General features: G+C 43.2%; 12 protein-coding genes and 1 long non-coding RNA gene across 17 annotated transcripts in view; 6 read left to right on the forward strand and 7 right to left on the reverse strand.

The window, feature by feature from the left end:
• Positions 1-228: 228 nt before the first annotated feature.
• Positions 229-11,055, reverse strand: rgra (retinal G protein coupled receptor a). Of its 2 annotated transcripts, XM_056436165.1 has the most exons (8): positions 11,037-11,055; positions 5,142-5,221; positions 4,641-4,797; positions 3,595-3,716; positions 2,799-2,952; positions 2,555-2,672; positions 670-783; positions 229-395 (listed from the first exon to the last, which is right to left on the reverse strand). In XM_056436165.1, exons 2-8 carry the CDS (start codon positions 5,218-5,220, stop codon positions 252-254), a joined length of 888 nt encoding a protein of 295 aa, XP_056292140.1. In that variant the 5' UTR covers position 5,221; positions 11,037-11,055; the 3' UTR covers positions 229-251. The 2 variants fall into 2 exon arrangements, with proteins under 2 accessions (XP_056292140.1, XP_056292139.1); XM_056436164.1 differs by lacking the exon at positions 11,037-11,055 and having other exon boundaries at positions 5,142-5,757.
• On the forward strand, positions 8,432-13,601 carry LOC130207516 (leucine-rich repeat, immunoglobulin-like domain and transmembrane domain-containing protein 1). Its single transcript, XM_056436166.1, is given in 6 exon segments — positions 8,432-8,553; positions 9,935-10,395; positions 11,043-11,348; positions 11,607-11,669; positions 11,672-12,389; positions 12,391-13,601. Coding segments are annotated over 6 exon segments (1,947 nt in total). The 3' UTR covers positions 12,668-13,601.
• On the forward strand, positions 12,672-20,240 carry LOC130207584 (leucine-rich repeat, immunoglobulin-like domain and transmembrane domain-containing protein 2). The gene is made up of 5 exons (XM_056436231.1): positions 12,672-12,740; positions 12,833-12,869; positions 16,889-16,973; positions 17,204-17,994; positions 19,420-20,240. Exons 1-5 carry the CDS (start codon positions 12,672-12,674, stop codon positions 20,238-20,240), a joined length of 1,803 nt encoding a protein of 600 aa, XP_056292206.1.
• A 10,390-nt stretch (positions 20,241-30,630) lies between these two features.
• On the reverse strand, positions 30,631-36,398 carry LOC130206905 (cadherin-related family member 1-like). The gene is made up of 5 exons (XM_056435164.1): positions 36,311-36,398; positions 35,008-35,160; positions 34,748-34,912; positions 33,845-33,912; positions 30,631-30,928 (listed from the first exon to the last, which is right to left on the reverse strand). The coding sequence occupies exons 2-5, from the start codon at positions 35,113-35,115 to the stop codon at positions 30,673-30,675; spliced, it is 597 nt and encodes a 198-aa protein (XP_056291139.1). The 5' UTR covers positions 35,116-35,160; positions 36,311-36,398; the 3' UTR covers positions 30,631-30,672.
• A 3,946-nt stretch (positions 36,399-40,344) lies between these two features.
• On the reverse strand, positions 40,345-64,511 carry LOC130206896 (TBC1 domain family member 12-like). Of its 2 annotated transcripts, XM_056435150.1 has the most exons (13): positions 62,360-64,511; positions 55,192-55,324; positions 51,249-51,382; positions 50,637-50,719; positions 50,175-50,292; positions 49,988-50,094; positions 48,640-48,723; positions 48,005-48,099; positions 47,722-47,793; positions 46,960-47,088; positions 46,755-46,864; positions 45,642-45,900; positions 40,345-44,832 (listed from the first exon to the last, which is right to left on the reverse strand). In XM_056435150.1, the coding sequence occupies exons 1-13, from the start codon at positions 63,757-63,759 to the stop codon at positions 44,761-44,763; spliced, it is 2,796 nt and encodes a 931-aa protein (XP_056291125.1). In that variant the 5' UTR covers positions 63,760-64,511; the 3' UTR covers positions 40,345-44,760. The 2 variants fall into 2 exon arrangements, with proteins under 2 accessions (XP_056291125.1, XP_056291126.1); XM_056435151.1 differs by lacking the exons at positions 55,192-55,324; positions 62,360-64,511 and adding an exon at positions 52,145-52,235.
• On the forward strand, positions 63,344-68,122 carry LOC130206909 (uncharacterized). The gene is made up of 2 exons (XR_008834209.1): positions 63,344-63,432; positions 66,528-68,122. It is a non-coding gene; the product is annotated as an uncharacterized LOC130206909 (long non-coding RNA).
• Positions 68,123-70,345: 2,223 nt separating this feature from the next.
• Positions 70,346-71,383, forward strand: LOC130207585 (splicing factor 3A subunit 2-like; the record flags this gene model as incomplete). Its single annotated transcript, XM_056436232.1, has 1 exon — positions 70,346-71,383. A coding segment is annotated over one exon (954 nt), but the record flags the coding sequence as incomplete, so codon positions are not given.
• Positions 71,384-73,381: 1,998 nt separating this feature from the next.
• On the reverse strand, positions 73,382-87,247 carry slc22a15 (solute carrier family 22 member 15). Its single transcript, XM_056435154.1, has 13 exons — positions 87,105-87,247; positions 85,491-85,640; positions 85,255-85,387; positions 80,691-80,855; positions 80,190-80,319; positions 79,682-79,742; positions 79,181-79,347; positions 78,320-78,460; positions 77,836-77,921; positions 77,509-77,617; positions 77,327-77,399; positions 75,254-75,412; positions 73,382-74,884 (listed from the first exon to the last, which is right to left on the reverse strand). The coding sequence occupies exons 1-13, from the start codon at positions 87,186-87,188 to the stop codon at positions 74,840-74,842; spliced, it is 1,503 nt and encodes a 500-aa protein (XP_056291129.1). The 5' UTR covers positions 87,189-87,247; the 3' UTR covers positions 73,382-74,839.
• A 20,446-nt stretch (positions 87,248-107,693) lies between these two features.
• On the reverse strand, positions 107,694-109,131 carry LOC130206903 (uncharacterized). The gene has a single exon (XM_056435161.1). It carries the CDS (start codon positions 109,002-109,004, stop codon positions 108,153-108,155), a length of 852 nt encoding a protein of 283 aa, XP_056291136.1. The 5' UTR covers positions 109,005-109,131; the 3' UTR covers positions 107,694-108,152.
• Positions 109,132-111,527: 2,396 nt separating this feature from the next.
• kif11 (kinesin family member 11) lies at positions 111,528-127,940 on the reverse strand. Its single transcript, XM_056435149.1, has 27 exons — positions 127,827-127,940; positions 127,532-127,623; positions 126,282-126,411; positions 124,859-124,956; positions 124,653-124,731; positions 124,353-124,538; positions 123,952-124,076; positions 123,765-123,855; positions 123,436-123,581; positions 123,127-123,223; positions 122,933-123,028; positions 122,731-122,819; positions 122,390-122,477; positions 121,314-121,387; positions 121,088-121,202; positions 117,690-117,761; positions 116,793-116,928; positions 115,615-115,787; positions 115,337-115,462; positions 115,034-115,189; positions 114,780-114,919; positions 114,524-114,684; positions 114,323-114,441; positions 113,944-114,166; positions 113,664-113,845; positions 113,147-113,257; positions 111,528-111,799 (listed from the first exon to the last, which is right to left on the reverse strand). Exons 2-27 carry the CDS (start codon positions 127,603-127,605, stop codon positions 111,689-111,691), a joined length of 3,198 nt encoding a protein of 1,065 aa, XP_056291124.1. The 5' UTR covers positions 127,606-127,623; positions 127,827-127,940; the 3' UTR covers positions 111,528-111,688.
• Positions 127,941-130,351: 2,411 nt separating this feature from the next.
• LOC130206906 (acylphosphatase-2-like) overlaps positions 130,352-142,713 on the forward strand; it is a 159,330-nt gene continuing 146,968 nt past the window's right edge. Inside the window, exon 1 of one of the 2 annotated variants that reach the window (XM_056435167.1) lies at positions 130,352-130,401. The gene's annotated coding sequence lies outside the window, so the exon portion shown is untranslated. The remainder of the gene's footprint in view (positions 130,402-142,713) is intronic. The other variant, XM_056435168.1, reaches the window with a different exon arrangement.
• egr2a (early growth response 2a) lies at positions 137,708-139,087 on the forward strand. Its single transcript, XM_056435160.1, has 2 exons — positions 137,708-137,979; positions 138,019-139,087. Exons 1-2 carry the CDS (start codon positions 137,769-137,771, stop codon positions 138,966-138,968), a joined length of 1,161 nt encoding a protein of 386 aa, XP_056291135.1. The 5' UTR covers positions 137,708-137,768; the 3' UTR covers positions 138,969-139,087.
• Positions 141,362-142,713, reverse strand: part of adob (2-aminoethanethiol (cysteamine) dioxygenase b) — a 3,401-nt gene continuing 2,049 nt past the window's right edge. Inside the window, exon 3 of one of the 2 annotated variants that reach the window (XM_056435163.1) lies at positions 141,362-142,093. The gene's annotated coding sequence lies outside the window, so the exon portion shown is untranslated. The other variant, XM_056435162.1, reaches the window with a different exon arrangement.

Genomic DNA, 142,713 nt, shown 5'->3' on the forward strand with positions numbered 1-142,713 from the left:
CTTTACAGGATATGTGAATTATTTGGATTTTGTAAATTTAAAAAAACAGGAATTGGTCCATGGGCTCTTCAGATTAGCAAGGGCTTAAGATCAGCTGGGGAAAAAAAAACCTGCTCTGTGTTTAATTGGGGGACTTGTTTGTGTGTGTGTTGTGTTGGGGGGGGGGGGGGAGGGGAGGGGGGGGGGGGAAGAGGGGGGGCCCATAAGAAACCACCATGACAGTACGCGTTTGTAATCATTGCATGCTTAGTTTATTTGGACTTGTTCTCAATCTGAGGTACTTCAATCTTTTCCCCAGTGAGGAACTGCCAGATGCCTCCTCTGTAGTTCTCATTTCCCAAAGCATAGAGGAAGACATTGAAGGTGGGAGAGGTCTTAGCCAATATGGGAGCCATCTGCAGAGAGAGGTGCCACCATGACAAGGTTAGTAATGCTTAAAAGACCACAAGAAGCAGATTATCGTAAAAATGCAAATGAATTCAGTTATCAAGCAGAATTGCTTGTTCAGCTAATTAGTTAAAGAGACTTCGCTTCGAATCTTTATGATTATTTCAAAATCCAAATAATTTGAATGGCTTTTGTTTGAAGAAAGATGTAACAATCCAGTCAATAGGTCTGAATTGTAGTGTGGCGCTTTTTTGTGTGCATGTTTGTGCTGACTGTCCTTACCATCCTGAGCTTGGGGGAGACAAGAGTGGCGTTCTCCACAGCGGCGTAGAAAGCCAGGAAGCCATATGGGAGCCAGCAGAACAGCATCGTCTTAAGAGGAGTGTTGGGGTTGAACTGCAGAGGGTAAAGAGAGAAGAGAAGGAGGTACGACACATGAATGATGTTGTAGCTCATGAGGTCCAGTCACACGCCTGGGATAATGTCTGAGAGAATAACCGTGTCTTTGTTAAGACCATTCATGCTCAGCAGAAACAGCTAGCGAGCAAAGAGGCAGTTTGCTGTAATCCAGGGGTCAAAGTGGGCCTTATTCTTTGTGTGAGTTTACACAATCAGACAACATATATAAGGTCCCCTGTTAAGTGGCTTTAGGGTTGGAAAGAAACACTGTGTTTTCACACGGTCTCAAATCATATATTCTGTATCAGCTTGTTTCAACTCTGCATTGAAGCTATATGATGGTTACACTAATTGAACTATTCAAATCCACAACTTTCTGATTGTATGACTGCACTTTCCATGAATTGGAATATTATAGCTGTCTTGTGTATCATTTGCTACACAGTTGGCAGCTTTGGACACTTTGGCATCTCTCCTTGACCTTAAACTAATTAGATTTTAACTAGGTTTGTACTAAGTTGAGTTTGTCCTTAGGATAGGAGTCTTGACCTGAACAGCCAGTTACGGAGACATTCGAGGATATCTAACATCAGATCCAACTTCTCACCACTTGTCGGCCATGAGACACATCTGGACAACTGTTTTCTATCCAGGATTGTATGGCATATAGTGTGTGAGCTTACATTACATTTCACAATTAGTGGAGCGCATGGTGTTGCTACTCTACAGCCTTTGTAAGTGTAGTGAAAGTGTGTCCAGCCAAATCAGATGATTGTGAGTAAATGCACTTATGCAACATAAAGTGAGGCAACCTGATTCAGCCCCTGAGGAACTCCACTATTGAACTGCCCATTCACAGATACATTGTTCTTACAGCACACACCAGCTACTGTCCACATTCCCAACTGAAGCACCGGTCTTCCCCCTGAGGCATTGACCTACATATGTCACAGCCTGCATGCTGCCACATACGTCTGTTTTGTCAGTCTAAATAAGGATCATGTGAGGAAGTTGTGCTTACGGGAAGAGATTAAATAAATGTCAATATAAGGAGGATTTCTATGATTTATTTTAATGCGCACTGATGGCTGAAGTATTCACATTCTTTTGTAAAGTTAATGTCCTAATATCACACTGTAAAAAATATGATGTTACAAGTATAAATCATACATTGTTACTGAAGTTAAATAATGTAATCAGGAAAATGTAAGATAATTAAAACACATTAAAATAAAATAAAAGCACCAACTCCTCACATTTGTGAAGCTGGCACCATGAAATGTCTTTGAATTTAAAAATGTCTTTAATTAACAACAATGTTGTTAATTATTTGTTAGGATTTTGGATGCAGAAATCCTAATTTGTAAAGTAATTAAAGCTGATAAATGTAGCTCATTAAACAACTTCATGTTTTGAAACGGGATGTAGTCGAAGTAGAGAGTGGAATGAAAATAAAAAGTAAATTACCTCACATTTCAAAGTCCAGTACTCGAGTAAATGCATTTAGTGACATTCTAACTTCAAAGCAGGAAGAATCTTGATGTGGATTATTTCTATTTCTACTTTTTCTGTTACGTACAACTACCAATTGTTTATCTAAATTCCAGCAAGCATGTGATTACATCTTTGCTTTGGAGCCACTGAACCAAAACAGAGTCAGTCTGTTGATGTATTAATATAATTCAATTAATTTGAAATCGTTGTGAATCCCTTTATACCTCAAATCAAGTTGAAGTTGTTGGGTTCAGTGTGTTTATTTATAACTTACCCTGGGGTTGCCAGTCTTCTTAAATTTCTGTGCAATGGACTGGTAAGAAGACATGACCACAAACACCTGGATAGCCATGTTGAAGACGGACATGGGGATCAAGTAGGACACATAATTTCTGTGGGGAACAAAAAGCACATACAGCTGTAAAATCTGTTTAAACTAAACCCAATGGGGGATATATGCAAAGGCATCATTGATTATCTTGATAGCATTGTGAAGAGTGTATGTGTGAGCACAGTACCTGTCTCCCTTGCTATAGTCCAGAGTGCAGCAGGTCCTGAGGGGCTCGTAGTCGTACTCTCCCCAGCCAATGAGGGGCATGGCAGACCAGAACGCAGAGAAGAGCCAGACAAATACAGCCAGAGTGATGGCGCGGCTCCACTGCAGCTTTGTCCCTGAAGAAAGAGAATACAAAGCATCCATCATTACTATTTCTTACACCTCCAAAAAAAGGTCACACTACTGCAGAAGCACTTTCTTTTTTAAGTGTTAATCCCACAGTAACTATAGAAAAAAGTGTGAACTGCAGGTGAGTCACTTCCACTTCCCCCTGCATCCTGCTTGTTATGGTGGCTAAGAAGAGCAGTGGAGCTAAAATATTTCTCAGAAAATAAATGGTGTATACGCGACACTCAAGCTTTAAAGGTTACAATTTTAACACAAAATAACTGCAATGTGGGAAATGATGTTAAGTATCTTTACAGGATATGTGTTAATTATTCGTTCATGGCCACGGTCTGTGGCAAATTTAAAGACAACAGGACACTTGTTGTCCAGCTGGTCTCTTCAGATTAGCAGGAGGTCTTAAGATCAGCTGGAGAACGAAAACAAAAACCTGCTCTGTGTTTAATTGGGTGACTTGTTTGTGTGTGTGCTTGTGTCTGAGACAGAGACAGAGACAGAGACAGAGACAGAGAGAGAGAGAGAGAGAGAGAGAGAGAGAGAGAGAGAGAGAGAGAGAGAGAGAGAGAGAGAGAATGTGCTCCATAGGGAAAGTAAAGTGCATTTGGTTGTAACTGCATTTTACTGGGACTTACTCGTGCAGTACTGATGGTATCTGTCCCAGGCGATGGCGGCTATGAAGTGGATGCTGGCGAGAGCTGTCATGAAGCCCTGGAAACCATGAGTCTGGCATCCATCAGAGCCATAAGGCCAGTACCTTGAAACAGAGTGTTCGTAAATGTACAAATGTATTCATATAGGGAGAATAAGTTAAAATTGATACAAACTGATTGATGCAAGCAATCAATTAATTTAATATTTCAGATTGTGGGAATAGTAAAGGGATTATATATATACAGGACTGTCTCAGAAAATTAGAATATTGTGATGAAGTTCTTTATTTTCTGTAATGCAATTAAAAAAACAAAAATGTCATGCATTCTGGATTCATTACAAATCAACTGAAATATTGCAAGCCTTTTATTCTGATTTATTGCTGATTATGGCTTACAGCTTAAGAAAACTCAAATATCCTCTCTCTAAATATTAGAATATCATGAAAAAGTATACTAGTAGGGTATTAAACAAATCACTTGGGTGTCTAATTAACTTCGAAACACCTGCAAGGGTTTCCTGAGCCTTGACAAACACTCAGCTGTTATAAATCTTTTTTTTTTTTTACTTGGTCTTTGAGGAAATATTAAAATTTTATGAGATAGGATTTTAGAGTTTTCTTAAGCTGTAAACCATAATCAGCAATATTAAAAGAATAAAAGGCTTGCAATATTTCAGTTGATTTGTAATGAATCCAGAATGCATGACATTTTTGTTTTTTTAATTGCATTACAGAAAATAAAGAACTTTATCACAATATTCTAATTTTCTGAGACAGTCCTGTATATATATATATATATATATATATATAGAAGAACCCCTGGTGAAGGCTGAGAGCAGCATCTCTGCAGTTTGACATACAGGCTTTAATCACAGTCTATTGATCGCTCCCCCTTCTCACTAGAACCCTGATTGTTCCTCCCGGTATCGATTATTCAGCTGTGTGTCGGGAACTGGTATCAGGTAGTATTCTCTCAATGCATTTCCCTGGACATGTTTTATTAAAGGGGGTGGTTACGTCACTGACCTCAAGAAGCTGGAGAAAGCCGCGACGGTGGCGTTCATCGAGATGCCGATATCAGCCATCGCTAAACTGAACACGAGGAAATTGCTGGGGGTCCTTAGCTCCCTCACTTTGAGGAAAGCGGTGATGGTCAGAGCATTTAAAAAGAAGCCCAGCAGACCTTTGGTGGAACACAAATAAACAATCATGAATGAAGGCAGTTTATATGCGGCGGTGAATGGAAACCTGTGCGCGCAGCGATGCTTATTGCGTCACACGCAGCGCCGATGGGCATTACACAAACTTGCTACTTCAAAACATCGCAGCCATGCATTTTGTTTACAGATGGTACGTGCAGGTTAGATAGCGAGGTATAAGAGAAAGCGACAGTCTCTGCCTCCGACACCGGTGTCAGTGACCGCGGGTGGCACCAGGTCCTGCCATAGGTGAACGTTACTCAGGATGCAGCCCTCGTATCCTCGCTCTGGTTTTGGCTGGTTTCCAGCACAAAAGAGAAACACTCACCCTCCACCAGCAGACACGATCCCAGTGAGAACACATCGAAGTCGGTGAAGCCGTCGGGTAAGGGGTAAGACGAGACCATCCTGAAGTCGAATTGATACAACAAAGTGCAGCTGTCACATACTTTCACTCCTCCCAGCCCGCTCGTTTACGTTGTGCCTCAATGTGAAGGGAGAGCGCTTTTAAAGGGGCATTTCACGTGAAAAGCGTGCACTTTATTATGTAAAGCCCTCACACTCTCTTTCGACCCAATCCGCGCAGGAATGTCTTAATGAACATAACTACACAAACCGCAACCCGTAATGCGCATTTAGCCAACGCAACAGTAAGCCCTCAATTAGTTACACAACAAGCCTTTGTGTCCCTGCGTCCGGGTGAGGATGGAGCGACGCGTCTGATGCAGCTCGCAGCTTTGATTCGCTTTAAGCAGACACAACAGGTCTGCAGAGCTCCAGCCTCCTGTCACTCACAACAACACTCAGTCACAACCCAAACCCTCCAACCACAACATCACACGTGTCCTTCTATTAACGGCAACAATAATGACCCCTTTATCCTTGGACGTCCATGTTTATGCCAAACATTAAACATATACATGCATTATATGGGTTTTATACACACATACACACACACACACATACACACACATCCGCACGCACACACACGTCCCTTTTCTTGCCAAAGGCTATATGTTTGTTACACAAGTGTGTGTGTGTGTGTGTGTGTGTGTGTGTGTGTTTGTGTGTGAATAAATACAGTGTCTTATCTGCAAGCAAATATTTATCATTTCCAGTTTTCCAGCACATCAACCTGTTGCAGCTTGTGCACATGTAGTTTATATTAACATGCACCATTTGTGATGTGTTTTAATTCATTAACCCTGCCCATTCGCTGATTAATGATGCAAAGGGATTATTGTGACACTACAGAGGATCAATGTGAGTACTGTTGATCTGTATCTTTTTTAATCCATGTCCCATATGGCAGGCTCTGTTTTGACTTGTGTAAAACTGAACTTGTCAGCACTTGTTTTGTGGAGTTTTTACTTCTTTTGGTGTATGGACTACACCTTTCGATGGCTGCTGTGACCTCAGGAGATTAAACCAATATGGCATCTGTTTGAAATGAAATTGCACTTTTGGAACTGCAGACACAATATGTGTCAAAAAAAGCTTGATTCAGTCTGGAGTTTCCTCTGTGATAAAGGATACATGTGTCCTACCATAAAAGCATGTGTTTCAATTAAATGTTGTGAATGAGATCAGAAATATTGTGAAATATAGGCGAAAATGTGTGAAAAGTGCTTCATAATATGGAATGCCAATGGTCAAGATCCATAATATATATTTTTTTGTTTAAGGACAATTTACATCCCACTTAAAACAAATGGCTCTAAACAACAACAAAAAATAAAAAAACAAATATATATATATATATATATATATATATAATATATTGTGCCCCTGGTTGACCTAAACCTGAGTTTAAATGTGCAACTGTCACTTATTTTCATACTTTTTGTTTGGTAAAATTGCCATCATAAAATTTGACTAAAAAATATAAATAAACTTTAATGCTTTAACAAATCGACAACGCCATAAGATTTACAATAATCTCAAGAGTATGAAGTAATACTGACACAAATAAGTGAATATAATATTTTGTTATGATCTTTTCTGCTGAAAGTGCTGATGCAAACTCTAATGCTTGATCTGACAACTCTTGCTTCATTTGAACCCAGTAATGATATAGCTAACACTCCCATTCATTCTAATGCAACTTCATCTGTTCCTATTAGACTTTTTGCACATTAAGGATGACATTGCACCTTAAATGTGTGCCAGTCTTCTAGTCAATACGATATAAAGGGAAGGCTTTATTGGATTCAGTAAATAAGATTAACCACTTGCAGGGCAATATGGGATGTGAACGTGATTGCTCAACATGTTTAGAGCCTCAGCACAGACCTGCTGCAAGGTTGTTAGACCACACTGAACGACGTGATTCGAAGGGATTTGTGTAATAACTCTACAATAAAGGGCAAAGAAGGAAACGTTTAATATACCCATGTTGCACACAACTCAGTAACTATTATTGTCATTATCAATCTATAAAATGTATTAATCTCTATTGAACTTCTATTTTGTATGTGGTTCTTTAAAGACTTTACATTAAAGACTGTTGTGTGTTTCCTCATCTCTTCAGGCCAGTCGGCACACTTTGCAGTGCGAGCCAAGTGTAACACTAGACTTCCAGTGTGATGAAATACAAGGGGGAACACCATAGGAAGAGGTGCCAACTAACACATGGATTTACCAACACAGCAAAACAACAACTTAACAATCGGGGGTATTTTCCTCTCGTAGTGTTCGACTCAAAATGGGCTACTAAGCTAAGGTATAAAGGACAAACCTAGATTTCTTACTTAATTTAATATGTTCTTTATTTTGACAAATGATGTTGGTTCATAACATACTATTTAGTTTGTTGATGAATAGTCTAGATGTGTATTTGTGCAGATACATAAATGTAATGAAGAGGGGGTGCCCAAAAGAGAAAACAGCTTCTAAGGATAGGTATACTTCTTTGATTTGAGATATTGTGCAGGGAATTATTTGCCTGATTGTTGCAAATATCTTGTCATTGGTGCAGGCCCTATATGGCCATTTTAATTTCTCTGACTTTACATGAAACAAAAGTATTTAGATAGTATTTATATTTGCATTATAAATGCAGTGATATTAGTTTTTTTGTGATTTTTTAAAAACGACTAATTTCTCCAGATATAAAAGGACTGCAGATGAAGGAAACGGTAAATGAGCATCTGTTTAGTGCGAAGGTCCCAAGGTAAGAGCTGCAGGTTGGGATAAAGGGGCCACCTTGTGGTAGAACATAGTGCTGTCCATTTACAGATTAACAGTCACGTCAGGGCTCATTGATGAACAAGCTACATGTGAGGGAAAGAAAAAATTCAAACATCACAGTGGATTATGACCATTTGGGAAGTGTTTTTCTATGATAATAAATAGGGACGTCTCTGCGCAGCCTATCGGATTCCGGGATGCAATACGCATCCAAATGAAAAGAACGCCAGTGCTTTCGCTAATCCTTGTCTATCCTTTTTATCTCTGGACTCATAGCAGTCCGATCACTATGGGACAGCGAAGCGGTGGGAGAAAGCCATGCAGATGACATTCCTGTAAGTAAGAGAGAAAAAGCAAGTCTGTTTGACTTCAGTGTGCCCAAACTGTGCGCATGTAGCCAAAGCTGCATATGCGTAAAAGTGGGCCAACATGTTCCTCGTCCTGCTCCTGTGGCTCTACGCGGCTACAGGTGAACTTCTCTCCCCAGTGAGCTCCTGCCCGTCGCAGTGCAGCTGTTTTTACCACAACTTGAGTGATGGATCAAAGGCCAGGTAAGGAATATGTCCAGGTGAACATTGCTTCTTATAAAAAAACTAGGGCTGTCAATCGATTAAAAAAACTTAACTAATTAATCGCACATTTTGAAATTGCGATTAATTATTAAAAGTTTGTTCCTTCTTTTTAAAGACAAAATTTCACACAGAGCTGTGTTTTCAAAGAGGCTCCTACATATACAGTGCTAGCGAGGTATTTAATATTGTGGATGATAAATTGTTTCTTCAGTGAAACATCAGATTAGTAAAAAAAAGAAGTATATTGAGACCCCATTGGTCCTGTCATCTTTAACATTGAACAGCAGCAGAACCAGTGGCCTTGGTAACTGACTGACATTCAAATATGTCACGTTAACCCTCTGGAGGCTGGGGGCATTTTATACATTTTACAAAATAAATTAAATTCACCGTTTAAAGTCTTTTGCATGTGACACACCCCCACGTGTTATACATCAAACATTCCAGAACAATCTCAGCTCTATTCAATGAGGCTCAGTTGTCCTCGCGCCGTGTTCTCTGGTTCTCTGACTGACAGGCTGCTAAATGAGCCTAACCTGTGAGGTGGGAGGTCCTTTGTGATTTACTGAGTGTTCATTGGTTGTTTTTTTTACCGAAATGTTGACAGACAAACGGATTGACAAATCACGGTGAAGGTTTCGTGTGACGAGTTCTTTCCGCGCCGCGTCACCCGACACGTCGCCCCTTCGTTCCTCTGTGTATCAGAGGGGGAGACGGGAGGAAGGAGGAGCAGGAGGAAACCCGACTGATTCATCCACGAGTTAAACTGATTTCTGCTCCTTATTTTCGCGGAGAAATAATTGTTTTAAAAACGGAAACAGTGTCAAACCGTACTGCCGCGGTTTAAAAAAAAAAAAAGTTGCGTTAATTGCGTTAAAATATTTTTGTGCGTTAACGTGGCCAAATTAATCGTATAGATTAACGCGTTAACGCTGACAGCCCTAAAAAAAACACATGCTTTGGTTTCGGCGCAGACTTGCAACTTTTCATATACGGTAATTTCTAGTCTCATATGAGAACAGATGTTTCCATAGAGGTGAACACGTGTAGCCTACAAAAGTCAGTCCAATTCTATTTAATCCAGGATTATTTCTTAAAAGCACTTTCAACCTCCCCATTTATACGTTTTATACGACTTTGGATGGATTGGGAAATCAGCATTTCTTCAGTATTACCTGCCACGGCATTGGTTATGCATGTGAATTTACCACATACTTTTGTATCTTTTAAATCTTCATTTCAGACTTTCTTGCTAATTATACAAAAATTATTGCCTTATTTTCCATTTACTTGAAATGTCCTGCTTGGTCGGATGATTTGTTGGAGAACACATATTCTCCCATGACGTCTCCCTTTTTAGGAGCGTGATTTGCAATGATCCCGAGATATCTCTTGTGCCTGTCGGGTTTCCTGTCGACACGTCCAAGCTGCGGATTGAGAAGACGGCCATCCAGCGGATACCGAGCGAAGCCTTCAACTACCTCTCCGGTCTGGAATTTCTTTGGATGTCTTTCAACACACTGTCCACCTTGAGCCCGGACAGTTTCCGGGGACTGCTCAACCTGGAGGAGCTTCGTCTGGACGGGAATGCCCTCACCGCCTTTCCCTGGGAATCTCTCATGGATATGCCCAGCCTCAGACTTCTCGATTTGCACAACAATCAGCTCCTCTCGCTGCCAGCTGAGGCCACCGCTTACATCAAAAACCTCACCTACTTGGATCTGTCTAGCAACAGCTTGCTGACCCTGCCGACTGAGGTTCTGTCCACCTGGCTGGCGGCGAAACCTGTGCAAGGTCCAGAGAGCTCCAAGATGATACTTGGTAAATCCCTTAACATTTACGCCTGCCTAAGTTTAAATTACTAAAAGTGCGCAATCAATACTGTGCGTAAAGGCGCGTGTTAATTAATTGTGCACAAAGCAGCGTTGATGAACAGCAGCTGGTCAAAATCCTCATCCGGTCATTTGATGAATGTTAGGGGTGGTCGGTCATACTGAATAAAAATTGCCCCATTCATATTTTAAGACAATTTTTGCTTTGAAAAATGATGTACCATAATTTAAAGACCAAATTAACACTTTATTTGACACAGTATATTGGTTTGCAATATAGCCCATATATTGTAAACAGATATAAGATGTAAGTGTTTCTGAATATATTTTTGAATTTTAAAATATCTGTGTCTGTCTCACTGTCTATCTATCTATGTGTGAAATACAAAGTTTATTTTAGACTTACTCATCTTCCCATTCTCATACTCAATGGTCTAAAGGAGAATGAAATGTCAGACCATCATCATCATCGTCGTCATCATCATCATCATCATCATCGCTAGTCATGGTCATGATGTAGTTTATGAATTAAATGTTAATCCTCTTATAGGATTAACATCCTAACATCCACACCGGCCATCTGCAGGATGGACGCTCGTCTTCCTTCTGTAGCCTCACATGTGCCCTCACCTTCAGGTCTCCATGACAACCCCTGGGTGTGTGACTGTCGGCTCTACGACCTGGTCCAGTTCCAGAAGTCTCCGTCTCTTTCAGTGGCGTTCATTGACACGAGGCTGAGGTGTTCAGCACCGGAGAATGTATCCGGGGTCCTGTTCAGTGATGTCGAGCTGCGGCGCCGTCAGCTCCCACGTATCCACACAGCGGTGGCACGCGTCCGGAGCGCTGTTGGGAACAACGTGCTGCTCCGCTGTGGCACCATTGGAGTCCCCATCCCAGACCTGTCATGGCGGAAGGCAGATGGGCGACTCCTTAACGGAACAGGTGAGTCTCCCGCTGTGTTGTAACTGAGATAAGATACTTATGCACATAGTGCTGCGGTTAATTAAACAGAAAGCTATCTGTGGGGTTAGTGCGGCTGTAAGTCTGACTGACATCTATGGCTACAGCGATGAGTTATGCAACACTGCTAATGATCATTGCAACATTGTGTAATCACCTGCTTGGCATCTCTCGCACACATTTCTCATATTTTAATGTTCTTTCTCTTGTAACCATATTCTTCCTTCTCTGCCACGATAGTCCAACAGGAAACCTCAAAGGAGGGAATCACCTGGCCCATCCTCCGTGTCCCAGCTGTGTCCTATAGGATTCAGGGAAATACATCTGCAAGGCCATTAACTATGCTGGGAATGCCGAAGCTGTCATTTCTCTCATTGTCTCTAACTCACCAAAACCAGAGGGGAACCAAACCCGCGACGACAACAAAGTCAAAGTCAAGAAACCCAACCCGGTGGGGAAAGCTGCCTCCCAGGAGAAACTGGTGGCCAGATATTTGGTTCCAACCTCCATCCCTTCGTCACTGCCTGCCCTGGATCCAGGCCTTCCACCTGGTCTTGGTCCTGATCCTGGACTAGCTAGTTACAGCCTAGCTGACAGAGCGACCCCAGGGCCTGCCACCTCCTCCAACCCAGATGCGCTGTTGGATCTGGAGAAGACTAATCTAAGCAACCTGGCGGCCAATACTTCATCGCTGCAGCAGGACCCGGACAGGGTGGTCCGCTCAGTCAAGGTGGTGGGGGACACAGACAATACCATTCATTTGAACTGGAGAGCCCCTAAGGCCAAGAACACAACATCATTTAGTGTGATGTATGCTGTGTTTGGAGAGCGGGACATGAGGAAGATCAATGTTGGGGCGGGACAGAACCGTGTTTCCATCGAAGGGCTGGTGCCCAGGACCAAGTACATTGCCTGTGTGTGTGTGAGGGGGCTGATTCCCAAGAAAGAGCAGTGCGTCATATTTTCCACTGATGAAGCAGCCAGTGCCACTGGGACCCAGAGGTTGATTAATGTGATTGTGATCGGCCTGTATCATCGCGGTCCCGCTCACTGTCATCGTGTGCTGTGGGGCTCTCAAGAGACGCATTCAGAAGTACTGGGGTAAGAAATCCAAGGATATCCAAGATTCATACGTGACCTTTGAAACGCTGTCGCCTGGCACAAAGGCCAAAGGGCTCGAGGGGGAGTATTTGACCCGACTGAACCCAGAGGAGTCCAACAGGCTGCTGTCAGCCCGCTCCAGCTTGGACTCTGAGGCAACTGCGAAGATAGAGGGACAGCCTAACGAGTACTTCTGCTGACATCATGCTCCAGCTCCGGCTCCTGCCGCACACCATCTTCCTCGCACGCACCGACACCCGCATCCACGCCCAAGTCTGACCGCTAATACCTATTCACATCCCCATCACCACCCCTATCTCCATCCACACCAGCATCCCCATCCCTGCCCGTACTCTCACTCTCAGCAACATCCTGCCGTCAGTTCCCCTCCCATGCGCTCCCGTACGCCCACATCATGGGATTCCCCCCCACCCGTCCCGCCCCGCTGGATCACGCCACCAACTCCACCACCACAGAGATACAACTTCTATCAAAGGACTTTTGCACGCTGCACTATAATGGCAATATCAGTTTAGAGGAATGTTTAACATCGTAATTAACTTTTTCAGACATTTGTAGAATATTTAATGTTTCTTACAGATAGAGTGAAACTCACTTCAGTGACACATGTGTCCATGAATCAATAGTAAGATAACTTCTGCACATGATTTTATGTCTAGAAGAATGTTTTGATCTCTAAGCCTGTAAGAGAAAACATGTCTAAAAGCTGAAAGAGCATAGCAAATGTTGTAAACTATTTTTCATCGCACTTGCATGGCCCAGCGAAGAAACCTCTGCAACCGGATCCAACTTAAAGGGAACTCATTGGTAGAAGCTGTGTTGTTTCTATCATTACTGTATGTGTATGAATTGTATATACTTTACTGGATGATGAACGCTTACATATACAGTTAAGTCTGTGCCTCTGTATATATCTGTCATATGTTCTCAGAGAAGATATACACATAGGCATGGTTCAACACTCTGGTGTATGGAGTAAAGCTGGAGCTGGAGAGAAGTACAGAAAGGACTATGACACAATGTAAATAGGTGAAAATGAAATGATGCTAGATTAAATGTTACATTATTTCTGTTCCCAGCAATGAGACACACACTGCAATATTTTTATGTACCTGTGTTATTGCATCATTTACCCTATTAAATCTAATCTAATCTATTTATTCCAATGATATTATTTGAATAGTTGAATAAACTTTTATATATATCCAGTTAGCAGTGCTTTGCTATCTTGTCTTTTACATACCAAGTCATCAGCTTGTGAAAAGTCACACAATCTCAGCAGAACTTTTTCTCTTGTAACTCTTTAATTAATCACTAAAAGCATCCAATGGACCTATGTTTTAAAATCTTGACCACAGTTAATGTATTAACAACTTATTAACTTGAATAGCTGCAGACTTGATGGCTGATTAGAGAGTGGTACTTGTAAGTATTCTATAATAGATTTGAAACTTGCATAACTTGAACATGTGTTCTTATTATAGCACACAAACAATAGCTTGCATTAGTTATAAACAATTCATAAAGATAGACTTATATAGCAACAGAGAATGGGTTAGACCAGCTGACACCGTCAGGTGTTGATCACAGGCTCTCAAGTTTTGAAAACAGGCAGCGTGACATTTCCATCAGCACCCGATGCTCACCCGTGTGCGCGCATGCTGCGCGCCATGGCAGCTAGCGGCGCGCGCGGCATCGAGCCGAGAAAGAGTTGTTGACGCTACGGGTGGGGGGTGCTGGTGACTATTATTTTGCTCGTCGATGCGCGCAGACGTCGGAGCTCTACCTTTTGCAGCGCGTTGACCTATCGATCGGTATTGAGCACCCTTGCATTCAAGCATTAAATAGCGAGGTTTTCGGCGTAGAAATACGATGTGTGAAGTCGTGAGTTAAGACCGAAATGCGTGAGTCTCACGCTCAATGCGTGAGACTTGAGAGCCCTGTGATCATGTGTGTCTCTCCCAAGAATTAGATGTCACTTGCTCAGGACTCGGTAGTCAGGGATTAGGTTTAGGCTTCACTCGTCTGCCGCACTCGACATGTCTTGAGTGCGAATGTAGTCTTCAATTTTATGAATTTTCGCGGACTATGGACATAATTTGTTACCTGCTAGTTGTGTTGGTTTAACATCAGGCGATTGAAACATATTCTCAATGTTTACGTGGGTGCAACTGCGTGGAAGACCGCCATGGAAGGTAGTAAGCCCTGATTCATTCATGGGAGGAGATTGATTCAAGGACATGTGGTTACATAAAAGTGCATATGTTATGTTGTTTCAAAAAAAGGAAAAAAGGTTATAGTCTAGTTTAGGCTAGAATAGATGGAGGTATGTAGCTCCAATGTCTAGAATATTGTGTGTTTAAGCATCAGGCTACACAGAAACCAAACATTCACTGAAACTCTTCATTTCAATCGTAGGTCGCTCGTATGTATGGAGGAGGGTGCGTTTGGGGCCATATCAGAGAACCTTCCAGATGATATGACCAAAATACGGATAGAAAAATCTCACTTCACTGAAGTACCCAGAGGGCATTTTCACAGCGCCATAGAAAACCTGTGGCTAAACTAACGATATCACAGTGATCAACTCAAAGGGTCTGCAGGGTTTGGGAAACCTCACTGAGCTCGCCTGCAAGGGAACAAGCTTCTTTCTTACAGATAGAGTGAAACTCACTTCAGTGACACATGTGTCCATGAATCAATAGTAAAGATGCTTTACGCATGATTTTATGTCTAGAAGAAATGTTTTGATCTCTAAGCCTGTAAGAGAAAACCATGTCTAAAAGCTGAAGAGCATAGCAAATGTTGTAAACTATTTTTTCATGTCCTTTTACATTTGTGAAGAGCTCTGCAACGGATCAGCAAAGAGACTCATTGGTAAAAACTGTGTTGTTTCTACTCATTATATGTATAGATTGTGCTACTGGATGGTGAGCAACACATATACAGTTAAGTCTGTGCCTCTGTATATATCTTGATTTGATTTATTTGTCGTTTGCCAGAGTACAGGTACAAAAGCATCGAGTGCAGAAAGAATTGGATGATTACAACGCCAGGAGAGAGAAAAACACCAACCCCCAAAATATGCCCTAGGGGTACAGTGTGGAGCAGGAAAAAACACATAGCACAAGCACATACATTTTAGACATGACACCTTGAGTAGGAAGGGGGGAGGGGAGGTAATCCAACAACTGGGTGATCTAAGCCCATCTGTGATATGTTCTCAGAGAAGATATACACATAGGCATGGTTCAACACTCTGGTGTATGGAGTAAAGCTGGAGCTGGAGAGAAGTACAGAAAGGACTATGACACAATGTAAATAGGTGAAAATGAAATGATGCTAGATTAAATGTTACATTATTTCTGTTCCCAGCAATGAGACACACACTGCAATATTTTTATGTACCTGTTTTGTGCCACCATCATTACCCTATTAAATCTAATCTAATCTATTTATTCCAATGATATTATTTGAATAGTTGAATAAACTTTTATATATATCCAGTTAGCAGTGCTTTGTCTTCTTATGTCTTGTTTCATCGTACCAAGTCGTCAGCTTGTGAAAAAGTCCACACAATCTCCCAGCAGAACTTTTCTCTTTATGGCTCTTTAATTAATCACTAAAAGCATCCAATGGACTATATGTTTTTAAAATCTTGACCACAGTTAATGTATTAACAACTTATTAACTTGAATAGCTGCAGACTTGATGGCTGATTAGAGAGTGGTACTTGTAATAGATTTGAAACTTGCATAACTTGAACATGTGTTCTTATTATAGCACACAAACAATAGCTTGCATTAGTTATAAACAATTCATAAAGATAGACTTATAGCAACAGAGAGTGGGTTAGACCAGCTGACACCGTCCAGGTGTTGATCACAGGGCTCTCAAGTTTTGAAAACAGGCAAGCGTGACATTTCCATCAGCACCCGATGCTCACCCGTGTGCGCATCGCAGCTGAGCGTTGCGCGCGCCGGCATCGAGCGGGTGGGGGGGTGCTAGTGACTATTATTTTGCTCCGTCCCGATGCGCGCAGACCGGCGTCGGAGCTCTGCAGCGACCGCGATTGACCTATCGATCGGCGTATTGAGCACCCTTGCATTCAAGCATTAAATAGCCGAGAGTTTTTTTTCAGCGTGAGAAATACGATGTGTGGCGGAAGTGCGTGAGTTAAGACCGAAATGCGTGAGTCTCACGCTCAATGCGTGAGACTTGAGAGCCCTGTGATCATGTGTGTCTCTCCCAAGAATTAGATGTCACTTGCTCAGGACTCGGTAGTCAGGGATTAGGTTTAGGCTTCACTCGTCTGCCGCACTCGACATGTCTTGAGTGCGAATGTAGTCTTCAATTTTATGAATTTTCGCGGACTATGGACATAATTTGTTACCTGCTAGTTATTGCTTGGTTTAACATCCAGGCGATTGAAACATATTCTCAATGTTTACGTGGGTGCAACTGCGTGGAAGACCGCCATGGAAGGTAGTAAGCCCTGATTCATTCATGGGGAGGGGGGAGAGATTGATTCAAGGACATGTGGTTACATAAAAGTGCATATGTTATGTTGTTTCAAAAAAAGGAAAAAAGGTTATAGTCTAGTTTAGGCTAGAATAGATGGAGGTATGTAGCTCCAATGTCTAGAATATTGTGTGTTTAAGCATCAGGCTACACAGAAACCAAACATTCACTGAAACTCTTCATTTCAATCGTAGGTCGCTCGTATGTATGGAGGAGGGTGCGTTTGGGGCCATATCAGAGAACCTTCCAGATGATATGACCAAAATACGGATAGAAAAATCTCACTTCACTGAAGTACCCAGAGGGGCATTTTCACAGACGCCCGCCTTAGAAAACCTGTGGCTAAACTTCAACGATATCACAGTGATCAACTCAAAGGGTCTGCAGGGTTTGGGAAACCTCACTGAGCTCCGCCTGCAAGGGAACAAGCTTCGTTCAGTACCATGGACCGCGTTCGAAGATACGCCGGCCCTGAAGATCCTGGACCTGAAGCACAACCAGCTGGATGTGCTGCCGGAGCATGCTTTAAAGTTTTTGCCAGATCTGACTTACTTAGACTTATCCTTCAATCGGCTTACGGTCATATCAAAGGAGGTTTTCCAAAATTGGCCTCTCTACCAAAAACTGCAGAACACGGAGGAGCGGGACGGCACCGCTTTCCAGACGAACGTCGTCCTCGCGCTCCACGACAACGTGTGGGTCTGCGACTGCCGCCTGAAGGGCTTCGTGGAGTTCATCAGGTCCCTGAGCCCCCCTATTATACTGATGAACTCCTACTTGATCTGCTCAGGGCCGGACTTTAAGGCTGGCAAATTCTTCCATGAAGTAGAGCTGCAGACGTGCGTGAAGCCCGTCGTCACCACCCCGTCCTCCAACATCAATCTGCCTCAGGGCGTAAACCTCACCCTGCGCTGCTCCGCCAAGGCCCGGCCAGACCCCTCGTTGTGGTGGACATATGGTCTGAAGATAATCAGAGGATTTCATGGTAAGAGTGTGGTGTCCATGATATGTCATCCACATACCCAGAGTGAGATATTGTGGTAAATTAGATACTTAAACACATTATAATCGCAGACCTTATAACCCCTCTTTAAAATGAGGAGATCTAAATCTGGATATTGGCCAATGGCGATAATCACCACTGATTCTTTAAATCTGCACACCATCAATGTTGATTTAGAGTGTCGGAGATTATAGTGCACTATAGCCTACCTACTGTCGGCCGTGTTGGGCTATACTGTTTAATTAAGTAAAAATCTGCGTCAGACTTAATATTTAGAGTGCAGTACGTCCTGCAGATCAAAACTGTGAGTAAACAGTTCTTCATAAACATATAAGCAGGCTGCTGCTGCCACTGGTTTCCTTGCTAGACCTATCACCAACTATCTGTGGCTAACAGTCATCATTTTGGGTCGAGTAGCTGTGAACTAAAATAAAAGCGCACACATTTAAGAACCCCAAAAATTATTCTTCAAAATAATGTGAAAAACCAAAAGGAACATTTAAAAAATTTAACAAGGTATTCTTAATAAAGGGCATATACGTTGTAGCTCCTTGCTTTATACTGGTTAATACATGATTAATTAATGCTTATTATAATTCAGTTATGAGCAATTAATAAGAACAACGTTTTGCTTGCCAGGTTGGGAAATATCCCTAAGTCATTAAAAGTAGAGTAATTTAAAAGTAATTAAAGAGTAACACAGAAAGCCATTTTAAATTGTAATGTTATGAAATCATTAATCAAGGACTTATCCTGTAATTGTGCACTTTAAATATTAACCACTTAAAGGCCTTTTGTTCAGCTGTTTTATAAACGGTCAAATGGTCTATGGGAGTGGACTTGCTAATCAATTAAAGAGTTTAATTAATTCTGGACTTATTAGTTGATAAATTAGTCTTTATTTAGATCTTCAATTTACCGAATACATTTATCCATTATTAAAGCCATTAGTTACAACGATTCACTCTTTTCCAACTCTTTTAGACCCCACCTTTTTCTGCTCGATAATTTGTTAATATTATACAAAGACAACATTTTTTCATGTAATTGCATTAGTCTTAAATCAACTGCACCAGTGATACACTTTTTTTTCTGCTACTTGCATTGCCCATGTACTTATTAGTCCCAAAAGTAACGTTACATTGTTGAGATAATCCCCCACAAACATATTTATTAGGTCTAATCACCCACTACGTTGACAATCAACGCATCATGAATAGTGCGTCAAGGAGAATGCCCCAAAATGTCAGTTTTCCACTTATTTTGCACAAGTTGGCTTATTTCTCCACCTCAAATAATAAAAGTTACATGCATTTGTGTTCAACTTGATAATGTGAAAAAATGTTTGAAGATTATCAAAAAGAGCTTTATTGTCTAATCTTGCATGTTGTTTTTAAATAAAAAAAGAGCCTCAGGAAAGAGTGGATGAAGACACCATCAGATCCCTCCTGGTGATCCCCTCTCTGCATGCTGCTGACCGTGGCGTCTACACCTGCACTGCTGTCAACTTCATTGGGAACTCGTCTGTCAGCATCCTCCTGGACGTCCACTCTCCTGACGGCTCCCAGTCATTAGTCCTCTCTGAAAACCCGCCTCGACCGGCTGCCAGTGATGAAAACGTCTACATAGACATCCACATTGCCAAACAGACTGTCCGCGGTATTACCATTGAGTGGTACGCCACTTTGGACCACCCTGCAGAAACCTGGTTCACCATCCACTTTGGCCTCACAGGCAATAATAAGAAAGAAATGATCTTCATCGGCCCTGGGATTCACTCTTATTCCGTCTCTGATCTGATGCCTGCTACCAAATATGAAATCTGTGTAAGCCTTAAGAACCAGGCACCACGCAATGACCAGTGCATTGTGTTTGTAACAGGAAGTGACATTACAGAGATGGAACAGAGGGAGAAGCTGATACATATAGTGGTTATAGTTTTAGCCATGGTGCTGGCGGTCCCTATAGGTATGTATGCCTGCACCACCGACACTAAGTTCGCCTGCCTGGAGGGTATCATGGAGTCCTGGAAGAACCGGCGGAGAGAGAGAAGCTTATCCGGGATGGCGCATGAGAGGCAGGGCACCTTTGACAGCCTGCAGGCGGCCAGCGATGAGGGCCTGGTAAATAAAGACTCCACTGAAGACAGGAAGGTGAGGAGAAGGTCAGAGGACAGACAGCCTAAAGGCAAAGCCGACCACAGCAGACTCACAGCTGAACTGTATTAACGACTATTTGTCAAGCCAACCAGGGAAAACATAAAACTGACCGTGTAATAGACCAATAACTCACTCTGTATCAGTTACTTTTGACAAATAGAATCGAACAAATAGATCTGCTGTATGCCACTTACACTAATCGTCATAAATGTAATATTCGGAAGAATGATCATGTTGTCTGTCTTGGTTTTAATCTCATCTCTCCCTGTTTTAGGCTGCGGAGTTTGTTGCAAAGATGTGAGTGATCACCGTAATTCACGGATTTGAACCCGTTTGCAGTTTTCTCCTGTCTGAAATATGACGTGTTTGTCTTGTTATTATCATATGTTTAAATTGCTGCTTAATATAAAACCTGTGATTAATTCAAATGAAGTGCTGATGATTACATCTTTTTAAAGTTGTTCAGTAGTAGGTGCATACTTTATCTTTATGCAATGCTGTGTTAGAACTTTAATTTTGTTTTATGTATTTATGTATGGAATCAAAGTGGGTGAAAAGTATTGGAGCAGTGTTTCAGCATATTTGGAGGTGTACAAATATTGTGAATGTATCAGACCAGTCTGAACAAATTATTTCAACGTTTGAATGTGTAAAGAATATCTGAATAAATGGACTACATTTTTAAATTCAATAGGAGTGCATGACATGTTGTGAGCAAATAAAAAAGATTTGCACAAATAATTTTGAATCTGTGAGTGCATAAATATTTGCACACATGTTTTCAGTAATGAAAAATGTCAGTGATGAAAAATGTTAGTTCCAAAAATGTTTGCAAGTAATAGTTTGAAAAACCTTTACATGCCACCTTTTCGTTTCTTTAAAAAAGAAAACTCTAATGTAAGGTCAAGGAAAGATGTAAAGTACAATTCATAAGGAAAAGACAACCTCAATGCTAGGATAACCTGACTTCACTAAGGGTAGGCTACAGAATTGTGATAAGACGGTGGATGTCATTGACGTGATGAAACTACAACGTTCTGAAGATGGACTAGAAAAAGCGCAGCTCATACTTGGCCCTGTGAGTTCTCATAATGTTATTCATGCAGGCTAACAAATCCCTCAGAAAAAAGACGACTTCACTTGCAGTGTGTGAGGGAGAGCTCCTGCAGGTCCTTCCTTCTTGCTGCTGTCACACTTCCTAAACAACACTTCTCTCAGTAGAGCGCACAAACCAAACCTATTCAGGAGGAAGCAAGCAAAAAATCACAAGCACAGGCCTGAACAGTTATCCCAGTAATTTTCCAGACGTTATGTGTAAAAGAGGCTAATCTAACCTGTGAATTTGCATAATAAAGTTGAGAAATAAACGTATATGGTATTTCTAACTGTAAGACCAGCTCATTAGCGCCAGCTTGGACACCAGCTGAACTCTGGGTTATGGAATACTTGCATCCTGTTGCAGGCCCTCAAACCTCTAACAGGAAGTGATGATATAAGACAGCCGTGAACAATTGTGCACCTGTCCTGGCTTTGAAAAATCCTCAAATCCCATAACTGTATGTGTGTTTAATTAACACTAGGTCACAGAGCAAATCTTACTTCTAATGTATTTTAATGAAATTCCTCTATAAACTTTCCAGGACTGAAAATTGTCCACACTGGGAAACAAAGGACTGAATCTGATTTACACAGTTAGTTACACCAAAAGTGACTGAAGTAGTTTGATGAAGTCGTATGTGTACAAACTGTAACTGTACAGTTTTATAAAGTAAATCCTCTCTGCGTCACTGCACATATATACGTAACAGTTCCTCGTCTCCCACTTCTGCGAACAGCAGCCATGCGTCACGCATGACCTCTGCTGACCGCCCGAGACAGATGGCATGTCGGATATGCCTCGGCCAATGGCATTGTTCTTTTGACATTAATACTCAAACACTGGCATCCTCTCCAATATCCCTCCAGCCGTCACTTTATGATCAGATCACACAAGCCCCTCCCCCACCTCCATGTGCTGTGTGATGCAAGTCGTTCCTCTCTGCTCGAGCCCGCTGCTACTGAGGGTTTTAAAGACTGGCTGATATTGGCAGCTCTCGTTTTCTGGAGCACAGTCACATATGCTTTCTTGCTTGTTTATGTGAATGGCAAGTGCGAGATTCATGCTGCTTTTTATTGTAATCCCATATGTGCTGTGTATGACACAAGAGTATGGATTCGACACTAAATATCAGTTAACACACAGATGAAATACATCTTAATTTGTCTTATATTTTTCTCTGACCCCATATTGCATAATCCAACACATTATTTGATCACTGCTCCACATAACAACTGTGGATTATCTTGTTTAGTAATGTTCAGATAGCTGGAGTTACTTTAATGACAAACATATATTTGTCTTTCTTAGTTTCCATATCCAGAAAGAAAATGTTTTATTTACAGTAAATCCTCTGCTGCTTCAAACACATACCAGGGTCTTTTAACATGTTAGGTTTTAGAGCATGTGTTTTCAATTTGTATTGAAGAATGTAAGCCCTATGAATTATTGTTTACTCCACAGGGTTGTAATTATTAGAAGAAGATTAATAATTACAATCATATTATTGCTGTGTTGTTTATTCTATACCGGTCACCCTGAGAGCAAAAAGTTCCAGGGTCACATCTGGTTAATGAGCAGACACAGGAACAAGGGTTTGTTTCATGTCTCACCACATACCCACACCCACATCACACAGGAATTTAGGGTCATAAAGCTCATACGGATAAGAGACCCCATCCTGTGTTGTTGTGTAAATGACTTGCTTCAATAAAAGGACTGTCGGGGGAGAATTGAGCCAGAGTGGTTTGGAGACGTGCAGAGGCACAGCTCAACTCTCTCCTTGGCAGCAAGTAAAACTATGAGCCCGAGTCTGTCATCTGTGGTCATTGGAGTGGGTCTGATAATTGAACTAGCGGGGCTTTATCTTTAAGGTAAAAAACCCACAGAACCCTGTTCATAGTTGTTTTTCCATTTTAAAGCATCTTTGCAACTTTTAACTCTGTAATCCTCTTTCAAATAGCCCAGGATTCCTGGGTGTCTCTTACATGGCAGAACACATGATCATTTGGGCTGCTACTCATATTCCCTCATTTCATTTGAGAGCATTAATAGATTGCAAAACTGAACACTTTTTACCTAAAATGTGGTTTGGTTCCACAAAAACCTTTCAAATTGTTCTGATCTGAAAACAACCATCAACACATACCAAATTTGTATCTGAGTTTTGGAGGCAGTTCTGAGGCAGTTTTCACTCTGACGGAAAAAAAATTTATCTCCAGGGTCGGCTCTGCAGTCTCATAACTGTATGACATGTGCCAGCTGAAGCAGTTCATAGCCAGTCACACACATCTTGTCAGTCCAAACTAAATCAGGGCAGATGGAATTTTGTTTTTTTGCCAACGATGCAATATTGTTCAATGATGAACAATTTGGCCCTTGGATTAGAGAGGGTAATCTGCAATTTTCCTGTTTTATGTAACTTTGAAATATGTTTGCTGATGATGTCTACACAAATACCCAGTAAGTGGTTCAGTGTAACATCATTATTATAGTGCTCATTAATATTGGAGCTAAGGAGAGTATAATCACTTGTATCAGATAACATATTACATATTTTCCGAACATCTAGGGAGGTTTTTAAAACATCAGTAATATTCTTGTATCAGGTCTTATTTCTTACATCTTATTCGAACACTCATCATATGCATATTCATGCTGTTCTACATGACTATCATCCAGTGTTTGTATAAGCTTCTCTACTGACTTTTGAATTGTAACACATGCTAAGGCAAATAGTCATGGTAACACAATATGTCAACACTAATTTCTACAGCTTCACATAAGGGTTTATTCCAGTAGAGTGTTACAAGTTAATGAAACCCCAACTTACATTAATTATTTTTTTTAAATGTATCGTCAGAGGACACACACATGATGGAGGAGAGACATGACTGATGGGGTGTGACATATTCTTTATTGAAAATAAAGGCCAAATACAACCCTCATACACACAGTAAAATGGTAAAAACAAAATTTCACACGCAAACAGCTTAGTTTACTAAGCACTAAGGATGGCAGAATTTAATACACTATAAATATTATCTAAATATTTTATTGGGGCAGTGTGGGACAGGTCGGAAAACTGGGGAAAGACTAGTTACGGGTTCGCTGTCTTCGCCTGCGCTTAAATGCCGTCGTGATGGACAGTTTGTATCTGCCGCTTGTTGTGGTCTGTCTTTGAATAGTTTGCAATCAGGTGGAGCAGTCCTCCTCCTGATCTCCTCCACCGTTATCTGGTATCTTTGTAAAAATAATTTCTGAGTCACTCAAAGAAGGTTTCAATGTTTCAACAATATTATTCGTAACAATATTAGGATTTCATCTTCTTTACATACAGTACAGTATTGTACACATGTAATGTCTGTACATAGCCCTTCTGTCTTTACTGCCATCCCAACAGATGTTCCTATAACCCAAAACTGTGATGGGCTCTGGAAACCAGTCACATGGTGAAAAGGGACATTTTGAGATTAGAGTGAAAATACTAGTAGGTCGAAACTCAGTATTTTGGTGAAATTGGGTTTTGATTCAATTATTATTCTATAACATGTCTATCATCCCTAAACATATCTACTTGTTTTCCATTAATTGAATGTGTTAAAATGTGCTTTATTCAACCAGCCAGTCTATTTAGAACCCCTCTTTAAAGTTGTGTTTGTCAAAATTCTATTCCATGAAATCTAACTGATCAGCTGACTTTGGGCAATCATAACATTTGAAACAGACAAATAATGAAAACATATTTGAAACAAGCTTGAAGTCAGCTTCCAAAAGGTCAAATTTCACCATGTGACTGGTTTTCCCAGATCCCATCACAAATGGTCTCAGCACTGTTACTACCACACTACCACTAAAAATATAAACCTGTCTTGAAGAAACCTATGCCTAGCTGTGCACTTCACCTTTGCTCCGATGCCCTGAGCATGTCCTCAAAAGGCTGTGGACATTCTGAAATGCCGGCTGGGATGGGGCAGTAGGGCTTGGTGGAGCAGCAGGGCCGGATGGGGCAGGAAGGGTGGATGGAGCAGCAGGGCTAGATGGGGTTGGGGCTGGGGCGGAGGCTCCACCAACCAGTGGTGACTGGTGGAAAATTGCGATCTTTGCAGATGGTCCTATAAAGTAACAAGAAGTAACCAAATTTGCTATATGAGGAGATGAACTAGTGTTGTAGTACTCGAGTCCAGATGGCAAGATAAAGAATAACTTACCACCTTTGACACCTGCAGGGCCTTCCGCGTCCTACTGTATAAAGACATTGCAAGGAACTAATAAGTATTTTTGGGGAATTATTGAAGTCATTGTTAAATGTCAGTGTGTGAAAGAGACTTTTTAGTCATTAAAGTAGGTCTAGGTTGAACCTTACCTTCCTGGGCCCATTTCTTCATGAACTGAAAGAGAAAGGCAATATGAGTGTGATTAGTATTATCACATAATGTTAGGCATATGCAATGTTAAAAATAATCTGGCAGATTTATTCAATAGGCCTATCTGTATGAGGAGGCATGAGGACAATTTAACTAAGGGATATCAGTCTACAGTCAACCAGTCTCAACATCAAGTGTCTCAACATCAAGTGCCTCAAAGGCATCCAAAGCTAATTGGCTGCCTGAGAGCTAACCAGTGTTAGGAAGCAGCCTGGGAGTCAGCCCCTCTTAATGTCCGTCTAGATGCCTTACAGGTATCTAAAACCAACTGGATGCCTGTGAGTTAACCTGTATACCAACGACTAGGCAGCCTGGCAGTCAACACTACCTATGATGCCTCAGAGTTATCCAAAAACTGGTGGCTGCCTCAGAGGTATCCTTATTCCAAAGCAGCCTGGAAGTCAACCAGTCTCAACGTCAAGTGCCTCACAGGCATCATTTGAAAGATAACCACTAACCATTAACAATCACTCAAATACAGTGATTAATCTGCAGTAATTAATCTTACTTTGTTACCTAATGTTTTAACCAGATTTAGCTCGCTAGCAGGTAGAAATGACATTACCACAGCTAAGATTAGCATCATCTATCTGCTAGCTAGCAGGTTGAAATAACATTACCACAACATTAGCCGGCCCAAAAATAGCTACGTACCTTTGAAATTGTTGAACCAAGTGGGTTAAATGCGCCCAAATGCGCTCCAAGTGGGTTTGGCTCCAAATGCAGGTTTCAATATGCAATGCGCTCCAAAAGTGGATTTGAATATGCGCCCGCTCAAGTGGGGGTAGCGCATTGATTGGATCAGAGTTTTGGGGGGCGGGACCACCTTCCGGCGCCTTCCAGGCAGCGGCTGCCTGGAAGGCGCCGGTGAGGGCTCAAAACACCATCGAGCAAATTGTCCACACTGGGAAACAAAGGACTGAATCTGATTTACACAGTTAGTTACACCAAAAGTGACTGAAGTAGTTTGATGAAGTCGTATGTGTACAAACTGTAACTGTACAGTTTTATAAAGTAAATCCTCTCTGCGTCACTGCACATATATACGTAACAGTTCCTCGTCTCCCACTTCTGCGAACAGCAGCCATGCGTCACGCATGACCTCTGCTGACCGCCCGAGACAGATGGCATGTCGGATATGCCTCGGCCAATGGCATTGTTCTTTTGACATTAATACTCAAACACTGGCATCCTCTCCAATATCCCTCCAGCCGTCACTTTATGATCAGATCACACAAGCCCCTCCCCCACCTCCATGTGCTGTGTGATGCAAGTCGTTCCTCTCTGCTCGAGCCCGCTGCTACTGAGGGTTTTAAAGACTGGCTGATATTGGCAGCTCTCGTTTTCTGGAGCACAGTCACATATGCTTTCTTGCTTGTTTATGTGAATGGCAAGTGCGAGATTCATGCTGCTTTTTATTGTAATCCCATATGTGCTGTGTATGACACAAGAGTATGGATTCGACACTAAATATCAGTTAACACACAGATGAAATACATCTTAATTTGTCTTATATTTTTCTCTGACCCCATATTGCATAATCCAACACATTATTTGATCACTGCTCCACATAACAACTGTGGATTATCTTGTTTAGTAATGTTCAGATAGCTGGAGTTACTTTAATGACAAACATATGTTGTCTTTCTTAGTTTCCATATCCAGAAAGAAAATGTTTTATTTACAGTAAATCCTCTGCTGCTTCAAACACATACCAGGGTCTTTTAACATGTTAGGTTTTAGAGCATGTGTTTTCAATTTGTATTGAAGAATGTAAGCCCTATGAATTATTGTTTACTCCACAGGGTTGTAATTATTAGAAGAAGATTAATAATTACAATCATATTATTGCTGTGTTGTTTATTATGTTTACGGTGACAGCCGTTAAAAGCCCCCTAAGGCTGCCCGACATGATTGACGCGTTGGGCAGAGTTGTTGGCACTCAGACTTTGGCATTAAACCGTCAGAATGATAACATCGTGGAGAAGCTGACGGCTCTGCAAATGAAATTGGATCGATTTGAAATCCTATTGGCAAACGGGAGGAAAATGGAGGAATAGTGGGTGCGCAAAATTGAATTGCAGCTACTGGAAGACCAAACAATCCCAATCTTATCTGCTTTCGGCTCCCTCTACCAGGACGGGCCTTGGCCAAGGCCGTGACTGGAACAACAACTCCCGAAGATCACTGAAGCGAGACTCTCTCATTCCTTCCCCTATCCACAGACACCTGTGGTTGTTTTCTCCCCAGGACCCTTCAAGGCCATCTCCATGGCAACGACCATCTTGTGGACTGAGAACTTTGTCTGTTGTGGACTGGGGGAGGACGATACACCGGCCACTCACACACGAACTTCAACAAACTGAAATGCACTCACTACCCCCATCCCACGCCGCCTGCTTTGCCCCCAGGGTGACAGGATGGGTCTGTGTCCGTCGCCGTGACGGACGGACCGGGCTGGCTGCTTGTCGGTGCTGGTTACCTTCTGCCCCAATGACGGGCTATCGCCCAGTCTTTGGATTACCTCCCTCCCCTTCCTACTCGTTGCAAGTCATGTCTAAGATGTATGTGCTTATGTGCAATGGTGTTTTTGTTTCTCCTGCTCCCACACTGTACCCCTCTAGGGGCATAGTCGGGGGGTGGCTTTGTCTTTTTCTCGCCTCTCTTCCCTCATGTTATGCTGTCATCTTTCATCCACCTTTTCCTAGATGGCGCCGCGGACGGCGCCTCGGTGTCTTGGTGCGCGATTCTTGCACCTTCCGCCAAAAAAAGTTCCTCGTTTGTTTGTGAAAACATTCTTTGGCAATAAACCTGTTTCTGATTCTGATTCTGATTCTGATTCTGATTCTGATTCTGATTCTGATTTCTGATTCTATACCGGTCACCCTGAGAGCAAAAAGTTCCAGGGTCACATCTGGTTAATGAGCAGACACAGGAACAAGGGTTTGTTTCATGTCTCACCACATACCCACACCCACATCACACAGGAATTTAGGGTCATAAAGCTCATACGGATAAGAGACCCCATCCTGTGTTGTGTAAATGACTTGCTTCAATAAAAGGACTGTCGGGGGAGAATTGAGCCAGAGTGGTTTGGAGACGTGCAGAGGCACAGCTCAACTCTCTCCTTGGCAGCAAGTAAAACTATGAGCCCGAGTCTGTCATCTGTGGTCATTGGAGTGGGTCTGATAATTGAACTAGCGGGGCTTTATCTTTAAGGTAAAACACCCACAGAACCCTGTTCATAGTTTTATTCCATTTTAAAGCATCTTTGCAACTTTTAACTCTGTAATCCTCTTTCAAATAGCCCAGGATTCCTGGGTGTCTCTTACATGGCAGAACACATGATCATTTGGGCTGCTACTCATATTCCCTCATTTCATTTGAGAGCATTAATAATTGCAAAACTGAACACTTTTTACCTAAAATGTGGTTTGGTTCCACAAAAACCTTTCAAATTGTTCTGATCTGAAAACAACCATCAACACATACCAAATTTGTATCTGAGTTTTGGAGGCAGTTCTGAGGCAGTTTTCACTCTGTCGAAAAAAAATGTATCTCCAGGGTCGGCTCTGCAGTCTCATAACTGTATGACATGTGCCAGCTGAAGCAGTTCAAAGCCAGTCACACACATCTTGTCAGTCCAAACTAAATCAGGGCAGATGGAATTTTGTTTTTTTGCCAACGATGCAATATTGTTCAATGATGAACAATTTGGCCCTTGGATTAGAGAGGGTAATCTGCAATTTTCCTGTTTTATGTAACTTTGAAATATGTTTGCTGATGATGTCTACACAAATACCCAGTAAGTGGTTCAGTGTAACTTCATCATTATTATAGTGCTCACATTAATATTGGAGCTAAGGAGAGTATAATCACTTGTATCAGGATAACATATTACATATTTTCCGAACATCTAGGGAGGTTTTTATAAAAAACATCAGTAATATTCTTGTATCAGGTCTTATTTCATACATCTTATTCGAACACTCATCATATGCATATTCATGCTGTTCTACATGACTATCATCCAGTGTTTGTATAAGCTTCTCTACTGACTTTTGAATTGTAACACATGCTGCACAAACAGGAATAATATGATTGAGCAAAACCTCCCTCAAGGCCATCACAAATTCAGTTTGATTCATTATCATTTTTGTTTGAGGATTTGGAACAGTTTTATCACACCATCTTTATCGCTGACCCTGGGCTGTGTTAGCAGCTTCTCCTCGTTTTCCTGAAGGAGGCAGTAGAGTATATTTGCAGGCTCATTAAGGAGGTGTTGGTTATGTAAGATAAACGTAACAAAGCTGTCTCTCTGTGTGTTTCAGAGCCCTCAAGACTAATGATCTGGACATGTTTTTAATCCTGGATACTTGTAGCTGGTAGTGACCAGATAGCCTCACTGTCCCACCGACTGCCTTAATATTTGCAGAATCAAATCAGTCAAAATCTAAAATATGTTTCAAAAGGCATTATTTATCTACAATCAAGCTGCATATTCATCAATGTTGAAATGCAACTGTGGAAAGTATATCTTAGTACATATAAGAAATAAATGAGTGACTTACTACAATTTTAAGGCACTTTGTTTGAGAGAATTTTGTTTACTGTAATACATTACTTTTACAGATTCATATTTTTTGTTCAAAGTCTGTTATCATTTTACAAAAGATGATGTACTGTTATAACTATCTAAAAGTATAAAGCAGTAAGATGTGCTTCTCCTCCAATAAATATTCAAGGACTGCTTCAGTAAAAATAGCACTGGGCCACGCCATATGTAGTAATGAGGTTTTCTAATTTCAACATACCAAAGTATAAGGGCTTCTTTCTCTTGAGTACAATGATCTAAAGACAATTCACCATAGTTTAAATTACAAATTCAGTTTTTATTTGTATTGGTAGTAATCAAGATGTAGATGCATTTCAGTAAAAAGACAAATGGTATTGACTTGACTCTCGACTGTCTCGAGTTTCACTTTATCTGACGTAGCGCAAATACCTCTATTTTCACTGGTGCTCCAATCACCATAGTCTTCTCCAGGAAGTTGTCATTGAACGCAGGTGGGTGGTCATTCAGGTCCAACACCGTCACAAAGACCTCCGCCAGGCTGTACTTCCCCTCTGTGTCCTCTGCCTTTACATAGAAGTTATACTTGGACCTCACCTCCGCGTCCAGACTCGCCCATGGCTGGGTGTAGATGATCCCAGATGTCGGCTGCATCAGGAACCTGTAAATGTGATAAGATTGTTTTGTATCATTCTGATTTATCATGCATGCCTGAGAACAACGCTTTTCTACACAGTCCTGAACATTTGCATGGAAACTTTTCTTCTCAGAGTAGGTTTACCGAGAATGTGTAAAGTCTATTTCATGATGTGAGCATTTTGTTTAAGAGCACCATTGTTATGCGATGGACAGCACAAAGTATTTACTCCTATGGTGCTTTAGATTTACCATTGAGACTATGAGGAATTTAAGTCACCTTTTTCTAGCTGAGCAAAGACAATAGATTACATCACTGCTGGACGGCATCATTTCTTTGAAAGTTAATTTTCTTTTCAAACCATATATGCTGCACTTAACATTTTAAAAACAATAGTTAATGATGATACCACTGTCAACGAACTTTAGTCATGAAAGATTGAACTGTTAACGTATAGTGGAAGATTGTTTCACTGACTGACTTGTTTTGTTATCCTCCAGTGACTTTGTCACAGTTGGAAATAAAGAACGGTCTATTTTCTCCTCCAATCCCATTAGAGGATTAACAAAGACAGAAGCCGAGAAGGCAGAGAGCAGGACTGCATGCTCCTGTGTACTACAAGGTATCGTAAAAAAAAAAGGAGACGTGTAGTAAGAAATATAAAATGTATAACTTTGCAGATTTAGTAGTTTTTTTCCCATTTACTGCTTCAGAACAAATTTCAAAGAGGTGGTTTGGAGTGATTTGAAGTGACACAGTTAAAAACTGGTTTTGACCAAACAAGCATGCTCTTAAAATAACCAGAGTGCTCCAAATCTCTCTCCGCTGCTTATTTTGGAAATCCTTCTCCTGAATGCCATGTGACATCACATATATCCTCTAATTCATCGCTACAGAGCTCAAAATCTCTACTTAAAGGTCAAAAAATACTCTACTACTACCTTCATTTCATTGTAAACAGCAAGGGTTTATTGGGAACAGCCATGAGGGATTACACATGTCTCCACTGACATACACCTGTCTGTTTATGCTGCTGCATGTTACAGGTAATGTTTATACTGCTTTACTGTTTACAAAACCAGGTATTTTGTAAACAGGCATGCAGGTTAAAACTTACTTGCTACAATATGCAGGTGATCTTTAGGATTATCTGTAGCGATGTGAAAGGAAAGGGAAGCTGAGGGTATATTGTGTGTTTTCTTAAAAAAAGACCAGTGTCCACTGACCTTTTCCTCAGAGGTTAGACTTCTAACAGGAAATGTAATACAAATCGAGATGAGAGACAATACCAGCAAATGCTCCAGGGGACGCGCATAGGACCAAACTAAACCAAGTCCTAATATGAAAAACAAATCTGCTGTGATATTTATGAACAGTACTCTTTGAGGCAGATGTGGTTTCACAGTAGGGGGTATTCATAAATACAGTGGGCTATAATTAAGACCACATCTGTTATATATTTTTAACTAATTTCCTGTTTTTCTACTGTTGATCAATTCTGAGGGTATAAACTGCTAATATTGTTGTATAAGCATGTGTGTCACGGGGCGATTAGTATGAACTAGTGTTGTTACGAGATGTGCCGACGCTTCGAAGCGTGTGTCGAGTAATGGAGGGGGCGTTTCCTCGAAGCGCGTATCGAGGCTTGCTTCATTTAGGGGAGGAGCCAAAAATGATGACGTCCGAAGCCTCGCTGCCCGGCTGTACCACGTGACTGCTTCGGGAAGTGGTTCAGATATTGCCGGGAGGTTTGACAGCAATATAAACCCCTCAGGCTCCATTCAACATGTGGGTTGTTGGTTGAGAGTTTGGAGAGTTTAGAGAGAGAGGAGAGAAGGATAGGTGATAAGATGGAACTGTTGAGAAACTGTTATAAAAATGAATAAAATGTCCCTTGTCCTGTACATCACTGTCCAAGTTACACAAGCATATTCAGTCCCCTCTTCCTAGTTCCACAAGCATTTTCACTGTCCTCTGCCTGCTTAAGCCCATGCCATTTTCCTAAAGGGACATAATAACATGATTACACAACCTGTAATATGATACTACCATTTTGGGAACATTTACACACACAGAATACATTCAACAAATATTTTATTATGCACATATGTGATAATTTATGTACAGAAATTATTTGGTCATAGATTTTTGTAATTCATAGTCATTCCCAACAGCCATAACAGACGCAACAATTCAATGCATCACATTATGTGGTTCAGATACAGCTGCCTGTAATTATACACTTGGCCAGTAGGTGGTTTCGTGAGCACATGAAGCTTCGAGAAATGAACCCTTTCTCGAACCAATCGGCTGAAGTGGTTCGATGCCTCATGAGGCTTCATCTCACCATCACTAATCTTTACTCAGAGAATAATCAGGAACAGAACACTAAGAAATATATCGACACAATATGTAACGCACGAGGGCTGGAAAACACAAGACAATCTGGCCGAGGAGAAGTGCAAGTGATGGGACCTAAGTAGACAGGGACTAACGAGGGAATGGGCAACAGGTGAGACGGACATGAGGACCAGGTGAAGGGAATGAGGGATTGACGAGGGAGTGATCAGAGGCAGGTGAGAAAACAGGTGAAGGGAGTTGGACTAACGAGATGGGAAGCAGGATCTGGACTGACGTGACAGTTAGTGAGACAGGCAGACAGGATGAAAACAACTAATAAAGGAAGGTGTGGCGGTAAACTGTTACAATGTGGGACATATGTTTACACATGACATAATGGGTCAATACATAGTCTTAGTGGACGCAACAAAAAGGTAGTCCGGGACTTTGAAAACATAGTTTGCTTGTAGGCCTACATGTAATATAGCATATGTATTTACTTTTGCAGGCTGATAGTATTAAGAGGATGAAATACATTTGAAGGGGGTGCAGAGTGCTAAAAAAAAAATATTTTAGTTAAAGTAATATTCTTATACTTACAAGTCAGCGCCTGATCTGTAGATGGAGTACCTCACATCACCCCAAGGTCCTGAGTCTGGGTCTTCTGCCTGTGGATGAACAGAAAACATTATAGTTTATGAGCTTAATTGGGGCACTTAGGTCAGGTTAATAATATGTGGCTCAGTGAGCTAAGGCATATCCCACTTACTTTCGACGTCATACTGCTGATAAATCTCAAAATACTGATGTTAGATTTATTAGTATCTCTTTACTGAAGCAGAATAGATAACTGTCTGCCACCATGCACTCAATACACTGGATGAATCTGTTCTGGATTGGAAGATGATATTGCAGGGGTCAGCTTTAAAGGTACATCATCATGGGCAGCTGTGTGTCTGTCGCTGCAGGGATGCCTGTCTGTTCGCTGTCTCAATATGTCCAAGGTCACTTGTTGGCTGTTCTTTCATCTGATTGAGATTGCCTGGGATAAAGGAAATGAGCCTCTGTGGCATTCATGCAAGGGCAGGATTTATCATCAAGCCCCCCTGTTGCTCTGAGCCTCAGCAAGGGCGATGGATAAGAGCAAACATTTATTTTCAACTAAAGGACACTATGACAATGTTGCTAAAAGTGTTTATTTCTGCACATATTTCTGTGCTGCAGCTGCACGTGCTGCTTAGCATTAGGGTGGTGGGGGGGGGGGGGGTCAGGGAATTTGGTGTTACACAACAAGATGAAAGTGATAGCCATCTGGCAGCTTACCTCACCTAGCTTTTATCTATGTTTTCACATATTATCCCAACCCTCACCGCTCAAAAATTCGACGTTTAGTGGATTAATGCCCCTCTAGGGTATTTTGTTAAATTCAGTATTCATCTTTAGCTCAGAGTGACGTACATTGGTGTTGGCATTTATTTTTAGACAAGATGAAGACTCTCTCACCGTGACCGACACCACATTGGAGCCACCAGGTGGATTCTCTGGAATCCTGGCGATGTAGTAATCTGAGGAGAATTTGGGAGCGTTGTCGTTTGTGTCCAGGAGATGAATGATAATGTCTGCTGTGGCACTGAATCTCTCGGGCGTATCGATCTCGACTGCAAGTAGCTAAAGAGGAGATAAATAAATGAAAAAAAGAGCAATACACAGCAAATGCCGGTGATATGACACTGTTATTTCTTGGGGGACGTGTGCATGTTAACCTTGTACATAAGAAAATGGTGTTTCTCATAGTCCATGGCAGCTGAGTCTTCTACTAAGATTGTGACCTGGGCCTCATTGAGTACAGTCTGAGGGACCACTCGCAGCATCCTTTCCGGTCCTAACAGTCGAAGATTACATTTAGCATTTGCGCCCTGCAACACAACAACACACATCATCACATTTGTCAGAATGTCTCATTCGTGGAAATAACACATACATTGTACATGCTCGGATCTATTTATAGTAATCTGCATTTGTCACAAAGCTATCGCACACATAGAGTATAATCCATGTAGTATACAGTCTATTCATTCAGTATAAAAGCTTTATATTGATCAAAGCCTTCATTAGAGATCAATAGGATATTAGTGGCAGCAGTAGTATTCCTGGTAAACATAATATCGCTGGAAAAAGAGAGCTCGCTCTGATGTTGTAACAGTAGGCTATTATCAGAGAACACGTTTGGTGAACATCAGCCATTTGGATGAGACTCGTACAAGGAGCTGGAAACCCAAAGAGACTTTCATAAGCGGACGAATGGCACAGCTAGAGAGCACCTTTTAATTTGTCTTGGCTTACTTTCAAATTTGTGCAATTTTAAAAGGATTGTCTGTGATAATGGCAGGCTTAAAGTAATTTCATGGACGGAAAGGCACAATGAATGTTGATTAAATCAGTCTCTTATGAGATAACAATGTAATTTGGTTGGACATGAGTGTTATTACATAATCACTTTAACATAACCATTTAGCAATCACTGTTCCTCTCTCCTGGTTTGACTGAGGCAGCTTTCAACAGCAGTAACACTGTATCAGGGATACAAGTTGATAACTGCTCTGTAAAAGTTCACTGAAAATAGCAACTGTTTAGTCATTTTCATACTAATCAGTCAGCGTATGAAAAGATATGGAAGACAATGGTTCCCTCACCCGATCGGAGTCGTTGACACTGATTTTTAGCCCCCGGAGCCCTCCTAAAATACCTTTTCTATACATAGCCCTGTGATCTCTGGTGGCAGAAATAAGGCTGTTCTTATTTAGAATATAATGAACAACTCAATATTAAAACTAAATCTAAACAAATCAAATATATCAGTATGACGGTCATACAGAGACAAAACACATACATAAATAAAAACAAGTTACCAGGTTCGTAAAGAATATGAATGAACGGAAAACAGAATATAATTCAATCATGAACTGAGAAAAATGTACAATCATCAACCCAAAGGCTGTCAAATATATCTGAACAGCGTTTACAATCACAGAAATGTTAAGCGGAACATTAAAAAGTGAAACTCACCAAAGCAGGGGTGCACAAACACAAAAAGCAGTGGCAAATGTAATATCTTTACATTCTTCATCCTAAAGAATGAAATCATGAAACCGCACCATGAAGACGGCTCCGTCGAGAGTCTTGTACATAAGAAGCAGCTGTCGAGGTGTCGGTGTGCGACTGGAGAAGGCTGAAGGCTCACGAGCTAATCCAATGACATAGCTAGAGCTACTTCTGAGTTCAGCTGGCGTCTTCAGCCACCGCAGGAGAAGTCTCTGTCAAAACTCGGATGCAACAACACTCTGCAGATGATGGACAGGTATATTTTTCAATGTTGGGGGGTTTGATGTAAGTCAACAGATGTTATTTACTACAAATAGTAAATAAACCAACATGCAAGTTTCTGATCATGGCTAAATATCTTGGAAAACATATATCGATGTACAGGACTGTCTCAGAAAATTAGAATATTGTGATGAAGTTCTTTATTTTCTGTAATGCAATTCAAAAAACAAAAATGTCATGCATTCTGGATTCATTACAAATCAACTGAAATATTGCAAGCCTTTTATTCTTATAATATTGCTGATTATGGCTTACAGCTTAAGAAAACTCAAATATCCTATCTCTAAATATTAGAATATCATGAAAAAGTATACTAGTAGGGTATTAAACAAATCACTTGAATTGTCTAATTAACTCGAAACACCTGCAAGGGTTTCCTGAGCCTTGACAAACACTCAGCTGTTATAAATCTTTTTTTTTACTTGGTCTGAGGAAATATTAAAATTTTATGAGATAGGATTTTAGAGTTTTCTTAAGCTGTAAACCATAATCAGCAATATTATAAGAATAAAAGGCTTGCAATATTTCAGTTGATTTGTAATGAATCCAGAATGCATGACATTTTTGTTTTTTTAATTGCATTACAGAAAATAAAGAACTTTATCACAATATTCTAATTTTCTGAGACAGTCCTGTATATCATGGAGGGGATGCTTTTCTCTGGAGGAAAGAAAGCTAAACTTTCAAAATAGTTGGGCCATACAAAATGTCAAATTCAATACTCGTCTGATACAGGATATTAACTTTGATAACTGGGTAAATTTACAATATATAATTATAAGATTTAGCTTTTGTCATGTGTACAATATTGTAATAACTGCCACCCAGTCTATACTGATATGTACCTCATAGAAAGTGTGTGACTCATTTAAGAAATATAATTCTGTATTATAAGTAACTTCTGTGATCTGTCTTTGACCTATTTTACATTAAATGCTGAGACTACCACAGTCATGGACAAAGAATCTGTACCGTTATAAGGGCTGGTGTTTTACCACAACTGTATACTGTACCATCTGGCATCTGTTGCATTAGGTAAAACAAGAAGAAAGATGATGTAGAAGAGGACAATTCCTGTCCGTGTATTTAGAAAACTGAGAAATCTAAATAAATGATAGTGACAAATAAAGCCCAATGCCATTTTAACCATATCAGAAGTTATGTATTTTTTATTTTACATAAAAACAAAACTAAAATAACAATACTTTGTATCTTTCTTAATTTGTTTATTTATTTCAATGTTTACTATGTCCATTGTGTGTTAAGTCTCTTTTATTTAAAAAAAAAGCCAATGATTAACTTTTTGAATTGTATTTTGGGGACTGAAGCTGGCTAATCTTCTTGTTTGATTATCAAAAGCAACCCAGAAGTAAACTCTTGTAAATATATGCAAATTCTCTTTTTCAGGTTGAGGGAGCAGCAGCTGGACCATCAGAGCTTCAGGTGAGGCGTTACATTGATTCTGTGTTGATGTGTATTATTATGCTTGACATTGTTAATATCGCCTACCTGTTTAATGTGAATTATTATAATGTTAAAACATGCATGTGCAGGCTAGGCTACGTTTCCTTTGCTCTTTAGGGAACAGTCTGGCCACAGTGACCGTCAGCAACTTCAGCACAAGAAGTTACTGTTTCAGGCAAAGTGGTGGAGTCGGTATCCATGGCTGCATTATTATATAGCCCGACACTCTTTGTTTTGAGTAGGATATAGAATATATACTGTTACTGTATTTTGGCATTTTAGCAGAACTTTTCTTATTTGGTGCAGAATACGGTTTTGGATTTAAACTAAGGTTTGATAACAGTAATTTAGTTTAAATCAGTTTAAAGAGACTGAGACTGTACTTCAAGCAACATCAACGGTTTTCACTTGTTTTTTTGCTAGAGAAAGTACTGGTATTTTTCCAAATATTATGTGACTCGGTAGTTTAATTATTTGTTGTCAGTCCTTGAAGTTCAGGCAGGTTGTGCCTTTAAAGCCCCCTGACTTGCATTTGCATTACATTGATCTGGAAAACGATAACTCATAAAAACACCTTTAGTGGACTTGCAGTGGATGAACAGCCAGCAGCAACACGGCATCGTTCTTTTGTTGCTATTCTTTGGCGTGCTGGTGGCAGTAATAACTTGTGTAACTATGTGTGATGAAGAGGAGGAGTTGCAAGCTGTTGGATCTTCCACAAGGCAGCCTGGAGGAGAGGCTGCAGAGGGACAACGCTCTTCTCCAGGTAACCAAGAACAACTGTTGTCTTCTAACCACTTCTCCCTCCCTAATGTTCATTCATGAGGTTGCCAACCATGTAGTAGACGGACGCCTTCTGGACGCCATGGGGGAAGCAAGAGCTTCCATTCAGAAATGATGCTGTGGTGATGGAAAATAATAAATAATTAAATATAACTATTGTGTGTATTATTTTACGCAACTATACTAGTCCGCATGTAGCATATTCCAATCTGTTAAAAAATTTTCTCCTGAGAGCAACCTGCGTAACATCCGGTTGTACTTTTTATCACGGAGGATGGCAATTTTCTTTTTTTAATGCAACTTTAAAAAGTAAAAAGGCAGCGCCGTCTATTTCTTCTGCTCGTATTCTCTGCCGACCTCACTAAAATGACATGGCGGGCCACATTTGGCCCGCGGGCCTTGAGTTTGACACGTATGCTGTAGGTACATGCTGCACAACATCAGGAGAATACGGCCTCTTCTTACTCAGAAGGCGGCACAGGTTCTGGTCCAGGCTCTGGTCATTTCACGCCTTGACTACTGCAACTCCCTCCTGGCTGGTCTACCTGCTAAGGCCATCCGACCTCTGCAGCTCATCCAGAATACCACGCTGCCACGGGGAGAACATGCAAACTCCACACAGAAGGACCGCCCCGACCGGGAGTTGAACCCACGGCCCTCTTGCTGTGCGGCGACAGGAGTGGCTAGCACTGTCGCCTCACAGCAAGAGGGCCGTGGGTTTCCTCCCACAGTCCAAAGACATGCAGTCAGTTTAATTGATGTCTAAATTGCCCATATGTGTGAGAGTGAATGGTTGTATGTCTCTATGTTTGCCCTGAGATGGACTGGCGGCCTGTCCAGGGTGTCCCCTGCCTTCGCCCTATGTCAGCTAGGATCGGCTCCAGCGCCCCTGATGAGGATGAAGCGGTATTGAAAATGGATGGATGGATGTTGAAAAGGGTACAAATAAGATATACTACACTGGACAAAAGATTTCTGAAAATGTAATTGTATATTATGTTGACTTTACTAACTTTACAGATAGATGTTATGACTTGGTACCATTGATACACACACATATATATGCAAATGACTAAAACATCATTTAACCCTTGTGTTGCCTTAGGGTCATTTTGACCCGAATCAATATTACACCCTCCCCCCGCTTTAGGATTAATTTGACCCCATTCAATGTTTAATGTCGGTGTTCTTTCGGTAGTCAACAAACAAGCATAAAGTGCCTCACACTTAAACTTGGTAAACAATATTAATTCTAATAATTTTCTGGAGGTTTTAATTGCTGGCGTCAAATTGAACCCAAAGGGTAAAATATGTTAGTAAATATAAAGGTAACAGGAGGGTGAAACATTGAATCGGGTCAAAATGACCCAAAGGTGGGGGGAGGGTGTAATATTGATTCGGGTCAAAATGACCCTAAGGCAACACAAGGGTTAAAAGGTGTAATTGAGATTTAAAAGGACAGACAGAAGTCAGTTTGCTGAGATATTTATTTACACATTCAACTAGTGGCCATTATATGAAAAGAAAGAACACTTTTTTACAGATTATTTACATCACCTGTAAGGCATTATGAAAACAAATGTACACCGACATAACAAATAAAAAACATATTAAACAAACAGAAAAAAAGCTGAATGAATCTACACGACAGAAAGAAAAAAACAACGAAGAGCGAAGATGAAATTTAAATAAAATGAGTACGTAGAACACATGAGGGAAAATATCGAATTAATCTCATCTTCCTTTTGCAGCTGTTTGAAGATTTCATTAATAATCTAGAGTGAGGTGAGAGGAGAACAACCGAGTATATGGAATTTCATCTTCCGGAAAAAAAAACACGTATTGCACTTTTTGAGGAGTGTAAAGTTGAGATTAGCACAAGCACACAGACATCTACACATGTGTGTGTCTAGTCTACATCGTTTACTTCTCAACACAATATAATAATGCCGACAGCAGCTGTCATGTGTTTCAGTTCGTCCAATCAGAATGATCAGAAGTGAGCATGGATACTGAGAAATGATTTAGTACGTATTAATTACATATCAATACTGGAACAAAACTTTAAAGATTGACGGGATCAATCCGAAACAGAACATTGAAATGAATAAATCATGTTGCCATCAGAGAAATTTGTGTTTTTCAACTTCATGTTTTACAGTTTGCGATTTTAAACATTAAACACACATTTTTTTGTCCAAAACCAATTCAAATACATCATTTATTAGGATTAATAATGTTAAGAGGTTAAAGATTCTTTGGTGGTGAATTAATATCATTGTTGTCCAGGAAACACTCAACTCCAATTTTGGCCGTTTTTAAGTTACATTTGAAAGGGTTAAGAAATATTTTTGGAACATTTTTAAACCATCTCAGGATCCATGAGACAAACTGAAAACTGGGAAAAATCCATCGAGCTCTATGATAAACAAGGCTGTTGGCACACAATGAAAACAGATCAAAAGATCCCCAAAGATCACACACATGTTGGAAATATATGAACACACTGGTCTCGTTAGATTTAAGGGGGATTTATAGAAACCTGTTCATGAGTGGGAATTTATTACCTTTAAACCGACATTTTACTGCAAATTCCTCATTGATCTTAATTGCTCTCGGTGTTATTAGTGTACCAGTTTAAAAAATACAAATAAAATCATGCTCACAAAGTGCTTATTGTTGTTTTTTGCCTTCTCTGATTCATCGGAGGCGTTTTAAGAGTTTTTCTTGAAAAGTTGTAACTGGGAACGGGTCGTTTATAACCGAGTGAAAAGTGCTGCTTTTCGTCTTAACTTTTTAGCCATGCATGTGTTTATTACGTATTTATTACACATTTAATACACATGTTTAACTGTATGAAGTCAGGCAGCTTCCAACGCCTCTATTACCGACTGTGTAAAGGTAATTCATATTGGGGCTCAATTCTAATATTGTGAAGAGCTTGATGAACACTTTGGTCAAATTATGAGAAAAACACACAACACAAATGAGAGGTTATATGTCTTAGTGTAAAGGAAATGAGAATGTGCTGAAGTTTATGTAGTTTTCAAACCTTGAAGAAAAAATAGAAATAGAAATCCCCTCCGCTGAATCTAGACTACAGGATTGGATGAACACAGCTTTTGGGCATTTCATTCAAACAACACCAATACCAGCTGGGACCCATGAAAACTGGCTTCTGATTGGTTGGTGTACAACAACAAACCCTTCGCTGTGGACTCGTTTGTGTGAAACACTGGTCGGATGCAGAAAACTCACCGGACACGATGCAACCTGGAGGTCGGGGAGAGACTCAAATAAAAACCCTTTCTTGTTTTAGTCTTCATAAATCTGTAAATATGTTAACTTCAGATCATTTCCATTTTATCGCTACTTATTGTTCTTGTTTGATTGAAATATGAGGAGGAAGGACTGAAAGACAAAGTAGCAACAATAACTTAACATTTATTTTCAAACTTTAAATTGTGGTGTCCTCCTCCTCCTCCTGGTCTCCAGTGAGTATTCTGCTTCAACAACCGATAAAAGCTGGTCGACGTGGAGAAAACATCTTTAAGGCCGGCTCATGTGCTGGTAAGTGTAAAGTATTTGTCATCAGTAGCGGTGTGTGTGCGCGTGTGTGTGCGCGGGTGTCAAAAACAGATGCGGAGGTGACGTAAAGCACTTCAAAAGGCCAGAGACTGAGATTATAATCCAGATTAAATCAATGCGATCGAGAACGGGAAGACACCTCCATTGCGGTTGCTGTGGTCATTATTAGTAGAGCACGTGTTAACTTGCTTTATGCGTCTTGCTCCTTTAGAGGGTTGTAACTCATTACTTTTATATCAATTCATCTGCAGATTATTTTCTCAATTATTGGGTTAATTTTCTGTTAATATATTTATCGTTTCAGCTCTAAAAAAGGCCAAAACTTTGTTGATTCCAACATGTCAAATCAGAATATTTATTAGATTTTTTGACTTCTATATCAAACTGAATGTTTTGGAGTTTCAGCTGATTGATGGAACAAATACGTAATTTGAAGATATTACTTTATACTTTTTTTTCCTCTTTCGATTACTTAAAGCAAAAGATTAATAATCAGCAGCATAATTGACAAACCCACTCGTGTTAGTTGCAGCTGTAATTGTTTTCTAATCTATCAAAGCAATGTCCTGGAGATGTCTTCTTTTGTGCAATGGTCCAACATTGGATTTTCAATCATATAAAAAGAAAAAAAGCGGGGGAAATGTCACATTTAAGAAGCTGGATTCAGAGAGCGTCCGTCTTCATGAATCATCAGTCGCCGCCGATCGACTGATTGATGAACGGGATAATCATTCAACTCGATGGGTCTGGAGGCAAATCTGAAGATGATGTTTAAAAAAATTAAGCATCTCCCACGCAATCATGTAAAAATACAAAAGCGTCTCACTTGAAAGTGATGCAACACGCAGGTGTGTTTTCTTAAAGAGAAATAAGACATTAACTTTCAATCCGCCGCAAAGTCTAAAAAGCGTCTCAAGCTGAAAACGACGAGGCGCTTGATGCCCCGCCCGTTTCCTCCGAGCTCGTCCTGCGCTGCGTGTTTAAAGTGCTCGGATGAACCCGGATCCTTGAAACAAGGCTTTTTAATCTGCGAAGTCCCGACGTTTATGGTTCTTATGGACGACGTCGGCCCAAAAAAACATTAGAAAGCCGACACTTCTGTCTTTTTAGCTCCAGAAGGATCTGCATCCACATTTCATGAATGAAATCATGTCAATAAATACGTCTGAAATCCTTGAACGTGTTCCCGATATACTTATTTTTCATTTTATATTAAGGATGACAGTTCAAAATATTGAACAAATGTCAAAAAATACTTGTTTGAGCCCAGTGGACCATTGAATAATTCATTTCCGGGAAAACAATCCATATTTAATCCGCTTGCACTTGATTAAAATAACTAATGTGTATTATTGGATTTTTTAATAAATATCAGAAAGACTACATTGTAATATTTTGAAACGTGTCGTTCTGCATTGTACAACATATTTCCATTTCCCTAGAGTTTTTTAGTTTCTTCCCATATTCACGTTCTGCCTACAGAAGCTAGGATAATACATTGGGAGGCGGGTATATCAGCATCAGCCATGCTACTGCAGAAGAGTTTTTTAAGATCCAGAGTTCAAGCAACAACAACAAAATTGCAAACCAATAATAGTGTGAAACCAAAAGCTTACAATGATAATCAAAACACAGAAGTCATTTTTTAAGCCTTTAGAAAACCATTAGAACCAAAAATGAGAATTTCAGCCTTTTTTTCAGGGGGGGGGAGGATTACACAAGGGGTGCAATGCTCTCCCCGTTAGTGGTGTTTGTGACCCAACACGGATGCAGAACTTCCACCGGCGAGTGAGCGCTCCCTTCCAGGCGGCGGGGGAAATAACACAGAATATCATCGGAAAGTCGGTTTTAATTTTCCCGCCTCTGTCGGCAGGTAGATCGGTGACAGTCGCTTCTCCGAAATCTGTCTGGCAAAAAAATACTGACACTGGCTGCTGGAGTTTAGACTGAACCAACCACTGTGGTTCCAACACTTCTTCTTCTTCCGCTTCTTCTTCTTCTTCTTCCTCCTCCTTCCCCTGCGGCTCGTCTCTGGCACTAAATCGTTGACCTCGGCTCCCACCTCCACGGCCGGCCCCGTGTTCGCTTCAAGCTCCGTCGCGACGCCTCTGGAGGGAAAGTTGAGCTTCGAGCTACGTAGCTTCAAGCTTCACCGCTGACCTCGCCCGGATGTTAGCCGTGGCGAGTTCAGGGACCGGTCGGGGGGGGGGGGGGGGGGGGGGGGCTTCAACCTTCACAGTTTACATTTTGCAGATTAGTTTGGAGAAAGGTGGCGTTAGCGTCGAGGGTGGCTAGTGTTAGCTTCTCAGAGACGGGCTGGAGTTTTTGTCCATCTCTTTATTTACATCCTTCATCAGTGCAGAAAACACCTGTGAGGAAAAAGAAGAGAAAAAATGAGAAGAAAAAAAAATAATATATAGAATATATATTATATATGTATATATATAAATAAAATATATATATAAAATAAATATTATATATATAAAATATATATATAATATATTCTATAAATAAAATATATATATAGAATATATATAAAATATATATACACTACTATTCAAAAGTTTGGGGTCACTTAGAAATGTCTTTATTTTTCAAAGAAAAGCACTGTTTTTTCAATAAAGATAACATTAATCAAAAATACACACTGTACATTGTTAATGTGATAAATGACTCTTCTAGGTGGAAACGTCTGGTTTCTAATGAAATATCTCCATAGGTGTATAGAGGCCCATTTCCATCAACGATCACTCCAGTGTTCTAATGGTACATTGTGTTTGCTAATCGCCTTAGAAGACTAATGTCTGATTTGAAAACCCTTGTGCAATTATGTTATCACAGCTGAAAACAGTTATGCTGGTGATATAAGCTAGACAACTGGCCTTCCTTTGAGCTTGAAGTTTGAAGAACAAAATTAATACTTCAAATATTAATCATTATTTCTAGCCTTGTCAATGTCTTGACTATATTTTCTATTCAATTTTCAATTCATTTGATAAATAAAAGTGAGTTTTCATGGAAGACACGAAATTGTCTGGATGACACCAAACTTTTGAACGGTAGTGTATATATATATATAAAAATATATATATAATATATACATAAATATATATCCTACTTTTCATTTCAAACTCATTTGAAAGTCAGAAAGACTTTTTCAACGCCCCGTGATGCTGACCTGAGCCCAGCGCCGGCTCCTGCTCATCATGTGTGTGTTGGTCATGGCGGTGAAGAGTGTGTGCGCCTGCAGGTCCTCGGGCAGGCGGGTCAGGAACTGGGCGATGTGAATGAAGTCCATCTGGAGCAGGACTTCCTCGAACAGTCGCAGGATACCGAGCCCCGTCCGAAACAAGCTCTCCTCCCCGTCCCGACAGAAGACGTCCCACACCCGGCACGCTACGTCCAGTGGGAGGGACTTACTGTACAGAGTGAAGATCCTGGACAGACACACAAAGGATCAGACTTCACAAAATCAACGGGCTCTTATTTGAGTATGTATTGCTTTTATACAGGGAGCTGTATATTGGATAAAATGTAGATTAAGCAAATGTGTTATCAGACAGGAAGGTGAGTTTCTGCTCATTTGTTTGCTCAGGTGGTTACGAGCTACTCTCTGGAGGGTTGCTCATTATGCAGAATGACACATTTCAATATATTCCTATAGAGTAAATGCATTCAAGTCATATGGAAAGTTTGATTTGACTTTGTGTAACTTTAAGTACATGCGATGCTAATACCTTTGTGCTGTTAGTCGAGTATCATTTTGAATGCAGGACCTTTACATGCAAATGTATGTTCACAGTCGTAATATTACAGTGTTTACCCCTTGGTGACTGCTTAACACTCAATTTACCACCACACCACATTATATTATCACATTAAAACTTAGATTAGATCAACTGCAAAGCTATTATTTTAAAAGAAACTGTCACTTTTAGAGCTGTATCTCCTGTCATTATTTGGAGGAGCAAGTGGAGTTTTCTTCAAAACTAAATTATATCCGGTGTGTTCATTGGATGCCAAATTGCCCGGCTAAGTTATCATACAACTGGTTGCTGACGAGCAATATATTCAAGCTACATTATAGGAGAACAATGAGAGCAAAATAGCATCATAAATCAGATTTAACCGAATATTCGAACAGCTCAAAAAAGAGAAATACTGAATCCGTCGGCACGTTATGTTTGTTTTTAACCGGTATGATTGTGTAAAAGAAAAAACATACTTCTTCTTGATTAAAACATCTGAATACAGTATATTTGAACGACAAATGTAGTATTTAATAACTCACCAGTCGATCAAATAGAGGTCGGGGGTCAGGTTGTTGGTTTGGAAGTGGCTGAAGAGACGAGGAAGATTCTCCTCAAAGAAAACCTCAAAGGCTGCAAAATACTTCAACATCTGACACACGGACAGAGAAAAGAGATGAAGGAGGAGGAGGACTGGGCCATACAGGAACAAAATGCACAACATAGATAAAAGTTATTGTGTCTTACCAGTTCGTGGTCCACTCTGAAGAAGGCCATCTGACAGGGTTTATTGAGCAGGTTGGCGAAGGTGATGAAGGCTTCCGCCTCCTCCAGGTTGAGGATCAGCACGGCAGCAATAAAGGACATTCCCTGGACCTGAAATGCCACGACAGAATACATTTAAATAAGATCTACATTTTCTTTACATACAAGCTCATCCGATACCAGAAGGATGGATCTCTCTCTCTCGTCTCATTTACAACGGCTTTGGCCACACAGATGATTCCAATCTCAAATGTTGATGGTTTTTTTCCAATTACATGGACTTATAGAGTTTTGGATTGAACACAATACATAAAAGTCTGAATAATCATGTGGCTAATACTGTGAAGCATTTAGCAATCGTCTCAAAATGATTTCACTATTATTTCTACTGTATATTATTCTATAAAGTAAAGATGAAAAACAAACTATTTGGTTAATTGTGTCATTTAGGTATGTTGCTCTGTGTTCAATGTTATGCTTTTTAATCATTGTAAAGTAGTAAAAGTAAAGTGGGGTTTTTTGGACAATATTCTCAATGTGGGATCAGTACCAAAGTTTTGTATGGCCGCTTGTATCTAAAATATAAATAAAAAAAATACACCATATGTTAACAATGTGAAAAGGTAAACCCTAATAATCTATTTAAATCCTGCAGGATGAAATCTAATTTAGTTAAATTCTGTCTGAAATATTATTAAATCTCAACAATTATTGTTTGGATGGCTGAAAAATGGTCAAACTCACATAGCCAATGTCAGGTCTGTAACAGGTGTAAGCCCCCAGTACACTGTGGAGGAGGTCATGGTAGGGACCACCCTGCAGGGAGACAAGAGAACGTGAGGAGGAGGAGTGCATCTGATAGCTCTCTGTGGAGGCTCTGCACAAACCTTTCTGTTAGAGTAGAAATTAGCTCTTACTCTTATCTTAAAAAAGGAGAAAGAGACAGACAGACAGAAAGACAGACAGAGACACAGAGAGAGAGACAGAGAAAGAGAGAGGGACAGACAGACCGTTACAGATCAAATACCTTTTGAAAAATGAAGAGAGAGGGGAAGGTTCTGGAAATGTCCAGTTTGATGAGGTCCAGACTGGACTCTCTGTCGGCCAGAGACGCCCCTCCGTCTGACAACGGAAAGCACACGAGAGACTTCCAACGTCAGATTTCACTCTCGATCAGTTTCATTTCATGAGGCATCTTCAAGTTGACTGAGGCTCCTTTCAGACCAGAATATTCACGTCCACAGACATTCACCTGGTGCTGCCCAGCTCATTGTATTACACTCATTATTCCCATCAAGCACCAATAGTGTTGTAAACCATCAGGGTATTAGGGAACAGCAGCTACACTACGACCACCACATGGTGTTCAAGGCCAGCAGTGACTGGGGGCATGACCTATGAGCGTGGCCTGAAACGGCACATGAGGACATATTTAAGAAACTTTGCAATGGTGGAGAGGGAATTATCAGAGTATCCGGTCGGACTAAAAAAAACCTTTTGTAATCCCTCTCACTGCCAAAGGGGCAGTTAAAGGTCTGCACAGAGACCTGGAATTCGTGGATATTAGTTCATCTATGCATATTGGGAATTTAAAATGCAAAAACCTTACGAACAGCTTTTTTGAACTTAAAAACAAATTGCACTTCACGAAATGACTCGTACCACTCTCACTGTCGTTGACTGAACTGGTTTCGCTGTAACTCCTCCACTTCTCTTTGGCTCTGGACAGGAAGATCTCATACAGCTCTGCACAAAGAGAAAAACACAAACCACGAATCAGGTTGTCACCTTGACAGGTGACAGACAAATTCCAGTAATTGAGTCACACTGAAAGGCTTTACCCATTTAGCATGACGCTTTTTACTCCTCAATCACCTCTATTATCATAATCACAAATTAATACATTTTTTTAAATTTTATATTCACGTTTAAAAGGATTAGACTGGTTCAGTATTTTTATTTTGTCAATAAATGGCTTCTCTTGCCTATAACACACAAATAGATCTCATCGCACCATTTTGAAGGATGTCTCAAATCCTAAATTGCATCTAGATGAGAGGAGGCTTGTAGGAGCTAGGATGCACAGGTATCCACACACTTCCTTTAGGCAGGTCTTTTTTGGCTTACGTGACAATTACACGAGATGTGACAATGGACAGATGATGCAACACGTCATATTAAAAAATCACTGATTCAAAACGATGGCCCTGGTGCTTGGGGGTCCAATATTCTTAAATGCCTGTTGCCTTGATTCTTTTATTTATATATATCTATATAAACACTACTGTTCAAAAATTTGGGGTCAATTTTGTGTTTTCCATGAAAACTCACACTTTTATTTATCAAATGAATTGCCACATGAATATAAAATATCGTCAAGACATTGACAAGGTTAGAAATAATGATTTTTATTTGAAATATTAATGTTGTTCTTCAAACTTGTCGCTCAAAGGAAGGCCAGTTTTATAGCTTCTCTCACCAGCATAACTGTTTTCAGCTGCGCTCACATTAAAGGGTTTTCTACCCCTCCGCTAGTCTTCTAAGGCGATAACACAATGTACCATTAGAACACTGGAGATGGGCCTCTATACACATATGTAGAGAGATTTCATTAAACACCAGAGAATAGTCATTTACCACATAAACAATGTAGTGTATTTATGATTCATTTAATGTTATCTTCATTAAAAAAAACAGTGTTAAAATGAAGGACATTTCTACGTATTTTTTCTTCTTTTTATAAGTTACTTTATAACGGTAGTATATTTATATATATATACACACACACACTAGTGTGCCTTCATGGTGATTACACAACTGTGTAATGAAGGCGTGATAGATGAGTATTGAATGGTTTCTCTACAACAATGGAGCTCTATGGCACAGAGGAAGAAGATATATCAGTTGTTGATACACACACACACACATTGATCAATTCATTGTTATTTTGGGTCTGAACATGAGCTGACAATTAGATAAATGTATATAATGTGTGTGTGTGAGTTTGTACCTGGTGTAATGTTGAGCTCGTTGCCAATGGCGAGGCTCCACACTCGTCCTCTGACACTGGGAGGAAGTCCCTGCCACCAGAGCTCTCTCACCCGCCTCGTTCCCTTCCTGCACACACAATGAGCAAAGTAAACACACTGCACACCAAAACACACACACACAACACACACGGAGCCGTGGAGACGTACACAGTGTCCCAGTGCGGCAGAATCTCGTTGTTCCAGACAACCATGGCGTTTGAGATGATGTCCTCCTGTCTGTGCCTCTCCTTCATCTGACGCTTCTTCCTCTGGGCTTCCTTAATCTCTGAGAGAGAGAGAGAGACATTTATTGAGACTGTACCGGGTTTTGCATGCATTTAGTCTCCGGTCTTCCTGTTGACTAACTTTGTCCCTGGTGGATACTCCTTATCTGTCCGAGCCAATCAAATCAAAGCAGAACAATAAATCTGCATCAAATAAAATGTAGAAAATTTGCCGGTTTTTGGCAGTTGAGGAAAAGAGGCACATGTAGACGCTGGTTGGAGTTCGTTGTTGACCATTGCTCTTGTGTGAGCCGCGTTGTGACATCTACATCCTGTCCAGCTCTCAGCTGGTTTAACAGGTGAGCCGTGTGTGCATGTGTTTGTGCGTGTGTGTGTGTGTGTGCACCTCTCCGCTTGGCTCCTGCGACCATCTCGTCGTACTCCATTTTGTGTCTCTGAGTTTCCTCCAGGGATTTGGCTGGTAGGTTCCTGAAAGACACGCGAGCGTCAGCCACGTTGAAAGTAACTGAACACACAGTCACGGGGCCAGATGAACATTTCATGTCTCTATGCAACATTTAGTAATCCCAGCAGAAAAATGTACAAATGAGGGGGGAAAAAGAAGAAAAAAACTACAATAAATGAAAACATGAAGTGCCTCGAACGAACGTGTTTTTAGTGCTGGAAGTGATAATGAATATTATCAATACATCTGGCTGTTATTTTGAGGATTAATTGTGTATTTATTTTTAATTGACAAAGTAACAAAGTAAATGAAGCAGCCTATAGAAATGATCTGCTACAAAACCCAGACAAATAATAACAATGGCATTAACAACAACTATGACTGAAGAAGACGAAGAAGCATATTTGTTTTGATCTGTTTGCTACTTAATTAAAGACACTTTATCAACTCGGGTTCCTGTGGCAGTTGGTAATAATCAATCCAATATAAAATATCAATATGAAACCCCCAGTAGGTCCTCTGCGCTCCCCGGTGGTCTCTGACGGTACTCACGCTGGTCGGTCCTCCAGGATGAGCGCTGTGGTGGAAAGAGGCTCAAACTCCAGGTTCTTCCTTCTCCCGGCAGCCGAGGGAAGCCGAGCACGCGAGGACTCGTCCAAGTCCTGCTTCCCCTCTTCCTGTGGCCTCTACACAAGGAGGCGGCGGCTGTCAGAGATCTGAACCCCTCGGAGCCGATTATGTTCAACCGAGGTCCTACATTCATGATCCCGTATGGGTATCGAGGTTTGAGATGAGATATCGTCTGAGATGGTCTTTTCTTGTCTCTAAAGGCCGCGTTACAATACAATAATTATTGTATAATATAATTTGCCATTGCCCTCTCAGTCATTACGTCCACATTACTGATGATTATTTTATCATTGCAACATGAATATTGAGGTATTTGGTGAAAACTCCGCAACGGTTTCATTAAAATGTACTTTCTAAAATACTGCAGCACGGTCCTGAAGAATTCTGAGCTTGTACCAATTAATTAAAATGAAACATTCATACCAGAAACACATACTTCAATATCCGAGTGAACCTTATTATATAAAACACAAAAAGGAATAATAAAGCAACAAACTGAAATAGCAGGAGGTTGTCAGACATTTTTTTGAACTCAAGTTTTCGATATTTGACAAAAACTTGAACACAAATGTCGTTTGTTAATAGAATTTGACTTTAAAATATTTGTTGGTTTATTAAATGTATATACACAGACACCATTATTTGTGCACCATCTAAGCGACTAAGCATGTACGTGGAGTGAACCCTGTTTGCAAATGCAAATGCATGTGTGTGTGTGTGTGTGTGTGTGTGTGTGTGTGTGTGTGTGTGTGTGTGTGGCCGAAAGGCTGCCTAATGAATGTCAATGTGTGTGTCCATGTGCGAGTGTGAACTCGTACATCTGCGGTCTAACGGTCGACGTGATGCCCCATGAACGGTTCATTCACCGGAGCCGCACAGCTGCGGCTCAACAACACAACGAGCCTTTCATCCACGCACTCCCGGGCGTCGCCAGCAGGGGGAGACGACTCAGCCATCGGCCGGCAGGATTTTTCCGTCACAGCGCGGACAGAACGTACATACTCAAGTCGCTTGTCTCCCCCGGACCTGGTACCTGCTCATGTCATGTGTCGACTCTTTCTGCTAGGAGTTTACAGCACACACCGTGAACTGCTGTGTATATTCCGCCGCCTCACAACACACGGATAGCGAAGGAAACCCCACGGCAGCTAGAGCGAGCAGCCACACCCCGAGGCTGCTTTCATTGTGGCGGGGGACAAAAACAAACACCAAAAGAAAGATACAAAGCCCTCCTCCGCCCACCGTTCCAAATCGGACCACCGGTGAAGGAAGTGCAACGCTGGACGGACCAATCGTCTATATGCTACAGGACCGTTTTGAACGTTGGGACTGGTATGTTCAGGGGGGGTAACAAACAACAAAGTGAGTACAGTACCTCAAATGCATAGATGACGTTGTTCCTACCAAGTTCGGGTTCGATTAGAAACCGTGGATAAATGGCGATGTTCGCGCTGCACTGCCACGCTGCACACACCGCCTTTGACCGGAATAGCAAAAGAGCCGCTACGACCTCCTGAAGATCATCGGCTGCTCAGCGGAGTTCAAACTCTACCCTCCCTCCCAGGCGAGCTAAATACATTCTTTGCTCGGTTCGACGTGAGGCGGCAGCCCGCGAAGCAGCGCCGCCCGAGATGTTGCTCGCCACGCCTGGACCCATGGCAATTCTCTGCCACGCTTGACCCATGGCACCTGCATATATAAAACAGATCCACCGACGACGCAAATTTGCGGCACTCACACCGCCCTTCCTTCCTGAGGGGAGGAACTGTTGTGTGTAATTGCACGGCCATGCACAGCTCCAACGCATCATCAAGTTTGCCAGGAGGGAGGTTGATGCTGATCGTGGACTACAGGAGCGGGAGGAGAGACACCCCGTTGCAGTAGAGAGGGTCAGCTTCAAGTTCCTCGGCGTGCACGACCACGCACCACCACCACGTGGTGAAAAGGCCAACAACCTTCTACCGTCAGGCAGCGATACCGCGGTATCATGTCAGACAAACTTGAGAAAGACTTCACTCCGCGACTCTGAAGATGGGAAGAATGTGACTGGTGCTGCTTTGTCATCGGTTTTCACTATGAAGGGAGAGTCATATGTACAAAATCAGGTGACTGCTGCAGTGATTTAAGGAGGTGTAACTGCCCCGTGAGAGCCGGCGTGTATCATTCACAGAGTGAACATCTCCTTCTGAAGCCACGAGCATTGATGAGCGGCTGTAGCAGCCTCCTCTCTTCTGGCTTCAGTCCAGATACTGGACCTGCCGCTCAGCCACAGCAGCGTTAGTGAGGTGCAAGACTGATGCTGGGCGTTTCGGGGGGGGGAGGGGAGGTCATTGTCATGTTGCAACAGGAAAGAGACGCATTTTCATTTCCACAAAGTTGGAAACAGACGGTAGTCAAAATATTATTGAACGCTGTTGCATTACGATTTCCTTTGATCGGAAACAGCTGCAATCTAAAGACCCGCCGCACAGGTCCTCCTGGTTTCTAATAACTGAGAATATAGTCGTGAAGCGTCCTCGTTGTGGGCCTATGTGCTTATTAGTTCGGTAGTGATTGAGTCCATTACTTAGATGTTTGCAGAGGAGTCAAATCAAGATGTAGAAAGTGTGCAGAAATAATGAAAAAATAATGAGGATTACTAAACGATCAGAATTATTCCTGCTGCACAAACTGAATTCAAAGCGAACCAACTGAAGCCAAACCACATGTGGCCAGTTCCTCCGTCATGTGAGCGGAGCGAGCATAAAGGCCGGCGGCTGTCAGGCGTGTGTGTGTGTGTGTGTGTGTATGTGTGTGTGTACCTGCTCAAGATAACAGGAGGAACAGCCGTGTATGTTTAAGTATGGATGTGTAGGTTCTGGCACAACCTTGTACAATGCAGCAGGTGAGACAAAGGTTTGAATATTTAAATATATATATATATATATATATAACAGATGAGGATGGTAATGATCTGCGACCTGAGCTGCAGGCAGTGTGTGGAAGTTGCCTAGCGACCACACGCACACAGTAAATCCAGTTGACATGCTCTTCACAGCCACAATGTTGTACGTAAACAGATGCAGGCTAAGTGCATTAACCTCGGGAGTCACACACACACGGTAAAGAAAACGTAACACAAGCAAAAGCAACGCTGCACATCATTCGCATCAGAGAAGCTGCCACGGGGTCGACATCTTTGTTGACGGATGTCTTAAAACGATGTCAAGATGGTTTGATTAAACACTTTTAGGTGCTCGCTATATTTACGTGTACACGGGGAAACCAGGTGGAGATATATCAAGCGGACCCAAGGAGCGTGCACTGCATGGGGAAAGCTGAGCATCCATTAGTAGACAACAGCGTAGAGACGCCGCCACACACTGAGGGTAGTTATCGTGATTACATTATTGTTCCTCGCAGTACATTTCCATTTAAACCATTTATTTTTACAAATTAGAACGCAAGTAACATAATGCTACTACAGATTTGAAATATGACCACCGGTTTTGTATGCATTTAACTACAAAGCCAACGACTTCGACTGAATCAGAGCTGTAGTAAATTCAGAGTGGTTTGTTATTGCAGTCAGAGCTGAAACTAAACTAAGACGAACCCCAGAGAACGATGTGGATTCCATTTTAACAATATGATTGTTACTGAAATGCACCTCGGGAGCTGTAACTAGCGTAAATTACTCTGAATTGATGTCCTCCTTGCACCTTTGAATTAATATCAAAAGAAGCTGATATTATTCTACCACTTTGTGCTGATCAACCCGGACTAGCGGAGCACAGCACACTAACAAGAAGGAAAAACAAACACGTTGCCATCCTGGACACGACAATACGAGTGAGTGAGTGAGTGAGTGTGTGTAAGAGCCGACCTGCTGTGTGGACAAGGTGGAGTCGGGGTCTGTAGTCGGCTCTTCCCTAAGTGCCGTCTTGCCAAACAGTCGCCACCCCGTTGCATTATGGGACAACGCCTTTGGCTCTTTGGATTTCCTAGAAAACAGGCTCCTGAAAGAGAGAGAGGGAAAGAAATCATTATTACAGCGAAAATTAACTTCAAGGAAACATAACATCGAGTATTTCAGCTCATCCCGACTAAGAACTCTACAACGTATCTTTCCTGGAACATTTATAGTTTTATTTCCAGATTCTCAAAGCCTCACTGCAGGTTCAGACGTTGCTCTTTCTCCCCGCTGCAGGTCCGAATGTAACTCTGGTGTGGCCGACGCCATCGCTGCAGGAAACCGTCTCCACACAGGAAGCCGCAAGTCGAAACATTAAAGAGAAACGCTCTCTTCGATAACAACGAGCAGGGGAAAACTCATCGTCGGCCAGAAAACTTTCCACAGGGCGGACCGTGGTCAACGGAGCTCTGGCAGTATGCTGCAAGACACCGACAGACTTATATTGATAATTATTTTAAAAATTAACTTAATCACGAGTGTTTGTTTTCGTCTTTGACATTATTGCAGCATTTATGTCGATGCATTGAATGGGTCACAGTCTCCTAGAAAGGAGCCGATACGCACATGTATTTAGCAAGGTTCCTTGAATGCCTCATGTAATTTGGTTCTATATTTAGTAAACATACCGTTGATCTTCGTTTCCACATTTCTTTGTCTATATTATTCTTCCAAGGGCGTTCCTCTGCAATCAATACGTGGGTACATCACATGAACCCTCTCAGAATATTGTTTATGTTCCTATGATTCATTAAAAAGTACTTATATTCTTTCCAGGACACCATTATGGTAATACTTTAAATTTGAGACCTGGAAATGAAGCATTTCTTGCATTTTTTACAAAAAGACATAAGACTGATAATATCATAATATGTTGTAAATGTTCTTTTTCAGATATTCAGAATATAGTGGATTTTCAGAGCATTATCAAAGTGGCTTCAAAAACAGGTGACGAGAGAAAAAGAAATGCGAGAATAGGTTAGAAAGAGTGACGATGTAATGATGGGGATTAATCTCTCATCATCATCATCATCATCATAACCACTTTGGTGCTGCGGTTTTGGAAGTGATTCTGTAAATAAAAAGCTGCCAGATCAACAGTTTTACATTCGTTTCAGTGGAAGTAGAGTCCTGCTGGTCAGCTGGTGGAAAGAGAAAGAGGGAAGGAGGGAGAGGAACTGGAGAAGTTATGAGAAGGAAGTGAACACACACACACACACACCCACACACACACGCACGCTGTGGCTCAAGCAGACAGCAAAGTAAATATTATTCCTTCCTTCCCTGCTGGCTCAACCTTCTTCCCTCTGAAGTGTTTGTGTGAGAGTCCAGAGTCAAAGAAAACAACCTTTTCCTTTAAAGACCAACACTTGGACACCTTTATTGCACAAGAAGTGTTCAGGAAAGGTCCACATGTTTTCATGCATGAGACATATTATTATTAATTAATTCATAAACTGTTACATTTTGGTGATTAGAGATTATCTGTTTTGCTTGTTGCCGCTTTTACATTTTAATCTTGCATCTAGTTTTCTGTGTCTAATCTCCATGACTCAGCATTTATGTATTTGCAATATTTGTTTAAAATTAAAATGTCCCATGTGACTTATTACAATATTATTACTCATGCATTAATGTAAAAGCAGGATATTTCATGTTGTAGTTGGTTGAGGTGGAGCTGATTTGAACTCATTAACTAACCTCATTATGGATTAATCTGCTGATCATTGTCTCCATTGATCACCAATTGGTTTGTATAAATAGTGTGAAATGCCGTCACAGTTCCCCAGAGCCCAAAGTGACACCAACCAACAGTCAAACCCTCAACATCAATACATTAAACTATTATAAATATTACAAAGGAAAAGCAGCAAATAATGCAACCTGTAAAAAAAAAAAATGTACGCCTTGAAAATCACTTCAACGACGATCAAAATATGTAACTTTTTTTCCTACATCATATTACTGTAAATATCTCCATTTGTTCGTAACTAAAGCCGTCCGATAAAAAGGACAAGCGATCCCTCTGAGATGTACTCAAGTAAAAGTATGCAGTGTTTTCTTTCTGTTAGTTGTGACGCAACAAGTGAAACAACACATCAGAAATAGAAAAGAGGAAGTTATTTTCTAAACTTTTATGCCCATTTGCTCTGTCTGGGGTTTTTACCCACTGCAGTAGAAGATAAATCACACTTGAAGCTCAGAGAAAAACCTGAACAACGCAGAGGATCACACACGGAACCTGCAAATGTGGATTCAGCCGAAATGCTCAAATGCATGAAGAGACAAAATGAGGCTTCTGGAAAGACGCGCAACGAGATGCTCGTGTGTACGTCGGTCTGATACAACAGGTCCGGTCGTCACTACTCGTACTCCAGCGCGTCAAACATAACACACAACGTTTCCCTTCCGTGTCAGTTACCACAAGCCGTGCCTCAGATCAGAGGCCGCCTTGTTCAGACACACCTGTAGCTGCACATTAATAAATTAAAACGGCCTCGTTTTGTTCAGCAGAGCCACAAAGAAGCCAGAAATAAAACGTGACGGACACCATGTGAGCGATAAGGTCTAAGTGGCGTGCACAGGATGTCCGATTGTAAATAATTAACCACGGAGGCGATTAGAGCTAATGTAATTCCCCAAGCATGAAGCTTTTGTAACTTAATGGAAATGAAAGAGGGAGAATTAGTTGGGACAAACAAGAATACAATGTGCTGATAAAATGTATATAAAGAAAAAGACATCGCTGATGGGTTCAACAAGTGTATTTGTTGGCCCTTCAATCAAAAACAAACGCCACCAAGAGGTGATGGGTCCAAATTGCACTGAAGTCTTCTTGATGGTGAAACAACTGCTTTAAAAATGGTGCGGTCAAAACGTACCTGTTGGCCATGACAGCAGTTTAAAATCTTTACAAAGTACTGAAGCCAAAATTCTGATTCCCTGCAAGAAAGTCGGCGTTACGTAATGCAAAAAAAAGGGTATTCCAAAAGCTGGAAAAAATATTTTTTAATATACCACATGGTTTTGAGAACATGTTCAACCAGCAGGATGCATTTTGAATCTCAGCACATGTAGCCAGTTTACACTCATTTAACGGTTGATGTTTTAGGTAATAAAAGCGTAATAGTTGTCGGATGATAGCCGATGGGTTCTGCAGTCTGAAGTGGAAACCAGAATACATCAAATGGGAAAAATCTTGCCCAGCTGCCCTCAGATTCTGTATGTTTTTTTAAGGTTTTCCAGTAACACAAGAACATTTCAGTGTGATTGTGTTCATAATTTGACATTCCCTTTCAAGCTTGGCTGATTACAAACGACGGATGGATAAATTCAACCTTGAGACATCGACTCAGACAAAAAAAGTCACAAAATGGTACGACAACAGGCTTGGTGTTGAAAAGCTGTATTTAAACTAGTTGAGGTTTAAATAAAAGGAGCATTCCCGATTGTGTTTGTTAGAGTCGATTTAATGTCCTCTACCGCTGACCCTCCCTGACCAGCGTGGAGGTTTTCCAGCAGAGCAGTTTTGTCTCCGTCTGTCTGGATCTCCTCTGAGACGCAGTGACATTCAAGCCGGTTGCTCAGGCCAGCAAACAAAGAAAAAGAAAAAACAGAGGCCTCGACGGAGGGAGACTTAACGGAAAATATACGACTTCTCCTCCACCTTCCAGCCACACAAGATTGTACTGCATCAGAGATAAAATAGAAAGAATTTCTCTAAAAACCTCCTCTTTTACAAGAACGTTGTCGCGGTGCAGTTCCACGGCCTCTGCCAACTGTTACTTATGTTCGTGATCAAATATCTAAAATGGTTTTGCAACCTTTGAATCAAGGCATCAACTGAAGTAGAGCTGCAAGATAGGTCGAGTGTTTCCTTCCTAATTTATTCCATTTTCAATAGATATTTTTCCATTTTCTCTGGCACAAAACGATGACGTCCACATTCTTTATCCCCACGGCCAACAACAGACATCCATGAGCACCCCGCCGGATCTATTTGAATAATTAAAGTAATCCAAGATGACGGAGACAATCCAGAGGTCTAGAACCCTTATAGTATTGTGGGGGGAGGGGCAAACAGCGGTGAGATGAACACACATTGTACAAATAGCCCATTTTATAGCGATATTCTATATTTCTGGGCCGTGTGTGACACTGTTGTTGCAGCGGTGTGGCTGTGACGGCAGTCGTCGGGCCCTCTCCCGCCTACGGTTTGAGTTTGAAAAAAACAAACGGCAGTTCAGCCGTCAGCCGACACGACCGACCGCCTCCGGGCTGCAGATTCTGAACCCTCGGATTCCTGAAGAGGCTTCACGTACTTCCTGGTGTCGAGTCGGAGCACAAGATGGCGGCGTGTCAGACTAGTGGGTCGTCGTAGTGGGTCAGGAGCGAGGTTTTGGTGAGGCGGACGGAACTTCGGTTCTGGTCCGCTGCGAGCCACAAGTCGGACGTGGAGGTCGTAACGGAGCGTTTCCTCCGAGGACGACGGGTCATGATTCTACAATCGTGTCTTGGAAGTAGGGATGGGTATCGTTTGGGTTTTTTCCGATACCGGTGCTAATCCGGTACTTTTAAAACGATACCGGTGCCTAAACGGTGCCTGAACCGATATATTTTTTTTACGCACAATGAGGACATTAAAAACCTCTTTGGCCAGATTCCCTGTAGAAGCCGTTGTCATGGAGCACTGACAAACAACGGATATCAGACTGTTAACATACACAATATATGTTCTCCATGATATGATGTGATATGTCTTGTCATGTGCAGACTTTATAGGGTTAATCCTGTCACTGTGTTGATGGGCAAAGAGAACAACCAATCAGAGGTACTGAAGATGACACATGACAAATAAAGTTGTGCTTCTGATAGCAGAGTTACACTGAAACAAAGTGATGTCCCACGGTCTTTATTCCTCCGTCATTATATTCCCGGTAACGGTCTCCCCATCGCACCCAGCCTGACCCTGGTGTGCTCCACACGGGCTCACGCCGTCACACACGGCCACGCCTCCGCTCTGAGTTAAATGAGAGGCTATCGTAACCTGCTGACAGGGCGGAGTCACCAGAGAAATTCACAACAATAGTTTTTTTCAATTTCAATCGGCTCAGGCACCGGAAGGAAGCACCGGAATGTGCGTTGCGTTTCGGTCCGGGTAATACCGGTTGTATTGGAACCGGTGCCACATTGGCACCGGTTTCCGGTACCCAACCCTACTTGGAAGTGATGCCATTATTCTGAAAAGTAGGAAGAGAAACTGTGGCAACTCTAGCAGGGCAATACCATCTGCGGGATAATAAGTGCTTGGGCGGGGATATAAATAAGCCAGGTGTGTGTACACCTCTGTGTTCACAGCGCAGCATCCAATGCCAGTGTTAATGCCGTAACACATACACACGACCCAACTTGTTTTTCCAGGTGTGTTTACATTATTTCGTCCAACCACACAAGTGTGACAAAAACGACGCCTCTGCTGCTTCGCGGAGGTTCGATGGTGACGATGAATCGGCCCGATGGTTGAAGCGGCCTCGGACATAAGAGAGCGGAGGGAGCGGTGAATGTGGGCCAGGCCCTGAGGAAAGAGGCTGCACCGAGTCGATGCTCATCGAGCCCTACTGGATCACTTACTGCACAGACGCGGAACTGGGGCACGGTGAACATGCGAGCTATTACACAGCTATAGACCGTAGACGGCAATTTCAATGAAGAGAACCCGATAGGTGTCAAATGATTAAGTCGCCCGTCTTTAATCCCTCTATAAGAATGGAAATTGATATTAAATATGGAATTACACCCCCCCCACACACACACACACACCACCATATCTCTTGGGGCACAAAGCTGTATTGCTGTGAAAGCAGTTTCACAGGGTCATGTGGACAGAGGGATGAGTTTTCAGTGCATTTAGCCGTCTGATTCTTCCCAATTTTGGATATGAGAAACTACTTTTCCATCTCCCGTGTGAGGAATGACAGGAAATAAAAAATTCTGCAGGAGAAATATGTCTCTTTGCTAAATGTCACGTCTCCGTTCGTCTCTTTTCCCTTTTTTTGACGTGGAAAGCTGTAATGCGGGTCTGTGTGGACGTAAACAGGCTCCGATTGGAGAGGAATTACAACATAAGTCTTCGTCGGAAAAAAACAGCCCTTCTGAGCCGCTCGTAATGTTGTGATTCATCAGTTAAACTATGTTAAAGAAATGCAATAGCGGACCAAAATACATACGACTTCAACTTCATGCATCGACACTGGCATGGAGGTTGTTTTTTATTTAATTAAACCCACAAGCATCGTTATTGTACAAATGTTCACGTGCAAAAAAAAAGGCGTCCGCCAGTGTTTCCATCTCCAGAACTATCTCCTTAAACTGGATCAAGTAATTCCCAGTACTCGTGAACGCCCGATCGTGAGGACGAAGAGTCTCACAACAGTTTCTCAACAGCAGCTCTTCAATGTCAACTGAAAACAATTAGACTTGCCAAAAGAAACAACAGGCCACACTCGATTGAATCTGGAGTTTGTTGGCAGTGTGGATTGTATCTCTGTATTTGAGGCCCTGCAGAAATATGCATTTGTTTTTCCTCTCTCCTTCTAAGAGTAATGATTATTTTATTGTTGGGGTTGTGATCAGACCGATTTGACGATCACCACTTTTTACCGTTTACAGGATGATGAAAGTAAGGATGGCTTGCAGCTCGAGTGGGTCTTATGAAAGGTACAACAGCTAGAGATCAGCTACTCTACTTCCCTAAAGTCACTAAAAAGGAAATGAATGTAAAAGAGTGGATATTCTTTCTTTCAGTTTAGTTTCTATTACTTCTTTCTTTAAATAAATAACAAGCAGGAGTGGTGCAGAAATAAGGATTTCACTGGTGTGTCGACCACTGAAGTGTTTTGACACAGTCTGTGAGGAAGTGAGGATTGTATATTTGTGTTAAAGAGTGAAATCATAAGATGCAAGTAGATGACAGGTCCTTAAAGACCAAAACCAATCCGGTGCTGAGAGTATGTTTGGGTTAAGTTCTGGTTGTTTGGTTTGCTGCCAGTGAAATATTTGGGGCTTGAGCACTTCTATTTACCTGGTGAAGAAATCAGCTATGCCGAACCTCTTTGGCATCAGCTGGGGGTCCGAGCCGTCCTCCTGGTTGCTGAGATCCGGCAGCTGATCTGGGGCGCTCTGCCGGCGACCCGCTTCCAACGCGCTCCGGATGTCCTGCTCGTACCCCTCATCTCCATAGTAAAACCCCCCCTTGTCGTCGGGGGACAACGGGGTGGCGTCGAGACTGAGGGACAACACCATGTTGGAGTTAGTCCTCAATGTCTGCGGCCTGACGGGCAGAGGGGGCTCACTGAACCCCCCCTCGTCCTCCTCGATGGTGGGCTCAGAGAGGGTTGATGGGCAGGGCGAGGGGGTTTTGGCACTTGATCCCAGGGTGGGGGAGTCCGTGGCTGGGTTGAGGAACTGAGGGGGCTCTGAAGGATTCTCCTCCGGGCACTGAGAGACCGATGTCCCGCTGTGGTCGCTTTGGCTTCCGGGACAAAACCCTGACCCGGCTCCGTTTTCCGGCCTTGCCCCGAGGTCGAAGGGAATGTCGGTGTCCGGGGAACAGTCCGAGTCGGACCAGTCACATGTCACCCTGGCGGTGGTCACAATGTGCAAACCACCGTTTACAACTTTCCCTTCCTCGAAGTCCACATCGCATGAACCGAGCCTCGGGCCCAGAACCAGCGGGCCGGGAGGCCGTTTACAGTACGCCACGTCCGTGTCGGTACCGTCAGCATCCCCGTTGGGCATCTTTACATCTGGTCGGTGTGGAGCCGCAGCGGCGGCGCATGCGCAGTTCCGCTGGTGCTTCCCCGAGCATGGCAGTCGATCGAGGGAGAGGAAAGTCCTGATGCAGCCGCCGCCGCTCGCCTCTTCTCCCGAGGTGACGTCGTCGGAGTCCGGGGTTTCCCCTTCGCTCTCCCCCACAGGCGGTTGTCGCATCTCTCGGCCCGCGTCCACTGAAACCCGAGCCCCGAGCACAGCTGGACAGGAAGCGCCTGTGGTCCCCGCGAGGCCGAGGCTCCCTCCTCCTCCTCCACCTTCTTTTTCTTCTTCTTCGACCATCGTCAGCTCCTCCAGGCCGAATGATTCGGTGAATCCGTTCAGGTCGCCGCAAACCGCCGACACCACACAGCTGCCAGCCACCTGGTCGGGGAGGCACTCCTCTAAATCCAACATAATCTCCCTCTCGCGCGTGGGCGACTGCACCGAGGCGTCCCTGTTTACATTCCTCTCGTTACCGGTCACGTAAACATGACCCTTCCCAGCTTCCCGACCCCCGCTGACACCGGCTGGCAGCGCCGTGCTGCGGTCTTTGAACGCACCGTAGGGCTTTTGAGCCGCCAGTCCCTCGCCGCCCGTTTCTCCGCCTTCTTCTTCGTTCTCGTTCAAGTCGACAACGAGCGACCCTCGGTTCTCCTTCGTGGTTTCCATGAGCACTCAATCCGTCGAGGAAGCCTCGACCCCGGGCGTAAGATCCCGCAGCGAGTACCCCTGTCCGGTCGGCCCGGCTCCGCAGCAGCAGCAGCAGGTTTTGTTATTCTTCGAAGAAGGGGCTATCATTTTATCCTTCAACATCACCTGAGATTCACCGGCCGGAACATGTTGATGGCTGACGTCTTAAAAAATAGCTTCCGTCTTGAGAATTTAAGCGTCGTCGCCGGACAGAAGATTAATTAAATCCCCTAACCGTTTTTTAGCTGGCTGCAGCAGCGGCATCCCGGCCACAGTCCTGCGCCATCTTGAAAATACCCCAATAATGACGTCATGCCCAACCCCTCGCTCCCTGATTCGTTGACAGGTTTACAGTGACGCCTGCCGGTCACTGCGTGCAACTGCACCAGAGAGCCTTGACCCCGATTGATCCCGTTTATAAATACGAGTATTCAGAATGTATAACAGTGGTGGAATAGGTATTTAGATGCTTTACTCAGGTAAAAACACAAATTCGAAACTTTCTAAATGCTTAAGTAAACTATGAGTAAAAGTTCTGCATTAGGTTAAGGTAATGAACAGGTCTTTGAACAAGCAGCTTCATATGTCTTACTCTGGACCTTGTTGTAAAACTCCAATGTATACACAAAAAAGGCACCTTTAGTCATTGATGACATTTCTTACATGTCATACATGTCATGGCACCAAATTCACATCAAACACCAGGAGCCCCTCGATGGTTCGGGAAGAACATTGAGTACATTTTATCGACATGTTTTACATTTTCTGGGAGCGCAGACATCTTTTTAAGGCAGGTGGAGTTTGCCTGAACAAGTCAGGGGTAAAACTGTAGAGGTAAAAAAAAAAATACCTCTAAACTATTTTTCTCTTCCTGCGTCACCCGTCAAGGACAGGAGGCGAGAGGAGTCTAAATAAGAGATAACCACACAGCATCGCCGACCTCTTCATCAGGGACAGCCTCGAATCAGAAACTGTTTCCACTGGCTCTAACTCCTCGGCCAGTTTTGGAAACATTCGGTATCCCCCGCATCCACAACCTTGCTTTGTCTCCCCTCCATGATAAAGGCATGCATTTAAATGTTTTGGGTCCAGACTCCAAGGCTAACACCACTGATTCTCACCGGGAACAGCCTGTATGAAAGCAAGCCTTTTTTCCAATTTCTGTCCCGATTTATAGAAAAGGAAATATGCTGCAAAGAAACATTAGTAAACCTGCAAACTTAGCTAATTCAACATTTATTCTTCGTCAGCCTGTCCAAGTAAATACGGTGAATAGAGCTTTAACACATTCAATGTAGCTATATTAAATAACAGATCTGTCAGGACAAATATTTGTAGGGTCGAAGGTTGGGAAAAGATGACCAGAACGGCAAAGTCAAAATGAAAACAAGTAGATTTATTCAAGCGTCGTAGAACAAAAGTTCGGAGATGTAAGGGTCTGTTCTGGGTCTGTTCTGTGTCTGTGTCTTTGTGCTTTATTATGGCTGGATTGTTCTGACACGCCGACGTCACAGGTAGCGAGGTGCAGGAGCTCATGCGCAGAAAAACAAGCCGGATCGAAACTTCAATGACAAAAAGGCGCTCTTTAATGAGGCAAGAAACAGGTTACAACAAAAAACACAACAAAGTCCAAAAAGGGGCAGGCAGAGAAACGGGTTTCAGGGCAGGCAGGCAGGCAGGCAGGGTCGAAACAGGCAGGATCAGGTAAACTCACGAAACACAGGACGACGGAAAAAAGACAACAATCCAGCAACAGACAAGGGAAAGAGTGGCACAATATATAGGGGGGGAAACAGGTGTACGACATGAGACGGTAACGAGACGAGAGTGGCTGAGGGCAGGTGCAGGGAATTAAACAATCAAGGAAACAGAGAAGACACAGGAGACACCGAGGAGACAGAGTAGACAGAGTAGACCCAGAACAGACCCTTACAGGAGACAACAAAGTATTTAACGTGCAGCACGGGCCTGGACGGCGTCAGGCACGGTTCTTGTTCATCTCAATTCTACGGCTGAGTTGGCCCTGGCCGGAGGTGGCGCAGAGTTCGTACCTATAGTTGTACTCCCTGTGTGGATGTGTCAGCTTCTGGCCGAGGTCACGAAGAGTTCGTACCTGTCCGTGCTCCTTATGTGGCAGGGTCAGTATGTTCCAGAGCATGTGGGTGTGCATGTGTATTTGCTGTTCTCTCTGTTCAGGGCTTTAATGCTTTACAAGGACCTACGGGTATCATGCATGTATTTTTATATTCTTAACAAATCCCCCTTTTCACACCTTAATGGTGTGAACTCTTATTTAGTGTTATTCTATAACTGGGCTTTTAATCTTCTTTCTTTTCAAAAGTGTCATTGACAAACCCTCCACCGTTAGTCCCTCATATGATTCATTAAATACAAAATCAGGAATACTGATTGGTCCTAACAGGGACATCTGTTGGCCATGCAGGGCATCTTTTTTCTCGATGGCAGTTTCAATCAGGCGGACTGAAAGGAACCTGAGACAGGGAATGCAGCAACATCCACAGCAGGAAAGCAATGCAATAAAAACAGCAAGGGATTGTTGAATTTGACAATTTACTAAAGCAATATGTAAATTAGGATTTACTAATATACCATAACTTCCTACATGTTGTTATAGAATGTGTGTTATTGTTTAATAATTTACAATATTGTTTGGTAATGTCTGTGGATTATTATTTAATGGATTACTGTAACTGGTAAGATGAATCTTTTTGTGTGACAAGAAACAGATCACTTGCAGCAAGGGATCCCCTTCCCCCGACATGGAGAGACCCCATTCATGCAATGCGCCGCATGTCAGATGAGCGAATTGGGGCCGGGAAGGAAGTTCACACCTGGCTGGGAGAGAAGGGGGTAGCAGACTGAGAGGCATCCTGAGGACCCCTGCGATGCCATTCAGAGCAGGGGACAGAACGACGCAGAGGAAGATGGAGAGATGTGTCAAGGGGCGTGGACACGCTTTCAACACCGACGGACAGACGGCTCAGCAAATGAGCGAATTGGGGAAAGGTGTTACCTGGACAATGTATTCAATGAGAAGGGGATATCTCCCCTGGGGCCGGGATGCCCGGGAGATAAAAAATTAACTTTCGGATGATGCCGAGGGACTTTTTTAGGTGGAGCAAGAGACAGTTAACTGCAATTCGATTAGCCAGGAGTGATCTGTGGATTGTGAAGCCTTAGAAGTCCTCGGCCGAGAATGTATACTCTGTATCTGAACAGTTATTAGTTATCAACTATTGGTAATACTTTTTATTAAATACATTTTATTAAAACTTTTCGACTCCGGACATTTTCTGCGGTTCAGCACCAGGGGATTTTTGAATACTTAACAGGATATAGCGACTGAAAGGAACACGACTTTATACTTGCCGAAAACGTAATCGAGCCAGGACGTGAATGGGTCTGTGTCTATACCAGAGTCTCAGCAAGCTCGTTAGAAAGGCTGGTGAGTCCTGCCGATGCTCTGGTAATGCTTCCATCTGGGGCAGTGTTCTCTGGAATAAATGTACGACAGGTTTCCCCAAACATTTTAACACACACACCCTTTTTCGGCCAACAACATATCTAGTGCCATTCTTTTTTGCCATGCAGTCAAAGAGGTCGCATGGAGTTGTTCCGCCAAACCTTTTACGGCATCACGGGCGTGGTTGAGGAAACGCTGTTGATTGTAATAGATGTAATTTATCCAATCCACATTTTTGTTCGTGGTTATCCAAAGGAAAATGGATTCAAATCCAGCCCTAACCTGATTACGGGCTTTGCCACGCTGGTCATAACGGAGATAAAAGAGAATTTAACCTCCAGGTTCACTGTGGCATCTATAAAGAGAGTATGTGCTATTATAATGTGGAACCAATAGAAATGCAAGTGTTGAGGAAACTTTTGGGATTGTGTGAGCATCTCCATTTGGGGTGGAATTTATTTGCAAGTTTAAAAATAACGAGATCCAACAATCAACCTTTAAGCTTCTGAGTATGTATTATATAAATATGAAGAGGAGCAGAGGAGCACACATGAAGGGCTCATACTCTTCCTTCAGAGGGGTCGAGTAACACACACAAATGTGTTTATAGGGGGGGATACCCATAAATCATGAGATTTCTCGGGAGGTTTAATGAGTATGCTGAGGAGTTTCACAAAAAGGGCCCTCAAAAGGTTCTCAAAAGCACAACATCATTATATTGAATATAATATGATATTCAAACCTGCAGCGATTATTGGACGCGCAACTTGTGATTTCAATCCTGCTTTTTCTTTGCAAGAATAAATGTCCTGATTGATAATTTGTACACAATTAAAAGGCAGTCCTTCTTTTCTGACATCAAGGATTTAAATCAATTTCTGCATTTGACTACTTTATTTTATTTCCTAAACTGCACCGCAAGTTTTACTCTTTTTTAGCTTTTTAATGTTTTACTGACTGTTTTTAAAATCTTGTTTTATTATGTGTAGTTGCTTTTTATGGTTTTATGTGAATCCTTTTGAATTGCCTTGTTGTTGAAATAGTCTCTACAAATAGACTTGACTTAAAAAGTCACCTAGTGTCGGAAGACGTTTTACTGAAAGCTACGAGGAAGCATTAAGAATAACTATAAATAAATAGTCAATCTTCTCGCTGATGGTTTCATTTGCATTTGGATATGTAGGTCATATAGAGGCATCAGTATTACATTGAAAAAAATCCTCACATGATCTTTAAAGAGTAAACAGACACTTTTAAACTTTAAAAGTGTCTGTTTCCATCATGTGAGGATTTTTTTTTATTGGTTATGAAACAGTCTCAGGGGTGATACTGATGCCTCTACCTGCCACCCTCACCATTTCCAGCATGCATTTTAAAATGTCCTTGCTGGACCCCCTGCAGTTTGCCTACCGCAAACAGGTCGGTGGATGATGCAACACCTCGACTCCCCAGGGAGATATGCAAGGGTCCTGGTTGTGGACTTCAGCTCAGCGTTCAGCGCCATCATCCCGGAGGTTCTACTGCACAAACTCTCCCAGCTCAGCGTGCCAACCTCCACCTGTCGGTGGATCAATAACTTCCTGACAGACAGGAAGCAGCAGGTGAGGCTGGGAAAAATAAAATCCAGCACTGGGACCCTCAGCACTGGTGCCCCCCAGGGATGTGTGCTCTCCCCACTGCTCTTCTCCCTCTATATTACCAACGACTGCACCGCCGTTAAACAGACTGGTAGAACATCCCAGAGCACTGGTCCAACAGACTGGTAGAAGATCTCTAACAACAAGGATCCAAGTTTCCTCAAGAAAAAGAGTCGACTCGTTGGCCCAGTTGGACACACTGTGGCCTGCCTGTGATGTAGTCAGTGATCCAGGAGACAGTGGATGCGTTGACCCCCACCAGAGTCTTCAGGACCCTGGGGCTGATGCCATCAGGCCCTGCAGCTTTGCCTTGGTGGAGTCTGTCCAGCTGTCTTCTCACCTGGTCAGTCGTAACAGACAAGAGGGGGAAGGGTGGAAGAACCCTTTGTGCAGCTCACCAGGGAGGAGAGAGGGGGAGGTGTGTTGTGTGGATGAGACAGATGAGTGGCTGTGAACCTCAACCTATTGAAGAAACAGGTCTCCCCCTTCCCCCCCAAGTCCTATAGACTTCTCAAAATACTGGATATATAGCTACAGATAACAAACACACAAACAGGCTTTGAACTCGTCCCCAGTTATCTCGTCTTTAATGTGTGTGGAGGTTCTCCTCATCGAGAGGTCGAGCAATAGGAGCAAAAAAGTTCCCACATGGAGCCACGGACCTGCAAGAAAAACCGAACATTCGTAAAAGTTCTCTGAACGGCGGGTAAAACAGAAAAGATTAATGCAACGCTCACACTTCTAGTTTAGTGCTTGTACTTTTGCTCTGAACTGAGTTGAAGGTCACTGTGTGAGTAAATGAGTCCATTTGGTATCTTTCTGTTATAATCCCTCCCTTTGCCTGCGCGCAAAGATAACATTAGAATTGGTTATTGGCCGCAGTTTGGCCCCTACCCCCACACACATTCCTTGTCTTTTTGCTACACGTGTCCTGTGCACGAGCGTCCTCCTCCTTCAGACTGCTTTCATTCTTTCTCCGCTAGTCCGAAGACAACTTTTGCGTAGTTTGCGTTATTCTTGGTTCTAGCGCGCAGACCGCGAAGGACGTCTTAAAGTGGACCGGAAGACGGGGGCGACGACGCGTTGAAACCAAAAAAATGGGGAAAAGTAACAGCAAACCTTTCACTTGTGGCTATCTCGACGTGTCCAATCTGACGGGATGCGCAAAAATCATGTGCGAGAAACATGGTGTTTACGCCTGTAAGCAGCTCCTCTGTGGGTAAAGGAGTTTGGATTTCCTGAGAATGGTAGTTTTAGTGTGGCTAAGATACAGAAACTGCAAAGGGACTTGGTAATTTATCAGAGGAAACGCGAAGTAGACTGGAAAGCCTTTCTGTTGTGGAAAAGTGAGGCGGAGAGGAGACGCAGACTGCAAGAGAAGGGGCGCAGGAGGAGGGGGGAGGAGACCAGTCAGGCGCGCTCACGCGCAGAGAGAGACTGATCTCTTCCCAGTGTCAGCTGCACATCCGAGGAGTCGGAATCAGCAGCCCGTCGAGCCAGACCGGGAGGTCCGAGGACAGTTTGCCGCAGCAGAACCCACCGTGCCAGGATCGCAGTCCAGTCCAGCTCCACCCCCGTATCGCCAGAGCGTCCCGGAACCCGCACAGAGCGTCCTGGAACCCACACAGAGCGTCCCAGAACCCGCAGAGAGCATCCCGGAACCCGCAGAGAGAGTCCTGGAACCCGCACAGAGCGTCCCGGAACCCACACAGAGCGTCCTGGAACCCGCACAGAGCGTCTTGGAACCCACACAGAGCGTCCTGGAACCCACACAAAGCGTCCGGGGACCCGCACCGAGCGTCCGGGGACCCACGCAGATCGTCTTGGAACCCGCACAGAGCGTCCTGGAACCCACACAAAGCGTCCGGGGACCCGCACCGAGCGTCCGGGGACCCACGCAGATCGTCCTGGAACCCGCACAGAGCGTCCTGGAACCCACACAAAGCGTCCGGGGACCCGCACCGAGCGTCCGGGGACCCACGCAGATCGTCCTGGAACCCACGCAGAGCGTCCTGGATCCCACGCAGAGAGTCCGGGGACCCGCACAGAGCATGCAGGGACCCGCACAGAGAGTCCGGGAACCCGCACAGAGCATGCCGGGACCCGCACAGAGAGTCCTGGGACCCGCACAGAGCACGCCGGATCCCAGAGCTCACTCCGGGAGAACGTGTTCACAGGGAACCCAGACCATCGAAATAATGGAAGTGCCCAAGCCAAAAGAGCCCGAAGCTGCAGGGATGGCCGCCTGGACACCGGAGGACCTGCGCTCATTTGCCAAAGACCTGCCAGATTTGGACCCCCAAGGAGGCACTCCGTTTGCAGAAGTGCTGTGCGAGTTTGTGCATCTATGCAAACTGAGTTTGAGAGAAATAAAAAGGCTCGTGCTCTACAGCATTAAACTGGAATGGGGCAAAGTGCAAGCAGACTGGCCGGAGACCGACCTGCGTTACGACTGGACTCGGGGCGCTGCGTACCGGGGACATGTGTGGGGACTCTTCGAGAGGATGCGCACGACTTTCCCCGCTGCTGAGCGAATCAACGTGGTGATGGACTGCGTACAGAAGCGCGGTGAGCTGGTGGAAGACTATTCGTTCCGATTGGAGAAGGTCGTCAAGGAAAACATGGGAAAAGTCGACTCGAGCATTTGTAATTTAAGGGAATATATGCTGACGCACTATTTCCTAGAAGGCATGGATGAGCAGATCTGCAGCCTGCTACGCAAACATGTCATCGGCTTGAATAAAATGCATATATCAGTCGTCCGCTTGCACGCCGTCCACCACGAGCGGGAACTGAGGGAAGCCGAGGAGGAGAAGGAGCGCGCAAGAGTCCTGCTGAAGGAGAGGTGGATGAAGGCGCAGATCCAAGCTCTAGAGGGAGGAGCAGGAGGAGGAGGCGGGAGGAGAGGCAACGCGCGCCTTTGGAACCACGGATGCTGGAATTGCGGAGACCCGAACCACTGGGCCAGAAACTGTAACGGACCGAGGGGCGGGGCCCAACTCTGTGTGACTTACGTGGAGGAGGAAGAGGAGGAGGATGAAGACTCCAGAGGCTGGTGAACGCGGCCACAACACCGCGCACACGCGCACATACACATCAGTGTGGAAAAAAAGTATCCAGGTATTTTACTCAAGTAAAAGTACTATTAGCACACGTGGAAAATGTGCATTGAAAAGTACCCGATGCAGAAAACAACTGAAAAATATTCAAACAAATGGAAGAAAAATGTTAAGCAGCAAATCTTTATTTGTGCGAGATGTTTGCAATTGTGCTCATTTTAACTGCTTTATATACACATGTTGGTTAGTTTACACTGATGCATCATATTCTATAACATGTTTGTAGCCTAAGATAGTACAAAGTACACATATAGTGTTTAGATTAATAATAAAAACACATGAGGCAATAAAGTGTTTGAATTGCTTTATTACACGTGCTCAGCGCCGCCGCTCCCATAACGCGCACTACGCGCTGCGCGTAGGGCACCAAGTCCTGAGGGGGCACCACAAATTGGCAACAACAAAAAATCCTCATAGTTATAATAATTATAATGCCGCTATTATTTCAGTCTAGAAATATTAGGCGCCTTTTAGGCATGTATATCACAAAACAGGCAGAACGAGATATATTTAATCGCTCAGCACCCCCTCCGCTAACACTTCTCGGGTCGCATCGCTCTGTCGTGATGCGCGCCGACACATCCGCGCACACAGGTGAGCACACTCACTAGCACCCGAGGAACGTGAGGGATGGAGATGTTTTTGCATTTTTATGAATATTATAAGCTCTGTTATCACACACATTTGTATTAAATCTTTAAGGCAACTGCTTGCTTGAATTCACTTTGTTTTATAAGTTTCCACAACGACTTCCAGTGAGAGTTCAACGTGTAAATTTGTAAAAAGTGATCTCATCTCTCGTGAAGGTCACCCCAAGGTCAAACATGGTTGTGTGTTAAGTCGTTCACGACTAGAAAGGCCCAGGCTGCTTCACCCCCAGTGGGTGAGGAAGAGGAAGTACAGGTGTTCTTCCTGCTGCTGTCAGGCCGCACAAGACGACAAAATTAAAACAAACCTTTAATCACTCCAACCTGTGCAATATCAACACACGCTGGAAAATAACTACTTACTCTGCCTGTGTATATATATAATGTTACTGTAGTTTCTTACCGTTTTTGTATTACTGGTTATTGTTTTGTTCCTGTTTCTTGTGTTCACTTTATCCCTTTGCTGCTGTCATCCTGTACATGTCCCAACACGTTCACAGCCTCAAGTGGCCATTTGAGGAACTGCAGTTGTTGGCTTCACATTCTTCTGATGACTAAATATATGGTCACGTCTTACACAATGCACCTTCCAGATCAAAACCGAGCATTCTTCTATTATCTGATCGGAGTTTGAACCCGATACCGTTGAATGACAAAGTTAATCGACAGCAGTGTGTTCTGCAGAGTGAACGAAATGAGACCCGTCATGCCAGAGTGTTTCAACCGTTTACTGTGTTAAACATGAATAGATTAAACATGTCCAGGACCCAGAGACATTGCATGCATGCTATATATATATATATATACCTACATAGCACACGTTGTAAGAGTATGATTGTAAAGAAGCACAATACAAAACGATGGCATATAAAACATCTCAGACAACTAATATCTTATTTACATCTTGATAATACCTCACGTGTTTTCTTTTCTTTCAAACATTTCAGAGTTCAAGGCTAGAGAAGGAAGGCACAGAGGGCAGTGATGAAATGTTTGGATGCACGCACAAAAAGTGTGTGCATCCAAAGTGACGTTTTCGTTCCAGAGTTGTGGTTCGGTTGATTAGTAAGGAGTAACCAGTAAGGATCTCACAGCTGGGTGAGAAATGACAGAGAAGAGGCTGTAGTGCTGCATGACGATGACTCAAAATGTCGCTGATTAAAGCGTTGACTGATTTATTAAATAACTGATTGATTGGCGTTAGAATTGACATTCTTTGCTAGTTGCTTATTCACGTTTTTCAGTCTCCTGTTGGTCCGTCTCAAGACTACAAACACTATTTTACCGCTTGATTTGTTTTCCTTGAACGCAAGACAAGGAGAGATAAGTAGCCAACGAGTGTAGAAATACTAATAATTGTAATTATATAGCACGCTTAAGCACAAAGGCCCTTTAAGAGTCAAGATTTACAGAATAAAAATGTAAAGGACAAATCAGAAACTAATACAAGCCCCAATTTACATGACATCCACAGATTATGGACATGGCAGCACTGATATGTGGGAATGTGGCTGTTCTCGATGGAGGAAGGAGAGCCGATGGTCCCTCGACCTCCGCTCTGGTCGGGTTACAGATAAACTGTAACCCGTTTTCTCTGCTACAAAATTGGGTGACACTTCGGCACGCGACAGGCTCACTGCCAGAAACACAAGAGAAAGATGCTGCGGTTCAGCATCAGGCTGAAAATCAGTGTGGTCCTAGAAAATAAATAAAAAATCTAAAACTGTATTTCGTCTTGAAGTAAGCGTGCATCAGTGTGTGTCATGTCAGAGAACTCCGTCACACTTTTGCTATCAGCAAATTAGATTTTCCATCCACTTCCTGGCATATCGGGAATGGAATGGAAGTCACGCGTCCGTCTCTCTCAGCAGTCCACCTCCAAATAAGGCACAAAGACAATGACGATGTCCAGGAAATTAACTAAAAGGCAGGAGGTGGAAACCATCGTGAACTTACATTCAAGAGGAACTGCTAGTCAGCGGATTCACGCCCTCTTCCTGAAGGAAAAGCGTTGGTCAGCCGCCACTTCCCAGACCCCATTTGAAACGTCATTGTGTCACAGACTAGTCGACTAGTCCTTCAAGTTAATTATAACCAGGGACAGTTCACCGTTATCGTGAGGCGGCAGTTTCATAAGGAAAGGAGGCGGAGGCAATCTGTGACCGGTGGGCTTCATTTGCGGTTTGATTTCCTTTTGCCAACATCATATAGAAGAGCCTGGGGACAAAGAGAGAACAGCAGGACATGAGGGACGAAAATCAATAACTGATGATGAGAGGAAGTGGTGAGTGGGCCTGTCAACGCTCGCTTATGCCATCGAGTTGATGCGCGATGGGCGTGTGCCTCTCTCTCTCTCCAGAGTTATGTTATAGACATGTGTCTTTCTCTCTCTCTACCTCTCTCTCTCCTACTCTCTCTCTCCAGAGTTATGTTATAGACATGTGTCTTTCTCTCTCTACCTATCTCTCTCCTACTCTCTCTCTCCAGAGTTATGTTATAGACATGTGTCTTTCTCTCTCTCTACCTCTCTCTCCAGAGTTATGTTATCGACATGTGTCTTTCTCTCTCTCTCTCTCTCTCTCTCACCTTGCTCTCCAGCACTCGGCTGTTGTTGGCGCTGGTGAGCTCCTCCAGAGTCTCGGCTCCAGGCCCGTTGAGGGTCTCCGGCAGCAGGAGGCCGAGGCAGCCTGCAGACAGGCCGCTCAGACAGAACACCGTGAAAGGCATCGAGGTGTGGAGAGCCCGCTGTAACACACACACACACACACACAGAAAAATACAGTCGGTCTGTGTCTTCTGAGGAAAGAGTTGATACAAATGTTCTGTACAAAAACCTAGGAGACAAGATTTGTTTAGTAAATCCACAACAAAAATGTATTTAAATAACAAATGACTGTTTATGAGTTTTAATTATACCCTACCTGGAAATAATCTAGTTCAATAATATACTGCTACACATCTTTTCAATCAATGAATGCAATTCTTATACTATCAATTAAGAGGATCTGAGAGATTCCCAAACAAAATCTGGATCTACACAAAGACATCTGTGTTGGACCACTGAGCGTGCAGCCAATCACACAATGAAATGATGAGTTTAAATCCAAGTTGTTGTCACAAACTGTCTGCTGTGTTATCAGATTCTCTGTGGTTTAGTTGCAGAGCCTTGTTGAAATCCCCTAAACCACCACTAGGTGTCAGCATACATGTAACAAGGGTTACCAGAGTTTAAACCTCATCCAATAGAATGCACCCCGTAAATCAAAGGGAATATGATATGATGTCCTTCCATATTTGTGTATATTTTGTTGTTTTGGAGGAAATCTGCACAATACATACCTGCAAACTCATGAGGGGTGAAAAAGGTGACAACGGGGGGGGTGCAGGTGACTTTTTGTTGTTGTTGTCACCACACCACATCCACGTTGTTTGAAGCCTCAAAGCTTTTAGAACCACAACTACAGTCATTTTATTGTTCTGACCACAAATCTAAATAATGATAATAAACAGTTTAAGAACAAAAGGTTCTCCGCTCTGACTCAGCCCTATAATGATAGTAATAACAAATATACATTGTCATTATATATAATATGGTTAAAGTCATTCATGAACCAACTTCCTTTTTTTTTGCCTGAACAGTCCTCATGGACTTCTCCCTGAATCTGTTCTGTCTCTACCTGTTTGTCACGATACTCATATTATAACTTCTATACATATTACATACCTGCCATAAATATCATGACACCCGATACCAGAATTCAATACACCATACAAACAATATGGTACCATAATTACGAGACTGGTATATTTATCTATAATAGTAATAAATAAAACATCTGTATGGTTCACTTTTTACCAACTTTTTCAACACTTAACAAATGACAGTAATATGAGTATTCATACAGCCAGATATGAATGAAACTACATGGTTCCATCATAGCATTGATTATACACTATGAGGCCGTTAGTCTCTGACCAGATGATCCACAGTTCATCAGGATGAGCAGCTGGAGAGTTACAGAACTTTACAGACAAACATTTCACTTCTGGCATCTTTTTATTTTTTAAGCCGAAGTCTCTAAAGCTGCGCCACTTCTCTCTGTGAGCTGCGCAGCGCAGTGTGCGCAGACAGCTCGACACGGAGCAGCGCGTGCGCTCTGATCGCTCTCTTAATGAAGTATCGATACTAAAAATATGCTAAATCACATCGTGTTTAACGTACGGGTACTTTGTTAGCATCGCTACACCGTGCAGCGTGACAGCAGCAGATGTAGCGGGCTAACATTCAAGCTAACCTGAACCCCCAAACGCTGTGGACATCTGAACGCTGATTGGCCGAGACGCGACACGTCCCATCAAAGATGTTTTATTGCGAAGAGCACCACTTCACACTTTTCTCCGCGTCTCACTGCAATCTCAACGGCAGCGGGCCAGGTGACCCCCCCCCCAAAAACAAAAACTCTTCGGATCTCCACGATTCACGTGGATGACCTATTTTGAGTTCAAAACGGTGAATTTCACCGAAAGGTGACAAGTTTGCAGGTATGACAATGTAAGCAAACTCTGTTTTTAGTTATCGTTTTGATTAAAGAAGCCCAAAGCTGGGGGGAAAGACATATCATGCATTTAACTAGAATAAGTAAGTACAACCGCCCTTACCATGGAAGGAATAAATGGTGCAAGGATTCCTCCAACTCTGCACGACATGGAACAAACTCCCAAACCAGCATTTCTAAAAAACACACACACAAAAAGCACCCAGGTCATCTCCAGGTCATCTCCAGGCGGCATGACGTCGGTGAGCAGGTCAACATGCACTCCCAACGGTATCGTTAGTTCACCTGATGACCGTCGGGTAGAGTTCAGAGGTGTAGACGTAGGCGATGTTGAACGCTGCACTGACCATCAGTTTTCCCAGAAGTGCAAACGACGTAACGCTCAGCAAGCTGCCTGCCAACACAAATGAACCCGTCGGAATTTTACCCGCGAGCTAACGACCATCAGGGTTGTACGAGTGGATTCAAGATGCCATCTTCCAGGGGGTCATAGACATCACGAAAGCAGACAGCTCCTCCCACTCTTGTATTTACCACCTTTAATCCGATGGAGCATTTCTTCACAACCTTTAAAGTCTGTTTCGATACACAGGACCGGCTCCTGGGTCTCACCTGGGTTTTCGGGCATGAACATGGAGCAGAAGCAAGCGGCGCCGGCCAGACACAGGAAACCGGCCAGGCTTTTCCTCCTGCCGGCCCTGAAAGACAACGCGCATCACGATGAGGCGTCGCGGGACGCTTTAACCAGGCCACTTCTCAACATTATGCACCTCAGAATTTTAACGCCGACTTAAGTCAAATATTCCGATTAGTCAAACTGCCGATGAAAATATCTGCATGTACAAATTGGCAGTTTGAGTAGAAGAACTCCAGAAAGTCAATAATGAACAAACATGAAGTATAATGTTGGTTAAAGGAAGCAGGAAGTAGTTTTTCATTTGGGAACACACAGCTTCCGATATTTAAACTCTTCCTCTTCAAACATACTTTTCATGAATCAACGTCTCCAGGCAGCAAGATCAAACGTGGATGTTTGATCTTGTAGTGTGTGTGTAGTGTGTGTGTAGTGTGTGTGTAGTGTGTGCGCTGGTCTCACCAGTGTTTGTTGATGAAGTACATGCAGAGCGGGTAGGCGGGCAGCTCCACCAGGCCGTACATGGCTACGTTGACATAACGGCTACCAGACGTGTCACCGGCCCCCAGAGTCAGACCGTAGTACACCAGACTGCACGCGTACCTGCAACACACACACACACACACACACTTCGTAATATCCTATCTTCAGCAGACTCAGCCGCTCCTTGACATTTCTCTTGTTTTGCATTTCCAGAAGCACATCAAGCACTATTCCTCGTTTACTGAGCAACAGAAAACACTTCAATTCATCACAAAAGTATTTCCTAGATTCAGCCAACCCAGCTGTAGCACTTAATTAATATGTTCACCCCTTCAGCTCGCTTCTATTAATCATCACAAAAATGCTGAAATGACTAAAAGGCTGTGGGTAACATGGAGGTCTGTACCAAAACGCAAGTTATCCAATAGCTGTCGACACACTAGACTACAGAAACTAAGAAAGGCTGAATCTTCTTAATATTTTTAGGCGTGCATGTTGTTGGAAAAATAACTATTTCAGCAGTACTGTGGCCTCACAGGCTTCTGAGGTGTGACAACAACAGAGTGCCTTGCTGAGGGCACCAGGAAGTATTCCTCTCCAAACACAGACAAGAGGTCGACCACAGAAACATCCAAGTGAAGGATAACTCCTCTGCTTCTCTGGAATGCCGACCAGGCAGGATTCCCCGCAGAAAGACAATCAAGACCTGGTTTCGTGAAGTGTTGGTCACAGTGTAGAAACGAGGGAAGCTCAAAGACCTTTGAGGAGCTGTAACTTAATAAATTGCGAATGTGATTTCGACTGCTTCTTCCTGCAAGAACAAATGACCGGATCACTCACCAGACATACATGAGCACCATCGTCCGCAGACGGAGGACCGGATGGAGCACCAGCTGCAGGATGCCCGCACCCCCGTTGCCGCGGTTATGGGCCTTAGCAGCACCGACCCGTTTCAACGTCAGGTGGTTGACAACTCTGCCGTTCCTCAGCGCCATGTAGCGAAGAACCTACGAAGACGAGGTGAACCGTCGTAAAACGATTTTCTCACGGATGATGATGTACGGTTCAGGAGTTATGGATCGTCACGGTAACGTCAGCTGCTGTATATCCCGTCAGATCTCTTCGCCAAACTTGTTATATATTTTTTTATTCCGATCATTTCGAGAGCTCATGGTGTTTACCACCCAAGTCAAGGAGAAGAAGGCGGATAAGAAAATGAATAGTATTTGTATTAAGAGGAGGCTAATAAACAAAAAAGACCGCCAATATGTGTTGTTCCCTGCAGCGGTTTGATTCACACTGAACTGACACAGACATTGTGATTGTATAAATATATTTTACCTCCTCAGCTTTCTCCGTCTGACCCTGAGAATACAGCCAACGAGGAGACTCTGGGAGAGTTCTGGAGGAAAGGAGGCAAGGAGAGATTATTGTATCGGCACAAATACGTTTGACCTTGAGCTTTGGGTTAGTGGGGAAGGTATCACGTATTTTATTTTCATTTGTCAAGTGTAAAGTCATCAAATTTGGGACTCCAAGTCATGTGACTCAAGTCCACCCCTCTGGTTATTTGTGATAAAAATATTATGTAATTTGGGGAAAAAAGGCTAAAAGATATATATAACATATAATATATCATAATAATAATTCACTTAAAATATTCTGCTTTCGTTGAACTTCATGTACATTCTTGAAATTCCTGTATTGCCTTGAAACAGGCGGGGCTCAAACATCACGCAATATTTATCCAATCCATTTGTGTGTTTTAGGATCTTCTCCTGAGAGGAAATGCTTCCGATGGTTTCGCGGGATGCCGGAGGGGACTCGTCTCTCGGGGGTTTGAACTCACACAGACATCAGGAAGAACAGGACACCAGACGTGTTCGACACCGCGGCCAGGACCCTCCACGGCCGGATGAAGTAGCCCAGAGCTCCAAACAGGGCGATGCCCACTGCAAAACTGATGCTCGTCAACGTCCCTAAAGAGGAGGAAATTAAATAAAGAATAAATCCAACAGTGGTGTCGAGAGTGACCGCCTTGTAATGGACACATCACATGTTTGTCCACATGATCTGTTTAAGCCCACACAAATCAACTATAGTACCATTTGATATTGTATCGCCGAGCTCTGTATTCAAATGTAAAATGATAGATTATATCGAAAAGAAAAGCAGCAAATCGTCATTTCAGAGTCAAGCAAGAATAACGAGACAACGTTCAGAACTTCACCGTTAAAATATCCAAAACAAATTATCAACTAATATGGTAGCAGGTTAAAAAACAAAAACACTAGACTTCATTGTAGAGTGATGCATGATGGGATTGTGTATTGTGTTGGTGTTTCCGTACCGGTCATGGCCCAGTAGGACTTGCCCACGTACTCCTGAGTGAGAACGAAGCAGACGAGGCCCATGCCGCCGTTCATCAGCCCCACGAGGAGACGGGACACGGCGAAGACCTCATAGCTGGGCGCGCAGGCCGTCACATAGCCGAAGATCACCTCGAAAAACAGACCTGGGAGGCAGAGGAGGAGAATGAGGAGGGAGCAGGGTAGACGTGTATCTTTGTGGATGCATTAATTACTGTCTGCATGCAGCCTGAATGCACCTGAAACATTCAAAAAGGGCCTTCAGAGATGCCCACAGAGAAGGCATTCATGAGTGTGTGTTATTATTAATAAAGTACAGTAATAAATAAAGAACACATATGCAGTCAGAAGACAGAAATAGGGGTGACGCCACAGAACACACCACAAAAACCACAACTTAAATGTGAAATATCAAGCAATTTCTCTGACAAATATTAAGTTTAAATGTGTGGAGGAATAACTATTTTTGGATTCGAACAAATGTTTGAGTGACTAATGCCATGACAAAGCAGAGAATTCTGGATCACCAGAGCTTTTAACCTTCTTTTAATCCCTCTCACTCTCTCTATTTTTTGTGACACTGAATATTTATAGTTTGGTTTTGTGTGTTTCCAGCCGGTTATGATAATCCCAGTGTAAATTAACACTCCCTGCCCAGCAGCCATTGTGTGTGTGGTGAAAACTGATGTGTCCCAACCTGTTCTCTGTCACATAATGTATAATGGCATAATTAGTGGGGCAGATAACAGCATTTTTTGATGAAGAATCGTTCAAATGTGGATACAAGCACCAAAATTGGCAGAATTACTCTATGGATACTGCTCTTCCAATAAAGAACGTTAGCCAACGCAAAAAAAGCTCATGTCGGCCGCGGGGGCCATTTTATTTCCCGCCATTATCAAAATATGCGTTTCCATGATATCTCCTGAAAAAAACACCAAAGCACATATAAGATGATGTCAACCCCTATGTTTTGATGGTCAATGATTGCAATGATACCATAGACGGCATCATTGAATGCTTTGTGGCATTCATGGCCACCATTTTGCCTTCCTCCATAACCAAATTCTGTATTTTGCATCATATCTCTTCAGCCAAACACAATAAATGAAAAGTGGTAATGTCTACTCCTATGTTTTGATGGTCAAGGATTACAATGATACCATACACAACACCATACACTTTATAAATCTAAAGATAAGTCTAATTGTGAGGTATAATACTGTGGAATGGAAATCATAATATTAATAGACCTATTTTTCTATATAAGAGAGGACATGGAGCCAGAAGGAAAGTGACCAGCAATGGCAAAATACCAACTAACTGGCGGAACTTTCTTAGAAATGACAACAATAAAACTGAGTTGTTCCACTTCCTTGCTGACAAGGTTGCACAAACATTGACACCAAATGTGCTTATAGTGACCAAAGAGGAGCAGGCTGTCAGAAATCAGTCCATCAACCTAGATGAAGTCAGTTCATGCCCATGAGGAAGCGGACACCAGGATCTTTGTCCATGCCAAGCATGCAGTCAAAAATGGCAGCAAAAACATCATGATCAAAGCCAGTGATCCAGACATCCTTTTTATAGCAGTCAGTGCTTTACCAGTTCTTCAAGCAGCAGGTCTACAACAGTTATGGATTGCTTTTGGTCAAGGAGTGAACATGAGGTGGATCCCTGTACATGACCTCTGTCAGTGTATAGGAAGAGAGAGGAGAAGAGGAATCCTTTTCTTCCATGCCTTTACAGGCTGTGATGTTGTTTCAGCCTTCTGTGGCAAAGGGAAGAAGACTGCTTGGCAAACATGGGGTGTATTTGATGAAGCCTCTGAAGTCTTCACCAAACTCAGCCACTATCCACCAAGAATAGATGATTCAAGATTCAAGATGTTTTATTTGTCACATACACACACAGGGTGTGCAGTGAAATGAAAGTGGCAATGCTCAGCAGTAATGTGCAAGGGCAACAAGTACACACTATTTACAATAAAAAACAACACAATATTTACAGTACAATATTTACACTAAGTGTGTGTGTGTGTGTGTGTGTGCCTAAGAGGGGCAGTTGTGTGGGTCTATGTGGGGTCCTGGTGAGGTCGGAGTTCACAGTCCTGATGGCCTGAGGAAAGAAACTCCGTCTCAGTCTCTCTGTTCTTGCAGCGTGACTACGGAGGCGCCTGCCTGACCGCAGCAGCTGAAACAGTCTGTTGTTGGGGTGGTGAGGATCCTTCATGATCCTGCCGGCTCTGGTTCTGCACCTCCTGGTGTACAAGTCCTGCAGGGTGGGAGTGTAGTTCCAATAGTGCGCTCAGCCGAACGCACTACTCTCTGCAGAGCCTTCCTGTCCTGAGCGGAGCAGTTGCCAAACCAGGCTGTGATGCTTCCTGTCAGGACGCTCTCTACAGCTCCAGAGTAGAAGGACTGAAGGATCCTCTGGGAAACTTTAAATTTCCTCAGCTGCCTGAGGTGGTAGAGGCGCTGCCTTGCCTTTCTCACCAGAGTGTCTGTGTTCGTTGACCATGTCAGATCCTCGGTGATGTGGACTCCCAGGTATTTATACCGCTCACCCTCTCCACAGTAGTCCCGTTAATCCCCAGTGGTGAGTACGTCCTCTGTTGTTGTACCCTCCTAAAGTCCACAATCAGCTCCTTAGTTTTGGTGACATTCATGAGGAGGCTGTTGTCCTGGCACCAAAGTGACAGATCAGCAACTTCCTCCAGGTAGGCCTTCTCGCGTTGTCGGAGATCAGGCCCACCACCACTGTGTCATCCGCAAACTTGATGATGGTGTTGAGCTGAACCTGGCCACACAGTCATGTGTGTACAGGGAGTACAGTAGGGGCTGAGGACGCAACCCTGGGGGATCCTGTGTTCAGGGTGAGGGGTTGGAGGTGTCTGCCCACCCTGACCACCTGTGGCCTGGCGGTCAGGAAGTCCAGGATCCAAGCACACAGGGGGTGTTCAGTCCCAGCTCAATCAGCTTGCCGGCCAGTCTGGAGGGACTATGGTGTTGAAAGCTGAACTATAATCAATGAACAGCAGTCTCACATAGCCCCCCCTCTGGCTGTCCAGATGAGAGAGTGTGGTGTGCAGTACCTGGGAGACAGCATCATCCGTGGATCTGTTTGGGCGATAAGCAAACTGCAGCGGGTCCATGGAGGAAGGGAGGAAGGCGCAGATGTAGTCCTTTATCAGCCTCTCAGCATTTCATGACCACCGAGGTGAGGGCCACCGGTCGGTAGTCATTCATACATGCTGGAGAAGCATTCTTGGGCACAGGGACAATAGTGGATCTCTTGACCTGAAGACTTTAGAAAGGTTTGTGGTCATGATGTATGACAAATCCAGTGAAGCAGCAGGAGTGGATGATGCCAGGTTGGACTTGTTTGCTAGAAAACAGCGGTCATACAAAGCCATTCCTCCAACTAAAGCAGCATTGCTTCAGCATGTAAAGCGTGCAGCCTACCAGGCAGGCTGCATTTGGAGTCAGGCAACAGCATTTCAACCAGAACCAGAGAGTCCTTCTGAGTGGGGATGGACCAAGAAAGATGATCAGTGGCAGGTCCTCTGGACAGAGCTATCACCAATAGCAGAGAGTTGCCAGCAGCTGACCAAATGTGGATGCAAGGTAGAATGCAAAGGAAGATGCAAATGTTACCAGTTTGGTCTTACCTGTACAGCTCTGTGCAGCTGTAGGTGTCTGGACTAGAAAGAACTGCAATGAACTTTCAAACATTTTAGATGTCTCAGAAAAACTAAATAGATCTAACCTCCTCAATAACATGATACATTCTGTTTATTAAACATTCTTCATATTAAATCATTTTTCTGTCTTTTTCCATGTTATTTACTAGATGTCACCAAAAGACCCTCAATCATTAAGATCTTTTACATTATTGATGTTCCCAGGGCAAATAATAGAGGATTTAATGGTAAAAATATAAAAATATGTCCCATGGGTACAATTCTGTGGCAGAATATGTCTGTCAAGCAGCAAAATTGGCAGCCATCTTGGAAAATGGCGGCCACTTTTGAAATTTAAGTGGCTAACGTTCTTTATTTAATTAATTACCCCAGAGGGATACATATACCAAATTTGGTGCTTGTATCCACTTTTGAACGATTGTTACAGTTATCTGCCCCACTAAATTAGGGCATGTGCTGGTACAGAATCTACAAACCAGTATCTTTTTTTCCTGACTAAAACAAATGTATGATGATTCTGTAGCTCCCCGTGACGCTACACATGTGATGATGGAAAAAAATATTATTATTATTATAAATGACAAAAATTCTGCATTCAATATCAAAAACCCTTAACATGGTTGAATATTGCATTTCGCAGTTTTTCCCTGGAGGCAAATATTTCCGAATTCTTATTTCTGAAACTTCCAATTTAAAAAAGTCAGTTAAAACTTAAAATAGGACTCGACCTCTTCTACCTACTTCTTTTAAATTCTGGATCGAACTCCAGATGTTTACCGACAACTGGACAAACACTGCCACACTGAGACCAAATCTGTCTGGCGGTCTGAGATCGTCCTCACCCGTCAGGTAAACCGGTTTCCTGCCGATCCGGTCGGAGAGCGGCCCGAACACAATGTTCCCGACCAGAAGCCCGGCGAAAAACAGCGAACCGGCTAGACTGACCTTATAGGCCTGTTGTTTGATGAGAAACCACTGGGGAAGAGAGGAGCAAGGGGGGGGGGGGGGAGCACACATGCTGAGTCAGTAGCACCGGCGTTGTAAAAGTGATGATGCATGTGGACTTTAGCTCCCTCACCTCCGTCACGATGGAGTCAATGTCCTCCGTAAAGGTGACGTGTCGGTGGAGCTCCTGCTGGCTGTACGGGACCCCGTCATGCTGCTCGATGTGGTACTCCGGCGTAGCTCCAACCAGAACGATCAGCATGGACTGACATGCCATGTAGATCTGAAACGCACAGATCACCACGGTAACAACCTGGGAGACGAGTAACCCACAAGAGGTGACATTAACGGCACCACTGCAGCAACTGTGGGCACGCAAACGATATTCTTGGAATGCTGAAAAACGGAAGTGAAATGCAACATCCCTCACATGTGCCGTTATACGTCTGTTCTACCACATGTTGTACTTTTTACTCTACGTATTTTCAAATGTGTTGATGTTGCGTGTTTGTGATAAACTGAAGGATGAAATGTTCCCTCACGTGTTGAGAAAATGATTGAGCTAGATAAACTGTTTGAAAAGCCTCTTGGATCAGCTGGAAAACACATCATCTCAAAGCCTGTTTTTCTGAGCTTGTTTAAAGTTTGACTTTTTAAGAGCTACAAACATTTCGTCATCTGATAGAAAATTAAGCACAGACAACTCCACAGTATATACATAAGACTATGAAAGCAGCAGTAAATTGTTGAAAAGATTATCATATTTAAATAAATAAGGAACATTATACAGTAAAATTAGGACTTTAAGTATTTTTGGCGGATAATAATTGACTTACTCTGGTAACGTTTTTAATGCAGGACTTTCTACTAGACGTATTGACATGTTTAGTATTGCTACTATTATTGAAGTAAAGGATCCATCACTACTAGGACCTTTAAATCATAATTTTATTTTAGCAGCTCCTTTAAGCTGCCTGATCAAAAAGCTGCACGGCATCATTCATTCTTAATCAAAAGCAGACTGAACAGGGTGGGGTGTCGCCTGTAGGATTTAGTTTGGTGGGCAAGCTAACGGGCTAGCGTTAGCAAGAAGGAGGGTCAACTTTAACCGTGAGGCGAGCTTTCGACAAACTCCTTTGGATTACGTCAACATTTGCGACCACATTTTGACATGGGGGGGACTGATAATTTACTTTAAATAGTTTGGAAAACGTGGGTTACGTGCCGTAAATGCGGCACGTGTGATGTATCGACTAGTTATGTATTTCCAATAGCACAAATGTAAACAATTGTGGCATTTGTAGTGAGCGTCAACGCAGGCTGGGGAAGCTAGTTTTAACAGGTACGCCACCTGGAAACGACTCATAACACGTCAATTACGACAGTGCGCGTGCGCAAACGGCCGTTGTAATGTTCTTCGAATTCAAAGAGTAAAACCGGGTCACGGAGCTGGTCGTTGCTCCGAGCCGCTGCGTGTGAAATATTACCCGACAAACGTGAAAAACTGCATTTTTTTTTTTAAGAATACTGGTGTGAAGTTTGTTTGTTTTTAGCCCGGAGAGTGAATTTGCTGCTCAATGGTAATCACAGCTCTAATAGTATGATGTCAACCCGCCCACTACATGGTATTTAGTCCAGAGTAACGTTCGTGGGGAAAAGCCACGTCGCGCTTTTGCCGCCACACACGCACATACCGCGGTTATTGTTTGTCATATATAAAAAGGGTTTTCTTAAAAAAAATATCCACCTGGGTCAGAACGAGGACAGCCACCACCCGCTTCTGGTAGGGTCCAAACTCCCCAACAACTTTAAGACCTTCTTCCAAATCCATCCCCGATACGGGCGGCCGAGACCGCTGCTCTCCGAGTCAGATAGCGCTAACGTCACCGCCGGAAAGGAACCAGGCGAGAGTGATCCGCGCTCACTTCCGGCTTCGCTTCGATCCTCCTGCGAAATAACGGCAAATACAGTCTGTGTCGCAGAGGCAATCTTTTATTTTGAAAGGGCACTTTTTTGTTGTTAGTGTTGAAACGATTCAAATTATAATTTGTAACCGGCCAACTCAAATAAATTACAAAAAACATCACACATCATCTCAACACACATGAAACCACTAAACTAAATGAAAAAGAAGAAAAGCCTAACATATATTTTCATATAGAAAAAAGTGCTTTGAAAGACATTGAGCCATATCAATAGCGTACATACAATGCTCCAAAAATTCGACATTAATTCAGCATTTTTGTTCATTTTATTTACTTGGTAATATTATGAGTTTACACACTGTACATTCAATCAATGTTCACCTTCTTATTCTCTCGTTAACCTCTTAAAGCAGGATAAAACAAACATTCCAATGGCGAATTGCCTCGCTCACTCACACAGTGTATGTATGTATGTATGTGTGTGTATATATATATATATATATATATATATATGTAACCCCTATGAGATGTCTCCTTTTCAATGAATCTCCTTGGAGCTGGGCAGGCTGGTAGCAACTGTTTATTCTGCATTCATACAAAGGGACAGAGTACGTCGTCAGCTTCTGTGGGCAACGGCGCGTGCTCCGTTCTCTTAAGGAATCCCGAGTCGCTCTCGTTACCCATTTCAATACAGTCACATTATATAATATACAAAACAGTGAACTAAAGAAATAGTGATCGTATAGTGGATTTACAAGACCATAAAATAAATGAAAAGGAACAGAAACTGTCTTTCTTAACTAATTAATTATTCATATTTATAACAATTCAATAACAGAGTAATAATAACAACTCACTCATTAATAACACACTCATAACATACCTGCATTCATACAAAGGGACAGAGTACATCGTCAGCTTCTGTGGGCAACGGGCGTGCTCCATTCTAGAGAGACGGAGCCACGTTCGTGTTAGCTAGGTTAGCTACTATTAACATTTATGACTGGCGACGAAACATATAAAACTAGATTGGGCACTCGGTAGAGCGCATACCTTCGCATATCACAAGATTGGGCATTGAATTATGAACATTTTGGCATTAGTTGCATGCCAATTGGATACAAATTAACCGTGCTATGGTAAAAAGAAGATTTTGACCTTTTCATGACCTTGACCTTTTACCCGATTGATCCTAAGATCGAATCAAATGGTCCCCGGATAATAACCAATTATCCCACCGAATTTCATGCGATTCGGTTTAATACTTTTTGTGTTATGCGAATAACACGCATACAACTAAATAAATAAATAAATAAATACACGGCGATCAAAACATAACCTTCCGCATTTTCAATGCGAAGGTAACTAATACATAACTTAATGAAAACATGACGAATACAATCTAAGACAATTACTAAACAAACAAATAAAGCCAGCTCACTTTTAATTCACTATTCCTATCTGTAGTGGCCATTTGTCGTCCGTAATCAAACAAAAAGATAAATCAAATCGCCACTGATGCACCGTGGGTTTTGGTGTTGACGCATGCAAAAGAAAGTACTGTCCATTTCCGCCTGTTGTATTCTGATAATTTATTTCTTTAAACCAACAAAAAAGAACAAACAAAATGTTGACATTTCCTCTCCGTGCTGTGGTAAAAAACCATTGGCCACCCTGGTGCATGCTGGTCCTGTGCCTATCCACCTCTACATATAGCCACAGATGCCCAGTGTTACCCAATCAGTGAACCTACAACTAATATATATTAAACTAAATTACAACTATCCTAAGAAACAACTAACATATCAAAACATAACCTAAGTAAGCAATAAATAATCAATATTACTTTACAATACAACCTAAATACAAAAGTCAAATTAAATAGCTCCAACATTCCGGCCCCTAATTGTGCATACAATCACAATTAATTATATTCTTAAACGGAGCTATGCCTACAACCTACATTCCAATAGCAAACTATGAAATTATGAATATTCTATGTCATACATTTAAACACATCTTCTTGATGAACCTACAAAAGAAGAAATAGAGAGAAATTAGAGGTAGAGAAGATGGAGGTATTGAAAGCATTAGTATGCTAAGCTGCTGCTTCCAATAGCAGACAGAGTTTTGTCACTGGTCTCTCCAGAACGCTGGTTCTTGTTTGAAGCCGCACAGTGCGCACCAGTCCCTTTGCATCTGGTCTTGCTTCCAACACTTTTGCCATCATCCAAGATCCTCTTGGAGCTGTGGCGTCCGCAATAAGAACTATGTCTCCAGTAGTGAGGCTTCTTCTTGGCCTTGTCCATTTTTGTCTTTCTTGCATCAATGGAAGGTACTCAGAGATCCATCTCTTCCAAAAAAGTTCAGCCATGTACTGAATCTGCTTCCACCTTTTCCTGATGTACAGATCATCTTTATCAAAAAGTCCTGGTGGCATGATTGGTTTTCCCTTTAAAAGTAGAATGTGGTTTGGTGTGAGAGCTTCGAGGTCATCTGGGTCGTCTGACACTCTTGTGATGGGTCTATCATAGAAGATGGTCTGGAGCCCTTCATCGTCCAGAGTTTGCTGTTTACTAATTGAGGTGAGGACACTTTTCACTGAACGAATCAGGCGCTCCCAGATGCCGCCTTCATGGGAAGCTGCTGAGGGGTAAAGTTCCATTGTATGCCCTCCTGGGTCAAAGACCTTTGAATTTTGCCATAATTCACAGCAGCCAAACTTTCCTTCAGCTCGTAATCCTCTTGATGCTTCATCGGCTGGATTCTCCTTAGAACCCACGTATCTCCACTGATCCACATCAGCTGCTTCTCTGATAAAGGCGGTCCTGTTTGCCACAAACGTGTGGAATCGCCTGGTTTCACTTGCGATATATTTCAGAACGGTTGTACTGTCAGTCCAAAAAACGGACTTCTCAAGCTTAAGTTGCAACTCCTTCCGAAGCATGTTATCAACTCGCACAGCAAGAACTGCGGCTGTGAGTTCCAGTCGAGGAATTGTAGTCTGCTTTAGTGGAGCCACTCTGGCCTTTCCCAAGAGAAATGCAACATGTACTTTACAGTCTTTTTCCAATCTCACATAGGACACGGTTCCATATCCAACTTGACTGGCATCAGAAAAGTGGTGAAGTTGGGCTGTAACAGGGTCTCCAAAGTCTCTGGGTTTAATACAGCGATCCACTCTGAACTCAGACATCCTTTGGAGGTCTTCTAGCCATTTAGACCATTGCTCAGAGAAGGAGTGGGGAATAGCTTCATCCCATCCCAAGTTTCTCTTACAAAACTCCTGCAGCAACAGTTTGGCTGGCATACTGAATGGGGATAGAAATCCTAAAGGGTCATAAAGTGAGCTGACAACTGACAGAATTCCTCTTCTGGTTTGTGGCTGCTCTCGTAATGAAGTCCTGAACTTGAAAGTGTCAGTTTCAATGTTCCACTGTCGTCCGAGTGCTTGCTCCATTGGAAGTTGGTCTGTATCCAGATCCAGCTCCATTTCTTTTGGTCTTTTGTCTTCTGTGATTGACCGTAGTACTGTGCGGCTGTTGCTGATCCATCCAGACAGATTGAATCCTCCTTTTTGACAAAGATCATTCAAGTCTTTGATCATTTGTAGTGCTTCCTCCTCTCAAGCCATGGATTTCAGGCAGTCATCAACATAAAAATTATTTTTGACTGTACTTATCACTTCAGCAGGGAAATGTTGGACATTATCATCTGCAGTTTTCCTCAAAGCATAATTTGCACAACTTGGTGAGGATACAGCTCCAAACAGATGTACTTTCATCCGATACTCCCGTGGAGACTGTGCAGTGTCGCCATTAGGCCACCAAAGAAAGCGGAGAAAGTTGATGTACTCTTCTGAAACACGAACTTGATGAAACATGGCTTGGATGTCAGCCATTACTGCAATGGGCTCTTGCCTAAATCGGATGAGAACTCCAATCAGAGTGTTAGTAAGATCAGGGCCCTGCAACAGCTGGCAGTTCAGTGATGTCCCTTCATAAGTTGCTCCACAATCAAAAACAACTCTGTTTGCCTTTTCTGGGATGATAGACTCCATGATGAGGGATATACCACACCTTTCCATCACTTTGTTCTAGTTGATCAGCAGGTACCATCTCAGCATATCCTTGAGTTATCATGTGGTTTAGAAATGTGGTGTATTCGTCCTTAAATGGGCCATTCTTATCCATTTTTCTTTTCAGGCTTCGTAGGCGCTGTTCTGCAACACAGCGATTGTTAGGCAAGACAGAATCTTTCTGTCTGAAAGGTAAGTCAATACAGTAATGCTCTCCAGTCAAGACTGTTGTGGTGTTCATTATGTTCATGAACTTGATTTCTTCTCTGGACATTTCAATCTGCTCCTCCGATGATCTCTCATTAAAATCATGGTTATACTGTTTGATCAGCATTTCTTGCAGATGTTCCACAGAGATTCGGTTGGCTGTTACAGCATGGCAGCCTCTCTTACTCGTACTGCTTCTCCCACGCAGTGGACCATTAATGACCCAACCAACTCGCGTTCTCACTGCATAGGGTCCTTCATCCTGGCTGTTTATCAGCTCCCAAGGCTCAATCACTTTTGAAGCATCAGTTCCAATTAGTAGCTCAACATCTGCATCAATGTCATGGAGCTTAACCTCCTTGAGATAGGACCATTGATCCAGATCCTCCTGTCGTGGGACATTCAGTGTAGAGACAGGCATGGTCTTTTGAGTTAAAACATCAGGTAACTCAATGAAATCATTTGAACTCATGCCAGACACAATATGTGTATTCACAATCTTCTTTTGACCCATTGTTCTTAATAAAATACTTGTTCTTTTACCAGTTGAGTTCAATTTTCTTGCCAAGTTCTCTGTACAGAATGTGCCTGAACTTCCTGGATCCAAAAAGGCATATGTCTGCACTGTTTTGTTGCCCCTCTGGCTCTTGACTTTGACTGCAACAATAGAAAAGATGGAATTATCTTCATCACCAGCCCCAATATGGCCACAGGTCTGAGACATTGCATTTGAAACACTTGGAGGGGTCTCAGACTGTCGGGGTTGCTCCTCTCTCCTGCCGCTCTATATGAAGGACTCCTGGGTGCTTTTGGTGACACACATTGCAATCCAAGCGACTCCTGCAGTCTTTGCTTATGTGGCCTATTTTCAGGCAACCAAAACAAATACCCTGTTCCTTGATCAAATTGATCTTATCACGATGTCCTTTCCTTTTAAACAGTGGGCACTTATCCACTGTGTGACAACTTTGAAAACAAAACAGACAGTTGTGAGTAGAGAAAGACTTGTTCTTGTTTTCGGTGTATGTGTAACGGATGTGAAACGGCATAGAAGAAGTCGACTCCGATGGTGGTTTTTCCAAGCATTTATTTATGCTGCAGAAGACAACAGAAAACACTTATTGCCTTCTGGTCCATCTTTGCACTTCCCTCTGCAATACAAAACCATTGTGCCTGGAAGGCAGGACCACACTAAATACAAATAACAATTATCAAAAACATGTAACATACAAGGGGAAAACAGCGACCCCCAATGGACAAAACAAATAACTGCATGAGCTAAAGTAATTTCAACAGAAACAACGAAAATTCCAACATTGAACAAAAGGGAAACACATACCTGCAGAAGACAACAGAAAACACTTATTGCCTTCTGGTCCATCTTTGCACTTCCTATACAAACAAAACAACATTTAGACAAGGAAAACATACGTCGGGACGACCGGATGTGGCCAGACAAACGGCGCCAAAGTGGCTCAATGAGACGGTCACAAAACATTTACTTTGACCGTCCAAATCACACGACAGCTGGACACCATGAACGTATCAGCGACCGTTACCATGTGTAACATAAACGGTTACTTTCCATTAAAGAATAGAGCCAAAACAGTGCAACATAATTTTCCACTCGACTCACCCTCTGCAATACAAAACCATTGTGAGGGAGAGACGGACTCAGGAGCAGGAAGTTCAACAGATGGAAAGCAATTTCCGCAGGAAACAGAATTTTAAAAATAACGCTAAATAAAAATGGCTCATTAAAATAAAATTCACAAACACTCAACAATATTGTTGAACAACAAACAAAAATAAAATACAACACATTGAAAACAAGAAATAACAGAATGTATTTCTAACTCCGTTAGATTCACCCCCACTGAATTTGATCAAACATGAGCACTGACTACAGAGTGCACGCCAAAGAAAACATTACAGGTTGACAACTTACAAAGGGCCAACATCAAGAAAACCAACATAAAATGTATCCCATAAGGATGAAGTGGTACGAGAACAGTGCTTGCCTCTCAAACCAACAACTGGCAACGGGGTGCCTTGTACACCCCACAAGACCCACACAAAGTGCAGTGCAATACTGGCCCATGACATAAGGGAAACAGAACAGTGGGACATTATACTAATACAACACTTTCCAGACCCGTAAGGGCATAAGCTACCGGCTTATGATTTTTAAAAAAGTAAAAATCTGGAATATGGAGTTGCAAACAGCCCCAACATTGAGCTACTCCTGGACAACATCCTGCCTGGACATGGTCTGTATAAGCCTATTCACGGGATTAATTATGCGACCAAATCTTGACCTGACCTGTGCATTAAAACGACCAGAGTGTGCGGGTGAGACCTCAACCACAGTGTGCAAAGTGTCAGATGTGTTGTCCGTCTGTGTCGTGGTGTCAAGATCAAAGTCCGACTGTCTCACATCTGCTGAGACATCTGCAGCAGTCAAAGGGCAAGATTCACCAGTCACAGACTGATCAGTTGTGTGGTCCTCATGTGAGATAGCTGTGTTCTGGAGATCAGAAGTAACACTCGTCATGTCAGCAGTATCCGCCTCAGCTAGACTTGGCACAGACAACTGAGTAATCCATGCAATGGTTCTCCTCTCCGAATCCACAGGCACCGCATCAGTCAAGATGCCCTGTCCATCTTCCACAGTTACAGGAGGTTCTCTGTCACTTTCAGTGTCAAAGCTTTCACTAGCCACACTGCGAGGCTCACTCCTTCTCCCAGGCACCTCTTCCGCCTCACCACCATCATCTCCTGAAGCTGAGGATCCTGTAACTAGCAGGGATGAAGCCAGGTCAGACATTTCACATGTGTCCCCCACAGGAAGGAAATTAACCTGCATCAGCAAGTTCCTGTGGATCACCTTCTCCCGTCCAGTGACTGTGTCGCGGATTCTGTATGTGTGTGTCTCCGTCTTTACGTCCACCACAGTGTAGACGGTTGAGTCCCACCTGTCAGCAAGCTTCTTTTTACCTCTTTCCTTTCTGTTGGCCAGGAGCACCCTGTCACTGATCATGATATTGGGTCCCTTTACTCTCCTGTTGTACAACTGAGCATGTCGATTCTGCTCTTTTGTAGCATGGACCTGAGCAATATTCATTGCTTCTTTCAGGTCGTCAGCGAGACTCGCCACATACTTCTCATAGCTCATCACGGCAGAGTCATGAAGAACAGTACGAAAGAGGACAACAGGCAGGCGGGGGATTCGGCCAAACATGAGGTAGAAGGGAGAATAACCTGTCGTCTCGTGTTCCGTGCAGTTATACATGAACGTCAGAGTCTGTAAGCGTCGAGGCCAGTCAGCCTTCTCTTCAGGGGGCAGCGCTCGAATTATGCCACCCAGGGTCCGATTGAAACGTTCCACACTCCCATTCCCCATTGGGTAATAGGGGGTTGTGTGCGATTTCTTGACACCCGAGACCCTGAGAAGCTCACTAATCAGCAGACTCTCAAAGTTAGCACCTTGATCACTATGGATCCTTTCCGGGAATCCAAAGACACAGAAGTACCGGTCCCATAGAACCCTAGCCACCTGCTTAGCTGTTTGGTCTTTACATGGAAACGCTTGAGCCATCCTCGTGAAATGATCAGTTATCACCAAAACATCGACAGATCTGTTTCTGGAGTCCTCAGCCGACCAAAAGTCAATGCAGACCAACTCCAGTGGTCGGGTCGTTTTTATGCTTTCCAGGGGGGCTCGTCCTTCAGGCTCAACTGTCTTGCTTACGACGCATCGCTGACAATGACGAACATAGTCTCTTACATCCCTGTCGAGGTTTGGCCAGAAAAACCTTTGTCTCGCCAAGCTGAGGCTCCTGGACTGAGCTTGATGTCCGGCTTTATCGTGAATCCCCTGCAGAACCTCTGTCTTCAGTGAGTCAGGGACAACGTATTGGAACCGCTTTGCTTTGGTCTTCTGATCCCTTGAAATCCTGTACAACACACCATCCTTCACGGTCAGCCTATCCCAGTGTTTCAGGTACCTCATGACCAAGACAGACTCATTGAATCTTTCTCTCCTAGAAGGCCTCCGATGTCTCTCGACATAGGACAGCACACGAGAGAGGGTTCTATCCTCCGACTGCTTATCACAGAGGTCTTTCACGGTGTAAGCAGGCAAGGCGTCTAGTCCAGGCGGAACCAACTGAGGTAAGTGATGCAACACCTCAACAGCACGGGCTCTCGGACCAACATCCCACTCAATGTGTGACTGTAGTACAGCGGACACGTCCTCCTTCGCCACAGACTGACTGTGCATGCGCAGCGGACTGGATACAGACTGGGCATGGGCATCGTTACTCCGAGTGGAGGGCTCCCTGTCATGACTGGATGAGCGAAAGGCATTTTGGACTGAGAAACTTGACATATCCTTGACTTCGGCAAGGAGACCAGCATAGGGCTCAGCGAGCAGCCTGTGGCCAACACTCGCTTTGACAAACGGCACACGGCTCAGGGCATCAGCTACGATGTTCTGTGGGCCCGGAACATACTTGATGTCAAAGTCGTAACTTGCCAACTTGGCCACCCAGCGTTGCTCACAGCAATCTAGCTTTGGCTTTGTCAGAATGTGAGTCAACGGGTTGTTATCGGTCCAGACAGTGAATTTGTGGCCTTTCAGCCAGTGACTGAACTTTTCGCAGACTGACCATTTTAAGGCTAGAAACTCCAACCGATGAGCTGGATAGTTCTTTTGGGACCGAGATAACGACTTGCCGGCAAAAGCAATGGGCCTGGCTCGTGCGTCACCCTCCTGAATTTGAGACAGAACCGCACCTAGACCATCCAGGGACGCATCAGTTGACAGCATGAAGGGACGGTTGAAATCGGGTGAGCCAAGACAACACAGTGGACCAGTGAAGCTTTCAGACTTTCAAAAGCCTGTCCCTGCTCGGTGTCCAATCAGTCGCATACAGCTTCCTGCTCGACAGTTTGTTTTGTGTTGTTTACCTTTTCTCTTCGCACCTTTCAATAGGTCAAACAGCGGCTTGGCCATTGCAGAGTAACCGGGCATGAAGTGTTGATAGTAGTTTACCATCCCCAAGAAGGACCGTATGCGCTGGGACGGAGTCACGCCATCAGGCTCCATGAGATCAGTGCTTGTCATGTTGGTGATGCTCTCAACCTTGCTGGGGTCTGTTGAAACACCACTCTCATCAACAATATGGCCAAGAAACTTTACAGACCTCCTGAGGAAGAAGCACTTTGGGGGCTAACTTCAAGTTGTGTCTACGCAGCCTCTTAAACACCGTCTCCAGGCGCAGCAAGGCAGTCTCCTCATCAGGTGCAAACACCAGCAAGTCATCCAAGTAGCATAAGAGACTCAAATAGTTTTGATCACCAAAAATGCTTGTCATCATGCGCATAAAACTCCCGGGACTGTTACAGAGGCCCTGCGGCAGACGGTTGTACTCATACAGGCCCATGGGAGTGGTGAAGGCAGAGTATTTCCTGTCATCCTCGTGGAGTGGCATATTGTAAAACCCGGAGGTCAGATCCATTGTGCTGAAAAGGCAGTTCCCCCCTAGCGCTGCCAAACAATCTGCCTGGTGGGGAAGAGGATGAGCATCCTTCAGTGTCCTTTTATTCAACCATCGAAAATCCATACAGATGCGGAGATCTCCGTTTTTCTTCCACACAAGCACCAATGGTGAAGCGTATTCACTGGTTGACTTTCTGATGATCTCTTTCTCCTCCATCTCGCTCAGTACCTGACGCAGCTTTTGGTACTGGCCAGGGGGCACTCTCCTGTATGGGAGTCTGAATGGCCTGTTATCCGACAGGTGTATGCGATGTACGAAGTCTTTTGCCTCCCCACAATCAAGATGGTGGCGTGAAAAGATGTCCTCATACTGCATCACAAGGTCAGCCATCCTCTTCTTACTGTCCACAGACACTTCACACGACTCAACGTCAACAGTACTAAGCCCAATAGAGCCAAGCATTTCTTTGGAAGAGTCTGCGTTAGCAGCAGGAGGCACGGCTGATTGGGTGCAGCCAGCCAGGGGAACCTCTGTCTGTTCAGCAACATCCATGTCCTCAAGCGCTGCACACGTATAGACATCAGCCAACTTTGCATTTCGCCTCAAGAGCACAGGTCTGTCAGATGTATTGATGAGCTTCAGCGGAACCTGCCTGTCTCCCCAAAGTGTCGTCACAATCTTTGCGACCAGAACACCCCTGGGAGCTGAGCGGGATGAAGTGGGCTCTGTCATGACGGTGCTACCTGGGGAAATAACAGTGTTCTTGGGTAATTTTCCCCAGATGAGATATTCACGGCCAGGCTCGAGGTAGGTGGCTGAGTTACATCTGACTGTACCGACCTTGTCAGGAACATCTCCACCTTTCCATGGGCTCAGACCTGAGAGCATGGACAGAAAACTTTCAGTGTCTGAGTCTTTTTCTGGGCAAGGGCCATTTACAGTCTTCCAATAGGACTTGCAGAGCTTAGACTGGCGCAAGACGTGTTTTATAACATTGGTCCCTATAATCAACTCATCATGCTGTCCAGGGACAACAAGTGTTGGAACAAACATCTTAGAACCATAAACTTCCATCTCCACACCAAAAGCACACTTGGGCCTAACACGAAGTCCACCACATCCAACAAGGACTACATTGACATCAATTTGTTCTTGGTCAGTTATCACTCCAGCATCTCTCAGTTTCATCTCAGCTGTTTCACTAATGCTACATGCCATGGAGCCACTGTCCAACATGCCACCTATTGTAATAGTCCCACCCATTAACACAGGTGTGTAGAAAAGACTGTCACTGCTGCCAACCCTGTGAATATTCTGATAAACAACCACCTCAGATTTATCACACGAGTCTCTCGCAGACGTGTACACAGTCTCAGCATCAGACATGTCATCTGTTTGGGAGTTTGTTGTGCGACCTGTACTGCCTCCCTCTGAATACAAGTCGGCTAGTTTCCCTCCGTCTGGTGTCGGGTTGAGTCTTTGGCAGGGCAGTTCAGTTTGGTGTGGCCGGGGGCATGGCAGCCAAAACAAAGTCTCTCGGCCATACAATGTGAGATGGTGGTGTGGCTTGAGTCATTACAGACCTTACAAACTGCCTCTCTGGAACGCTTTTCATGGGAGGGACGCTGGAATCGCCCACCTCGAGTTGGATGCACAGTGTCGCGCGACTGCATTTTCTCCATCATCTCCTGGAACATGTCGACCATACGGGTGAGAAGTCTCTCCTCTGACTGTTGGAGATTTTGTGCCACGACTGGCACAGAGGGACGACTCGGAGCATGACAGAGTTCACCTGGAACTGGGACAGATGCTGGAGAAGGGCAAAGGGGATGACACACATGATGCTGGGTTTGGAGATGAGAAGGTGAGGGACTCTGAGTAAGGCACTGCACTGCCTGGCCAGTCGATGGCTGACTGGGCTGGTCAGAAGCGACCGCGGTGATATAGCTCTTTAGTTGTGCAGTACCCGCGGCACCGCCACTAGCCCTCAACTCGCGTTGATATTCATCAATCCTCAGCTGAACATCACGCGAGGTCCATTCGTGAAGTGGTTTAAACTTCAGAGTGCAAGACAATTCTGGGTCAGGGCAGTGCTTGACAAACATAAGCGCCACTTCATCATTCATGTTCTCCGTCCGCTTCCCTTGTCTGTGTAAGCCTACGAGAGCGAGGTCGGCAGCTTTGTTCAGTCTTATCCAGTAGTCGACTGGGTTTTCTCTATGCTCAGGCAAGGTAGCATAGAAGTCTGCGAGAGGAAGACATGAGGGAGTGACACTGAAGTAGTGGAGGAGAACATTATATATCAGTTCAGGTTCTTGTTTGACATTAAGCGCAGGGTCACTACGCAAGGCAATCTTCACAACATCTCTGGCCTTGCCCATCAAATGGCTCATAACTTCTTCTGCTTGGTCACACAGAGGAAGCTCTCGTTTTCGGAGATGTGTTTTAGTCATGTCAATCCAGTCCTGGACTGGGTATCTGTCAGTATTGTCACCTCTGAATGTCTGAAGTCCTTTATCAGAGTTCACATGGACTGTCACATGTGGAGGGCGTTCATGTTGGTCAACAGTACATTGTGTTGTCTGGGTGGTAGTAGTCTGGGGATCACTGTTCATGTTTACAACACCAGCTGATATTAATTTCTCTACAATAGACTCACCAATTTGAACACCTAACTTCCCTACCATGTCTGTGAGATGGTGTATGGCATCAACATCACTGTCAGGAGTAGACGTAAGAGGACCCCTCATTAACCCACCAACAGGAGTACAATCTGGGCTCTGACCTAGCCCTGTATCACAATTATCCGGTGTTAGTTTAGAGTATCCCACATTCCTACTGTTAGAAATATGACTGAGCCAAGCACCCCTCCCCTTTGGCAACTTAGGGCTAGCAAACTCATCCATTGTTGCTATAGCGATCGTTTTTATAACCAATAACTGTACTTGCGTTGTGTATTTAGAACCAAAACGTAGTAGAAATGCAATGAATATGCAGAAGAAAAATATATATATATATATATCAAAAATCAAAAGTCATCGACACACTGAGATCAAACAATTTGAAGCACTATGCCCTATTCCACAATCTCTTAAAAACCTGATATGACCACAACGGTCTTCAAAGGCGGATCAGGACTTCAGCACAATATCCACGGCGACGAGCATCAAGCTGGTCTGAAGATCCGAAGGTCACGGCACCAGTGTAACGGATGTGAAACGGCATAGAAGAAGTCGACTCCGATGGTGGTTTTTCCAAGCATTTATTTATGCTGCAGAAGACAACAGAAAACACTTATTGCCTTCTGGTCCATCTTTGCACTTCCCTCTGCAATACAAAACCATTGTGCCTGGAAGGCAGGACCACACTAAATACAAATAACAATTATCAAAAACATGTAACATACAAGGGGAAAACAGCGACCCCCAATGGACAAAACAAATAACTGCATGAGCTAAAGTAATTTCAACAACGAAAATTCCAACATTGAACAAAAGGGAAACACATACCTGCAGAAGACAACAGAAAACACTTATTGCCTTCTGGTCCATCTTTGCACTTCCTATACAAACAAAACAACATTTAGACAAGGAACACATACGTCGGGACGACCGGATGTGGCCAGACAAACGGCGCCAAAGTGGCTCAATGAGACGGTCACAAAACGTTTACTTTGACCGTCCAAATCACACGACAGCTGGACACCATGAACGTATCAGCGACCGTTACCATGTGTAACATAAACGGTTACTTTCCATTAAAGAATAGAGCCAAAACAGTGCAACATAATTTTCCACTCGACTCACCCTCTGCAATACAAAACCATTGTGAGGGAGAGACGGACTCAGGAGCAGGAAGTTCAACAGATGGAAAGCAATTTCCGCAGGAAACAGAATTTTAAAAATAACGTTAAATAAAAATGGCTCATTAAAATAAAATTCACAAACACTCAACAATATTGTTGAACAACAAACAAAAATAAAATACAACACATTGAAAACAAGAAATAACAATGTATTTCTAACTCCGTTACATATGGAGTAATGACTCCTTCTTTTACTGCAGTAACATTAGTAGCAAAGCTGCTTCCCTTTTTCCTTTGTGTCAAATGACCAATGTTAGAGGCTTTCAAGTTGGTGGATTGTGATTCCTGAATGTTTCCAAAAAGTGGGTCTGAGGCAATTCTGACCTGCTTCTCAATGAATCCAACAAGATCACTGAACAGTGCTCTCCGGCCACTTCGGTCCTGCAGATCACAAGCAACATTTCTCCACCTTTCCCTTAATTTGTAAGGGAGTTTCAAGATGATGCTCCTCATAATGGATGGTAAGTCCAGTTCCTTCATATGCATCATTTGCTCTGTTAGATTTGAGCATCCTCGAAGAAAGAGAGAGAATGATTTCAGTGCTTTGAGATCTTCACTTTTAACAGGTGTCCAGTTGAGAATTTTTTCCATATAGGCAGATGCAATTGTGTACTCGTTTCCAAAGTGTTCTGCTAGAAGACTTTTGGCTCTTTGGTATCCTTGTTCTGAAGGTAAATGTTGACAACTACACACCAGGTCTCTTGGCTGACCCCTGGTGTATTGTTCGAGAAAGTGTAAACAGTCACTCCAATTAGTTGTCTTCTCCTCCACTCCATTCTCAAAAGCTCTGATGAAAGACCTGTATTGGAGAGGGTCTCCATCAAACACAGGAATATTTCTAACAGGAAGGACAGAGCACAGATTTTGTTGAACCAGCAGAGCGGCGATGTCATTTTGTCTTTGCATAACATTTACAATGTCATTCTGATAGTTGTCAGTCAGAGTTTGAGTTTGCACACGTCCTGCTTGATTTTCAGACACGGTTTGTGTGGCTGGCCTTACAACTTGTGGTTGAGTTATGGGATCAGAAAACACGTGACGTTGTTCATCCACGTTCACTGGAACAAAGGTGTTGGCACGGGCACTTAATTGAATGGCTTTTTGAGAAGTGTTCCTTTCAAAATAAGAGTTCATGCCATCCGAACGTTTTGAACCACGCTGTGATGAATTCATTTCCAAGACATGAAGTTTTGCGTTTGTCACTGCCAATTCCGTCTCAAGCTCCAATTGCTCCTTTTCTTTCCTCAACCTTAATGTTTCTTTCCTCAAACGTTCCTCTTGGTCCTCTATCAAATGTTTCTTTCCGAGCGCAGCAACCCGCTCCTTCAGGGCTGCCATGTCGGCTTTAGCTTCAACGCGTGCAGATGGTGTTGATGAACTTCGTGATAGTTGCGACTGTGTCCTCGCAGAGTTTACTTTTACGCTTGACACGTTAGACGCACTGTCTTCAGGGTTTATTTCATCTGCGACGCGCTGGTCGTTGACGTCATCCTGTGGCTGCTCATATGGTTGACCCATTTCTGACAGCCAGTCTTTTACTCTTTCCGTGAACTCATAAAATATTGTCATTTTTTCTTCATGATTTTTATTTTGCCTTGCAACTTCATCTTGTGGTAAAGGCAAGTTCACAAACGATTCATGCATTTCATTTGCGTCTTGGTAAAACTTGATGAATTTAGCAAGCTCAGCAGTCACTGAATTGACATTTTCATTTGATGCCATCAACTCACGAATGTTTCCCAAACACTTTTTGGCTTCTTTACATTTTGTACTTCTCTTTTGCTGGCACATTTCCGTGTAATAGCCCAAGCCTTTAGAAGTCAATTTAATGTTCCTTCTTGCTGACAGCGATTCAACGTCACTCGCCTTATCGTCAGCCATTTTTAAAGTGTATTATAACTGTTTGTTGTACAGCAATCAAAATCCGCAATCGGACATAAATGCGGCTTAAAGGCAGCAAACACAGACAGGGTGCTCACTGGCCGCTCCGCTTCATCACACAGACACTCACTGAAGCCGGCTTTTCAATCAATGTGGCCGCTGATAGTGGTGCGCGTATTGCGCAATGATCACATGCAGCGCGTCACTGCTGTCAGACTTCTTAAACTTTACGAAACATGACTGTGTGGTGACTTTTAAACTCCATTCGTTTAGCCGTTGTCCTCTACAGCAGTCGCATCACATACCAGTTTCTCCGTCGATAATCCAACACGATCCAATGCAATCCATCCAGTCCAATACTGCGGGATCCTCTTCTTGCGTTCACAGGCAAGGTTTTTTACTTTCACAAGCCGGGTTTTTTACTTTGTGTAGTGGCCATTTGTCGTCCGTAATCAAACAAAAAGATAAATCAAATCGCCACTGATGCACCGTGGGTTTTGGTGTTGACGCATGCAAAAGAAAGTACTGTCCATTTCCGCCTGTTGTATTCTGATAATTTATTTCTTTAAACCAACAAAAAAGAACAAACAAAATGTTGACATTTCCTCTCCGTGCTGTGGTAAAAAACCATTGGCCACCCTGGTGCATGCTGGTCCTGTGCCTATCCACCTCTACATATAGCCACAGGTGCCCAGTGTTACCCAATCAGTGAACCTACAACTAATATATATTAAACTAAATTACAACTATCCTAAGAAACAACTAACATATCAAAACATAACCTAAGTAAGCAATACATAATCAATATTACTTTACAATACAACCTAAATACAAAAGTCAAATTAAATAGCTCCAACACTATCTATTATCCCGATATAGCCCACAGACCCATACAGACAGACGTTACCTCTTGACGAATCCCGAGTCGCTCTGGGGATCCCCCACAATTCAATTCAATTCAATTCAGTTTATTTGTATAGCCCAATTTCACAAATTACAAATTTGTCTCGGAGTGCTTTACAATCTGTACACATAGACATCCCTGCCCCAAAACCTCACATCGGACCAGGAAAAACTCCCAAATAACCCTTCAGGGGAAAAAGGAAGAAACCTGCAGGAGAGCAACAGAGGAGGATCCCTCTCCAGGATGGACAGATGCAATAGATGTAATGTGTACAGAAGGACAGATTTAGAGTTAAAATACATTCAATGAATATGACAGAGTGTATGAATAGTTCATAGTAGGCATATTCCACGATGGAGACCTCCACGATCCATCAGGCAGATGGCGGTGGGGATGAGTGGGCGGAGTCTCAACAGTGGGCGGAGTCTCAACAGGACAGTGGCGTAGTCAGGAGCAGGAACTCCACGACCCAGACCTCGATGATCCATCAGGCAGATAGGATCTATGTCGTCTCATAGGGTCCGATGACCCCATGAGACGTGAAGTCAAAAGGACTCCGGGGAGAAAGCAGAGTTAGTAACGTGTGATTGAGAGATGAAAATTCATCCTTAAGGAGAGAAAAAAGAGGAGATAGGTACTCAGTGCATCCTAAAACGTCCCCCGGCAGCTATAAGCCTATAGCAGCATATCAAGGGGCTGGACCAGGTGAACCTGATTCAGCCCTAACTATAAGCTCTGTCAAAGAGGAAGGTCTTAAGTCTACTCTAAACGAGGTGACTGTGTCTGCCTCCCGGACTGAAATTGGAAGCTGGTTCCATAAAAGAGGAGCTTGATAACTAAAGGCTCTCGCTCCCATTCTACTTTTTAAGACTCTAGGAACTACAAGTAGTCCCGCATTTAGTGAGCGTAGCTCTCTAGTGGGGCAATATGGTACTACAAGCTCCTTAAGATATGATGGTGCATCACCAATCAAGGCTTTGTACGTTAAGAGAAGAATTTTAAAAGTGATTCTTGATTTTACTGGGAGCCAGTGCAGAGCAGCTAGTGCAGGAGTGATGTGATCTCTTTTCTTAGTTTTAGTGAGAACACGAGCTGCAGCATTCTGGATCAACTGGAGGGACCTAAGAGACTTATTAGAGCAGCCTGATAATAAGGAGTTGCAGTAATCCAGTCTTGAAGTAACGAACGTGAACCAATTTTTCTGCATCTTTTGAGACAAGATGTGCCTGATTTTTGAAATATTACGTAGATGAAAGAATGCAGTCCTTGAGATTTGCTTTACGTGGGAGTTAAAGGACAAGTCCCGATCGAAGATAACGCCAAGATTCTTTACAGTGGTGTTGGATGCCAGGGCAATGCCGTCTACAGAATCCACATCACCAGATAATTGATCTCTGAGGTGCTCAGGGCCGATTAAAATTACTTCGGTTTTGTCTGAGTTTAACATCAAGAAATTGCAGGTCATCCATGTTTTTATGTCTTTAAGACATGCTTGAATTTTACTGAGTTGGTTGCTCTCCTCTGGTTTTATCGATAAGTATAGTTGAGTATCATCTGCATAACAATGAAAGTTTATGGAGTGTTTCCTGATAATATTGCCCAAAGGAAGCATGTATAAGGTAAATAAAATTGGTCCAAGCACAGAACCTTGTGGAACTCCGTGATTAACGTTGGTGGTTATCGAGGCGTCATCGTTTACAAATACAAACTGAGATCGATCTGATAAATAGGATTTAAACCAAAGTAGTGCCGTGCCTGAAATGCCAATCGACTGCTCCAGTCTCTGTAACAGGATGTCATGGTCAATGGTGTCGAATGCAGCACTAAGGTCTAACAAGACCAGGACAGAGAGGAGTCCTTTATCTGCTGCCATTAAGAGGTCATTTGTAATTTTCACCAGTGCCGTCTCGGTGCTGTGGTGTTTTCTAAATCCTGATTGAAATTTCTCAAATAAACTATTATGATGTAGAAAGTCGCACAACTGATTTGCGACCACTTTCTCAAGGATCTTGGAGAGGAAAGGAGGCTAGAGATCGGTCTGTAGTTAGCCAACACCTCTGGATCCAGAGTGGGCTTCTTCAGGAGAGGTTTAATAACAGCCACCTTGAAGGAGTGTGGTACGTGGCCTGTTAGCAGAGACACATTGATAATATCTAATAGAGAGCCGCCAATTAAAGGCAAAACGTCTTTAAGCAGCCTCGTCGGGATGGGGTCCAAGAGACAGGTAGACGTGTTCGAAGTAGAAACCGTTGAAGATAATTGGTCACGGTTGATGGGAGAAAAGCCCTCCAAATATACACCAGGGCATACAGCGGTTTCCAAGGCCATTCCACTTGAGGACAGATTGGCACTGGTTATGGGCAAGAGATTATTAATCTTGTCCCTAATAGTTAAAATCTTTTCATTAAAGAAGTTCATAAAGTCATTACCACTGAGGTTTATAGGAATGCTCGGCTCCACAGAGCTGTGACTCTCTGTCAGCCTGGCTACAGTGCTGAAGAGAAACCTGGGGTTGTTTTTATTTTTTTCTATTACTGATGAGTAATAGGCTGCGTCTTGTAATGAAACGCAAGTGCACCTTAACCACAGCAGGTGGCGTAAATTCCATTTTAGCTGGATTTAATACAGACCAGATTGACTATGTTACATATATACACGCACACACAAATATATATATATATATATACAGCAGGCACGTGCACAGATAGAGCCCTAGTGGTGCTCAAGCACCAGCCCTTTTACCCTGGATGAGAAAAGTGCCCTTTTTGCTGGAGCCCACTTTTTTCATTCATCAGTATTTAAGAATAAAAATGACTCTCTCTGTCATCAAGTCACCCAAATGTGTTTTAATATCCGACGGAGCATTTATTTGAGTTTGTGTGAGAATTTCGCCCCGACATGCTCCGCAGCGCTCACGAGCCCCCCCCCCCCCCGCAGCGCCCCTCCCTCCTCCACTTCCTCCTCCGCGCAGTGCTCCTCGCGCCCTAAACGGCTGCACCTCCTTCTCCTCTGACCGGCAGCATCAGACCAACAGGTCATGACGGTGTTTGTCCCCTGACGTTGTTTCTGATAAATCAACCACAACATTAGCGCTGCTGAAAACATGACGTCACAACTGGTCCGACGTTTCCTGAAAAAAATAAACAAACAAAAACTCACGAAATCCGTGATTTCAAAGCCTCGTCCAGCTGTTTACTGACGTTAGTTATGTTTAGAGAATAGAGAGAGGGAGATAGAGGAGAGAGAAGAGAGAAAGAGAGGAGAGAGAGGAGAGAGAGAGAGAAAAGAGAGAGAGGAGAGAGAGAAGAGAGAGAAAGAAGAGAGCGAGAGAGAGAGAGGAGAGAGAGAAAAGAGAGAAAGAGAGAGAGAGAATTCTTATTCCGTTCTATTTAACGGGCTAGTTTAGGATTTGCGTGGCCAGACTGAAAAAAAAATCATAAGGCCTCTCTGGTATTGTTCAGAGAGGGCCGGGCCAAACGTGGAGGTGGGCCGTATCCAGCCCGCGGGCCTTACTTTGAGGACCACTGCTCTTGGCTGTTGATGTCTATCAATATCGCTCATTTTGAAAATGACATAAGAGGGCAATACTGATCCGTATCAGACCAGGAGGAGGGTGATACGTGGCCATTAGCCAATCAGAACAATTGTACTGTTGTTGCTATATAAGAATTCATCTTTATTCATAAAGAACATGTAAGCTAGCGGTCTGATGCTGCCAGAGGAAACGCAGGTCGAGGACAGCTTCATCAGTGTAATGCTGCAACTCTGTCAGAATTATTTTTGTTGGCATTGGGTGCCCTTTTTTGGGGTTTGAGCACCTGCCCCCCAAAATGTCTGTGCACGTGCCTGTATATACATACATATATACATTCATATTGTGTCTTTATGCTCTATGTATAAAGTCAGTTATAGTTGTATACTATTCGTGGGTTATCTAAATCACTGTTAGATACAAATGCACGGAGACGAGGATGCAGCACAAGTTAGATCTTTTACTCGCCGGTTAATCACACACAACTGCCAGGCATGAACAAACTATCACCGAACTCTGTAGTGGTGACAGTCAAATACAATCGAGCACCGAGTGCTCGATCCAATATACCACATATATACACACACATACATATATATACATACACACACACATATATACAGTGTATTGTTTAGTTCATGTAGGATCTCATCTGTATTTTTTTATGCATACAGAAATGCTAACATTAGCATCAAGCTGAAAGGTATTTCACATGACAGCCAATGATAATACCGTTATGCTCTTGTCCAACCAACATCATTGGTTTGTCAATAAAGTAAACACACTTTCTGAAGAGCAAAAGCGCACGCAATAAAAAGTACATTACATTCAATTCAGTTGACACTTTTATCCAAAGCGCCTTACAATAAGTGCATTCAAATTGACATGTTGCTGGAGCTTCAGGCAGTTTCGTTGACGCCTTTCTCTGTCAGTCCATGTTCCTCGGATGGCGTACCGGAAACGCCCCCCAGAGGAGACAGAGTCGTTGAGACCGTTTTGGTGGCGTCTCGATTTTTGAAAGGACCCAACTTCCGTTTCCACAAAACCAGAACCACAACTACAACTACAACCACACACAAGACCAGCAGAATAGGAACCACTATCCCCGGAGTATTATTGGTTGGGGCCACATAGAAGGGATTGTTAATGGGTGCACTAACTTGTTCACCGAGTGGGTTAGATATCAGGCAGGTGATGGTCTCATCATTGACATGGTCAGTCTTGTTGATTTGCATGTCCTTGGTTGACACCTTCAACTGATTGACTCCCATCTTCCAGCTGTGGGTGACGGGCCCCGCCTCTGTGGTGTCCGCCTCACAGCTCAGGGTGCAACTCTCCGAAACCGGCGAGCACGTCAACGGTCGCATCACCACCTCGGGCTGGCGGAGCACCTTGATCCACTTCGCGTCGTAGCTCTGCGCGTGCACTTTGCTGTTTATCTCCACCGAATACGCGCCCGTGTCCGCCTTAGACATGTTGCGGACGACCAGGCGCGCGTCCGCAATGCTCAGGTCGGTGCGCCCAATAAAGGTGCCGAACAGCTCCAGGGGGGCCTTGTTCTGGACCCTCTCGGCCAGCAGGTTTCCGTTAAACTTCCACAGGATGTTTTGGATCGGCTTGGTATCGGAGCGCGTGACGTTCAACGTTAGCACGTCGCCATCCGTGAAGTAGACCGGCGTCACATTATCTCCGGCCACGGCTCGGCTCAGCGCCGCTAGTAGTAGCACACACAACCCGCTCAGCGTCGCCATGTCTTCGGATCAATACGCGACTGGAGGAAAGTAGATCTTCATGTCACCTAAAAAATACGACGGCGGCGGCGACTTCTTTTCCGCGGTCGCCAAACTTCGACCGCGCGTCCACACCCTTCTTTCTTTCCGCGTTTCGACGTTTCTGGAAATAAAAACGCCCCGTGCGTAGACGAGGACCCCGCGTCTCCTCTGATAGCTGGCCCTGTCGGTGCACGATTCAAATTCGACATTTCAATAAAAAATAACTGCATTTAAAGTCTTTCTTTAGTAGAAGTACAACGCAGCTTATTAGCATCAAATGCACTTGAGGTAGAAAGTAAAAGTATTAATTATGCATCATGGCTAATCTCTGAATCATACTGTACTAAGAACAATGTGGGGGGACTTGTACAACACTTTAGAGGGAATAGTGTAGTTCTTACTTCATTACATTTATTTTAATGTTTTAATTACTACAAATTTAGATTGATTTATAAATTAGGATTATTATTAAAAAACATATTGTTTTAATCAGCAGAGTATTGTTACTCTGTAGAATTGTTACTTTTATTAAAGTAAAATATGTAAATACTTCCATAGCTTATTATTATAATATTTATTTAAAATGGACCATATACCGTTAAAACATAAATGTCATCATTTGATGCACTGTACCAGATTGTAACTAAAGCTAATTTGTATCTGCAGCCTCTTGAAAGACCATAATAAACATAAAACAATAACAAACAGTACATGTGGTAAGAAGAGCACAACATGCACACACTGCAAAGCTACAGTACAGCACATTAAAAGTAAGTAATACATACTATTAAAAGTATGTAATAAAAAACATAAGATGACTACCATGACTTGCAATTACCCGACTAGCTTGCTATTTATTAAGGGATGATACCTTATTTTAAATCTAATATCTATACCACTAATTATGTTATTAAAAACGAGCAGACAACAATGTTAGACGCCTAACTCGCATCCAGAACTTCTTTCAGCAAGCCAGTAGTTAAAAAAAAATTAATAAATGTAAACATTACAAAAATTAATGTCAACAAATATAAAGAACATTAATACAAATCGAAACAACAGAAAGACTAATACATATGAAACTCAACTTTATACAGTTTGTATTAATTCTGACGAATAGCGGTATTTTATTTAGCAGGCAGTTTTTCTGACACCACAGTGGAACCTATTTGGTTGGGGAGACATTCCTCCCCATAACACCTCGAGAAACCGAAAGTAAAAAGCAGTTGCTTACCTCATGGTGCTTGTGCTTCGAAGGAAAAATATAATGTTATTCTTTTTTAGTCATACATTTACTTATTTTCTGAGTTCATTAGCCATTATTGTTATTAACTGTTTATTTGTATATTATATGTACGACGAGAGCTACATGTAATCGGAGTCAAATTCCATCTATGTGTAATTAATGCATTCAGGTGAATAGCAAAATATTCAAAATATTTAAAGTAACCCCAAACCCAGGTGTGTGTAAATATAGATTCTTAGTGTGCTTTCCAGATTTCCTTTAATAGCATATTAATGCACATGCTAGCCAAATAAAGTACATTGTGTGTTGTTTTTGGACCACATGGTTGATTTGAATATGTTTAAATGTTTACCATGCTGCTGCAAGTCTATTGATCCCTTGAGCTGTGAGTTGAGATCACTGATAGTCAACTGTCTTCTAAAGTTACATGAGTGGTTGGATTACTTTGGCCCTCAGTGTTTATCTTAATTTTGTTCTTGTAAACTTCTCTGCTAGACAGGACATAAGTTATACTATCTGATATCTGTGTACCTCAATACTGATTATAATTTATAAACTTCAAGCAGGAATGCATTCTATTATATTTGATATTTTAGTTTGGTTTCCAGTGAAATATTAATGGCTTTATATTGTGACTGCTGTTGAAAAAGTAGAAATTAAATGTACCGATATCTAAATTATAAACTACTAATCCTGTAAATGCAATAATGTAGTCATGAAAAAGAAGCAATTAATGACAAGAGCATCTCTTTGTAGTAATAAAGTCCTAAAGATATATTCCCCTCCCTGAAGGTCGCTGGAGTTCTCACACACTTGGAAAAAATAGATGGGTATGTTGTCGCTCGCGAGCTTCAACATTTTCGTGCCTTTAAATACAGGAACTTTAGCACAAGATACTTTTCAACACAGCAGCTGATACTTATTATTTAACTTATTCTAAGAAAAAAATGTATGCTTCTAAATACATATGGTCATATTACACTGCCCTTTCCCTTTAAAGTCCAAATCCAGAGCTCAGTCATTGTTCAGAGCTTCCTAATGGATCTTAAAAACCTCGGCACAGTTTAAGCCTTTTAATAGTAGAAATGTTACTCGACTACTTTTTGGGACAGACCTGGTTACTTCTTTTAAAAAGTTACCAAATTCTAGTTCTTCAATTAGGACAAACATGATGAAATACTGCTCAGAATAAATAAAGTGCTTAAACATTGGTTCAAATTGCATCTACTGGCATGAATAATTCACATAAGTATGAAAAAAGTATAAATCTCTTTATTTTTTTACAGGCAACATGACAGACGTACACCACTAAAAACAAGAGATACTCGTCACACAGTCCGAACATTTATAAGACAAAAAGAGGTTAAAAATAGTTGGACAGTTATAACATGTTTAAGAAGAATACATTAAAACGGCTCTAGTTCTGGGAGCGGAGCGGTAGTCTGGATTTCTGTGGCGTCGAGACTTCGTTTTCTGCCACTTTCTGCCTGGCGACGGCCTTCGTCTCCTTCTTAGCACCCTTCTTTTGCTGGAGAAGAGAAAGGATTACATCATTATTCATATGAATGAAACTACATGGTACCATCATAGCATTGATTATACACTATTTGGCCTTTTATCAGTATCTGACCAGATGATACAGAGTTCCTTCCGTATGAGCAGCTGTAGAGTTACATAACTTAACAGACTGTCTTTCAGACAAAGTACTTAAACATTTCACTTCTGGCATCTTTTTTTTAAAGCTGTAGACCAGTGGTCCCCAAACTACGGCCCGCGGGCCGGATTCGGCCCCCTGAACAATACCAGAGACGCGTTTCGATTGTTTTTTTTTCTCCATCTGGCCCGCTGCCGTTGAGATTGCAGTGAGACGCAGAGAAAATGTGGAGTGGTGCTCTTCGCAATAAAACATCTTTGATGGGACGTGTCGAGTCTCGGCCAATCAGCGTTCAGATGTCCACAGCGTTTGGGAAGTTAGGTTAGCTTGAATGTTAGTCCGCTACATCTGCTGCTGTCCCGCTGCACGGTGTAGCGATACTAACAAAGTACCCGTACGTTAAAAACGATGTGATTTAGCATATTTTTAGTATCGATACTTCATTAAAAGAGCGATCAGAGCGCACGCGCTGCTCCGCTCCGTTAAACGCTGTCTGCACACGCAGCACTCACAGCGAGTGGCGCGCGCACACAGGTGAGCACATTCTCACTAGCCCCCCCCCCCCCCCCCACTGGCCCTCCAGCAGACAAGGGAAACGTTATGTGGCCCTCTCAGGAAAAAGTTTGGGGACCCCTGGTGTAGACGGTCTCAAAAGCTTGAGGCCACTTGACGCCACTCGCTGTGAGAGCAGCGCAGCGCGTGCAGACATCATTTAACGGAGCCGAGAAGCGTGTGCGCTATGATCGCACTCTTTTAATGAAGTATCGATACTAACAATAGGCAAAATCATATTGTTTTTAACGTACGGGTACTTTGTTAGTATCGATACACCGTGCAGTATTACAGCACTAGATGTGAGGGCTGACATTCAAGCTAACCCGAACCCCCAACCGGTCGACATCTTATCGCTGATTGGCCAAGACTCGACACGTCCCATCAAAGATGTTTTATTGCAAAGAGCACCACTTCAAATTTTCTTGGCGTCTCACTGCAATCTCAACGGCAGCGGGGCAGCTGCCCCCCTGCCCGCCTACCCCAAAACAAAAACTCTTCGGATCTACACGATTCGCGTGGATGACCTATTTTGATTTCAAAACGGTGAAAGGTGACAAGTTTGCAGGTATGATTATTGGTTCGCAATATACGGAAGAAAAAAAAATGCGCTGAGCATTTACTGTGGGAGCTCAGAACGCTTTCAGACATTTTTCCCCGCTGACTCACCGTGAAGAAGGGAAGGCGTTTGCTCTCGTTGAAGACGAGGTTCTCGTCGATGAAGGATGGCTCCGTACCCAAGCTTTCATTACACATGCTCAGCTCGTCCTCCAGAGAGTTCTAGACGGGAGGAAAAAAGGTCCGTTAAAATGAAATTTTATGTGGCCTATTATTAAATAAATTTTAAAAAATCATAAATCACTGTACTGGCAGTATTCCAGCTGACAGGGTAGACAAATAAAAAAATTACACCCACACTGAGCTGATGAAATGTGTAAATTACATGTAAATGACTGGACATGGAGATTAAACCAACAACGTTTTGCTAAATAATTAAATTAGTCGGTGATAATCATTATTACTGTGTGTATTTAAAAATGAAAAAAACATCAAACTATTAAGTCTTAGATGAGGTGACGTGAACCTGATTATTGGAGAAACCCTTCAACATTCAACATGTGAAGGCCGTCATCCAATTAAAGACAAACTGACATGCAGGAGAAAACTAAAAAAGGTAAAAACGTACATGATCAACCTGGCTGTTTTTATCCTCTTCCTCATCCTCATCCTCCTCCTTTTCACCCTCCTCATTTATGGCAGCCTGCAGCTCGTCCTGCTGCCTCCTCAGGCTGTCCAGCAGCTCGCCGCGGCTCTGCAACCTCGCCAGCCGCTTTGGGTACACAAAGTCCCGCCGCTGAGGGGTCGCACCTGAAGGCAACAGCAGAACTGGTTGATACGCTGGACCGGGGATGTTCTCCAAAAGGAGACACTTATTTCATTTTAAACTTAAAACCCAAATAAGTTACCGGTGGGAACGTCCTGCTGCAGCTCTTTCTGCAGGAAGCCATTGACCAGCTGTTGGCTCGTCTCCAAGTGGTCCTGGAGCTCGGCCCGCTGTTGGTCCAGGACCGACCGGCCCAGGGAGGTCTGCTTCTGCACCGCCATCAGAGACCGCGTCACCTCGCCCTGCCGACCGGACAGCTCCTCCTCTATTGCCCGGAGCTGTTCGGTGCAGCGCGTCTCGGCGCTCTGGAGGAAAGATGGAGGATTATGGGGACGGGTTTCATCTCCAAGGGGAAGCATTCGGTGCGATGCAGTAAAACCTCAAACTTTAGTATCATTTAGACCCACAGGTACAGTATTACCTGCAGAATTGAACTGCAGGAGGTTTTTTTCTCTTTTTACCTGACGGAGGGTCTGCGCTTCAGTGGATATCTTCCCCATCAGGGACAGGTGTTCCTGGGCTTGAGTCTCCACATGCTCCCTGGCTCTGGAGCTCCGCTCGAGATCCCGTTGGACGAGGCCTGCGGTCACAAATCCACCGCGTCAGCAACAATGCACACAGAGGGAACCGGTGTTCGGACGACAACTGAAGGAATGACGTACCGGACACTGAGCCGTGGAGGTGCGAGCAGCAGCCGGTCATCTCCTCCAGAGACTGACGGCTTTCGTCGGCGTTCAGACGCAGAGAGGAGGCGAGCGAGGAGGAGGTGGCGGAGAGCACGTCTGCTTGGGCCGAGGCCCGACGCTCCACTGAACTGCAACCGCTGCACACGCGGAGAAAGAAAATGGATACGGACAGTGTTAGAGACCGATAACTTACCGTGAAATGTCCACGTTTGTCTGTCTGTCTGTGACTGACCTGCTGATGTTCTCCTGCAGCACCTGAAGAGGTTTCTGCAGAGCTTTGGTGGCGGAGCGCAGATCCGTGTAGTCCCTCTGGCCCTCCAGGGCCAGCAGGCTGAGCTGGTCCTGCAGGAACTGCATGGTCTGCTTCATACCCTACCAGCAGGAAGAGCACATATATAATGTTAGTTTTGTTTTTAAATTGATCCCGGTGTCAACAAAGTCTCATCAGAAGACAGTCGGCCTCGTGTCTCGCAGCCCGGCTCTTACCGCCTGGTGTCGGTCCTGCGCCTCTCGGATCCCGTCCTCCAGCTTGTCGTGCTCGGCCTGCAGCGACCTCTGGCTCCGCGCCGCTTCCTCCCGCAGCCCGGCCAGCTCCTGAACCAAGCCGCTGAAGAACACGCCCACCTCCTTCATCGCCTCCACCTGAGAGAGGGGGACAATGAGGAGGAGATTTTAAACACAGACACAAGTTAACAGAGGTTAACTATGAACAGAACGTGCAGATAATTACAAATGATATCTTTCATCGATTACATTTGGATATGAAAAGGAGACAGAATATGAACTCACCTCGTCGGCCAGAGCTCGCTGCGTCTCCACGGTGGCTTTCAGAGTGTTGTTGAGCTCCTTCACAGCCGACAGCCCCATCAGAGTCCGAGCCACCAGCACCTCCTCCATGTCTTGTCGATGCTCGTCCTACACACACACACACACACACATTTAAAGATAAATAGGATTAATGTGTCGCACAATGATCAGAGTGCCATTTAAAAAAAAAAGAAGGTCTGCTTTTGGGTTTGCAACGGCCAAATCCATAAACATTTCAAAGCGGCCCATCTGGTCCTCACCAGCAGCTGCAGCAGGCTCTCCTTGTCCTGCAGACACAGCGTCTCCTGCTGCTGCACCCAGTCCTGACAGCGGGTCACGCCCTCGGCCACCACCTGGCTGACTCCACCCACGAAGGACTCCACGGTGGTCAGCGCTCCCGTCAGGGCCGCCTCGTTCATCACGAGCACACCGTCTGTAGAGATGGACAGAATGAGGGTATTGACGCCATGATATCGATCTACAAGTAGAAATGTGTGAACAACTAAATATTCATGTTATGTTACATGTCATTTGGCTGACGCTTTTATCCAAAGCGACTTACAATACTGTTACATTCATTCACTGTAGACACAGCTACAGGGAGCAACTCAGGGTTAAGTGTCTTGCTCACGGACACATCGACTAGGGCGGGGATTGAACCTCCAACCCCCTGATTGAAAGACGGACCTGCTACCCACTCACCCATAGTCGCACTTTACTGGTCTTCCCGGAAGAAATCCTGATCATACTTTTGTGATCCCTGATCAGGATACGTGTACGCCTATAGAACACTTAATGCTGTGGAAATGGATTTAATTGGCTGAATTACACATTTAACCGCCAAGTTGACAGAAAAAGTAAATTCTTTGCAAAAGAATATAATTGTTTGGCCATTAAGTCTCTCAAAAAAATTATTTTAAAAAGGTAAATTACAAACAGGATTTAAGGCATGTATACATACTCTGCTTTGAACAATCCATGTTTGAGTATTCCCTCCTTTAAGACACTAAATGTGTAGAAAAGATATTCTTGAGCACATTCCCACTCATCAAGAGGCTGAACCATTTAGCTTTTAATGACCCATAATGTTCCCGGTCGGGGCGGTCCTTCTGTGTGGAGTTTGCATGTTCTCCCCGTGGCAGCGTGGGTTCCCTCCGGGTTCTCCGGCTTCCTCCCACAGTCCAAAGACATGCAGCTAATTGATGTCTAAATTGCCCATAGGTGTGAATGTGAGAGTGAATGGTTGTATGTCTCTATGTGTGCCCTGAGATGGACTGGCGGCCTGTCCAGGGTGTCCCCTGCCTTCGCCCTATGTCAGCTGGGATCGGCTCCAGCTCCCCGCGACCCTAATGAGGATGAAGCGGTATTGATGATGGATGATGACCCGTAATGGTTCCTCTAGTGGACAACTTGCTCCCCTGCAGCTCTCTGGCCTCACCGATGCCCCGCGAGTAGCTGCTCAGCATGTCGTGGTGCTGGGCTCCTTGCTGCTGAACGCAGCGCTGCATGTTGCCGAGCGCTCCCTCCATCCGCTGAGAGAAGCTCTGCTGGATCTCAGTGTTGTGCTGCTCCACCTGCAAGTTCAATCCAGTGTGTGTGTGTGAGAGGAAACACAAGTTCAGTCCAAACTGATGCACATAGTGGTGCTGCTCTGTCAACTAAAGATCATACGTGTGCCCTTTATAAATATATATTTGAGAAACTTTGGTCAGATAAGTGTATGTCCATGCAGGTCTATAAACAAACAAATCCTATAAAGTGTTACCCAAATAAATGTGTAGATTTTCTGAGTTTAAAGTCATTTCAAATTCAATAAATATCTTTGAGTTTTTAACTTGTTACTTGCTTTAAAAAATAAAATGCAGTTTGTTAAAAAAGAAGAAAAGTGGTGACTTAATCGTAGAAATAACCAACAGATTAATTATTAAAAAACTAATACTTTGTTTTACCTCCATTAACTTAAGTGTCAGACTTTGTCTTATAATCAAATGTTACGGCTGCAGTGCATTAACTATCAACACTTATTATTATTAACACATGCTCAGTGCGTTAAATACACATTAGGAACACAAGTACAGGGGTCCTTAAACACATCACATCAGATCCTCAGGGTAACATCACCCCGGCTCGACTGAATTAATCTGCACAAAAAATCTAAAATGACCACTTCAAGACTGTCGATTGCAAGACGGCGAGTTAGTCGTGTGCAGCGTCATGATGGAAAGAAACGGTGTCGGGGTTTAAAGGTAGAGGACTTCTGTCGAGCCAATATTTATATTTGTTAATCTGAGATGGACCAAAAATGGGATACGCATCGTTATAACTTGACGGTGACCTTTTTCTTCCTGTCCAGCTTGTCGTGGAGACCCGACACGTCCCCGGTGCTGGCGTCCGCGGTGCTGAGCAGCTGGAGGGCACAAAAACACAGAGATGTAATAAATAACAGTCGGACCATGATGCTGAGAAACCCTCTTTATTGACAATAATAATATAATGTGACGAATGCATTCAGATCGATTGGTAACGGATCAAAGACGTAGAAATGTTTTACGCTGTTGTAATTTGTTGTATGTTTTTCTGTAAAAAAAGGAAGTATGGTCCAAAGCAGACAGGAAGTTACACACATACTGGTGAGTTACATGATGGAGAGTAAATAAAAGATTTTTTAAAAAGGAACAGAAAAAGTGAAGGAAAGAAATGAGCTCACACCAACGTGATAAGCAGGGGGGCGTTGTAAGGCCTCTTTTAAGGGTCTCCAGACCTGTGAGGCCAGGTAGTTACAGAATGTATCCGTCATGGCTGTTAACGAGTGTTACCTGCTGACATTTAGCTTGAGGCAAATGAAAGAGTTAGAAACTCTCGATTGAGAGTGAACGAGCAAATTCGAAGAAATCTCTCTATTCGTTGCATTAATAGAAATTATAGTATTTGTTTGCATTGAATGGTATATTTTGACACTGAACTAGTTCATCTATATCTCAGTGATAGTGTCCAAATGAGCATAAACTATCACTATGACCCTAAAATTCAGTCTCTAATGGCTATCCAGTAGGGATGCACCGATCTGATCGGCGCCGATCCATATCGGCCGATATTCCCATTATCGGTTTTGATCGACGTTCTCAAAACGGCCGATCAGATGACGTAACATCTGCGAGAAAAACTATGAGACGTTTCAATCGCGGCGCACCGCAACGGAGACGATGCGCCCGGCGAGGGCCGCAGAGTGAGAGGTCCACGAGGGGATCCTCACCACCGAGCGGCGTCCCCGTCCCCCGAGTTGAATCTCTGGGTCGACTCAGCCGACTCTCACATGTCTGCCCCTAGAGACTGATGCTCACGGTAAACACATTCGATCGGGAGCGCGCGAGGGTTTTGATAAAGTTAGCGGAAGGATTTAAGTGACAACATCCGGTTTTGCAAAGTTAGCGGAAAGAACCACGTGAAACAACATCCGTTTTTCAAAATAAGATGTCGACAAATCATACACGAACATATAAAAGTAAACAATGAACTGATTTAGTGTCTTTATAGATCGTTTCTGAGATTTAGCTTAAATTATGCTAACATTAAAACATTTTTACTGTACCAAGGAAGAGTTGAGAAAAAAATAAGTCAGACTTTTGTATGTTAAAAAAAGTCCTGTAAATAGATTTCCCCAAGAGTTCCAGGAAATGAATAATGCAGATGTGTTCCATACATATCTGAAATCCCCTACAATAGCAATCAAACAATTTTAATGTATCAATTACGACATTTTTCAAAGTAAAAGTCCTAAATGTTTAAAGAAATCTGTAATATCTTTAATGTTTGAGGTGCTTTATCAGGGTGTCTACAGGAATAAACCAGTGAAATTTAAGACTTTTTAAGACCACGTCTAACTAAATTTAAGACCTAAGTTACGATGGAAATATAAATTAATCTAAATTAATTAATTCAAAGTAAACACACTGTTCAAAATTAACAGTATGGTGTAATGCAAAAGGATAACACAAATGTCATTGCTGTTGTAAATTATATTTATTAATACATTTTCAGAACATTTAAGTCCCATGAACAAATGTCTATAAAATTAAGTAAATATATTTAAAAAAATACATGCAACATAGTTCCTTTTGAAAAAGAAAAAAAAAAATCTATAAAATAACATAAATAACATTTCCAGCTGCTTTTAAAATGCAAATTCATTTACATAATAGAATGTATGTGTGTATGTGTGTGTGTGTGTGTGTGAGTTCTCATGTCTCTATGTGATGGATGTTTGTGCACAGGTTCATGTCTACTCCTGAGCTTTTGTGAATATACTAGGAAAACAATCCTTTTCAAACTGTATGAATATAAAAACTTCCAGTTGACATTTGGTCCATTCTCCTGGAAAAAAGGCAGACATTAGCCAAACAACAGTCACCACATCTCTTATGACACCACCACTTCAGATTAATGTCAGACTGGATAAATAGGAATGAAAACTATTTTTACAAATTAAGCAACTTGAGCCATCCCTTGAGCCTAGTGAACACTATGTAGACATATTGACAGGTAAACACCACTCTACTACCATTCTAAAACTATTTTTAATTTGTCTAATTAATGTGTAGTGTGCCTATCCATAGCTGTTATTAACTTGACACATGAGTAAAGCTTAAATATATGATACACATACTCATATACATGAGGATAGTTAATACATATATATTTGTTAGACTTACTTTGAGATGCTGAAGTAGGTCCTGGGCGTGTCATGGCCCATGAGCTCCATAGGATCCTGACGGGACCTGGTCATTTCACCAATAGCGCACATGAAGTCCAGCTGTCTGCTCGCGGTGGTCTGGTCCAGAGTCTCGTCAAACAGAATGAAGAACACGCCGCCCTGTTGGACTTCGGTGATGAGCTCTTTGTTGCACGGCGCTGGATTTCCTCCGGTGACCTCCAGCGTTGTAGCGTTGACGTCGTTGCTGGCGGCGGAGCAGGAACTAGCCACGCGGGCTGCTGGCGGCCTTTGCTTCTTGCTCTGCTCGTGAGATTCCACCCGACAACATAACGCAGCTTCAGAAGCATTTCACCCACCGTGACCAGAAACACTCGTTCTTTTCAAGCCGTTGTTGAACTTGCATCCCCCCCATGTTTTCTAAACTAGCCGATGCTTCACGTTGTAGGGGACTGAATACGCGGGGCCCCTTTAAGAGAAGGAGCGTGGCCCCGGTGACACCAGAGATACCGCAGAGCGACTGGAGCAAAATACGGACCTGGCGGAACAGATTGCCTCATATTCGTAATGACATGACACACAAAAAATTTAAGACCAATCCAATCTGAATTTAAGACAATTTAAGACTTTTTAAGGCCTTATTTTTAGGAAAAGCAATTTAAGACTTTTTAAGGACCCGTGGACACCCTGTTTATATATGTATTTCCTCATAGTCCTAGGCAATAATGCTACACAATAAATAGAATGCTTCAATCGACACCGTGATCGGTGATCGGTATTATCGGTGATCGGCAGATACTGATTTCAGTGATCGGTATTATCGGTGATCGGCAGATACTGATTTCAGTGATCGGCACAAAAAACCTGATCGGTGCATCTCTACTATCCAGGGCCCCCACAAAAAGATGGCACGCCTGTCTTTGAGTCCTACACACGCCCCATGTCATAGGTAATAAAACATTAGAGCATCAGCACGCAGCGTCATGTAGAGCAAAGCACCGCGCGGCGGTGAGACCCGTCCGTACCTGTCCTGCCGTGTCGTAGAGAGCTTCCTGGACGGAGGCGAGTTCCGAGCACACAAACTCCTCCCGACTCAGCTTTTCTTGAGTGTCCTGCAGGTCTCGGCTCGTCTCCTCCAACCTGAGACCAACGCAGAGGCGCCCGCTCTTTAAGGTGGAGCTCTTCACCGGGTGTTAAACTCCTCCAAGCCTCATTTCACGTTTTTAAGGCAAACAATAAGGACGGCCTCACCTCTGCTGCTTCTCATCCAGGTCGACGGTGCACTGCTGCAGTCGGGTCGTACTGTCCGCAAACAGCTCCATCACCTGCGGGGAGGACGGCGTGTGAGTGACGGTGCGGGTGGAAACTTTCCCCGTGACAGAGAGTGATGTGTGCAGTTTGTCTTTCATGTTGTCTGCATCAAACAGAAATGTGTGGAGGAAGTCCTCCGATCCTTTACTTCACTAAAAGTATCAGGCTGTGACTAAATACTCTTTTTACAAAGTAAATGTCCAACATTAAAATGTTACTTCAGTAAAAGTATGTTAAGTATAATGAGATAAATGTAATTAAGAGTATACAAATGTCCTCCGTGACTGTGGAGCTCATTACCTTTGCATTGAAAATGCGGAAGGTTATGTTTTGATCCCCGTGTATTTATTTATTTATTTGTATGCGTGTTACTCACATAACACAAAAAGTATTAAACCGAATCGCATGAAATTTGGTGGGATGATTGGTTATTATCCGGGGACCATTTGATTAGATTTTGGGATCGATCGGGTCAAAGTCATGAAAAGGTCAAAATCTTCTTTTTACCATAGCACGGTCAATTGTTATCCAATTGACATGCAACTAATGCCAAAATGTTCATAATACAATGCCCAATCTTGTGATATGTGAAGGTATGCGCTCTACCGAGTACCCGTTCTAGTTCATTCTGAATTAATCTGCTGATTATTTTCTACACTAAATCAATCAATTGTTTGGTTTGTAAAAAATCACCGCGGATTTAAGTAGTTATAAAAATAGATTACAACAAAGTTTCTGTCAATAAACTTATTGTTTCAGCTCTTATTGAATAGATTGTTCGGTACAGTAGTTTAATTAATAACCAAACATCATTTATCTTCACGTGGTTTGAGTGTCAATTGTTAATTTGTAATGTAACTAAAGTATAAAAAAAAGTAATAAATTAATTTGAAAAAAGAACATTATTCACCCTTTCAAAATAAAAGTAGAGTAACTTAGAAATTTAATTGGAAATACTCAAGTAAAGTACACTACTGTAAATATGGTACTGGATAAGAAAAACGCGGCTCACGTACCTTCCTGATCTCCTCCTCCATGGCATCGATCCTGTCGGTGAACTCTCCCGTGTGCACCTCATGGGAGGTGATCTGCCCCATCATGCACCTGGAACACAGAAGACCGGTTCACATCTGAGGCGGCAGAACAATCTCTACCGTTGTAATAGTTTGTCATTATCAATTAGTCCAACTATCTAATCAATCAATTTGTAGTGGCAGCTTTTTAATCTCGAGATCTGAATTTCAGACCGCCAAACAGATTTTAGTCCCGCCCCTAAAATATAAATAATAAACACATTATTCTGGTGATGCTCCAGCCTTAAAAGGGTGCCCTGTGTGGTGCTCCCGGTGCAACCTACTCGTAGTTCTCTGGAGATACATAAACTCCGTTCTTGTCTCGAGTGGCGGTCAAGTCGCGCTTCAGCCGCTCGATCTCCTCCGTGTATTCCTGAGAGGACAGAGTCAGATCTTCTTTAAAAGACGGCGACATGAAAAAGGGTTATTTGTGATAAAGTTAATTTGGCCGTGCCGTTCGACGCGAGTCATCAAACTCGTCTCCACCTTAATGAGCGTCCTCTTGGTGAGCTTCTGGTTGACCTCGGGTTTGTTCATGATGTTCTTGGCCCTGCTGGCGTACTCCAGCGTGCTCAGAGTCTCCTGCACAGACCCAAAGAACGTCAGCACGCGCATGCAGTGTTCCCGAGCCCCGAGACGGAGTCCAAACTGCAGAAGCGACGAGAGACAAGAGCACTGACCTCCATGTTGCTGGAGGATGGCGACACGGTGGCGATGATTGAGGTTTTTGTTCGTCCCCCCAGAGAGTCCTGCAGGATTCTGGTCAGCTTAGACTCTCTGTTAGAAGAGTGCACAGTAGTCATCACTCGTAACTCATCCAGACTGATGCGTCACGACGAACAAGAAACTGAAGTACAGACATGCTAAAGAGAGCCGAGGGAATCTAGAAACAGTCTCCTGTAAACATTTGTTTTCCACCAGAGAGCCGACAAGTTGGTTATTACAGTAAAATATGACCTGCGTAAATATTCCTTTATTCGCGACTCTACCTGTACGGGACGTGCGGCCGTTTCTCCACCAGCGCGGTGATCACCCGGCCCAGCGTCAGCAGGGACTGGTTGATGCTTCCCGCCTCGCGGGCTCGCTTGTCCACCGCACCGGAACGCCCGATGTTCTCACTGCCGGCGAGATCCACCTGGAGGGGGAGGAGACGCGAAGGTTAGGTGCTGCACTTTTTCTACTTTTGTAAAGGGAAAATAAGGAGACTTCTCAGGAATTGAGCCACGATTAAATCAGAAGTATGGCCAATAGAAAAATTACAATTGTTTAGACTCTTCCTGTTGGAAAACCTCTCCTATTGAACATGGAGGATTATTACCAGATTGAGTTTGCCGATCTTCACCAGCTCCTCTCCATCCATCGTGACCTCCTTCATGTGAATGGTGACCGAGAACACAGAGTGGGAGCGACTACGCACAGACACAACAACAAGGAAACGATTAACAAATCAGGTAACTATTGTTTACAGCTGGAAGTGTGGAGTATGGTTTAAACTTAGCGAGTACCTGGAGTAGGCGTTTATGAGCGTGGCGGCCGTCCTCCTCTTGGCCGATCCCCTCTCCAGGATCTGATAAACTTCATCTTTGTTGTGAACCGTGATCTCCTCCAGGCCCTTCACCACCACGCCGCGCTGCAACATACAAGGTGGCGAAACGTCAACAAAATGCCTCAATTGGCAGCAACGTCCCCATTGATCCGGCATTGTAATTGATCGGTATGACCGTCAAAAACACACCAAATGTTCTCCTTTGAACGCCATAGTTCAACATTCAGGGCAATGCAGTTCCATTGCTTTTATCGCCTTATAAGCAAATTTCCATTTCCTGAAGAGTTGCACGGGGACTGCGAGAGCTGCGGCGTGCTCGACAGCAGCATCGTAACAGCGGACGCATTCGACGAGAGGTACCTTGTTGCGAGGGTCGTCGAAGAGCTGCAGCCGCTCAGTGGAGTCGTCACTGAGGCTGAGCAGGTCGAACAGCTCCTCGTTGTAGATCTCCAGCAGAGAGACTTTGACAGAGAACTCGGTGCCGTTCTCTGAAAGCTTCTCAAAGATCTGGTGCAGCGTTCTGGGGATGACGCCAGCCAGAGGGTCCTAAAAATACAAAGAGTGACTCGGCTCACGTTTCGCTCTTTAGAGACGTTACTCTCAGACTTGATGATCCTGTATCTCGGTGGAGGCAGCAGTGATTCGTGGCTCTTCTCTTACCTCCTCCCAGGTGAACTCATCGTTGGGACTCCTCTCTCCCTCCATGGTGAACGTCTTCCCTGTTCCAGTCTGACCGTAGCTGAACAACAAAAAAACAACAACAAAAAGGTTCAACGCATTATTTGAGAACTATTCTGAAAACACAGGTAACAGAAATGAAGATTTCACTTAAGCATGAAGCTCATTCTGAGCAGCAGATCACTCACGCAAAAACCGTACAGTTGTATCCCATGATGACCTCATCCAGAATGGGATAAACAACGCTCTTGTACACATCAATCTGCTTGGCAGTTGGACCAAATACCTGTTGGGAAAAACATCTATTATATAAAAATATATATTTTAAACTCAATACTGTTCACAGTGTGACAGCCAGGCCATGCGATCTACTGGTTTATGTCAGTAACTATTAAGAGATGGAGATCAAGTTTCTATTTTTAACCAAATGTTGATGAAACATGCATCTGACACACTGAAATAACAGCTGTATAAGCTACAGACACAACTACTTGATCAAGCGCTGAGGGCCCTGGTTCAGAAATATTAAGTTAACAAGCTTGAATTATTGCTATGATATGAATGAGACTCCTGAAATTGATTCACGAGAGAGAAGACGTATCACTATGTTGGAATAGCTGGGCCTGCAAACACTTGACATTTTTTAGGGAAAAATTCAGAAAGGCTTTAACCACAAAAGACAAATCACATTTTCCAATATTTCAGACCGAGGTTGACAAAACACACTCGATTCCAGTGAAGGAAGGATTACTGAACTTCTGCCGACAAATATGAATTAAAATATGCCCCCCTGATACGGATCATTACGAACGAGCCTGGACGTCTTTAGGATTCCAGACTGTCTTTACACACTTCCTGATTGTATCCTAATGGTGTGTTCACACCGGACGCGGCAAAATTTTGACGCGCGTCGAGATTACATGTTAAGTCAATGCAAAGCTGCGTCGAAGCTGCGTAGCTTCCAGCGAGCAGCGCGTCAGACGCGTTTGAAGCAGCACGAACAGAGGGTTTGTCACGGGGCGAACTCAGCGAACAGACGCAGCTCGTTGATGCACGAGTTCAAATTTCCAAACTTTGGCAGCAAAGACGCGTGAGTCATAGTTGCGTCAGCCAATCAGCGTTGAGCAGCTCCGCTCGTCATCGTCCTGCCGGTTGAAAAAAATGGAGGAAAAGATTATTGTCGCTGTCTGTGGGCACCCCGAACTTTACGATACAACTCTTTATGCTTACCGAAACCGGAGCTATAAAGATAAAGCGTGGAACAAGGTCGGAGAAGCCGTGGGACTACCTGGTAAGTTTTGAATGTATGTATTTGCTTTTATTCTCGCTATTTGTTGTACTTTACTTTCAACCAACCGCCGGCATATGTGTTTCATGGCAGAGGAGATCTGACGCCGTAGGTGGGAGACACGTATCAAAGAGAGAAGAAGCGAGAGAGCAGCGAGAAGCGCAGTGGGAGTGCAGCTCAGTCCACTAAAAAGTGGAAGTACGCTGCGGTCCTGTGGTTCCTCGACCCATTTATTACTCCGCCCCCGACGCGTCTGGTGTGAACACACTTTTTTCGATGCGTCCGGTGTGAACGCACCATAAGTGTTCACCCCCCCCACTCACCATGTCAAACGTGTAGGTCTTTCGTGCCGCCTTGTCGTTAATCCCCCCCGTCTTCACGGTCACCTCCTTCCTGCCCGGATCGCAGTCCATGATCCCGTAGGACGACTTGCGCTCAATCATGTTGAAAGGCCTGAAAACAAGATGATGTGACTACTCTGAATATCATTGGAGCTGTGATCGGGGTTTAGTGCCTTTTGCTGGTAGACAGATTAACAAACCACAGCTACAGATAACGTGCAAGTTATGCATACAGGCATAACTAAACTAAACCTGTTAATTATGGGAGGCTTTAATAAATGCAGACTGAGTGGTGTTGTTGTGCCCTATTTCAAGCAATATGTGAATGTTAGTGTGAGAAGTGCGGTTTATTTCAAAAGGGAAAAATAATCACTCAGTATTTGATCAAACTAATCGTGCGACCCAACAATAAACCCGCGACCTCCGACTACGTCTTACTGCATCAACAGGCAGCCAGCTGAGATGCTGAACACTCTGATCAACACCCTATAGAGATCCATAAACGCTGCCTGAAGGCCCTCCAAGTCACACGGTCTGCTCCTCATGTACAAAGAGCATAGAGCTCAACCATGCTCCTCCACTCCATCACACACACACACACAGAGCCCTCACATAACCCGAGACCCCAGGTCTATGCTGTGTAAAAAGAGGAAGACTACAGTCAAGCTTCATGTTCACAGCCAATCACGGCTCTCTAAAGACAGCAGTGAGAAAACTGAATGGACGCCTGTTTGTGCGACTGAATTACTTTGTCTTTAAAATAATAATAATGTATTGTTCTTGCAGGCTGTAGAAACATAGTTCCTCTGATGGAGGACAATAAATTATCTATTTATCGGTTGCTAGAAATGTAAAAGATTATGGAAATGGTTTGCAAATAAGATTTTGGAGATACACTATGAACATCAGTCTGGTCATTTTATAATGGTTTAACATCTGAATGACCACATCATTAAAAAAGTTGGGATTGACACTTTATTCATTCCTAAAGGAATAGAATAATGAATCCATCCTTTATGTGTCAAGTATTATCATCATCACACTTCAGGGACAGAGTTGTTTCTCATAAAAGACAAACCATGTCTCTCTTAAACACAAAAGGCTGTTTAATAATAAAAACAGGTGCACCGTAAATATTCCCAGAATCACTAACAAACTGCACAAATGCATATTTAGTTGCTGATACTTATTGCCACATATCTGGATAGCTCTTCCTCTGGTCCTCTCCGTACCTGCATCTGACAACGACCTGGATGTTTCTCCCCTTCTCGTCCCGTTTCAACCCGCTCACGTTGTGTGAAGACATGGCTGCAGAGAGATGAGTCTGAAAGTACAGTCACAGAAATAAAACAACAATACCGGGGGGATAATAACTCGAAGAGACCAAATAACTGCTTGTTGTTGGTCAACATTTTAAGGATTAACGATAGCTACTTAATGAGAGAAGCTCAAGCTAACAAGTGAATAATTAGCACGTTTGTTAGCTTCAATTTAAACTGGCATTACTCCAAAGTTACGTTAGCTCACCGAGTGACGTCGTACAAATATCCTTCCACGCTTCCTTTACGTATAGTCCGTGTATTTTTCCAACAATAAAAGTATTTATAAAATATATATATGAAGCGTTTTCTGCCTCCTCCAACAACGCAGTATCTGTCCACAGACGACCGCTCTGGCGCTCTAAATGTTCCGGCAGGCAACTTTTCAAACAGTACTTTTAAATTTCGCTGAGCCAATAGAAGGAGAGCAACGGCCAAACAAACGCAGCCATTGGTCGACGGGATACACGTGACGGCTTCAGCGCGGAGCATCACGGGAAGTTGGAATAAACTCCAGAATATCTCCACGAGGTGGCGACATTATAAAGAGCGGTGGCAGAAGTACTCAGATCCTTTACTGAAGTAAAAGTAGGCTTACTGACTAATATACAGTCTATGGTAATAATAAATAATTAATAAATAATACATGTGTCTTTAGTATGTAGGAAAAAGTAGAAGAAAATCTTCTGTGACTATTATACTATTATACATATATATATATATATGTGTGTGTGTGTATGTGTGTTTGTGTGTTTACTGTAGACCTATATGTATTACTAATGCATGAATTCATCAATCATGTATTACTATTAACTGATGATTAATTAGTTATTGATTATTCTGCTGATTTTTTTCTCCATTAATCAATTGATTGCTTGGTTTGTAAAACTGTAATTGTGAATATAGTGAGAACTGAGCTCAAAGTACCTGACAACAGTCTATACCTCAACATTATTATTAATACACAATAATTATTGTCATTGTAACAAAGAAAAGTAACAAACCTTCACATTTGTGAAGCTGGAATCATTAAATGTTTTTATACAGCTGTTGTCCAACTTATTATTATTATAATAAAATATTATAATTATTCTAATTATTATATTATTAATAGTAGTAGTCTAGGGATACCCAACTCAGTGAGAGCCTGACTTTTAAACTGTTGTTTGTTTTAATTTATAACTAAACATCTTGGTTCATAAACTCTTCATGTGTTTTCATGCAAAAATCTTAATTTGTATTGTCGAGCTGCAGGCCTATAATGTTACTTTCACAACTACTTATCAAAGCAAATGTTATTAGCATTTAGACAGACTATGAGTATATTGTCCATGCATAAGTGAAGCGTGTTAAATAAAACTTCAATAATTGGCCCATGATTATTTTTATAAATGCAGAAAAATGTGTGCTGAAGCAGAAATAGTTTTTTTTGTCAACTGCGCACACACACACACACACACACACACACACACACACACACACACACACACAGACACACACACAATCTTATATAAACCTACACACACACAAACACACACACACACAACAATCATGTTTATGAATATAATAATAATACAAACATCTTTAACATTTACTTTAATGGAAAAAAATAACTAAGCAGATACAACATTGAATACATTTATCAATTAAATTAAGAACTTTTATCTACATTTGCTATTTATAAAGACACAGAAACACACAAAGGACCCGGAATTGTACAAATAAACACATAAAGAGACACTTCAGGAACTCTTGAAACCAACACTTTTAAAATGCAATCCAAAACAACCAATTTAAAGAAATAAACCAAACATTATATATTCATATTATTAATCTATTTCAGGTTTATGAAGTGATCAGCGGCGAGCAGCAATCCATCTGCCGAGGACCGTCCGCCCACTCAGGCCACAGAGGAGGACGAGGGGGTTGCCCTTTTTGCTCCGGCAACCCCTTGAACACACACACACACACACACACACATATATTTATGCATGTAGGGATTCAAAGACACGCATGAAATGAAAACCCCCAAAAATGGCTCTATTTTTGTTGTTCGAAAACCACGCTTACCTCTCTTTTGAGGCGTAAAAGTTGATGTATCGATAATAACAAAGTGGAAACAGACTTAAATAAATAACTGCATGAAGAGCCGAAGGCATCAGACCTGAGCGCAGTGATAAGGAGACCGTAACCCTCAAAACACACGTCACTGTTTTCCACTGGAGCTCTTTCAATGACCTCATCTCGTTGTATCTTCTTCTTCTTCTTCTTCTTCTTCTTCTTCTTCTTCTTCAGAACACTCAGCTGCACCTGTCCTTCTCCATCAGCCAATGGACTTATATTCACACGAGAGGAGGGGATGCCTTGAGGTTCCCCCCAAGGCTGTGTTCTCTCCCCTCTGCTGTTCTCCCTGTACACCAACAGCTGCACCTCCAGTCACCAGTCCGTCAAGCTCCTAAAGTTGGGGGATGACTCCACCTTCATTGGACTCATCTCTGGCACAGGTGGGAGACTGACCACCTGGTGACCTGGTGCAGCCAGAACAACCTGGAGCTCAACGCTCTGAAGACAGTGGAGATGGTTGTGGATTTCAGGAGGAATGCAGCCCCACCTCTCATCCTGTGTGACTCCCCGACGCTGTGGAGTCCTACCGCTTCCTGGGCTCCATCATCTCCCAGGACCTCAAGTGGGAGCTGAACATCGGCTCCATCTCCAAGTAGTGATGAGAGAGGATGTTCTTCCTGAGGCAGCTGAGGAAATTCAACCTGCCAGGGAAGATGATGGTACAGTTCTACACGGCCATCGTTGAGTCCATCATCTGCTCCTCCATCACCGTCTGGCACCCTGCAGCCACAGCCAAAGACAAGCGCAGGCTGCAGAGCATCATCCGCCGGCCGAGAGGGTTATCGGCAATCTGCCTTCCTCCAGGTCCTGTTCACTTCCAGGTCACTGTAGCGGGTCAGAAAGATTGTCGCCGACCCTCCCACCCTGGACACTCCCTGTTCGAGTCCCTCCCTCGGGAGGAGGCTGCCATCATGACCACGACCTCCCACACCAATAGCTTTTTGCGGTCGGCTCATCAATGGACCCGGGACTGACTGACTGTCACCCCAGGACTACCACCTCTTCTTCCACCTTCCTCTCCTCCTTCTTCCCTCCTCCCTCTTCCTCCCACTCCCCCTCCCTCCTTGCGTTGATTGTTGTTTGTCATGTCCAAATGTTGCACCTTCCACCAAAAAAAATTCCTCGTTTGTTTGTGAAAACATTCATTCTTTGGCAATAAACCTGTTTCTGATTCTGATTCTGATTCTGATGGAAACGGACGTTCATTCACATTTATTTAGCAGATTCTCTAGAAAAAATTGTTTAAAGTTGTGCTACATTTGGATGAAAACGTTACTACTACATTGTGCAATTTCCAACAGAAGAAAGTCCAGTGTTCTGCTGAGGTGACAGGAGTAAATAGTTGTGCTGGTTAAGCTGCATGTAGAACACAAGCCGAGCAGATGAACCCACAACTACATGTTCCTTAAACTGAGAAACACACATTTAGGAAACTAAAACACAGAATACATACCAGCCCACAGTGTACGGCTGGGAGGTAGTGAGCTGGGAGGCAATGTACTGGGAGGCAATGGGAGGCAATGGGAGGTAGTGTACTGGGAGGTGCAAACATTATGGCTCACCAGCTTAAAAAGTAAACGGTTCCGAAGGTGAAAGCGAGGTGTTGGTTTTTGGCTATCAGAACCCACTGTTATGCTTTAACACCTTAAGTGTCCTTTGGAATATACTTTTAAAAACGGAGGAGCTGTAAGTGGTGTAAGTACATTTTCTCAAGCACACATTCAAGGTGTCTGTATACTTTACTTGAGTATTTAAACTGTATCTATTGTCACATTAAAGCAGCATAAACATCATTTGTAAAAGATAAAAAATAAACACCGACAGGGGATATTGTACTGCACAATGAATACTTTTAGTAGTACTTTACGTACATTTTCTTGATAACACTTTCATACTTTAACTTCGGTTTACTTCAGGATTTGTATCATGTCGTGGAGTATACTCTCACTGAAGTAAATGACCAAAATGCTTCTTCCACCACTGCTTCTACCTTTGTATTTAGAGTGATTCTACACATCATCATCATCTTCATCATTCTCGTGTCCAGAGCAGCAGCAGCAGCTCTTTCCAACACCTCCGGGTCTCCGACTCCGAGTCGAAGAAACATCTCTCTGTTACAATCTGCCGTCACAGCAAAAAAACAAACTTCATTACCATAACAATTTTAACTGCGAGGGTGGAAGCAAAGTGAGGTGGGAACAATCGTATTGCCCCCCCCCCCTCTCTTTCTCTCTGTCTTTTTGTCATTGGCAGCCCACTCAGACCCCGGGTGATGATGACCCTTTCCGGGGGCGAGCCAGAAAAATCCAGAGCGGGTAACCTTTTTTTTTGTCGGTCTCCATTCATCTCAAGGAAGCGTCTCCGTTCCATCTCCATCGTCCACGCTCTCTTTCTCTTTTTACTCTTTTCTCCATCCATCCTTTCTCCATATCTCTCTCCCTCTCTCTCTCTCTCCGGAGAGCGAGAAGGAGGACAAGGAGGATCTCTCTCTCTTCGCCGCCGGCAGGTTTAAAGTGAGTTTTTCTTGCTCTTTTGTCACGATAGCTGGGAGAACAAATAGTTTGACTCTGACCTTTTTCTGGCGTGTCCAAAGTAGCTCAGAGAAATCAACTCACGCCTCAAATTGCGTCGAGTGGCATCAAAGAGGCGGAAGATGAACAAACCAAAGAAACATCACTTCTTTTCAGAGTTTCTTCTCGATTCATATCGGTCGGTCGGTGTCTCCTGATGCTCAACTTTACCATCTGTTTACGTCTTTTTATGTGTTGCATCATTTAGTGTGAGACGGTTTGTGTGTTTGTGTGTGATGAAGATAAAGAAAGGAAAGATCTAAAGGAGTAGAAAGTCAAATACAATCAACCGTTAACACATTTTCGCTGTTTTAATTTTTTTAATTAAACATGTAATTCAAAAGGGGGATAATGCAAATAGTAAGTGGTAGTCGATGTTATTTGTAAAAGGTTTTCTTCCCCGGTAGTAAACTTTATAAAATGTGTTGCTTCTGTGTAGCTATAGTAGGTTTTCTGAGTGAAATAGATGCTAGACGTCAACGAAAAGGCCTAAACTTTGGGTTCCTTTCATCATTTTGTCAGAATAAATGCATCTTTTAATTTGAAATTGTAGACATTTATAGCTGAAACGATGAGTGGATTCATCGATGAGTTGGTGCTCGGGAACATTCTGCTGTTATTTGGTTGAGTCATTTCAGTTCATTTTACAAACAAACAACCAGTTTCAGCTTCTTAAATGTTGGTTTTCCGTTGTAGTAAACTACGTATATTTGGCTCTGGCTGCGGATTTTCTACTTTCTAACAGACAAAACATTTATTGATTCGTCGAGAAAATAATCAATTAATATGCAATGAAAATAATGAGAGTTGCATCCCTCATTTGATTGTTTGAGCAACTCCATTCGGAGATGGATTTTTTGCATTGAGGTGTTGACTTTTATATCCGAGCTTCAATATCAAAAATGTGGCTCGTAAAAGAAACTTTAATTAAACATTTGAAGAAAAAATACATTGTTCCTGCTTTCACGTTGATATTTTTGCATCATTCTCTCTGTTGACTGACGCTATACAGCTTTGTTTTCTTTTGTGCCTCCAAAAACCCAACGAGGACAATTTATAAAGTGTTTAATAATCCGTAGTTTGATGTACGAAGCCCAGCCGGCCTGGTTTAGATGACCTGGCTCAACGCAGCGGGACCTTTTTCCTCCGTGATTCTTCCAAACCATCAGACAGCTAATTACCTTCGTTTTGATATTAATGGACGAGCCCACGGGAGTAAACCTGGAGACCCGTCCTGGGCACCAGAGATTGTGTTGAGGCCGCTCACTTTATATTTGACGGTTCTGTCTATTAATGCGACACCCGGCAGTCAATACATATACGATACACGCATGAATATGCAACGCCTCTATTGACAGAACCTCTACAACCCTGAAGCCTGAGCGGGTCGATCAACACTTTCATCCCAGGATGAGAAACCAGAGCGTAGCGGAGTGATTTATGGAGCTTTGGATGTAGTTTCATAAAGGATTATCGGGTACTTTCACGATATAGGAAATCACTTATTAAATATTTACTTGGAGTATTGCGTAATCTGACGATTGACTTTAATGGATGTCCTTCCAAAATTAGTCATCGTATGCTCCGATCACGGCACCAATGGCAGAATATTCAGATGGCTTGTGGTGGTCATATTTCATAGAACGTGGATTTCTCTCTCGGGGAAGTATTTGATGTACTTTGTGCATCCAAACTACAGACAACTGCTTTCTGCTCTTCTATAGGTCGATAAAAGCCCAAATAAGGATGAGATATTGATCCTTTTGGAGGAACTGGGTTTCTGCATGCAGCGAAGAAGAAGTTATGACATTCATATTTATAGGATCGCAGTTTGAAACACCTACAACTCACATTTCTGGACCTTTGAAATAATAAATGAACAGATGAAAAGATTAAAATAAAGGCGACAACAAATATTCGAGGGCCGAAGAAAAGAAGAAAAAAAAGTCTTTTACCGAGTCTGAAGGCGTGCATTATTAAAATGTGCATTACTGCAGTTAGATTTACACACATTAGCAAAATGTCCAGTTTTTTGTACAACTGATCAAAGATTTGAGGTATAAATCTTCAAATGTCCTCATTGGGAAGGAAGAAATAGACCTAGTGTTTTATTACTGCTCCAGTATCTTTGATGCTACAAAAGTCAGGTGTCAATGTGAGATCTCGGAGGTCTCGGAGGTCTCGCATTTCTTTGGAGCAGCAGTTGACAGCGTGAAACCTTCGACTGGGAGGAAGAAAATCTGAGAACGAGGCAGTTTGGTTGCTTTTTTACGTTGTTTACGGTTGCAGACGTGGAATAGGGGACGGCAGGCCGGCCCAAACGTTGTTTGAGAAAGAAGACAAAGATCCATATTAACAAAAACTGCAGATGACAGATGATTAATCGGCGTGGTGGGGTCTGCCGAGCCGCCGGACCCCCGGCTGACACCCCGAGCACCAAACACAAAACCAAAACCCCCCAGAGCCTCGGCGGCCCGGAGGAGCGTGGGCGAAGGGTGGAAGCAGGGCACCGTCCCATTGGAGCAGTGTGTGTGTGCGTGTGTGTGTGTGTTAGTGTGTGTGTGTGGAGAGAGGAAAAAGAATGATTGTGTGTGTGTGTGTGCGTGCGTGTGGGTGGGTTTGTGTGTGTTTGTTCGTCAGATTTTGACAGAGAAAGTGTGTGTGTATATTTGTTACTGGACAAATGAAAGCTTGTGCTCGTGTGTGCGTGTGCATGTGGGAGTGTTTGTGTCTGTGAGAAAGTGTGTTTTCTAAATGTGTGCATTCGGTTTCTGAGCCTGTTCATCGCAGTGTGTGAGTATGTGCGTATGTGTGTGTGCATGTGTGTGAGTGTGGGTGTGAATGTGTGAGTGTGTGATTGTGTGTGCGTGTGTTTGTGTGTATGTGTGCATGTGTGTGCGTGTGTGTTTGTGTGTGTGCATGTGTGTGTGTGTGTGTGTGTGTATGTGTCTGCGTGGACTGGCCAAACCCCCATCTGCCACCGGGTGGGCGTCTCGCCACACAACGACAATGCAGAGCAACATTTTTGTAGCTGTGGGCGTTGAAAAGGAGGAGCTGCTCCTCCTGCTCGCTGTGTTCTCCTCTCCGCCGCTCAGAGCTGCAGCAGAAGGAGAAGCTCTTTAATCAGCTGTTCAACTCATCAAACACATTCAATTCAAATGTCTTCTGGGATTCAGTCGTTCCAGTGATGATCGAAAAGGGGTTTCTCCTCTGGTTGGAGGAGATGGGGGGGGGGGGGGGGTATCTTCTGGGGTCCACGACGGGGTCTCGAGAGGATTTCATGAACCCCACAAATGCTCTCCACCTCAGCATGTGTGGTGGCAGAGTAGCGCCTGTGCTAATCGTGTCATAAAGCCATTAGTGTCTCCAGAAGGAGGCCGTGGGAAGACAACGAATGTCCTCAAATGATGTCACTCGAGTCAGCGTCAGTTGGGTCTGAAGAGTGTTGAAAAGTACAACACCAAAAAAAAGAAAAGAAGAAGAAGATTTAAATAGAACAAGAACTCTGCAGCCCGATGCTCACTTCCGCTTCGGGCCACATCAGCCACTTGTGTAACACACCCGTAATCTCTGGCGTTGAATTGTGGGTAATGTAGGCGGCAGGTTTCTCACAAGGAAGAATGTGAAATTCTTTCAGCATTTAATCCTTATAGCGGCCACATCTTGGAGGAGCTTTTTTCAATTTGACTTCTCTCCGGTTACATAATACACGATCCTCATTCTCAGAGTGTGTGAAACATGTAAGCCGAGGTTAATGTTGATCTAGTTAATGTGATTTGTTCTATATTATTTAACCCCTCAAATCTAAAGAGAAAGACTTTTTTTGACAAGTGGATACTGCACGCAGCCACTCAATTCTTAAAATCTTAATTTAACCTCAAAGGTAGATTGTTGACTTTAGAAATCAGGGTAATATATACTTTCAACTAAAAATAATGCATCCCTCAAAACATAGACGTGAATGAGAAACCTGGGATGGCATTTTTTAAGTGTTTGTACGAAAAGAGAAACAGTAAATATCTATTTTCTCCCCTTTTTTAAGGGTGTTGTGTGTATGTTAAAATGTGTTATTGGACAAACTGAAGTGCATTGGGTGTGTGTTGCAGCTGCAGGTTCTCACTAATGTGCTATAACATCATCATTAAAAACCAGACTACACTAAACATGCAGACACCACCAAGACCGACCAGCCTCCTCCTCCTCTTCTTCCTCTTCTTCTCCTCCTCACTAATCACCCCATCTATCTCAGCGGGGCAACAATAACAAGACTCCGAAATCTGTTCCCGGCAAGAGAGAAAACAAGCGGGTGTGAGCGTCAGTGTGTGGGCTCAGCTGGCACGCAGACAAAGCCACGCGGTGGACCCGGATACCGGCAGCCATCAGCGGACTCACCACCGGATCACCCTTTTATGGAGAGAGGAGGACCGGAATCACCCGTGTCTCCTCTTCTTCTCTCCCCTCCTTCTTCATCTTCTCTTCCCTCCTTCACTGGTCTGAGGGCAGCACCAGGCACCTGTCGATGAATGTTCAAATTAGATCCTGAACATTCAAATTACCCATTTCAGTTCAAATTAAACATGTGTATTGTTTCCACGTGTCACGGCTAACTCCGCCATATATTTATGGAGTTCCTTCTTCTTCTTCTTCTTTTATTATCCTCCTCCTCCTCTTCCTCCTCCTCCTTCTCCTCTTATTATCCTCCTCCCTATTTTTCTCTTATTATTATTATCCTCCTCCTTTTTTCTTTTTCTTCTTTTCTTCTTCTTCTTCTTCTTCTTCTTCTTCTTCTTCTTCTCTTATTATCATCCTCCTCCTTCTCTTATTATCCTCCTCCTTATTTTTCTCTTATCCTCATCCTCCTCCTGCTACTTTCTTCTTCTTCTTCTTTTTCTTCTCTTATTATCCTCCTCCTCATCTTCTTTTATTATTACTCCCCCCCCCCTATTTTCTTCTTCTGTTATTATCCTCCTCCGTCTTCTTCTCTTATTATCCTTCCTTTTCTCTTATCCTCCTCCTCCTCCTTCTTCTTCCTCTTCTTCTTTTTCTTTTTTCAAACCCAAGTCCATACTTGGTGAATGACGTGTACGGGACACCCGGTGATTCCCCTTTAAAACCCTACTGCGCCATTCAGGAGCTGTTTACAGGGGACGAGGAGCTGAACACTCAACATGTTTTTGAGAGAGAAAACCGGATTAAACTATTTCCTCTAACCAGCAACATCTCCAGCATGACGGCTAAAATAGCGAATGAAGTGTTTGTGTCTCTCAGCAGTCTTGTAGATAAACATGTGTACTCAGACGAGGGGTCGGTTGCTTTTAAAGAAGAGGATTTAGGGGAAGAAGAATATGAAGAGAATGAAAGCGGTAAGGATGTATGTCATTTGGCACGAGGCGGTTTTTGGATGGAAGGTCTGGGTGAAAGTAAAAAACAAAGTCTGAAAATCGTGGTGAAGTGTGATGCGCAAGAAGACATTCACCGTGTTACGAGATGATGTGCTCGTTCCGTTGCATCGTAACCGAGTGTTTCTTTTTCTAAATGCTTCAGGTACCCTTCGGTTCCAGGGGACGAGCGCACCGGAGCTGCCTTGCCACGACGACTTGGCGCACTGCGCGGCAACTTTACGCACGCACCCGGTGGCGTATACGGGCAAGATCTCCATCGACTTCGGTGGTGGCGCAGGAGGAGGAGAAGGAGAAGGAGAAGGAGAAGGAGGAGGAGGACCGTGGACACCGAGGGACGTCATCAACGTGATCAGTGCTGACATCGCGGCCCCGGTGTTTGCGTCGTCTTCAAGATTACCAGATATTGGCGCAAGAGGCGGAGGAGGAGACGCAGCGGACACCGGGGACTGTACCATGGCGCACGGCCATCCGGACATCAGCCACCACATGTACGCGCCCCCCCATCATCACCCTCATCCTCACCCCCACCCTCACCCGGCACCTTCATACTCCTGCAGCGGGGACATGTACCAGGACCCCTCGGCGGGGGGGTACCTGTCGACGTCCACCTGCTCCGTGGCCTACCACCCGCCGCCAACCTACAACCCGGCGCCTAAATCGACCGTAGACGGCGCCGCGCTGCTGTCCATAATGCCCGAGTACGGAGGCTTCTACCAGCAGAGCTGCCAGAGAGACATCCAGGCGGCTTTCCCAGAGAGGAAATCCCTCCCGTACCCGCTCGACTCCCTCAGGGTGCCTCCGCCTCTCACTCCTCTCAACACCATCAGGAACTTTACGCTCGGTGCGCCCTCGCCGGTGGCCGAAGGTGCGATGGCCGCCGCCTTCCCCGGCCAACAAAGCCTCCCTCTTAGGCCCATCTTGAGACCCAGGAAGTACCCGAGCCGGCCGAGCAAGACGCCCGTCCACCAGAGGCCGTACCCATGCCCGGCGGAGAGCTGCGACCGCAGGTTCTCCCGGTCGGACGAGCTGAGTCGACACCTGCGCATCCACACGGGCCACAAACCGTTCCAGTGCCGCATCTGCATGAGGAACTTCAGCCGCAGCGACCACCTCACCACGCACATCCGCACGCACACCGGGGAGAAGCCCTTCTCCTGCGACCAGTGCGGGAGGAAGTTCGCCCGGAGTGACGAGAGGAGGAGGCACATGAAGATTCACCTCCGGCAGAAGGAGAAAAGGTCCTCCGCGTCCTAATCCTCATCGCGCATGCGCCAATGCTGCTGAACCTGAACTATATGACGCGGGGCATGTCTAGTGGATCGGCTCCGGCCACAGGAGTCCACATCTTACCTTAGGTTTCATATAGTCAACAGGTTAAATAAATCTTTTAGGAAGCATATCAAGCATATAACACACTCATCCAGATCCCGCCCCCCCCCCCACACACACACTTGGACGTTGTGGTGTTACATTGTGAGTGTGTTTGGTTGACACTAAACATGATAACAGTTGGTGTGCTTCTCTTAAACAGTGCAGTTTGCCTCAGTGCCCCGTGGCAAGGCACTGCGTCTATACACTGTCATGTGCTTCATATTCTCAGGGATTCAATTATACAATCCAAGGTTGCAAACATGGGACCAAAAATGCTGCAGGTCAGCTGAGTGAGCAGTTTAATTAACCAGCCTGTGGTTTGGCCTCAACATGTTGATATCAGAAAAAACATTCACAATAAGTTACTGCGGAGGTGTTTCACAACACCAATAATGTCTATTCAGCATTTTGGTTTGGTCGTGAGGAAAATGTAATTCAGTATTCATTCCATCTCTGATCTCATCTAATTTAATGGCAAACTAGAAATCCTCACATAGCGACATCATCAATATTTATCTTATTAAAGTTCAAAGACCTCTTGGTCTATTGTAATGTTGTGATGATGCTATAAAGTAGGCGGTCAGTAGGCTAATGATGCTTCTTTATCTAAATGGCCAATTTTAAAAGGCACTAATCTCTGTCACCATGCCAATGGTTGATGTTAACACAATAAACAGATGGCAAACATAAATTAGTCACTATTTTAGTGTGTTAGCAGCAATCCGTGAAGATGTAGCGGAGTAACGTGAGCAGAGAATGAAGTCCCGCCCCCTAATCGAAGTTTAGCCATTAGCGCATGTTTTGTCCACGTGAGCCCGTCCTCCCGGTTAGCTCGCGGCCTCTGATTGCAGGAGCGTACATATCAACAGGGTTCACTTATGTCGGAACCGTTTCCGCCATTAGCTGCGAGCCGCCGCCATGTTGAGAGCCGTGTGGAAGCAAAAGAAAATGCTCTGAAATTCAAATTCTGTTAAAAAAAAAATATATATACATGTTTTTTGGAGTGAGGAGTAGAGGGAGCGTGGTAATTTGAAGTGACGTTGAGAGCACACCCACGAGATATTGTGACATCACAAATCAGGGCGGGGCAACAGTGGCGACTGACGTTTTCATTGGCTAGATGCAGCAAAAACAAAGCTTTAAAAAAAAAAATCTGTATTTTGTATCATGTTATATATGTTGAGACAGCGACGTGCGTTAACGTGCTTATTTCACCTGATGAGTTTACTTCGGCTTGTGGCACATGTTTTATGAGATCGTAGCCTGATCATGTTTCTTTATGATTAGATTTTTATTTTCAAGTGTATGGATTTGTGTTTCTACCGGTGTGAAGTTGAGAGAGAGATAAGTAAAAGATGTGTTTTTGTGCTTTATCATTTTTATGCAAACAATTCCAGCACTAAAGCTTTTGTTCTGATGCTTCTCGTCAATGCAAATAAACGTTGACTTGTCGGGGCCGCTCTTTATTTTAGCATAAACTTCTATTTCCAGTTGCTTTTCTGGAGCGTTTGGTCACGCCACCCTCCACGGTGGATGGCGTTTGCCCACTTTTCCACATCTCATTGTATTTTCTCATCTATTTAAACGTGTTTTTGCTGCTGAACGTGCTACTATAGCTGGATCATGAGGTTGTTTTCTTGTCAGAAACCAACTTTAAAGCTACTTGAACAAAAATCAATTGTAGGAAATGTATATCTGCAATGAACATTTAGCAGAAAAGCAGGTATCTTTGCAAGTGTTAGAAAAATAACCAAATTCTTTAAACAAGACACTGTATTATTAACATAAAGACATTTCTTTTACTTTTAGGACTATTTAAACTCTCAAAAGAGACACAGATAGATGGTCCTTTACCCACACAGAGCTTCATTAAGCTGCTTAAAGACATTTTATTGAAACTTGATCCAGTAGATTTGACTTAGTCAATATACTTCAGAGAAACTTCTGCAAAACAAGTTCTATAAAGTAAAACCGTATTGAAGTCTTCGTGTTTGCTTTCCTTTGTGTTCACACTCAAGATCACATGATGCAAACAAATCAGACGTGTTTCGGCAAATTAAACGGCACATTTTTATATGACCCGAAAGAAAATCTGTCATCATTCGCCAAAAGTCACCGATGCAGACAATGTTCGATCAACACACAATCAGATTCTGGACTGGGATGAGACGTCAGCGGATTAGAAGACACGTCTCCTTTTATTCCCACAGTGATTCAACACATCGCACACAAGTCTTCTTCACTGCTCCCTCAAATTAAAATGTGGCAGCAACTCCTCACAGATTTTCTTTTTTTTATTGCAAATTACATCTGAAAAGCACAATTTCACATTTCAAATACATGCTTTACTGTCTTTCACCACTAGTTTCAGAATAATCATTTATTTCTGGATAGTGCAAACTGACCTCATCAAATGAAATGTACATTGAACCACATCGTTACGCTTCAAGCTTCACTTCATTGCTGCAGAGCACCTTTCACTCTAGACAGGATGATGAACCCAAACCTTTGCATTTCTGATTCATTCAAACATAAATTGTAATCACACCGACAATTAATTAAACATGGTGGCCAAATAGTGAAAAGCTCTAACAGTCAAACCTTGTGGCGAGAAGCTGAAGTGCACATCCTTCAACCAGCCTCCTGAAAACCAGTCCGCTGTACAAATCACAAACCCGAGGATCAAACTAAACTACAAAAAGCCACTCTACACTTTCTAGAGTATTGAACAACGCAAAATAAACCGGGAGAAGTTTTTGAGCTTTCAAAAAAAAGAAAGAGACCTGAAGATTCCGTTCTTAATCCGACTGGAACACAAAGCCTGAAGACGATGAGAAACACATGGACACAAGTCCCTCGTTGGTCCAGGGCCACTTCCTCCGAGGCGACTCAGCTCAGCTCCACTCGGGTTGGGGACACACTGATTATTCAATGCTGCACTCAAGGCGCAGCCGGAAGTCTGGAATTCCCAACAGGTAGATTGTAACTCTGGCTATTATGTTTTCGTGCTGCAGCGTGGGGAAAAACTGAAATGCATAAATCCCTCATGCAACAGACAGCAACTGTTTGTACTGCACATTTATGACTTTTTAATGACTTGGCTTCATACCAAAATAAAGTATTTCATGCAACACTGACAGTAAAATTATGTATATAAAAGGTTATTTAAAAAAAAGGATTTCTCAGTAAAGTGATCAGTGTTCTCCAAATTGACATTGTATTATTGAAACTTGAAGCACCAAGTTTGACTAAACATGCAAGCAGCAGACTTCCCGACTGTCTTGAATGCAGCATCAGCACCCTGAACAACATCAATTTGACATTTATTTGTATTTTTCCTGCAAAAATACTTCACATGGTCTTATTTTTAGGACACTGCTCACATCGACTGCTCCAATTTTGATGCTTTTCCCTTAAACCTCTCGGCCGATTGGTGATATTCTCCTTTAGAGGTTCACACAATGATACTAAACTAAGTCAGAGGTGCACGTGTGATGAGGACACTTTTAAGGAGATGTAAGAGGCCTTCAAGTCCTCTCTCTTGTTACAGCTGTCAAGTCATCAACACTTGCAGACTCAAAATGTTAGATATTTTAGAGACTACAGTGGCAACTCTGGACTTGGGATG

Source organism: Pseudoliparis swirei, chromosome 17 (genome assembly GCF_029220125.1).
Source record: "Pseudoliparis swirei isolate HS2019 ecotype Mariana Trench chromosome 17, NWPU_hadal_v1, whole genome shotgun sequence".
Lineage (NCBI taxonomy): Eukaryota > Metazoa > Chordata > Actinopteri > Perciformes > Liparidae > Pseudoliparis > Pseudoliparis swirei.

What these genes read in the sequence shown, in the direction of transcription:
- LOC130206905 (XM_056435164.1), bottom strand. Translation starts at nt 35,115, where the DNA reads ATGCTGCGAGTGGTCCCTCAGACTGTACTCAATGAGGCCCAGGTCACA. An exon ending in ACCATTTTCTTATGTACAAG is followed by an intron (nt 34,913 to 35,007) that starts GTTAACATGCAC and finishes TCTCCTCTTTAG; the next exon opens with CTACTTGCAGTCGAGATCGA. An exon ending in CCAATGTGGTGTCGGTCACG is followed by an intron (nt 33,913 to 34,747) that starts GTGAGAGAGTCT and finishes GTTCATCCACAG; the next exon opens with GCAGAAGACCCAGACTCAGG.
- kif11 (XM_056435149.1), bottom strand. Translation starts at nt 127,605, where the DNA reads ATGTCTTCACACAACGTGAGCGGGTTGAAACGGGACGAGAAGGGGAGA. An exon ending in CAGCTACTCGCGGGGCATCG is followed by an intron (nt 115,788 to 116,792) that starts GTGAGGCCAGAG and finishes CCATCTCTACAG; the next exon opens with ACGGTGTGCTCGTGATGAAC. An exon ending in CCTCCACGGCTCAGTGTCCG is followed by an intron (nt 114,442 to 114,523) that starts GTACGTCATTCC and finishes TTGTGACCGCAG; the next exon opens with GCCTCGTCCAACGGGATCTC.
- LOC130207584 (XM_056436231.1), top strand. Translation starts at nt 12,672, where the DNA reads ATGCTCCAGCTCCGGCTCCTGCCGCACACCATCTTCCTCGCACGCACC. An exon ending in GTGGAAGACCGCCATGGAAG is followed by an intron (nt 16,974 to 17,203) that starts GTAGTAAGCCCT and finishes TTTCAATCGTAG; the next exon opens with GTCGCTCGTATGTATGGAGG. An exon ending in GATAATCAGAGGATTTCATG is followed by an intron (nt 17,995 to 19,419) that starts GTAAGAGTGTGG and finishes AAATAAAAAAAG; the next exon opens with AGCCTCAGGAAAGAGTGGAT.
- slc22a15 (XM_056435154.1), bottom strand. Translation starts at nt 87,188, where the DNA reads ATGGATTTGGAAGAAGGTCTTAAAGTTGTTGGGGAGTTTGGACCCTAC. An exon ending in TTGACTCCATCGTGACGGAG is followed by an intron (nt 85,388 to 85,490) that starts GTGAGGGAGCTA and finishes TCTCTTCCCCAG; the next exon opens with TGGTTTCTCATCAAACAACA. An exon ending in CTCTACCCGACGGTCATCAG is followed by an intron (nt 77,400 to 77,508) that starts GTGAACTAACGA and finishes TGTGTTTTTTAG; the next exon opens with AAATGCTGGTTTGGGAGTTT.
- LOC130206896 (XM_056435150.1), bottom strand. Translation starts at nt 63,759, where the DNA reads ATGGAAACCACGAAGGAGAACCGAGGGTCGCTCGTTGTCGACTTGAAC. An exon ending in ATCCTGGAGGACCGACCAGC is followed by an intron (nt 50,720 to 51,248) that starts GTGAGTACCGTC and finishes CGTGTCTTTCAG; the next exon opens with GAACCTACCAGCCAAATCCC. An exon ending in CTCTCTTCATTTTTCAAAAG is followed by an intron (nt 47,794 to 48,004) that starts GTATTTGATCTG and finishes GTCTCCCTGCAG; the next exon opens with GGTGGTCCCTACCATGACCT.
- rgra (XM_056436165.1), bottom strand. Translation starts at nt 5,220, where the DNA reads ATGGTCTCGTCTTACCCCTTACCCGACGGCTTCACCGACTTCGATGTG. An exon ending in GCTTTCTCCAGCTTCTTGAG is followed by an intron (nt 3,717 to 4,640) that starts GTCAGTGACGTA and finishes CTCTGTTTCAAG; the next exon opens with GTACTGGCCTTATGGCTCTG. An exon ending in TCTCCCCCAAGCTCAGGATG is followed by an intron (nt 396 to 669) that starts GTAAGGACAGTC and finishes CTCTCTCTGCAG; the next exon opens with ATGGCTCCCATATTGGCTAA.
- egr2a (XM_056435160.1), top strand. Translation starts at nt 137,769, where the DNA reads ATGCGCAAGAAGACATTCACCGTGTTACGAGATGATGTGCTCGTTCCG. An exon ending in CAAGATCTCCATCGACTTCG is followed by an intron (nt 137,980 to 138,018) that starts GTGGTGGCGCAG and finishes AAGGAGAAGGAG; the next exon opens with AAGGAGGAGGAGGACCGTGG.
- LOC130206903 (XM_056435161.1), bottom strand. Translation starts at nt 109,004, where the DNA reads ATGGCGACGCTGAGCGGGTTGTGTGTGCTACTACTAGCGGCGCTGAGC.